A 144,179-nucleotide genomic window follows, 5' to 3' on the forward strand; every position below is an offset into this window, starting at 1 on the left:
ATGTAGTTAAATAAAATTAGTTCAGATTCAGATTCTGCTCAATCAGTTCAGTAGTTCTTTAGTCACTCCCTCTTTTTCTCAAAAGAGGGAGATAAAGCAGGGAAAAGTTATGACATTTCATGCTCACAATAACTAAAAGTGGCTGTTAAAGATTGAAAAAACTATGTCACCAGTCAGATTAACCACAGCAGGTTAACTCAACCCACATAACAGCAAATGACTTACTGTAAACAGCAGTTACATTTATTGCCTGGCTTTTAAAGGAGTCTGGATTAAACAGTTTAGATAATTGTTTTGAACCTGTCTCAGATTATCTTGCATCAACCTAAACTGATTTGTAAACCCATTCAGAGACTACAGTGAAGGATCAGCTGTGTCTCAGGAATGCTGGGAATTTCTGATCCCACTGGATCGAGTTTCAAAATAAAAGCTCTGTCATGACACACATTTTGTGCTGAAGGACAAAAGTGCAAATCACTTGCTTGGAGGCGTAAAAGCAGAAGTTTATAGGCACAAATGCATCTCAACACGTTTCAATAGAAAACATGTGTTTGTAGTTACATTTCATGTGACCGCCGACTGGAAACTCAAACTTAGATGTACAGATTCTAAGAGTTTCCTTTAATAAATCATCTAATTTGTGTGTAACTGTAGTGACTTGCCCGGGGAACATGGAGGCAGCAGTAAACAGGTATGTTTAGGATATAAATATAGATGACACATGAGCTGCGACATGCTGTGAGAATATGGATGTGAAACAGGTGAGAGCGTAAAACATGGCTGAAAGAGATGACACCAACACGGCAAGGGTTTTCTCAGGTGTCAAAGTGATTTTTCATTTATATTGAAATAAAAAAAATGTGTTTACATATGAATACTGGTTATTGATTTTGGTAATGCTAAAAAACTAAAACATGAAGGAACAATAGAAACAGAAGAGAATGCCCTTTTATTACTAAAAAAAAGACATTACAACTTGAAAAATAACTAGGACAACTCGTCATTTACTCCCACCAAAACTGATCAAACACAGGTGTACAACTTAAAAGCTACACATTTTTAACATAACACAACATTTACTTTGACTTTACCTGAAAAAATCGAGTCCAATGCCACTGCTGTATTCTTCACCTGGCGTCAGCTTCACCAAAGACTTATATAATATTCTGCTAATGCCAAAAAAAATAATTATTGGACTTATTTCGAGTGATTCTTAAAAACAGGCAACGAGATTCTTTTAAACAGTGTCACTGTTTTTAAATTGTTTTATACTTGTGTATATGTATTAATCAATTTTGTTTTGTAACCAGGTTGCTGTGCACTGCAGACTTCTGCCCAGGTCCCCCTTGAAAATGAGATCTGGATCTCAATGGGGTTTACCTGGTTAAATAAAGGGGGAAAAAATGAACATATATATATATATATATATATATATATATATATATATATATATATATATATATATATATATATATATATATATATATATATATATATATATATTGTAGTTGGGAGCGACTACGTATGCAGCATTTTGAGGAAATTGTAGTTGCAGATTTTACAGAGGAGCCATGAATTCAACACTTTACAATGATGCAACTTTTGATGAGCCCACATTGCTGCTATACAAACAGGCATGATGCGAAAAAACGTTTAGTGAAAAACATCAATTTTGATATGGCTAAAAAACCACCTCACCCTTGAGAATAAACATCTCATCTTATTGTATCTTATTATTATTATTATTATTATTATTATTATTATTATTATTATTATTATTATTATTATTATTATTATTATTATTACTATTACTATTTCGATTGACATGTTTTGGTTAAGCACATTTATTTTTGTAATTCTAATTTGCGCAATGTTATGTTTAATGGAACTGCAGCTGAAGAAAGACTAAATCCCATGTTGAGATCAAAAGCTTTCTGAGGCCTTCAAAAGAAGATTGTAGCAACTAGTGAGGGAGTTAAAGAGAATAATCTCAAAGCAACTAACAAACTGAACAGAAAATAGTTTAAAAATGGGGGACATTCAAAACAACATGCCCAAGTTTGGTTGTTCAAGCAAGCTAACCCTGAAAGCAGGCCGCAAAATACTGAAAGAAGTCTCCAAAACCCTGAATTGTCATAAAGGGACCTACAGGTACGAGATGCGTTTTGTAAAGTAACAGTCAAAAATTACAAGCAATAATTTGGGTTATTTAGTCACATAGGAGAAAAATTGGGGTTCATTTTTGAAGTGGTATTTTCAACATGTCAGTCATGTTTCTATAAAGTATCACTAATCGTTAAAATTACTAGCTACTCTACTAACTCTGAGTAACATGTTTTAGACAAACGTGCATGAGACAGAGACATACAATTTATGTGTTGAAGTGAGACATCCTGTTTGCTGTTCTAATGTTAATCTATATTTGCTGAGCCTTTTTGCCATGTAGATAGCAACTGCTTATCCAAAGTGGGTCCTCGAGGGCCGGCATACTACACATTTTAGTTCTCTCCCTGGTGGTTGTGACAATCTTTTCAGCATGTCAGTTCCTGTTAGTCCTCTAATGAGCCATCCTTTGATCCAGGTGAGCTAAACCAGGGAGAGAACTAAAACATGCAGGATGCCGGCCCTCGAGGACCCACTTTGGACACCCCTGGCTTATGCAGTCAATTGTATATTTTGTTACATCTTTTACGTTGTTCTAACATAAATATACATGACTTACAATAAATTTTAGTTTCATAAGGTTTATATCAAAAGAAGTGCATTTTGAAAAAGAAAGTTTCTCTTGCTTATTTATTTGTCTGTAGTTATATGAGTTATTTTAATTTTAGACTTTAACACACCTAAATTTGCACATAACATTATATTTTTGTTTGTCTGATGACATTTTAAATATTAAATCAGATATTAGGATCAGTTTCTCAGTAGCTAAGTACCCATTTTTACCAAATACCTGGTTTTAATGTTACTCCGATAATTTATTGGATTTTTTTTTTTGTTCGTTTACTTTAATACAAAAAATGTTGAGTTAGTGCTACTCTTACTTAAGTAAAATGTTTGGCTACTTTACCCACCTCTGACCTTAGAAAATCAAGATTTTGTGGGGAAAAAAGTACTTTGGTCTGATTTATTATAATTACAGCCACCAGAGGGCGGTGTTGGCCAAATAATTACCTCTCTTGATTTTTATTCTACAGTTACATCAATCAACCAAACCTTACATTTAGCAGCTTTGTCAATTTTCTACAAATGAAATTCTTAATAGTATGGAGTAAATGTATTCTCCGCAGCCTTTACTCTGCTGCTTTTAAACAAAATTAACTGCTACAGAAGTCACCTATTGTTAGTAAATAGGTAGTAATATTGAATTAAATCTCAGAATAAATTCAAGTGTTCTGTCTGAGAGGTTTGCTTGGGAACATGACTGAACAAACAGCATCACAAAGAGGATAAGTTTAGTCTGTGAAACACTATCCCAAGCTTTGAACATCTCAGAGTTCAGCTCAAGTGGGAAAATCTGTCAACAGAACTATTAGCAGTGCACTTTACAAACCTGACCTTTATGGAAGAGCAGCAAAAAGAAGCCAATTGTTGACAGAAATACACTGTTCAGTCCACGATCTAAAAATAGAAAGATTATTGGAAATTAAATACAAGTAAACTGAACTCACAGTCTGTCCTGTAAAACAAGCGGTGGCAGCATCAGTCAAGGCAAGCTTATCTCTACAGCATCAAAGTTCTACAGGACATCAAAGTAAAGGAAATAAAGTACAAGCGTAAAATCACCACTTACAGGGAAAAGGCTTTAAAACAGAGACACTAGCTGAGTTTAAATTGACTATATAATTGGGCAAATTGGGATTCCAAAAAGTAATGCTTAATAAACGTAAAAAAAAAAAACAACTCAACTTTTTTTATAAAAGATTTTTGTGCTATATATGAGGTGATATTTCGGCTGTGAAATTGGTGTATTTCACAAAACTGCAATGGAAACAATTTTTAGCATCGCAAACCTTGTTATCAAACATAAATTATTTTGTTCTTGGTTATGTTATGTATATAGATATTTTTGTAGTGATTTGGGTTTTTTGTGTGTTTATTTAGGTTTCTGTGTTCTGTTGAGTCTGTGTTGTTCCATCCATCCCTTCATTGTCCCCAGCTGTCCCTTGTTGCTCCTGATTGTCTCCCTGTGTATTTAAACCCACCTGTGTTCCTTGCTGTGTCCTTGCCTGGGCTTACCGTACGTCTAGTCTAGTCTAGTCTAGTCTAGTCTAGTCTAGTCTAGTCTAGTCTAGTCTAGTCTAGTCTAGTCTAGTCTAGTCTAGTCTAGTCTAGTCTAGTCTAGTCTGGCTGCATTGTCCATAGTGGGTCCAGTTGTTGAGCCTTAGCCTTCCGCTCTCTCTGTGCTGCCTGCTTTGGACCTTATATTTCCGGACTAACATTAAAATCATCATTTCATTTCCTAAACCTGGGTCCGCTGCATCTGCCTCACCTCATCCAACCGCATATCATGACAGATTTCTCTGTCCTACTGATTGCTTGTTTTGTTGTTTTAAAAACCTGTTTGAAATAAATTGATAAAAAAAACAACTGGATGTAACTACAGGTGGAAAAGACGACGACGACATGAAGCGATAGGTCGATGGCCCGACATGTTTTATAACGACTTATTGCTTGAACAAATTTATTCATGTGTGATTTTAATTACGTTTCTTATTTAATAGAAACACTGCAATTACGAAATTGTGTTTTTTTAACATTAGTGGAATGTCGATAACATTTCAGGCACATTTATTATTGAAGCACAGCTACTGAAGGCATATAAAAAGAAATGTTTTAAATCATTCAATTATCAGATTCTTTTATCAAAAGATGTAAACAGAAATGTTTTCAGTCCTGATTTAAAGGAGCCAACACTTAATGCATATTTTAGGTTTTCAGGGAATTGTGGGGCATCCGGTCTGACCTCTACTTCTGGTCTATGAAGACCCGAGGGGCCTATATGGTTCATACCTGACAAGCAAAACAAACATGTATTCCGGCCAAAGACCATTCCATAATTTATAGACTAATAGCAGAACTTCAGAACCTATTCCTTAATAAACAAGGAGTTGGAGCAGTGATTCAAGAACTGGTGGAATGTGATCAGTTTGTTGGTGTTGATCAGGACTCTGGCAGCAGTACTGTGGATGAGCTGCAGCTGCCTTACTGATCTGTAAAGATCTACTGCAACCCACTAAAAATAAAGGCTTGCACCAGTTTTTCTGGGATAACTTTTGATTGAATAGCTTTTGGAAATGTGTTTAAGATAATTTTGTAACTGATTTTACAGAGTTGTCAAAATATAGAACCAAGTCTAAGCCTTCTCCCAGGTTCTGATTTGCCTCATTCTATTAATTTGATTTTTCTTGATGAATAACAGTTAAATTCTCATTTGTACTTTCTGTTACTAAACACTTTATAAATCTATGTGTTCGTTGTGGGTTATCCCTGAACTCTAAGGAGAGCCAAGTCATTATTAAAAATCACCTCTTGAGAGCGCTGTTAAAAGCGCTTGAAGTAGTTTTTATTTATTACCATGATCTACAATAGCGGTTCTCAACGTGGGCGGTACCGCCCCCCAGGGGGCGTTCAGAGGAAGGCAGGGGGCGCTGGCGGACATTTTTATAAAAGGGGGGCGCTGGGATGCCTTTGGGGGGCGTTTGGTCGAAGGTAAACTTTACATCTTACAATCACAACAATACCAGTTTAGACTTTGAGCAACTTGGTAAAACTGTATTGTGTAACATTAAATCATGCTTGGCTGCAGCTGTATAGATGGCAGCTCTTCTTCTATTCAGAGTTTGTAGCTTCATGGCTCCGCATCTGTTCAGCGTTACACCGGCTGATGACGCTGCTGTGATTCACTTTGTCTGGTATTTATGTAGCTACATATGTTTTGGCAGTTCTGTGATCATGTCAAAGCAGCAATTTATATTAAAAAGTGTTTTATTTCCGTTTGAAAGCTGCCTGCTACCATGGAAGGACAACAGAAAATCGCTCTTATAAACATGTAATTACTAAAATCACCTCTTTGTATCCCTCTGAAAAATGAACCCATTTAAATAAAGAAATTCCTCCATGGGTGATACCTCGATAGAGAGCGTTCATTTTATAGCGTTAACACGGTGCTGTAAGTGGTCCGGTATGAAACGAGGTAATAGAACAACACAGCACTTTAAAATTTCTATAATCAAAATGCAGAAATTGTTTCCGTTGTTTTAAAAGGTTTATGTCAGTCTGCCTTTTCCCCATCGACACGCTTCCCGACCGCCCTGCACCTTAGGGAGTTAAAAAACACGACGAGCACATTGAGCAAAACTCTGAAACAGGAGAAACGGGACATAAAACGGAGCGACGAACTAGATGTGAATTATGGCATAAAAACAAAGAATCTGACGCTGAACAGTCAGCAGGTGATGAGTGAAGATTACTGACGGTCAATAAACGATAAAATAAATCTAGCAACAGGAAAGAAACTAAAGTGGACATAGCAATAAACCAAGAGAGGATAATACTAATCAAAGGAAACTAAATGGAAATGAATGAAGAACAAAATGCAAGAATAAACTAAGAAACTAAAGTAAATACAGAGGAATAAACTGGTATGGCAAGACCTTTCGAGCAATAATTAATACAGAGACTGTATGGCAAGAATAAACAGACACTATTTCCAGATAAAAGATAAAATAATATTGTTGAAGTGCCATGGGCCGCAACTACACATTATTCAGGTGGATGCGAACTCAACTTGAATGCTGATTTTATCCTTTTCTTGCTTTGAATATAAAGTCAACATTTTTTTTAAAATATATATTTCTAATTGAATTCCTCTACAGATATTTTTATTATTTCATCCAATCATGTACTATTTCCCTGCATAGGACTGGGAAAAAGAGGCCTTTGTCTATTGTGCTCCGTCTGGAAAATGATGCAAAAAGACTCAAAATTAACTTAACTGAGTCATTAAATACTTTTAAGTCCAGACTGAGAGCACCAGGGACGACTTTTTTAAAGACTTTCTTAAATTGTGACAGTTTTATTTGTATTTAATTGTGTAGCTACTTGTAACGGTTGTATAACCTTGGCTGCCTCTCGGTCAGGTCTTTCTTGAAAAATGTCTTTTTAAAACTCAATTGGACTTTCCTGGTTAAATAAAGGTAAAATATTTTTTTTAGTTGAAATACATAGAAAATTATTTTTATCCATAACAGTGATAACACTCAAACAGAAAGAAAGAGAACCAACATTTTGATTGTTCCCAAACCTTTGCTAAATTAAGACGAGCTTAATAGAATTTCTCCCATCAGCCACATTCCCGTTCTGGACGCTGGTCATGGGAACCAGCTTGGGAAGATTTTTTTAACCCCAGAGTACACTTCTTCAAATTTCATTCTCACAGTTTACTGTCTGGATGTCTGTCTGATACTCAAGTTCTGTTTTCTTCTTCAGCAAACAAGAAAAGTCTAAGAGGCTTCAATTGAACATAAGAAGTAAAGTTACATTCATTTGTGTCTCATCATTCCACATAAATACGTACAAGTAAAGATCCTGCAAAAGGTCTGATATCAGATAAACAGCATGAGAGTATATTTTTATTTGAGAATATTTCCAACAAGGATGTTAAATAAAAACATTTGGCAGAACTGACTCTGACAGATGGTTTAAAAATGATATAAGATATATGAGTTGTTAACTGATGTGCCAAAAATAAGGAAACAATAGTGCAAACATCTCTCATTCTGTGACATACATTAAGACGATATCATCATAAATACAGCATACAGTGGCCGCCCTGTATTCGTGGATGTTAAGGACTACAACCACCCATAAATTACTAAAATCCTTGAACATTTCAGAAACCCCATAAAAACGCTTAGAACTGCCTATTTTAATATTTTAATGCCAAATATATCTTCATACTCACAATGGAAACCAATTTAGCGCTACTGCAGAAGCTAACATCTGCCTTCTTCCACAGCACCAAGGAAAATAAATGCAGCTCTTGGACTCCATATACATTTTTAGGTCTCTACATTGTCACAAAACCAACTGGCTCAGGTACAGTCTATAATGGTTAAACGGTTATTATCAGTAATATTCCCTTACATCTGGTCAAAAGATGTAACAACACTGAGTTGGAAGTAAATAAATGCTCTGAGTGGTGGAAGCTAACTGCTAATCAAACAAACACCACCTGTTTTAGATAACTTTTAAATTAAAACTTAAATGGACTCAAACTGAAAGTGTTCAGATCATGATGCAACAATATACTAACTGACATTAACACTTTACAACTTCACAACAGACCATTGTTAAGTTTGGTACTGCTGAATATGGACAAAACATGTTCCTGTGTGGACTTACACCAGCTGTATCTAATTGAACAAAGTCATTAACTTTGTGTTGGCTGCATTTCCAAGTAGTTTGAAGAAATTGAATATTTAAGATTTTTTATTGCTTGCAAAGATTCAGCTCGGCACTTCTCTCTTCGCAAAGAGGGACGGTTGTTTGCATCACACACAATTCCTGGTAAGCAATTTTGAATTGATGTATTACATCAGTGCCAAGCATTAGTGATGGGGTAAAATCAGATTACCCCATTAAAATTTCCACGCCTCCAACAAGCAACCGTTTCTCAACAGTTGAGGGACCAAACCCTCTGAACGAAGTGAAGCATAGAGCAAAGGGTTTCTTTTGTTTTCTTTTTCCAAGTTGTAGTACAACTGATACAAAATCAATGATTTACTCCATTCTCAACATAGCTAGAACACACTGATGATTTCCAAGTGATCTGCAGTAACAAATAACAATACTATTAGTACTATTTCAAAATCTAAAAAGAAAACAGCACCAAGTGTAACAGATGGTACATGTGTGGCTATACCAGGGGTGGGCAACTCCAGGCCTGCAGGGCCTCCTGCAACCTTTAGATGTGTCTCTACTTCAACACACCTGAGTCAAATAATGAGGTCGTTAGCAGGACTCTGGAGAACCTGACTGAACTTAGGAGGAGATTCAGCTGTTGGATTCAAGTGTGTTGGACCAAGGAGACATCTAAGAGCTGCAGGACACCGGACCTCCAGGACCAGGATTGCCCACCCCTGGGCTAACTGTTAGCTTCCCCCACACTAACAATGTGTTTATGTGACCAACAATCTCATGCTTATATTACGTTTTGTGCTACAGGTAAGGGAGCTACTAATAACATCACAGCACCTAATCTAAAAAAAAACTACAGAAACTGAAAATACAAAAATACATTGGCTTAGTGGAAATACGCCGATTTCTCAAAATCTCTTGTTTTTTGATCAAAGGTTTTGCGCTAGAAGGAAGTGTTTTTTCTGGCTCTCTTGAAATAGATGTACTTTCTGAAATGGCATTGAAAAAGCACGTTTTTCAAATCACGACTTGATTGATCAACAACTGGATGTTACTACTGGCAAAAATAACAAAGAAGACAACAGGAAGTGGTAGGAGAATGATGGTTTGGATTTTATTTTAGACGAGGAGCAGCTGGCTCTACCAGAGCTCTCACAGCATTACAAACTCGTGTCATTCCAAAGTGTTGAATTGAAGGAGCTTGTTGGCCCAATGCTTGAATAAAACGCCTATGTCTTCTGTGATAGCTGACACCAGCACAAGGGCTATGTTTGAAACATGAACATATCTCATGTAATTGTTTCCATCCATTGCTGCTATGATTATTAATGACTTGTTGTGTGAACAAACTTAATGTGATTTTCATTTTATTTCTTATTTAATGGAAACACTGAAATTGCGAAATTGTGTTTTTTTCTGTACATTAGAAGAATAGACTAAGATTTGCACACATTTACCATGGAAACGCAGGTACTGTCTGAAGACAAAGTTATTTCAGTGAATCAGTGACCAGGACAGTTATCAAAGATTCACATCAAATCCAGCAGCTCTGTCACATTCACATAAATTGTACATCAACTTGAACACATCATCACTGTAGTTAACTGTAGTAGTGGCATTTCACAATTGCTGCGTTTCAATTAAATAGGAAACGCAACATGTGAATAAATTTGTTCATGCAATAAGTCATAAAAAAAAACCTGCGCCTTCATCCTCCTAACACTTCCTGTCGTCATCGTCTTTGTCTTTTCTGACAGTAGTAACATCCGGTTGTTGATCACGCAACTTATATGATGCAAAGATAGAATTACCATTATAGTTTAGCGAAACAGATACATTTTGATACAACCGAAAAACCATGTCATCCTATAACAGAGATGTTTTATAAAAAAGCTAAAGTTTTTTTAAATTGCCATGTTTCCAGTAAGCATTTATTTTCCTAATCCAACATCCTCAATGGAATCACAGCCAATGTGATTCCATTGAATCTTGACCAACAGGTCGAGTTATGAAAGTTGTTGGAAGTGGACTGTAGCTGGAGTCTATCTGTGGTTTGATTTCTAAACTGAGAGATCGCCCATTCTTGTTCGGCTGCTTGTTCCACTTGTTTTGCTGAATCTTCTCTTGTCCTTCAGCAGCAGCACATCTGGGCCATTGCTCTGGATCTGGAGGCACATCATGTCTTTGCTCTCAGGGCTGTAGCTGTTACTGTCAGAACTCAGGCACACTCCATCTTGAATCTGGCCGTCTCCGCAGTTCTCCCATTTGGTTGAGTAGTAATTTATGTGGAGAAAGTTTGCCTCCTCGACCGCAGCGGCCCTCTTGTTCTTCTCCGTCACCATGTTCTCAGAGTTTTGCTGAGAGGCCAGTCCGTTGTTAGGGAAGGGGAGCGGGAGGAAGTGTGAGGAGCCAGTCACACACTGATTGAAATCAGGAGGTGGGGTTGACGGTCGAGGTGGAGACATGGAGATCTGTCGGACCATGGAGGTGTTAGCAGATGTGACACTCTTTGAGGAGATGAACTTCCTGCAGTAGAAATTTTAAAGGCGTTAGTTTCAAATGAAACTCCTTTCTGCTTAGGTTTCCTGTTGACAACAAACACGAACCAACAAAGTCTATGATTTAACCTAAACTATTTTGGGGTGCTACATGGACTTGAATAGTCTTCAAAGCAGCTGTCCTGAGTTCAAAGCAGAAATGTTATTTTTTTGGCGAACTGATACTGTAACAATGTGAACTGAAACTATGTTTTTACAGTCAGAAGCAGCCTGTATACTCCATGCCAGGCTTTATCCAATGTGGATGTGAAAGAACCTTCTCCAGCTGGACAGAAACAAAACTGAAGTTATTATCTTTGGACCTAAAGAGAAACGATCTAAAGTCAATGCACAGTTTCACCTGTTACAGCTAAAACCAGCAATCAAGCCCAAAATCTGGATGTAATGATTGACTCAGACCTGAGCCTTCAGAGCCACACAAAGACAGTTACAAAGTCGGCCTTCTATCACCTGAAGAACATTTCCAGGATTAAAGGACTAATGTCTCAGCGAGATCTAGGGAAACTTATCCATGTGTTTATTTTTAGTCGCATTGATTATTGACCAGTATCTTCACAGGTCTGCCTAAAAAAATCACTCAAACAGCAGGAGCTGATCTAAAACGCTGCTGCTGGCGTTCTCACAAAAATCTGTGTAGGACGGCGAAGTCCTAGCGCAAAAATTCGCGTGACAGGTGGACGGAGCCTGGTGCTGCAAGGTTGGAGACCTTGTCTTGTTAGGCGACGGGGCCTGGATAATACCTGGATAATACCTGGATAATACCTGGATAATACCCGTGTTAAAAGGATGGCGGAGTCCGGCGACGACAGGTGCTTAAATTCCGTAACAAAAGTATGTTTTTATATATTTTTTAAAAATCTTTCTCTTTCTTGATGTTTAATTCAATGTCAGATGCTGTTTTTATTTTTTATTTATTTATTTTTAATTATGTAAAACTCCTTGAAATGCCTTGCTGCTGAAATGTGCTATACAAATAAAATTTTGATTGATTGATAAAACCAGGCAGGAACATAGAGAAAATCACACAGTTCTAAAGTCCTGTTGAGAAAAAAATTATTGTGTTTTCCTGTTTCTTTTAGCTATCTGCATGCTTGTGTACACACACACACACACACACGCGCGCACACACACACACACACACACACACACACACACACACACACGCACACACACACACACACAGTGCACATGCGCGCAAAGCTAAGGTTAAAGGAAATGATACGCTAGGGCAGTGGTTCCCAAACTTTTTTTCCTGGGCCCCCCCAGTGGTTTCCTAACATTTTCTGGGCCCCCCTATGGATTACAAATAGCTGTTTGGTTGAACGATTCTTAAAGACTCCCTGTCTCTGAGAACGGGAAGGGCGGGGATCGACTTTTTGGGGGGCAAAATAAATGTATGTAGCTGAACATAGACAACACCAGTAGCCTACAGGCTACATGTTTTCAAGCTTAAGGTGCTGTATTGATATTAGCTAGTCATCTTTTAGTTAACTTTACCTGCTTCCAACAGCTTTACTCAACTCAGTCGGTTAGTTTGGGGGAAAAACTGCAAAGTTCTTTGCGTTTTGCTGGTTTGCAGGTCTCCTTCACTGCCGCAAAGGTGTAAACCCAGCGCAAGCGTCTTAGCGCTCATGTTGCGTTTGAAGGCAGCTCGGAAAAACAGGTTACGACATGTTAACAACGGATAAAGCAGTTTTAACTGCTGATAAAAGTGACAGAGGACACAGATATGGGAAGTGTGGAAGCTCCTACTGTATCAAATTGACATAGAAATAACAGAGTTGGTCATTCTAAGGTAAAAATCCAGCGCATACAGCGTTCATGTGTTTTGTTTTTTTGTTTTTTTTCCATCCAGAAGGATGAAAAAACTGTGGGGCGCCCCTTTTTAGGGCGTTGCTTAGATGCAGGCCAACAAAAGGACAGTTTTCCTCAGATATCCACTACACTACCTGCAGCAGTGTCTCCATGCCAGGTGATGCAGCTCGAGCACGCTGAGCACCAGGGAGACGACCGAAACGGCCAACATGAACACAATGAAGACATTTTTCTCAGTGGGTCTGGAGACATAACAGTTGACTGGATGTGGACACGGCAACGCCTCGGGGAAAAGAAAATAAACTCAAGTTAGGATTTGAGGATATTACTTTATGAGATGATTTTGATAGTTTCTGTTTTTACCTTGCACACATATAGAGGATGGAGGAAGATGCCATAGAGAAAGTATTGCAGACACAAAAACACTACCTAGATAAAAAAAAACACTCAAGCTTTGTTTGCAATAAAGTAAAACATTTTCAAAGCTTTGATTCCAGCTTGAACTTTCTTTAAACTTAGGCTGCTTTTTGAAATAATAATATTTCACTTTCGGGGGGGGGGACACATAACAACCGTAACCAATGCTGAAAGTCGGGACCACTCAGAGTCCGGCTGCACCAGGCCCGGGCGGGTGCCCATGGGGGCCCGGGTCTGGAGGTGCCAGGGAGGGAGGAATGGTTTCCAGTCGCTTTAATGTCTGATTACAGACAGAGAACGTGCGCCCTCGCCTGTTCAGAAAGGTGCATGTAATGTTAAAGTTACTGTCCCTCAATGGAATATATAGTAGTCAGTCCCAGTTACTGATTCACGGTTTAGCCAATGTGCTTCCTGGGTAAAAATGAAACGAGAGTAACATGAGCTGCTGTTCAACGTGCAGAGCATCCAAACGTCCAAAGCTCTGGTCAGAAGTTAAGTTAGCAAAACAATGTCTCAAAAAACGAGAAAAGAGAGGAAAAACGGAAAAAAGCCAAGATAAAGGTTTGTTTTAATGTGTCTTGACTTACTAAAGTAGAAGATTAGTAAAGCTGCTCATAGAAAATTAGCTTGATAGCAACCTGGAATGATCCAGTTCAACAGCCAAACATTTATGCTAGGGTCTTTGTGTTTGTGTGAAACTAAGTTTAAACTTTAAATGAGTTGATTCTCCTGCTTGGCTCTGTATATTTCCGAGGTATTTTTGGCTTCAGAACGCCGTGTTTGATAACCTTTGATAATAATTAAAACTTCTCAATGTTTGACATTGTCTAGCAAAATGTTTTTATGTCAGGCTACATAGCTGTTACATCAATGAGCTGCTCTATGCTGTAGATGGGGATATGTTGTTTGCTAAAACAAACATTATTTTTTACATCAACTTCTAAGTTAAAAAAAAAGTCTCACCTGATATAAATTAAATTTTTAGCTATTGGAGTAATGCTTAAGAGAAATGTATTTCATCAAAGAATGTCATGAATGTGTGTGTGTAGGGCTGCACCAATTGCAGTTTTCTGGCCGATCCCTGGTTACCAATCTTTAAAAAGCCTGACCTGCTGATTTTGGCTGATATAAATTTCTTTTGTCTGAAATGTTGCTAAATATAGCAAGAAAGTCGCTAAGTTGGCAATAGTGGTGTGAATATTGTTAACTGCAAACATGCAGACCAGAACTGGTGGGCCGGTCTGTCAGTCAAACCTCTCACTGCAGAGCAGAAGAGGACAGAGGATGATATTTAAACCTTTGCTGACAAAGATTAGGGAATAAGATGGGCTTCACGTGTAAGTATCAGCCAATCATGACCCCCCAAAATTAAGGAAATCGGCGCCCAGAAATCAACTGGTCGATAAATCAGTTGCCCAATAAATGTATCCTTTTATACATGTATATGATGTACAGTACTGCCTGAGATGCAATAAGTTTATAGCAGGTTTGTGAATGTTCTAATGATCGGACTGTTGATTCCAGTCAGTCCATATTGTTAGCAGAACTAGAGGGCCCCAAAACCAAATTTCACTTAGGGCCCCATGGAGGTTTGGACCAGCCCTGCCGACCCAAATAGAGACCACATAGAGACCAAGCGTCTCTATGTGGCAAAGCAGTTTGAAGGCTTGATTGGTCGCCGCATATTATACAGACTTGGAATGTGAAAATCACCTACCGGTCCGGGATAAATCCATTCTCATGTCTCTTCTCTGGGCCTTTTCCCCTTCGCAAATAAACTTTTCAAGGACATCTGTTTCTTACTAATTTTGCTGCTTGTGGGCTCAATGTTGGCGCGCAAGACGTAACTGAGAGAATCCGCCCAGATAGCACAATATGAGTGAAACATTGAATCAACGTTGAACGCTGACATTGAAACAACATTGAAAGTGGTCGGTGACTTGTATGTTGAATCAATGTTAGGGTTTCAACCATAACTGACATTATATCAATGTTGATTCAACCATCATTTGTATGTCAATTTGCATGCATATTTGTGTTGTTACATTGAATCAGTTAGGAATCAATGTTGATTCAACTGTCATTTGAATGTGGACCTACATGCACATTTGGGTTGATTTTATATTGAATGAAAGCTAGGGATTTATGTACATTTTTGGCCTGATAGGTCTACATCATAACATACCACTAAAAGTTTCTTCAATGGTGTTAAACACACTATTTCATTGGCAGATGATGACCATCATGGGTATCACGGGTATGTGGTTCAAAAGTATCTTACATTAACATATTACCAAAACTGGGTCTACAAAAGGTTAAAAATGACATGGGATTGGTATAACATTTTATTTAAGAAAAGAGGTATAGATCTTTAAACATATTTGACTCCTTTTTGACTGCCAGAACAACAGTTTATTGTCCACGGAAGAAATCTTTGGTTCCATGATGCCTTCCTCCCATTCTAGCACGTAATGAAGCCACTTCTTGACAGTTTCACTGTAGTGCTCGACAGTCAGCTTTGGGTCAAACTGCAGAGCAGCAGCTGAAAAACAAAAATAAAAGTGAGGAAGGTGCCAGTTAGAAAGATGATAAACATTTGAAAAGTTCTGAAAGACATTGAAATATTAAATAGTGTACTGGTTATAGGTCTGAGAACACAAACCATAGGGTTCCTCATGTACACTCACTCTTAAATTAATATTTATCTTAATCGTTCATATTAATATTTAAACTCAAAAAGTCCCAGTGGGCATACAAAAGCTGTCTTGTGCTTATCTGCCCCCTCGACTTCAACCTGGTAGTAGCCACTTTTGAGGTCAAGGACCGAAAACCATTTCGACCCAGTAAGGGTTGAAAAAGTTTCTTCCAGGTTAGGAAGCGTGTAAGCATCTCTGATTGTGTTCTGGTTTAGCTTTAAATAATCGATGCAAAGTTGTACATCTCCATTTTTCTTCCTTACTGCCACAATGGGTGAGGAAAAGGCTGACTCGGATTCGTGGATTACCCCTGCTTCTAGCAGTTCCTGCAAATGACGACATACAGCATCGACGTCTTGCGGTCGTATTGGCCGAGGCCGGTGTTTAAAAGGGGTGTCATCGCTCAGTTTAATCTGGTGCTTTACTCTGTTAGTACACCCAAAATCAGTATGCTGCGCAAAAACCTCTGGCATAGCATTCAACTTCTGCATAATTCGATTTATTTTTCCATTCAGCGGGGACTGGGGAATCTGCAAAGTTTAAATTAAGCTCAGCAGGCTGCAGACTAGGAGTTTGCTTCGACTCATCGGAGATATGAGGATGTGACAAAATCTCCTGCATGGCATGAACTTCAGCAATGACACTGTTTCCAGGAATGACTATGTCATGTTTACTTTCATTTCGCAGGACCACTGGAAGTTTTTGTGATCGTTTCTCAGGAAGGGTGAGTAAACAGTTAGTGACCAAAACACCACCTGGTAAGGAAAATATATTGGGGGACTCGACTACTACCCACTTATCTGGAGTGTCAACGTTCACATGAACTGACCCCTCCAAGACTTTGCTTTGGCCTGCAGAAATGATTTCAGGCTCATTTTCTGACAGTCTGACAAGACCAAGATCACTGGCGTCTTTCTGCTTGTGTCTCTTTTGTAACACGCTCAGCGCCACTCTGTAACTATAAGGAAGGGCACTGGAATCTGTGTTAGCCAGAGAAAAACTTTCAAAGAAAAGATCAAGGGTATTAGTACCAATCAGGAGAGAAGATTGGGCACTGGAGAGCGTGGTTGGAACAACCAACGCAAGAGAAGACACGGTAAGTTCATGTCCAACACCATTCTTTGGGAATGTGACATCAACACAAATATAGCCTGAATATGGAATATTCTGACCATTTGCGGCTTCAACTTCAAGAAGGTCATGTATAGAATGGATCTCCAAATGTGAGAGATAACTGTCATAAAACGACTGGGACACAGTTGTCACTTGTGACCCGGTATCGAGAAGACAATTACAAGTCTGTCCATTAATTAGTACCTCAGCAGTGTACTTGTTTTAGTGTTTTAGTTTTGCCAGATGGCTCTGGAGCTCAGCAATTTGTGCTTTTAGTTCTGTGACCAAATCACTTTGGAGAACCACAGGTTGAACTACTTTTTGGGGTTTCAATCTTGTCAGCTGACTCTGCATCTGAGTTATCTGGGTTTGTATCTCAGTGAGACTGTCTTGCACTGTGGGTTCAAAGAGGTCAGAGGTTGTAGTAATAGCGTGGGAGGCTACTTTTGGTCTTGCAGCAGGGAAGTGTTTTTTCATTCTGCTCTCCTTCGCAATATGCTTATCTTCTTCAACTCTCAGCTGCAACAGCAGCTCAGTGAATGAAGGTGGTTTATCCTTTTTTCTTTCAAGCTGGAGCTCTGCTAGTAAGGCATTATCCCAACCCCCACGGCAGAACTGACGCAGAAGGTGTCGGCCTGCTTCGGTGGGGACTGCTCCGCCTCTGCTCAAAGCTTTAGGGAGGACTGTCTGCAAGCGATGAAGGTAATGTGATGGTTTTTCACCAGGGTCTTGGAGGGTGTTAAGAAATTTAGCGAAAAGCTCATCGCCATCTTCCACTGTGCCAAAATCCAAGTTTAACAGTTCAAGATAAGCTGATGGCAATGCTGTAGGGCCCAAGGGTTTTACCACATTGGACGCAGGTGGCACAAGACTGTCTAAAATCTTTCGCGAGCACTGCAAGACAGACAGATCCGGATCCTGAAGCATGAGCTCAACACTGTTGTGCCATGTATCAAAATCAGTCTCATGACTAGGACAAGGTAGTTTGCCTGAAAACTGCCTAAGACGAAAAGAGGCACTCACCTGTGAGACTGGAGCTTCATTTCGCACTATATGCTCTACAATTACTTTTTGCACCTGAGGGTGAGTGACAAGGTTCTGTGTTAGGTTGGAGGCTAGATTGGGTCGAGGTTGGTCAACTGAGTCAGAGTTGCTTAGAGTAGTTTTAGACTGCTCTGCATTTTGACTTTGGAAAAGTTGGTCATTTTCTTGGGTTGGTCTTGAAACTGGGTCTATTAGGTCACTTTGTGTCTCGAGAGTAAAACTCTCACTTTCAGGTGTCTCAGAGCTGCTTGTGAATGACTGATAGCATTTGGACAGGTGCTCATGCAGGACAGCTTCAAAAGATGTTCCACCTAATTTAGCAATTTCTTGCAGTTCACCGAAGAAACGGTGGGTTGCTCTGTTTGTGACGTCAGACACATACTCACTGGACAGGGCTCTGATTTGATAAGAGACTTTGTCTGAGCTCTCAAATATGTAAGGGAGTAAGGGTTCCAGTGCTGTCAAGGCAGTTCCACTCTCATACTCCACAATGGCACTTTGGTGGTCAGAAGACTGTGGGTCATCTATTCTCAAGGTTCTCATTATTTTCCCATACCTGTTCAGGAAGTCTGACACATTTTCTCCTGCTCCTTACCTGGGTCACGTGACTGCTTCATTTTGCGTGTCGGTTTTAAAAATAAAAGCGCTGTGAGCCGAGCCGTGTCATGGACCTTACCACAGGGCCCGCATTTCATTGGCTAATGCCCATTTTATGTAACAGCGCAGCTATCACGTGGGTTACCGGCTAACAAACTCACGCTAATATACATTGTGGACCACCAGACCAACAGAAAGTTTTTGCATCAGGACTCAAAAAAAATGGTTCCACGTCAGTGGGGTATCTGTACAGGTGATGTCAGGTATCCTGATTGTGTTTGTGGAACTAAAATTCACAGATTTCCAAAATCTGAAACGGAAAGCCTTGCTTGGATCAAAGCTTGTGCACGACCACATTTGCAGCTCAACCGTCGTAGGATCAATAAGAACAAAGTGTCTGCTGGCGTAAGTATTATTGCTTTGCTTTCTTTGTGTTTAGTGAATGAAAAAAAATAGTCAATAATAAACGCATGAATTATGAAAACCTTTTAGCCAAGTACAGCATAATGGCAGTACCGATACAACTTCTACATCCTGAAGCCTGTCAGTTACAGCCTTACGATAACAGATCAATATGCAATGTGTACCGTATCTGACATACATTAAAGATTTTATTTCACCTGAAAAAGCTTTTTACTAAACTGTAATTGTGTTAGCCTCGCTGACGTTTACTAAACTGTAATCGTGTTAGCTACGCTAGTACCGAGTACCGTGTACAAGTCGTAGGCACATTCGAACCCTCAAAACCATGAATGTCCGACTATCTGACTAAACTAACCTGGGTCATGTGAGCACAACAATGTATATTTTCCTGGTGTTTGATGAATATTTTTTTATTTTAAACATTGTAGTCAGTGGCTGGTGCCTGTAAAAACCCTTGTCCAGGAGCAGAACTCAATACATTATAATAGTTTAAAACAATTAAAGAAATGCCAAAATGATATATTATGACAATTAAGTATAAGTAGTCATATAAATAGTTATAAAAGTGTCAATAAATTGAATTAAAAATCATTTTTATATATTTTCCAACTCCATTGAAATTTGTCCCTAATTTTTGTCAACACCGTCAGACATAAAAAGAATGTTAAAAAAATCCGGCATTATTGGGAGGCACCAGAACGTCTGATAACCCCATGACTACTTCCCTTCTCTTCCTTTGCTAAGAGGGCTAGTTAGCTCTGGTTAGCTTATATTATTCTTTAGTTTTTTCTTCTGTTTTATTTCTAAGTTGTTCATCACAACCATGATGTATCAACACCATAACAGACAATTTACAAAACTTTGATGAAATTTTGTGAAACAAAAGCTTAATTTTGGTATAATGTAAAGATTTCATGGACCTGATGAGCTACAATATGGCCTCCTTCAGAGTAACATCATATAAATTGAGGTAGTTTGGTATTTTGTCAACTCCGTCAGATGTAAACTCCATCAGAGTTTGAGACTCTTTCAGTGAAATTGTTGACAAATCTCACTTAAATGTGCAATTAATTCATTTTAATGTATTTTATATTAATTGCATTACTTCACATGTATCAAGTATTCCTTTTTCTCACTAGTTTGTCACCACCTTCAGCTCTGTGTCAACTCCGTCATGCACTGTCAACTCCATCAGATGGACTTTTTGTTGTTTTTTTTGTTTTAAATTTTTTTGTTTTGTTTTTTGAGAAGCATTTGTCTGTAAAAATGAGTAAAAATATCACTAATAGGGTATTTAAAAAATAATTGTATATTTCTTTTTGTCAGATGTTGATAAAAGTTCTGGGTCAGGTTGATTAAAAATGTAATTTTTAAAATAAAATTGCAACTGGGAGCCTGCACCTTAGCATCTTTACATTTACAAAACATTATTTGTCATAATGTTGTATACATAAGGTTGTATACATATACATTAGGTTGTATACATAAGGTTGAGAAAAAAAATTTTTTTAAATGGGGGAAAACTTGATTTTCTGAAATGGAGCCAGCAAGAGGAAAATCTGACATCTGGGAATACTTTGAGATTATCCTCACAATAAAATTCTTCTTAAATAAAAATAATAAACCCCTCCACATCCCAATTTCTCACCTTCTGCAAAATTCCACTATTATTTGTAGTCTGATTAGCAAAGACACATCAGTTTTGCACAGCAGAAACAGATTTAATGCTGTTGAAAGACTAAAATTCAACATGTAGCCAAATATAAGGGATAAGAGCAAATTAGGAATAAAAAAAAAGCGAATGCCCCAACAGGCACTGCACTCCCAAGACACTAAAACATCAAATGTCTTTATTGTCAAATCCATCTGATATAAAAGAAAACCCAACACAACCACTGACATTCAACATAAACCAGGATTAGATTGGCAACAAATCATTTTAATAATTAAAACATATGACAATTAAGTATGGTTTAATTGATTATCCTGTTACTAAACATGAGTTTGATGAAAACTTTGTAACAATATTGCATTTAGTAATTTTTGGAAGTATGATCCAACTGAGTGACAAGGTTGTTAGTTTCACCAGCAGATGTCACTAGTGAGTGACGAATGAAGCATCGAGTAATGAACCTTTTTGCAAAACAAAGGGCTGTAAAGGTTCATTGCTTCATGAGGCTTCATTTGCCCTTCACTACCATCACATGCTCTCCCAGACCAAACAATATGCCCCACCCTATTTTAAAAACTCAAATTTCACAAAATCTCGCAGGATTTCATATTTAAGCCTAGAGTGGTGGGTAGGATAAAAAAATAAATAAGGAGACATGACCTCAATTATTAAAAATATCTGGTTTGCCCCAAAATAACAAAGATTACTACAGGCACAAAACAATGCAATTATTTTTCAATAAACACATTTAAGATCAAAGTAATATTGCCAAACTTACCATAAAACTGCTCAGAGTAGAATTCAATTCAGAAGCCGGTTGCAAACAAGCCAGCAGCAAAGTGGCTGTTTGGTTGGGACAAACCACTAGTGTAAAAAGGGGGACGTGGACCATTCCACTCCTTGTAGTGACTTGTAGATGTTTTTGTGTCAACACATTATGCACAGTCAGTAATAATATTTATAGACAAGTAAGAAATTGTACAGAAAGGAATCACAACCCACTGTTCTCAAAATGCAGTGCTTAATTTGAAACATGATTAACCCCCACCTAGTAATAAAATGTTCTGATCCAGAACTCAGAGAGGGGGGGAGGGGGTAAGGGGGAGTAAAGAGGGGAAGGTTGGGAGGAGCAGGTGGGTGGGGGGCAGTAGGAGGCACTGAGGAGGTGAGTAGGGGTGCAACAAACAGCATACTTGGATTCAAAATTGATAGGACACTGGTCCTCAAGGCAAGCTGACCTGCATGTTTTCAGTTCAGCAAAACCCTGTTAATCAGCCATCAATTAAAATCATGTGTGCCTAATTATGGAAATACCTAAATCTTGCAAGGCAGTGTACTCTGAGGACCAGTGTTGGAAAAACACTGGATTCGACGTTGGCATTTCAACTATTAAAATTCGACCACAAAACAACATTGATTCAATTACACATTTTCAATATTAGTTAATTGGTTAGAATTGGATGATTGTTTGATAGTTTTTCCACCATCAGTCATCAACCAACCATAAATTCAACCTTGGTGATCATAATTAAACATTTAATTAACATCTTTCGCAAACAAGCCAACAGCGAAGCAGCTGTGTGGTTGGACCATCCCACTCATGTAAATGGCGGGGGTGAACCGCTCCACTCCTTATAGTAAGTTGTGGATGTTTTTGTGTCAATATATCCCACGCAAGCAGTCAGTGAGAATTGTTATGAACAAGTAAGAAAATGTACAGAAAGGAATCACCACCCACTATCCTCTACAGTGCTTAATTTAAAACGTCATAACCCCCGCTCAGTAATAAAATGCTCTCACCCAGAGTTCCGATGAGGAGGAGAGGAGGAGAAGAGTTGTGGCAAAACGGCATACATTGATTCAACATTGATCAGATGCTGATCAGACATCGGCATTTCATTCATTAGATTTCAACCACAAAACAACATTGATTCAATGACACAGTTTCAACGTTAGTTACTTGGCTAGAGGTGGATGGTTGTTTGATGGTTGATCCACCATCAGTTGTCAATCTCAACTGAAAATCAGCCATTCTGACTATAATTCAACGTTGAATTACCATCGTGTGCTATCTGGGCAGTTAAAGAATTTTCAAAATAAAAGATCCTCCAGACTCAGACAATATATAAAACGGAAATATTTAATTATTTCTTGTGTGGCCCGGTACCAATTGGTCCATGGACCGTTACTGGTCCACGGCCCGGGGTTTGGGGCCTTTCCCCATGCCCCGTGGTAGTGCTTATCAAATATGATTATTTTGCTCAAGATTTTTAAAATGCAGTCATGATCAAGTGGTATAGAGAATTGACGCATATTTTAAAAAGCAGCCAAAGTCTAAAGAAAAGCTTTCAGAAATCAAAGATGTATTTAAAAGGTTATGAGGATGTATAAAGTTGTGTGAGGTGATTTAAGATGCTTTTAGACCAGGCTAAAAGTATAATCAGTAAAGCTTACCTCCAGGATGGTACGGATCAGAATACTCAGTATGTATGTCTTCAGCAGCGCCCCCCTCAGCTGAACTCGACCTGCAGACGAACCTTCATCTTTTTCCTTTCCTTCATCCTTCTCAGCACTCCTTCCCTGCTTGTTTCTTCTTCCTCCTCCTTTGTCACCTCCTCCTTGGTCTTCCTCTTTTCCTCCTCCACCCGCATCCTCCTCTTCCTCCCTACTCCTCCTCTTCTCCTCCCTGCGAACTGTGTGCATGGCGTGGCCCATGTAGATTAGACTTGGAGTCGACACAAATACAATTTGCAGCACCTGAAAAGACAACAGCCATGAATGCCAAAGCACAACGGGAGTATTTTTGCATAGTTTTGCATGTGTCGTACACACAGTCACTTGTAACATTACAAAATGTGAAAATATCTTTAAATTCACACCGTGAATTTATGGCATCAAACTAGCCTGGCCATTACCTTCTTATGCAATCCTGCATGATTCAAATCTAACTTGCAGCACAATCTGGGATTTCTCACATGGACTTGGTTTTCTCTGTAAGAATTTTAACCGGGCCAATCAGCTAACAAAAAGAGTTGTGAATGGTGATGTCTGCCTGTAGTTTTAGCAATGGCAGCTGAGGAAATGAACAAAGCGTTCAGTCCATGTTGGCCACCTTCCAAATATTGAATTAACATAAACAGCTTCTTTGTTCGACTCGGTTCTTCTCTCTTTGCAGTGGAGGATGGAACAGGCGATTTCCTGTAAGCTTCATAGAGTCAAACTGGCGCATTACACATCACAGGCAAACTTCATTGACTGGGTTAAATCGATAGGCAAAACTTAAGAGGCAATACCTCCAGGAAACAATCATTTCTCAATAGCTGAGGGTCCAGACTCTTTGAAAGGATAATTACATTTAATTTGTCTTAGATTTCAAATCAGCTTCTGAATGTGGGTCAGGATGTGTAAGAGTCCTAACATTAATTGATGTATAACAGCGAATTTTGATTCAGTGTGTTCAGGTTATTACCCAGTATCGTATGTGTGCTATAGGAAATGCTCGGTCATAACAGACGTTCTCGCAGCCTGGCTGCACCGAGTCACAGTTGAAGTCTTCCTGCTCATCGCCCCATGATGACTCGGCTGCCGTCCCGAGCACCAGGATACGGAAGATAAACAGGATGGTCAGCCACACCTGAGGAGCGAGAATCAACAAACAATCCATATGAAAACACTTGGAAGCCAAAACAACATGGCAAATACAACAGGTAGAAATGTTAATTACTATCTTTGTCGTTACTATGTGAAGTGTTGTAGCTGAAGGATGTGGCACAGTAAATTAACAGTAATTTTAGCCAAGTTGCAACAAAAAACGATTTTTTTTCATTGGCACAAACAGGCTAGCAAGAATGTTGTTAGATGTGAGAACAGAAATTCAAGTAGCATCATCTTCCTTTTTACAGGTGAACTAGTGTTAACATTGTAGAGGTTTAAAACTTCTATAAGCCGCAAAGTACTGAAACGATTTAACGTTTATTGATTTATGCTACTGATGTGATACTTCAACATAGTCAAATTCTTGATCATCTTGGACTTGGACTATGAGTTTTCAAATTTTCTCAAGAGTATACCAACAAAATCACAGCTGCAAGTTTTGTTTCCTCTTCAATTTAGAATGAAACTCCCGGCTGTATTTAAGTGCAACTAATAAAGTCATTTTGCTTTGAAGAATGTAATGCTGCCACCTGTGCCCCGAGGGAAAAAAACAAGAGCAAGACAAATATTCCAGTGCACATATTTGCTTTTCGGTTTATACAACAGTGTGTTTCCACAGAAAGAACTCTCATTCTAGAACAGGTTCAGTACCTGTACCTTAGAACATCAGTGCTCTGATGTTTTAATCTGTTTTAGGATTATGCCAAACCCCTAGGGGGCAGTGTATCACAAAGTTGAAACCTATGCCTGTGAAACAACCCTGTAAAACAACCAGAACTTCCTGTTAGGAATTAAACTTGGCTCCTGGAGGTTTTAGTTGTGTGGGAATTGCATCAAGGCAAGTATGTGGATATATTAGTGCATTATTTTTCACAGACTAGAATGTGTTGGACCCTAAAATTCTGTTTTTCCTGCACATACACAAACACTGAAGTGTCAAATCTTCACTTTCGTCCAAGTTTTTATAAATAGTTCTTTTTAGTGATGCTAATCTTTCATGTGAACGAAAGACCAAAACACATGAAAATGTAATTGTTTTCCAGATATCCAGCTACATGTGAACTGGGCCTCAAAGTCTTGGTATTGTCTTGCTGTTGGCTTTGTCTGATGTCAGCTTGTTTTCAAATTAGGTGGTCTGGACTACAGTGCTGACATTTGCCCCGTGACACCTATTTAGGCATTTTTTCATTTTGTTATCTACTTAAAAAAACTAAGCTTAACTCAATGAAAACACAATCTTGTGTTTCACTATCATTTTATACATCACAGATGTTGGATAACATAAGCTCATGTGTTTCCCTTCAAGAATGAATTATTTCCATATTTTTGTACAGTAAAACAAACTAAACAGCATTAACATTATCTTATATCTGCCCAGACATAAACTTCAGATCAGGACATAAACAGGACAATCTGGAGACATGCTCTATTCTGAGGGTATAAATGTTTATCAGTAGCCAGAGTGTTGTCCTGCTCCATGTGGATGTGCTCAGTGTGTCTTTTTGTGCGTGGACGTGTCATACCTTGCCAACAGAGGTGGAGTGCTCCTGTACTTCCTCCAGGAAGTTTCCCAAAAGGCTCCAGTCTGCCATGACTGACTCAAGCTGGGCTTGGAGCTTTTAATTCACCACTCTGATGACCGCTGAGCTGCTGAGCTGCTGACCTGCAGACCTGCAGATACAAAATGATTGAAAGTAAGAGAACAAACAGCAGGGTTAAAATGTTTATGTGGGTTACATGGAGAGTCAAGGTACCCCAAACTATTGTCTTAGCTTTCATGCCTTCCGACAAGGCTGTGATTTTGTGACAGATTTTCCTTTTTAGTCATACATAATAATGTATACAGAGAGCAACAAACGTGATGCATAAAAGGTCATTTAGAAGATCTTCCTGCAGAAGGCTGCAGAAGATCTTACAGTTCCTGCAGCCTTTATAAGTAATTCTAGAATTAAAAAGTGAAGAAGGCATTGAAAAAGTATAGATTGCACTCATGTTGTGTTGTGTGTATATGTGTGTGTTCTTCTATTATCTTAACCCTATTGACTCCATCTCCACTCTGGCCCTGACCTCATTTATAAAAATGTCTGTGCCCATGTCTTAGTTTAGACTCATTCCAGTTCCCACACTCCCTCTCTGTCTGCCTCTGGGGACGGAAAACTGGACACACACACGCACGCACATGCACACACAGACAGCCTTCACTGTATCACTGCCCTCTCTGTTCTTTAAATTAAAATGACCTGCATGTATTAAGCAAACTTTGGAGTTTACAACTTAGCTCCTGCATAAATAATGGGTTTTATAAAACCCTTTATAAAGGGTTTTATAAAACCCATTATTTATGCAGGAGCTAAGTTGTAAACTCCAACGTTGTACTGGATGTAACGATTTAACACAAGTGGCTTAAATATATCAACTATTTATATATAAAGATATAAACTAAATATATATAAACTATTTATATATTTAAGCATCTCATATGAACATATTTCAAAGGTATTCTTTACGTTTTGGAATGACTTTCAGTCTAAATTGGCAGAAAGTGACTCTGTGAGACACTGTTAAAAAATGAAGAGTTTTAACTACCATCACTTTTGATACTTATGTTGTTTTATTTTTTATGCTTTGATGCTTCTAAAGATAATTACATCTGTTTCTCTGGTTGAATGTAAATGTTGATGCTTGTAAATCTTACTATTATCTTGCCAGGTTCCTCTTGAAAAATAGATTTTAGATCTTAAATAGATCTCAGGGAGCTGTTTAGGCGAATTCTTGGTCATAAAACTGTCAGTTATTCATCTTGGAAGGTCATACAGTGAAAATAACAATTTTGGCCATCTTATCTCCAATTTTCCATTTGCTTTTATATATTTATTAGAGGTGTGCCGATCGATCGGCCACCGATCATAATCGGCCGACTTCCGTGAAAAAGTGTATGATCGGTGATCGCCGATCACAGTCTCTTGTTGCCGATCATACAAACTAATCACCTGCATCTCATTTCTCAGCCTGCCTGTGCAGCTGGTCTCCTCTTTCCTTCACACTGCGCAAACTCGCAGCAACAAATCCTAAGCGATGTGGAACTATAACGCACTGAGTGAATGGGGAAGTTTGCGTGTTGCAGCGGAAAATTGAAGCAGGTCAAAATGCATCAACACAACAAAGCTAATGCGACATAAAAACAATGCCATACTTGACGGAGTTTGGCTACATCGAGGCTCACTGCAGTAAAAAAGACATATGGAGGATCAGATAGCAGGTAAAGCAGCGCACAGCTACAAACACTCACCCGGATTAGCATGGCGGTCAGAAAGCTAAACAAATAACCCGCAAAATGATTTAAGTCTTCGAGCTGCGATGTAAGACGCTGGTTCTCCTCTCGCTGTTGAACCGCTGCTAAGCGCTACAGGTAGTAATATTTCACAGACGGAGCGCCGCTTCTGCTCCACCTGGTAGTGACTCTCACACCGAACCTCTGCTTAAAGCTGCAGCATCTAACTTAAAAAATTAATTTTACATACGTATTAAAACTTTCGCTGTCCTAACATGAGACAGATAATCTCTGAAAAAATAATCCATCTCCTCCCTGCTCTGCATAATTACTCCGCTCAGTCAGAAACAGCCACTCAGAACTAGCAGTAATCAGCTAGCCGCCATGCTATCAGGAAGTTTTCATTCAGTAACTCTGGATTGTTTATTGTAATGGATCCTGTATTTACCTTTGAATGTTAAGTTTTATACTTGAATTTTTTGGCAATGTTGAGGTTTTATTTAGACTCTTTGCATTATTTAGCCTCTTCAGAGCCTCCATATGTTATCAGTCTGTTAAAGATAGTATTACTGATAGCAGTACAATTTGCACAATGCCTGTTTTGTTCTTGGAAAAATTATTAAAAACAAGTTTTTGTCTAAATTAAGGTGAATTCATGGTTCCTCTTTCCACATAATGTAACCGGTAGTGCTTATGATTGAAAAAAAATAATAATTATGTGATCAGTATCGGTGATCGGCCCTCATCGGTGATCGGAATCGGCAGGATCAAACCTGATCGACACATCTCTAATATTTATTTATTTAACTAGTTAGGTGACTATATGTATATGTAAAGCATTGTATTAATCTCTTTACAAATTTGATGAAATTGGCCATAGAAAAGTAGTTTATTTAGAGAAACAAACGAAGACACAAAAATATAAAACTTCACAAAACCTGTTTTCTCAGGTTTTAAGGAGACAGTCGCAGACACAGTTGAGTAAAGAATATTCTCCTCCGGCTGGATTTAATTCCATAAAAGAAACAACATCTTAAAATTTCTCAGCAGACATGGCGATTTGTTTGAAACGTAATTATCATTCTATGGAGCACCACAGTTGGCCTCAATAACATGATCTGACTTTGCTTTCTGTGTCTTTCTGAATGGATTCTTTTCATTGATTACTTTTATTAGCTTTTTTTATTTCAATTTACAATTTAGTTGCTGTGATTTCATTGGACAAAAAATTCTAACTCCTGAAGGGGAAAAAAATGGAAGATAACATTTAACTTGGAATTTACTGCATAAACTATGTTTAAATGATGCCTGGAAGAAACCAAAGATTAATCAGAACTCCACATTTTTAACCACGTTAATGCCCTTCCTTTCCTGTTTTTCTGAACCCATAAGAGTTTTAAATAGATGGTGTGTGTGTGCGCGTGTGTGTGTGTGGGTGTGTTCATGTCTTTCACAAGTGCTCCCAGCATCATTAATAACAATATTACTTCCTGGTATAGACTTTCGTTTGACCTTTGTGTGTCAATATATGTGTGTGTTTATTACCAGCCCTTGGTATTGTCCTGCATCCTGTAGCACACACACACACACACCCCTGCACACACACACACACACGCACGCACGCACGCACGCACGCACGCACGCACGCACGCATACCTGTAACTTCTCCTTTGTTTGCTAATATGCAATAAAAAATGATTAAGACTTGACATCATTTCAAACTGACAATTGAATTTTCAATAACATATATAATAAATCACTTACTAATATTCAATAAATTAAAATATGCATTCCAATGAGGCTTGGTTCTCTAATTAAAGACACTTTTTGAAACAAATAATTTCCAAGAAGGTTTTTAACTTACGTTTCACTAACCACACAAATATTAAGCTTTTTTATTGGTCTAATGTAATATTCTGCTCTTAATGTCATGTTTTTATTTAGGCTGAAAAACATCATTAAGAGAGAAAGGATTGAAAACTTCAGTAAATAAGCTGCATGGTGTGTTTCACTTTGCGAATTGCATTGCTGAAATAAATTAGCTTTTTAACATAACTACTTTCTTTTCTTTTTTTTTAATGCCCAATTTCAAGGCGTTAAATATTGCATAATTTTTTTTAAGTCATATTCCATGTAACATTTTTACAACAACTTAAGTTAACATAGTCACCTGACTGTAACATTATCACTTGATTGTGACTATGTTAACAATCAAAATGGCAGTAAGTGCCTGGAAAATTCATAATTATCTGTATTTCATTCCACATTTTGACTCAACAAGAGAGTTGAGGATGTTTTTGTTTTGAAATTTAGAAAGTTCTGGACTACAGGGTGCTTAAGAGCGGTGAAGACATTTTACCTGATTTTAAATCTAGATGTTGGTAGTTTGATGCAAACTCACAAAAGGGTTTTGTGACGGTAAAGCGATGGACGCCTCTTTCCTCTGCGGCAGGTGTTGCTGAAGTGCCCTTGAACAAGGCACTTGATGCTCTACTTCACAGGTGATCCGAAGGGATTTGCTGAACACAGTTTGTATCTGACACAAGCCACAGTGCCTTTTTGTTGTTTGTAGTTTGCCTCAGCCCAGGCCGATAACTTCAATCTCAGGAAAAAAAACTAATGGAGACTGAACTTGCAGAGTTGAGTAAACGGAGTCCAACCAGCTGCTGTTTGCATCCAGAGATCTGGAGTGAAACTAAATGTGGGGGAGACTGTGATTTATACACGCCCCTTTCCCCCCTCCTCCTTTCCTCTCTGCTTCTCTTTCTTATCCACATCTCCAGAGGAAGTGGGCCTGGTGCCTCGCTGCCTGCTATTCAAAATTAATGTTTATTTGTTTGCGGCTTCTGGCATCTGAAGGAAGTCGTGTATTGTACGAGGACACAATAGCTGAAGGTCTCCGTCCTGCATTCCTTCATGTGTTCTTCTCTATATGTCTCCCGTTGCCCTTTACTGCCTTAAATAACAACTACTGACAGAGTTCTCATTAACCATCCAAGGTCAGCACTAAATTTGACATTGCTGAATTTAAGGAGCAACTCTTTTAGTTGCTTACAAACTATACCATCCAGATCAGAAGAATTCCTTCCTTCTATGGGTTATGGTGGTGACAGTGTTAAGAGTGGGTAGCCAGAGGGACCCTATGACTGCCTTTCTTGTGTGATTACACCAGTGACTATCTGTTGGATTTTAGAGTGAACAGAAGAGCTAAGCTGTAAGCCAACTAGCCCCTTGTGGTGAGGTGGATCAGATGGTAAGGAACAAAGCATACAGCTATGTGTAATCAGTCAATCAATCAATTGGTCAAGCTTATTTGTATAGCACATTTCAGCAAAAAGGAAGTTCAAAGTGCTTGATATAATAAAAACACAAAAATACAAAGAACATAGTCAACATTTGAAACATTTTGTAAAATGCCGCCATTACACCTCAAAATGTTTGTTAGTTTTTCATTTATTATGGTTCAAAAGCCACTCTAAACAGGTGGGTTTTTAGTCACTTGTAAGATTGTTATGAAAGGAACTCAATGTTTCAACTGTTTTGCGATCTTCCAGAAGTTTGGAAAGTTTGGAAGTAATAGGAACATCAGAGGCCCCAGTATAGGAGATCTTTAATTCTCACCTCGATAAAATGTGAACATATTTTGAGTTTTTAATAAGCGTCACAGAAACTGTTTTGGTTGCTCGAGTTTTAAGGGAGGAGTTTCTCTGATCTCCACGCAGCCATCAACTCTGGCTGACTAAGTGGACAAAGCATTTGGTATGGTTTGATGCTTCGTGTAACCGGAAAATAATCATGGAAATAATAATAAAATAATATAAAACCAGCGTGATGCGTCACTACGAGGCGAGCACGAAATTTCCTCGCCAGGCTGAACCTGCATGATGAGGTTAACACTGGTTCATTAACCACCAAGGCACCGGCCAACCAGGAACACATACATAAACTTTACAGGGAAGACGGAGTCAGGCGCTGGGCTGCGTGTTGACATGTAAAAGCCGCATAATTCACAAAGATAAATCATTCTCACCACTCCTCAACGTTCCTCTCTAAGCGCCACTTCAAGTTATTCCTGCGGTTCACATACAGCTGTGCCACCAGAGCTAACGCGGTGGGTTGTAAACTCTTACCTCGATGCAAAGTTCTGCAAAGAAACAGAATTGATCACAGGAGGTTGATGTAAAAATCCATACTCAATTGTGTCTAATTTGAGTGAAAGGAGGCGCCGATCCCCGCTGAGGTAAACAAAAAAAATAAAGCAGTGACAAAGTGCGAGGTACCGCGCAAAGGCTTCAGCTCTTCTATGAACCTATATTTTAAGAATAAATCTGCTTCGCCAGTGAAATGCTCAGAGCAACAGAGAAGCTTGCAATCCGGCTTGATTTTTTTATTTTTTATGTTCCTTAAAACAAGCAATGCTTAGCCTGGCGGGGGAAGGGGGGCTAGTAAAGCATGGCGGGCCGACAGGCATATAATACACTTGGGGAAACCCTGAATTTGGCCATAAAGTTTTTGTGCTGTTCAAATCAACCTGGCTCTAAGTGAAAATATAATTTTTCCTCATTTGAAGCCATGAATTAACTGTGATTAAACACGTCAAATGTACTCAGGTTTTCTCTGTCTAATTGTAACAATTATTTGATGATTTAAACACTTTTGGTGGAGGGCGGTAATACTTTCACAGGACATAGCTCCAATAAAAGAGTTTTAGTTCTCCTTGCTTTCATCTCCACATTTGTAGATCAACTCAGACAGAGTGTTTCCAACGTTACAAAAAAAAACTTTATTTTTAGGCATTTTCTGTGAGTCTGGAGCTGAGACATGATATCTAAGGATCAATGAGGTAAGGAGTAGTTTTATCCAAGAAGTAATGTGTACAGATGCAACATGTGATATTAGTTCATGACTTCGGATGATAGAAGGAGAGAATTTTCTCCCACAATTTTGCTTAAGGCTCTAATGATGCATGCAGAGAAATTTTGTAGTGGTTACGACTTTTTTTTTGTTTTGTTTTTTTACAACAGAACTTGTGATGGATTCAAATACGCCGTAACTTCCCATAGGCCATTACTGGTGGGTTTTATCTTGCACTTCTGAAGTTGCGGTCGCACCATGTGACACTTTGGACATTTTTGAGGAACAACGTTATCCCACAAACATTTGATTTTACACCAAATATAGTTCAATCTAAACTTAGTCTTGATTTTGAGGAGGCTGCACTGTGCTAAAGTTTCTTTTACATGTCATGACAGATGATATCAAGGCGAGTTGACTGCTGAGTTAGCACAACCTCAGGCTATTTGGCAGTTATTAAGTTCCACTTTGTTGCTGGATTTTAATCAAAGACTTACTGAAAAGTCACACAAATGCAATAAAACGTTACTGATTTCTCAAAGATATGAGTCTCTTAACTTTTACATATTGGCTTTGGCTTCATATGACCTGTTTGTCAAAGCAGACACTAAACAGCAGTTCATTCTTTTCACAAACCAGGATGGATGAAAAAAACATCTGTTTCATTAACATCAAAATGATAAGCAGAAAGAATGAGGTTAGCTGAGCATGTGAATATGCAGAATGACCAAGTTATTCCATGAATGGGTGTACATTCTAAAATGTGTATTTGGGCTGTAGTTCATGTTATGGACTTATTTATATTAATCTCACTTAATTCTTTTGGTTTTTTGTGTTATTTTTTGTGTTGAATTAACTTAAAAGCTACACATTTTTAATCTAAAGGAACATTTTACTTTACTTGAAACAATTAAGTTCAATGTCCTACATCTGAAATAATGACGAAAGCTTCACCAGGAACAGATCCTGTAGCCACCAGGCTGTGGTGGTGCAGGGGTGGAGCACAACAAACGTAAGGAGACCTTAGCCCTCAACACTGCTGTCTCAGGTTTGATTCCTGGCCTGATTATCTTTGCTACATGTCTTCTCCCTCGTTTATTACATACCACTACTGTCAAGTAAAGCCAGCCTGAGCAAAAAAAACTTGTAATAAAAGATCCTTTATTGGTTTACTTCTTTGTTTAAAGTAAACTAAATGATTTGAGTAAGAATTACTTCAATTTGTCAAGTTAAACCAACTTAAATTAATTTGGATAAACTTAATTGAATTACTTGTTACCAATTGAAGCGATTCAATTAAGACGGTTCAGTTATTTTGTTTGTGCAGTGTATTATTCCCTGATGGCAAGGTGACAATGCCAGGGTTCATCAAAAAGAGTTTCCTTACATGGGTTGGCCACCACAAAGCCTAGACTCTAACCCAAAAAGAAGTCCAAAGTCCAAAGATGAACAAATCTGCCATCATCTCTGCAGACATGTTGCATGTTATATGTGTAAAATTTGCACATGCCCTCTATGTTGTATGGCAAAAAGATTATTTTTTTGCTTGCCATCCATAGCCAAGCTGCTGTGGTAGAACAATTCTGTTAACAAAATGAAACCTGGAGATGAAGGGATTATTAATTTAGTACAAAGTACCACAGCAAAGGGAAAAATAACACAGAAAAACCATTAAAGAATAACTCAAAACCATTTATATTTTTCTTCTTTTTCCCTCAGTGTCAGCTATAATACATAGATATTTATTGCCATATCAACTGACTTACAGCAGTTCCATTAGTGTATCTGGATTCAACACTAAAAAACATGCAAACATTTCCCACACAAAGAACAGAACATTTACTCTGTTACAGTACCAAGTTTTCAGGCTTGATATTAATTTTATGATTCATAAGTGATCGTTTGAACACAGCAGTGCTTGATAGATAATTTAAACTCTACTGATGATCAGTCAGAGTTGGTGCGTGGGTCGCCTTATTTTTTTGCTGAATTGAAACACAGAATTCTGCAGCACATCTACATGTTAAGGTTGTCAAAGTCAAGCTAGCATAAGTGGCCTACTGCCCTCTCCCTCGCTATTTTTTTAATTAAAACTTTCTTTTGACCTTGCGATCTAGTTGTAGTGCTGACAATTAGTAGCAAAGCACCTTATATCAGGTGCATATTTAAGATTTAGATTTAAGTTGACAACAGCTAAAACCAATGGTAGTCATCATTGGTGAGCAGTTTTTTGCCCTCCAGCAGGGCTGGGATCTGGTGTGCATGATGTCAAGTTGCAGCTTGACATCATGCACACCAATAATGCAGATACATTGTGGTTTGGCAGGAGCTTTTCCAAATGATGCCATGTCATTATCAAAACTTAAAGCAGTCCAAGAAATATTAGTGTGTGATTTTTTTTGGACTGATGATTTAAAGAAAAAGCTGAATGTGAATTTTATTGATGCTTAATAATGTGTTAATGGCAAAGGTCTATTTTTCATTATCGCCAGGCTGAACTTTACTCAGTGATGAACAGGAGGATACAAGCAGACTTTCAGTTCTTGTCATCACCTCTTCATCAGCTGCTCTGAGTGGGTGGTGATGTCTAGGTGAAAGATTTCACTGTCCTCCTGTCTCCTGTTATCTGTTGCAGTAAGAGTGATAGCATTCCTTTCCTCAAAAGAGAACACATACGCATCCACGCACACATACATAGGCAGAAAGTGCAACCATTTGTCCTGAACTCTGGGGACTAATTTTAGGAAGCACTCCATTGGTGTTGTAGTAAACTGGATGGAGGTGTGAAGGTGGGTTTATCAGAGGCTCTGTGCCTCTTCGGACGCACAGCTGACAGTCAACTCTCTGATACTGGGATGCTTCGAGGATGAGGAACACATTTAAAACAGTGGTCTGAACAGTCAATGCTTGGTTGTGTTTGATGCACCACCAAGCAGTTTGATCTGCTATTGGAGCATTGGAAATGTCTTCTTGTGCTGTTCCCCAATGAGATAAAAAGTCATGAAATCTTAGTTAGAAGTTGCTGGAAAACTGGATGAACCCTGATAAAGAAAAACTACAAAAGAATATTTTAGATGACAAAAAGACTTATGAGGGTTAACATATCCCTTCAGAATCTTCACTAATCCAATCATCAATGCCCTCCTCGTAGTCAATGGTGTTATTGTTTCTGTTTATGTGGTGTGGCAGCTGGAGATGTGCTGCTGGTGTTCTCTTTGTGCCTTGTTATGTCAGTTTTTGGCTTTAATTGCCTGATGGACATTACATGCTAAAAAATATAATGTTCTGCTTTTTGTTGCAGTTTTTTGTAGCAGCAACAGTTGCTTTGGGGGTTTTGTGTCACACATCTGGAATTGAGATATTACCTAAAAAGGTTAAATCAACAGTAAATCAATGTTGTCACTTTAATCTCAGTTGAAAAGATGCTAATTTAACTCTAAATAATGTTAAAATGAAGTTTTTATTCATTGGAATTGCCAGATATATAAATAGCCAGAGACGTGGCAACATTTCAACCCAACTTAGTCATTTTAAGTGTGGTGTGGTCCCCCTGCTGTTCACGTCATGGTACTACATCAGTTCCGATTCAGATTTTATGTCCCCAGTGGGCAATTAATTTTACAGCAAGTCACAATAATAAACAACAACAAAAATCCCACCAACAGTTAAAATTTAACTAGAGAGCGGGGGAAAAACAACAACTTGTTCATCAAAACCATTTAAGGTGCTGGAAGGACTAAAAGGTGAACAGTAAATAAGTCATTAAATATGCAATATTTAACATTTGAAATCCATCACTTTAAGAAACAACAACACAATTTGAACTCAGAGGTTAAAAATACTAAGTGTTTCCATCAAAAGACTAACAGCTCGTCCCCCTGACTAAGTTATGGAGGGAGACATCACTAGGAATAACCTATTACTAATAGTTCAATACAAACAGGCAGTTACTTGCACTCACAGTTACTAGTTTTCTAATGCAACAAATTTTTGTTGCAGCAACAGTTGAAGTTAAAATGATTCAATTCAGATTTTTATCAACTTTCAGCTGGTTGTGTGCTTTAACAGTCAGTCAGGAGGAGACAGCATGTGTTGGGGAGGGGTAACAGGACAGCTGCTCCTCTTTCTGTTCCTGAATCCCTCCTCCTTTCGTTCATTTTTCTTTTGATGATGTTGTTAGAAAAATAAAGTTAAACATGCTAGTTTTAGAACTTAACCACATGTACAATATTATGTAAAATTACAGCGTTTTAAAATAAGAACATTTGGTTCCAAATTGCCTCCAAGGTCCAATCTGCATTTCATTTGTGTTTATATTAAATATAACACAATAAGTTGAATTTAAAATAGTTTAGTTTTTAGTTTTCTATAATTTAAAACACAGTTCTTAACCTCCCTGTGGACTGAGCAGGCATCCACAGGGGGTCATGGCTGTTTGTGTGAGTTTAACCTTTTGACCATCTTGATAAGATTTAAACAGCTGGTTTAAAACTGAATGCAAAATAGAATATCTGTAAAACACATAATCTCATTTGTAATCTCTCCTAGTTGTTAGCAACATGTCTTGATTGAAATAGCCTAATTATAGTTATTGGACTAATCTTTATGTTACCTGTAGTTACAGCAGATGGCCTGCTAGATCTTCTGATCTGCCCTTTGTCTGTGTGGGAAACAATCAGAAGAAGTTCCAGCTTCACACTGATCTGTGAAAAACCATAAAACATCCTGAGTTCAGGCCAGTGGAGGAGAAGCTCTGCTTCCACTTTGTTTAGATAATGGTGACAAATGGTGTTTGATCTTGAAAACAAATTGTAGGGAGTTTCTAACTTTTAAGAGGGTCAGAGACAGCTGCTGGTTGGATGAGCAAAGATACGCCTTATTTGAATAAAGACAAGAATACGCTTTTACTATAAAAATTTGTTGGACGTGAGGAACAAACTAGATTTGCTTTTGCAATTCTCCAAAGACGTCTTTGCCTTCTTTCCTTTCTTTCTTCTTTTCTATTTGTCTCAGCTGAATGAATGTCTGTTTTCGTGTGTATGAAGTGTCTGTGTTGTTGATGTGATTTTATACTTTTAAATGTTAGAATAAACTCTGAAAATGTGTGATGTGGAGCGTTGACTGTCATCTCTGTGTGGCTTTTGTTTCCACGCATAGAATCATTGAGTCCAGCAGGATAAGAGAATATAACGAGCCAGAAGTTTTTATTTTTATTCTCTACAATGTTTTTACAGTTTTTACCCTGCCATTCTATTTTATTATAATGCATCACTGAATGCATCATCGTCACTGAAAATCTTGTTTTGATGGAAGTGAAATTCAGAATGTGCTCATCAGAGTGAAAAACTGGAAATAAAATGAAGCGTTAACACAAGTAACATTGATTACATTTTAACTTAGAAATTCATCAATACATCAAAAATACTGATTATTATTTCCTTTTAATAATGATTAATTTATAAATAGGCTACTTAATGAAATGTTGACACTTCCTTTGCCCAGGTTAGAGATGTTTAAATGTTTTAGCACATGACTAATCAAAAGCAGCATCCTGTCTGTCTCAAACAATGAGCAAAAAGAAAAGGCTTAGAAATGAAATCTCTTAGCTTTATAAAAAAAGCTAATGACATTTCCCCTTCAAGTGATTGACAAGCTCTATAAATATAGTTCATTTTAATGTAGCTAAAAACACATCTGATCACTAAGGCATGAACATTTTTCTCATCTGATCCAGGAGATCTCCATGACTGGGACATGAGGACACTTCAGGGCATATTCCAAAAATGAGCTTTGGCCTGTTGTTGTGCTCCTCTGTGGTGCATTTGGTCTGGCCTGAGCTTTTTCACTGTAAGCTCAAAATGTTTAAGAGGTTCTGATTCTCACATGATGATTTGGGATTTCATATTTATGTGATTGTAACTTTCGACTAAATTAGTAATCCTGTTTACAGTTACTATTCTGATTTATTAGTAAAATAACTTTGGGTTTATTTATTTATTTTTTTAAATAAAATTTGAGGGGATAATAATTTAATTAAAATGTTAATATAAAATAATAGTACAATAATAGTACAACAAACAAACAAGACAATACATGTGTAAAAATGAAATAAAACACTGTTTAAATGCGTCTGTTGTCATCAGTAAGGCCTCCAGACAGGCTCCTCCCCTCTCATAGTAAGACACGCCCCTTCCATGTAATTGGCCATAGCTGTAGCAACGCTGCGGTCCTCCCCTGTGCTTTGGATCGGTTGGTTCGACCCGTAGTAGAAACTGCTGCTGTGGCTTAGCGGAGGGGGAACAGATGGAGCAGAGGACAGGTAGGAGCTGTATGGAGGGGCGTGGGCGGAGAAGGGGACAGTGGGCAGGTGGTGCAGTCTGGGAGCTGAAGTGAAGGAGGACGTCAGAGATGTCACCTGACCAAGAAATGATGATTCGTTGCTCCACAAGGAGGAGGAAAATGATCTGCGGTCTGAATACAAAAAAAAAGTCAAGCCAAATAAATTAGTTTATTCAGAAAGTTTTCAACAATTATGACTAAAAACATGATTCAGGATCTGCTTTCCAACTTTTTTCATCACACTTTCATTTAGATATTCCTGATGAAATGTTTTGATCAGCTGCTATGCAAATAATATTCTGATCTGCATGAACACTGGTCCATTTTCACCTGAAGCACTGTGTGAAAGTGTCAGAGATTGAAATAAAGGGTGTGGTATTATGATACTCATTAATATCATAATGAAAATAGACTTAAGAATTTATCTTTGGACCTAGTGGTATTCTTAACTACCCTTGGATGGATTTGGACAACTTTGAAGCTAAGAAAAATGATCCATTATACTACTTCTTTTTCTTGGTTTTATTTTATTTTGTACTATTTTATTTTATTGTCTTCCATCATACATTCAAGCCTTTGGTCATTGGCATTTGGTTTAAAAGTGCTTCATAAATCAATTGTCTACCAGAGTAGGTGAACAAAGAACATTTGACATTTTGTAAGAGTAGTTGACAAGTAATTAACATAAAAAGAACAGTTGTTAATGTTATATATTTTATGGTGCCCTGATCTATCTCATTGTTTTACATTGTTATATTTCACTTGGAGCAATGGATATTTTCCCTTTTGTTCAACAATACCATTACAATAAGATGTACAATTTGATCTTTCTTTTCAATAATCTGTTTGATCATGTCATTTTGCTAGGACGCCTCGACTGCCCACAACTCTTGCATATTTGATACATTTTCCAAGACAAGAAAAGAAAACTCAATTTTGGCCCCTTTAGAATCTCATTAGGAAAAACAATTAACTTCCTTTTTGCTCCAGATATCCCGATCTTACTTAACCATCTAAGTCACTTGATGTTTAATTACAGACCATTTAAATGTAAAACTTTTGACTATAATTTTGCATATTTTGACTGAGATCAAGATAATTATTTAAACATCCGATACCTAATGGGGCAGTACTGCCGATACTGCTGGGAGGCCGGAATATTCCTGATTTCATCTCCTTCTGTCTCTGACCTGATAAAACATAAAACAAAACTCATCAAAAACTCTGATAGTACAAGATTAAACCTTTGGATATTTCTTCCTAGGGTTTACTAACGTCTCGGGAGACGAGGTCCATCCACAGTGATCTTAATGGCTCTGTGTACAGTGGCTATTTGAGGAGGAGAGGTCAGAACGTTGATCGACAGCGTGAACGTTTTACCTAAAAGGGCAAAACATATCAATGAATACAAGAAGCTCACAGACAACTTAAGGTGAAACTTAATAGCAGGATTCTGTTTTGACACTTTATCTGACTGGAGCTATGTTTCCATCTAAACTGTCATGAGAATATTAAGCAAACTTTTGAAATATTGCAAAAAAGTAAAATAAAAAAAAGAAAATGTAAACTGCGAATTAGGCATTTACTGGCTTGAAATTAATCAACCAGAATAATTTTGTCAGATGTTGACACTATGCATGTCTGTAATAAACAAGATATAGAGGTTGGAACCTAGCCTGGACCTCAGTGATCCACCAGTCCAGGACAACAGTTTCATCTTATGAATATCATGAGGTGAGTGGTGTACCTCTGCCACTGCGACCAATGAACCGCAGATCGTTGAAGTGGGCATAACCTTGCTTCATTGTCGTTGTGGCATTGCGTAGCTCGGCGCTGCAGTTGTCATCATTGCCAGCCATCACTGTCACAACCACGCCATCTGGCACGTCATTACCCAGAGCAACTACCTGCAAGATGTAAAAACACAGATTCCCAAAAGCTTCAGACATACCTCTGAAATCTTTAATGACCTTTCAAACTGAACTAAAGCAGAGACTTAGGGAAAAGTTAGTAGGTTGGTTGCTCACAGTGAAAGCTCTTGGCAGGGTCTTGTTGCATCTCCAGTGCTGTGGCAGGATGCTGCAGAGGAAGTTTGGGCTGTCAGTTTGCACCAAGCCTCTCTGGCATGATGAGCCATGCTGCTGCAACGGCGCTCTCACCTCCTGCTCTTCTGGTTGGTGAGGTTTAGGTGATGGAACCTGCCGGCATTTTCCCACAGTATCTGAAGAGGATACAGAGACAAGTTTGACTTGACTTTTTCTGCTTTCATGTAATAAATTAGAAATATGACAAATGTTTTAAAGCATTCTTTGTTTCATTAAAATTTGGGAATTTCATGCCGCTGGTTTCAATCATTTAGTATAAATGATACTAAATGATCATTTAGTATCATTTATACAAGATGCTACTAAGATGCTATTTATACAAGATGCTACTTGTATAGCATCTTATCATGTCCAGAGGACCCAAATGTGCTAAACGCTGCAGTCATTCATGCACACACTCATGGTGACTGACAGAAGCAAGGCTGCCACACACCAGGGGTTGATTGACCAACAACTCAATCAACCCACCAACCGACACATTCATTTAACCAATTTAGCCATCCATACTGCTTTTATTTAACAAATCAACAATTAAGTCAACCAACCAGCTAACCTATCAAATAGTTCATTTGATAATTTTCCTGGTCTCTAATTTACAAGCACAGTTTTTCACCCCATCGATATTATATTTGGAACAATGGAGAGATTCTGTACAAACTTAAATCTTTATTCTTGGAAAATTGGTTTGAACATAGAATAATCTTAGTTCAGCAGCTTTTTAGTCCTGATGGTGTCTTAGTGTCTTATTCTGAACTTCTAGAAAAGTTTGATCTCCCCGTACCACCAAAGGAATATGCACTTGTTTTTGATGCCATCCCGTCTGATGTTATAATGCTTCTTATATCTTCTGTAACTTCTGTTCTGATTCCAGCAGGTCTAGACCCTGCTGTCACTAATGTTGGTCAAATCTGTTTTTCCACAAGAAAGTGAAAGAACAACAGTGATGTACGAGCCTTATTCCAGAAGGACATCGTCTCTGTTCCTAATGTTTTATCTCTTATTGGAATAACTTTGCCCCCAACCTGAACTGGAAAAAAATCTGGTGTCTTCCATCTAAATATTTAATTATTAATAAGATCAAAGAAGTGTCTTTTAAGATAATCCATCGTTTTTATCCCTGCAAGTTTTTTCTTCCTACAAAAAAGACATTGACACAAATTGTTCATTCTGCCAACTCTATGAAGAAGATCTCCGTCACTTATTCTGGTCATGCTATTTCTCATGTATTTTCTGGCAAGATATTTGTATGTTTACTTCCCAAACAATTATTGATGACTTTTCCCTCACTTATATAAATATGTTGTTTGGATTCTTCTCTTATACCACTAATAAAACAAAACATTTTTATATTATCAACCTAATTTCATTAGTCGCAAAATATCATACACATAAATCTAAATTCTCAAATCAGAAACCTTGTTTTTCAGCCTTTAAAGAGGAATTCAAACAATATACTACATCTCTCCAGTATTCAAATAAATAGAAAAACCATTAAGACAATGGATATGTGCTCTCACTTTAACATCTTTCTGAGTTAACTTTTTATTTATATATTTGCTTTTCATTTTGTTTGTGCTTCCTATGTAACACCCTGGCTTTAGTTCAGCATTTAACACTGTCATTCCATCACAACTCATTACCAAACTCACAGACCTAGGCATCAGTTCACTCATGTGCAACTGGCTGCTCGACTTCCTGACCAGTCGACCCCAACATGTCTGGCTAGATAACCACTTCTCATCCACCATCATCATAAACACCGGAGTGCCACAAGGCTGTGTGATGAGTCCCTTCCTCTAGTCCATCCTCACCTACGACTGCAAACCTGTCCATGGCTCAAACGCCATCATCAAGTTTGCAGATGACACCACGGTGATCGACCTCATCGGAGACAACGATGAGGCCGCCTACAGGGAGGAGGTGGACCGTCTGGCTGAATGGTGCGACAAAAACAACCTGCAGCTGAACACAGAGAAGACCAAGGAGCTCATTGTGGACTTCAGGAGGAACGCTGACCTACACCCACCCTTCCACATCAAAGGGACAGAGGTGGAGCGTGTGGATAGCTTTAAGTTCCTGGGGGTCCACATCTCCGAGGATCTGACCTGGACGATCAGCTGCTCCAAACTCATCAAGAAGGTGCATCAGCGCCTCTTCTTCATGAGGACCCTGAGAAAGAACCACCTGTCCTCAGAGATCATCACGAACTTCTACCACTGCACCATCGAGAGCATCCTCACCAACTGCATTTGGTATGGGAACTGCTCTGCCTCCGACCGGAAGGCGCTGCAGAGGGTGGTGAAAACTGCCCAGCACATCGCCGGGGCACAGCTCCCTGCCATCAAGGACATCTACAGGAAGAGGTGTCTGAAAAGGGCTGGGAAAATCACCAAGGACTTCACTCCCCCTGCACACACACTCTTCTCCCTCCTGCCCTCTGGGAGGCGTTACAGAAGCCTACGGACCAGAACCACCAGGCATCGGAACAGCTTCTTTCCCACAGCTGTCACGCTCCTGAATGCCTCCTGACACAACTATAAGGACTGTACCCCCCCATCCCCCCATACAACAATAACATACGGATTGTCCTCACACTCATACATAATCTGTATATAATCTGTATATACAGTAATTTCCTGTCCGGGATGAATAAAGTAGTTATATTCTATTCTATATAATCTAGAAATTTTATCTGCCATTATCTATCTTGTATTGTAAATCTACTAATACGTATACAATTTATTCCTAACATTTCTGTATATTCTGTATAATCTGAATAATCTGCATATGTGCATATAGCTCCCATATTTTATTTATTTATATTATATTATATTTATACTGAACATTTCATTTTTATAACCACCTTTGTACACATGTAAATACATATTTATATCCTGTATAGCACTTCTGGATAGATGCAAACTACATTTCGTTGCTTTGTACTTGTGACGGTGCAATGGCAATAAAGTTGAATTCTATTCTATTCTATTTCCTTTTTCTTTTTACCTCCAGGAACAATACTGCAGTAGGTGAATAACCATAACTTGCTAAGTACCACCAAAGTGACCACAAAGTTAGTGTGTAATGTGGGATATAGCAACTTGATTGTGGCTTTTCTGTAACCTGTAATATATTGGCTACATCAGTGTTTCTCAACCTTTTTTGGGCCAGCGCCCCCCCAGCCTTTATCCAGGTCCCTCTCCGCCCCCCACCAAAGAATCTGTAGGCTACTTTGCACTGACTATTATTTTATTATTAATATAACTATCACTATTGTAGATGTTTTGATTTTTATGCTTGTTTCTGAATTTATCATCACAAATAATTTCCCAGAGAACAAAAAAGCCATAAGAATAGAAATTATTTTCACAGGCGTCTAAGAAAAATGCAATGAACATTCAACTTAAAATCGGTAGGCCTAACAGCCAATCAGAGTGGAAAAAATATTCTTATTTTGTGTCATTTTCTAGTTGTTAAATCTTCCACAAAATGACCAGATAAAAGATGTTCAACATGCCAGTTTAAACTTTGATCTATTTGCAAACGACTGAGCTCTGCAACATTAAAACATGGATAGAACTGTAACTACATTAATCATAACTCTTCTTCTCTTCAGTGTTTGTCAGTTTCTGGTGGTGCAGCTCTGTGCTGCCTTCAGGAGAATGGGACATCAGAGTATCATCCATAAAACTTCACCCACATGGCATTTATTGTTCAAACCAGAGCTTTCAGTGGAAAAATAAAAGTTCCAGGTCCTTTTAATGCCATACAAATATGAGACAGAAACATGGATTATATCTTTATATAGACCTGTCTATTGATTTATAGATTAATAGTTTTACTGGACAGAAATTACAACGAACAAATCTGGTTCTTAATCAAATCCTAATGAGTCAAATTCAAAGTGTCATAGAGTCATCAGCCTCATGACATTAACACTGACATAAAAAATAATATTGAAGAAATATCCATCTATCCATCCATTTTCTTACACCCTTGTCCCTCAAGGGGACAGGGTCAGGAGCATTGCTGGTGCCTATCTCCAGCTAGCATACTGGACGAGAGGCGGGGTCACCCTGGACAGGTCGCCAGTCTGTCGCAGGGCAACACAGAGACAACCATGCACACACACACTCACACCTAGGGGCAATTTGGAGAGGCCACTTAACCAGTCATGTTTGTGGACTGTGGGAGGAAACCGGAGTACCCGGAGAAAACCCACGCATGTACAGGGAGAACATGCAAACTCCATGCAGAAAGACCGGGCCCGGGAATCGAACCCAGAACCTCTACCAACTGCACCATTGAAGAAATAAATATATAAAATCTAATTAAAAACATAAAAGTGATAAGTTCTTTACTGTTATGGTCTGTAAGATATATTTATTCTCAGTACTAGATGTGGTCTCAACAAACCCATGGCATTTCAACAATATTGTTTTATCTTTTATCTGGAAATAGTGTCTGTTTATTCTTGCCATACAGTCCTCTGTATTAATTATTGCTCGAAAGGTCTTGCCATACCAGTTTATTCCTCTGTATTTACTTTAGTTTCTTAGTTTATTCTTGCCTTTTGTTCTTCATTCATTTCCATTTAGTTTCCTTTGATTAGTATTATCCTCTCTTGGTTTATTGCTATGTCCACTTTAGGTTTTTTTCTGTTGCTAGATTTATTTTATCATTTATTGACCATCAGTAATCTTCACTCATCACCTGCTGCGCCGCCTAATCGTCATGTTTCACATCATGTGTTGATTTTTTCACTGTTCAGCGTCAGATTCTCTGTTTTTATGCCATAATTCACATCTAGTTCATCGCTCCGTTTTATGTCCCGCTTCTCCTGTTTCAGAGTTTTGCACAATGTGCACGTCTTTTTTTTTTTAAGCCCCTAAAGTGCAGGGCGGTCGGGAAGAGTATCGATGGGGAAAAGGCAGACTGACATAAACCTTTTAAAACAACGGAAACAATTTCTGCATTCTGATTATTGAAATTTAAAAGTGCTGTGTTGTTCTATCACCCCCGTTTCATACCGGACCTCTTACAGCACCGTGTTAACGCTATAAAATGAACGCTCTCTATCGTGGTATCACCCATGGAGGGATTTCTTTATTTCTTTATTTAAATGGGTTCATTTTTCAGAGGGATACACAGTGAGGGTATCGTGATTTTAGCTACCAGTAGCAGGAGAACGGAGCTGCACCAAGAAGCTAACAGAAGCTAACAAACACTGAATAGAAGAAGAAGAGCTGCCATCGATACAGTTGCAGCCAAGCATGATTTAATGTTACACAATACAATTTTACCAAGTTGCTCAAAGTCTAAACTGGCATTGTTGTGCATTTAAGGTGTAAAGTTTACCTTCGACCAAACGCCCCCCAAAGGCATCCCAGCGCCCCCCTTTTGTAAAAATGTCCGCCAGCGCCCCCTGCCGTCCTCTGAACGCCCCCGGTACCGCCCACGTTGAGAACCGCTAGGCTACATGGATAATGAAGAGAAAAACTACATTTCCCATCACCACAGCGGGCCACAGCGTCATCATTCCGCGTCAAAATATACTTCGAATCAGGAAAAATCAACACTTTGCAGCTCCAGCTGAATGTTTCTGCTAATCTGCGGTGAGACTTTTATTGACTTCTTTTCTCTCCATGTCTTCAGTTCCCCTCTTACTGCTCCTTTCTGCTTTGTTTTCTGTGTTGTGTGTCGCTCGCCGCAGTGTTTGAATAGGAGGGAACTGCGCTGCATTATTATTCAGATTGTCCTGCCGGGGGGAAGTTAGTGCGGTCACAGCACCTGTCCCTCCTCCGTCTGTCTGCTTGTGTGTTTATTCACCTCACAGCTTTTCTGCTATCTTGTTGTTTTAGGCTTTTGTCTCAGCCAGAGTTCTTTCAGAAAGGAAGTGACCCAAAAATACGAACACTGAACCAACAACTCAAGAGAAAACAGGTTTCATGGTTGGCACGAGGAAGTTGGTGAAGTTATGGAGGGGAAAGAAAACACAGTTTATGATTTGTGAAACACTAACTTTGTTTGGGAAAACAAAAGTAGGTTATATATAGTTTTTTATGCTAAGCTGGTCACTACACTCAAAGCTTGCACAGTATATTATTGTTTTAACATTTGTTAACACTTTTTGGTCTTTTGCGTACCTATGTAGCCTGCGGCTCAAACTCCCTGTGAGACAATAAAAGTTGTTTATTCTATTTCTATTCTTCTACTAGCATTTGAATCTTTGAATTTCTGTGCGAGTCAATTCTGGTTCTGGTTGGTTAACCTGTGTGTTTCTGTGTCCCCAGGTGTTGGTGGGTAGGAGTGACGTCATGGCCGGCTCAGTCACCTCCAGTTCTAAAGAGCGCCCAGCTTCCAGAACCAGCTTCATTCCAGAGCTGCAGAGCATGATGTATGACGCACGCACGCACGCACACACGCACGCACACCCGCACGCAGGGAGTAAAATAAAACGTCTCACCCCAGAACAGCATGGGACTACTGCTGCTGAACAGACTGTTGGAAGCCATGAAAATCTGTTGAATTAAAGAAAAAAAGCCACAGTAATAATCAAACTGGGTAATATTTTGGTTAATGTTGTCACAGAGCTAAATACAGTCCTCAGTTCTTCACTTTGATACATGGTTATGTGATAATGTTGATGGTCGTCTGGTGTTCCCAAGAAAAAAAGTTGTTAGTAGCAACAAGGCGACACGTTTGAGGGTGGTAGAATTATTGTCTTTATCGGCTGAATCATTAAGATGTCTGTCTTTGTGAATCTCCGCCAGGAGGAGTTCTTGCTCGTCCGCCTTGTTTTCCAGAACTGTCAGCTACACTGACAGTTCACAGATGCGCATTGCGGAAAATTTGGACCGCACGGAGGGGGCATAGTTGTTGAAATGACGTAACTTGACTGTGCAGCGCTGTATACGCTTCGAGCATAAATCAAGCTTCATTGATTTGACTTGTACAACTGATCACAGTGGATTGAAAGCATAACAATTATTCCAACAATGATAATTTCCAAAATGTAGTTGAACAAAATAGCTTCAAGTTTAGGTCAAAAGCTTTTATTTATTTTGTTTTTAAGTTTTCAAGATAAAGTGAATATGTTTGTCTTTGAAACTTTTTCTTCATTTTTAGTTTAAACCAGGCTGCCCGCTCATCCTGAAAAGTCTTAAGTTTATGTACCTAAAATTAAGGCCTTAAAATATCTTAAATTAATTTAAAAAGAGAGGAAAAATTGCCCTTAAATACATCAATCACAAATCTTAAATTTTGATGTAGCAGCACTGTTTAATCCTGTATATTCTATGAAGTTTTTCTTTCTCACAGGACTTTTCTGTCAGGCACATCTTCAATGCGACTCAGTTGAGGCTACCACTAACTAGCTGCTATTAAACCTTTGATAGCTAAATAGGTTGTTACGTTTTATGGATAAGAGCAAATTTATGGGCAGTTGGCTGGATGGCGTTCATTGTTGTCACTGGGCCCTGTGCTAGTTAAAGCTGTAGAGAACATTGCAAAATATGCAATTTTCTTTTATGCATTTCTGTCATGGTACAGAAATGCCATGACAGAAATGGCATGGCATGGTCTTAAATTTCATTCATAATGTTAAAATGTCTTAAACTTGATTCAGTGAAATCTGTAGAAACCCTGTCAAACAAATGTGTTGGTTATGTATGTCAATAGTTCAAATAATACATACACTTCTCAATAAACATATCCAATTCTATGTAGCAAACACAATTTTTTACTTTTTCTAAATCATATCTTTCTACATATGTTCTTCAATTGAACTAACAAGCACAAACAGTGAAGAAGAAAATACCGTTTGTTTAGCAGGTTCTGGAAAATTGAAATATATTGTATGGTATATTTTAGATTTAGTCATTGAAGTAGCTGAAAAAAATTAGACTTAGTTTGTTAAATTTAATATTCTAATGACACATTTTCTTAATTTACACTTTTTATCTGCTTGTGTAAATAAAACTTTTTTTTTTTGCGTAAACAATATAAATATTATAAATGTTTGCTTTGCCTGCGCTGTCTTCTTAATAAATTATATTGAGTGCATGTACAGACGCTCACCTGGTGTTTGCAGCAGAGTGGTTCTGGTGGTCAGAGAGGCCCAAACCCAAATAAACCCAAACAAACCCCAAAACCTGAAACGCTCCCTCTGCCTGGAGCCGGCGATGGAACCTGAGGCCAGAGCCGTCCGCAACCCCAAACCAGAACTGCTCTCACCTGGGTGACTGACGCCCACAGCCAGCCAATCAGAGAGGGGACACAGCAGTGGGAGGGGGGGTGACTGTCAGGTGTGTAAGTGATGGGGGGGGGGTCGGTGGGGAGAAGGAAAGAGGTTGAGGATGTGGCTTCAGGTTGGTCTGTCAGAATGGAAGTGGCCTATCTGGATGCAAATTGAGGTTTGACCAAATTGTGGTCAAACTGTGTGTGTGGCCTTTCGACCTGGAGTGTGTGTGGGAATATTTGCAAAGCTCTGTTTTTGTCCAAGCTGAGACTTTGAGGAGAATCCATTGTTGCACTTTTTTAATTTGTTTGTCCATGCAAATGGTGTCCTGAACATAATTCAGTCAGAACTGCCACGACTGAAAGGAAACGGCACAAAACTATACAGGCTGGGAACGAATATGGCCTGGTAGAGGAACATAATCAGAAATCATTTGGAAGAGCATAGTCTTTTGTTTCTGGAAAAAATAATAATTTATCAATATTTGTGCTGATAGAACAGGAGAGTAGGAGGCTATTTAGCCCATTTTTCAACCTTCATCCTTTATGTTTGTGTTGAGTTGTGTTCAGGTTGTGGATGACGATGAAATGTTGGCCTTGCAGAAAGAGTCACATCCCTGAAACCTCTTCACATGTCACCATGTTAATAGTACAACAAGATAGCATGGCATTAGGATTAAAAGCAAACATGGCTTTTATTATTTTCTGCTGTTTAGTGTAGAGCCTGGTACAGAGATGCTGGTCAGAGTTGTTGGGAAGATGGACGGAGCTGGAGGAAAACCAGTTAGAGGTTATGACCGTTTGCAGTCCTATCGATGGTTTAGTGCAGGGCTGCTCAATGTATCACAAATGTGTTGCATCACAATTTCAGCGTGCAAAATATTTTTATTTGCAAAGGACTGCTTGAAGTGCAATAATTGTTGGCTAATATATTCCCAATATTCCAAACTTTCATCTGACATTCTAATGTAATGCTTAGCCAGCTGGGCAAAGACATCAGATTGTCACACCAGACACTAACGATGCCACAGAGGAACTGGAAGCACAGATGAGGAAGGGAGGATATTCCTCATCTTCCTCATTGCCATCGTAAGATTTTCCAGTATTGTGCTGCTCTAGTTTTGTGTGGCTCCCAGCAAATCTGGTATCTGAGCTCAAGCAGCTGAAGCTGAGGGACACTTCTTTATTTTTTAGGGTGACATTTTTACAGACAAATAAAATGTTAGATACGAGAAAGAAAAAGATTTCTCATTAATTAACCAGGTTTCTGCATTCATATTAAATTTGTGGTAACTTGAACCGTTTCTCAACAACAGACTTGGGTGTCCCAAAAATTAGAGACGGTCTTATAAAAACTCAGTCCTGAACGACTCTGTTTATGTTTTAGGACCTGTTAAGATTTACAGATCCCTGTTCTACAAAAATCTCACTGTTTTGATCATTTCAATACAATCTTTCATGTTTAAGTTAATGAGTTATTATTGATAATAAAAAAAAACCCAATGTGTTTTTAAAATTTGATAAAAAAACAAGAAAAAAGGAAGTGGCTTTTAAACTTTAATAATTTCTTTGAATAGTCTCCAGTGACAGGAAAGTTGATTTATGATTGTTTTAACAATAGACAAAATTCTGTCTATACGAGTAATAAAAATAAAAATATGCTTCTGCTTCAGAGAACTGATACTTTGTTGCGTTTCAGGTTTGCTCTGGGAGACGCCCGCAGGCCTCTGTATGAAACTGCAGCCCTCGTAGAGGACATCGTACACACACAGCTCATCAACATGGTAACACCAAAGACACCACAACGCTTTTTAATTACAAAAATGTGTTTTAATTGATGGTTTTAATTTGTGAAACAGCTGCATCAGGCCTGTGAGGGCGCCGCCCTTCGAGGTTCAAGGGTAATTTCAGCTGAGGACATCCTGTTCCTGATGAGGAGAGACAAGGTAGAGGAAATGCTCACCTCACGAAACCATGTGTTTTAAAGGGCCCGTCTTTACATCATGTTCTAATGTTATTCCCTCACCAGTAACATGCCTAGAGTGTTGCCTTGATTCTTCCATGTATGTTTGACAATTGAATTTAATCTCCGTGGCAACCATTCAGCTGTGCAAAATGCATGGGTGGACTTGGCCCCGCATTCGAGGCACATCTCCTCCTCAGAGCGACAGTTTCCAAGGTTCTGCTCCTTCAAACTAACCAGCAGCAAATAACAAACACCTGAAGGAGCTGAGCTACTTCTCAGTGAAACATTGATAAAACTGTTGTTAAAGGGTTAATAGAGAAGCCATGTTGTGATGACTTCCTGAAGGTGGAGTTTCAGAAAAAGCAGCTTTTAAAGACACGGAGGCCCACTTTCAAGGGGTTAAATTAGAATGTAACTTTTTTTTGTAATACTTTGATCATTTTTATGACAACTGAAGGTGACATAGTTATTTGACTGTTCAATAAAATGTAACTTTGTGTCTGAAAAATACCTCCCCTTTAAAAGTAACCTTGTAGAGTAAAGATCTTTTTTTTTTGACTGTTTTTGTCTGAATGTGTGTTGACCAGAGGAAGCTGGCACGAGTGTTAAAATATCTTCAGTTTAGGGATTACAAATCCAAACTATTAAAAAATCTAGAGGAAGAAGATGTGCAGCAGGAGCCAGGTAAACAAAACCATACATCCTTGATCACATTACTATCTTTGATATTTATCTTTGATTCACTAAGTCTGTTTGCTGCTCAGGGGGTCTGGCTGCCGGGGGGAATCAGCGCCGGCAGCGACTGGCCCAGGACTTCCTGGTATGGATGGACCAAACTGGAGAATTCCTTTCATTGGCTGAGAAACAGGAAGTTGACCCAGTCAAACAGGAGAGGATGGAGGTCAGAGGTCACCATGAAATAATCAGTGTTTCGGTAACATAAAGGACGATGAAGATGATGACACTGTTGTTTGCTGTGTGTGTATTCAGCGTTTGGAGCGACACACTCGAAACATGGATCCAGCTCAGTACACAGAGTTCTGCGAGAGCCGACAGCTGAGCTTCGGTCAGTCCAAACTGCTTTTCTGATACTTTCACACTTTGATGAAGGGTTAGAGTCCGGGCTGAAACAATTAATCTTTAGGAGTTGATTATGGGAATAATCATCAAGTAATTAATCGTTCACTGGAGTATACCGACTCATAAAAAACAGTGGCTGTAAGGTAAGGTAATTTATATAGCACATTTTCAGCAACAAGGCAATTCAAAGTGCTTTACATGAATTAAAAGGAAATACAAACAATAACAAACCAAAGGAAAGAGCAAAAGAAGAAAAATAATCTAATGTTGATCTAAAGTATGTAAACTAAGTGCTCCTGTTCGGGGTTGCTAAGTATCCTCTGGTCTATATCCATTTCTGGGTTGGGAGAACAGAAGTCTGAAAAATAGTCTAACAATGTTGATCCACAAGAAGAAACTCAGAGCAGTAATTAAGTCCCATCCATCCATCCATCCATCCATCCATCCATCCATCCATCCATCCATCCATCCATCCATCCATCCATCCATCCATCCATCCATCCATCCATCCATCCATCCATCCATCCATCCATCCATCCACCCATCCACCCACCCACCCATCCATCCATCCATCCATCCATCCATCCATCCATTTTCTTCCGCTTATCCGGGGTCGGGTCGCGGGGGCAGCAGCTTCAGAATGGAGGCCCAGACTTCCCTCTCCAGCCACTTCTTCCAGCTCCTCCGGGGGAATCCCAAGGCGTTCCCAGGCCAGCCGAGAGACATAGATCCTCCGGCGTGTCCTGGGTCTTCCCCGAGGCCTCCTCCCGGTGGGACATGCCCGGAACACCTCACCAGGGAGGCGTCCAGGAGGCATCCTGACCAGATGCCTGAGCCTCAACTGGCTTCTCTCGACGTGGAGGAGCAGTGGCTCTACTCTGAGTCCCTCCTGGATGACCGAGCTTTTCACCCTATCTCTAAGGGAGAGCCCAGACACCCTGCGGAGGAAACCCATTTCGGCCACTTGTATCCGTGATCTTGTTCTTTCGGACATCAGCTGCTTCTGGAGTCCCACAGGCCAAAAAGGTCCGATAGGACTCCTTCTTCAGCTTGACAGCACCCCTCACCGAAGGCGTCCACCAACGGGTTTGAGGGTTGCCGCCGCGACGGGCACCAACAACCTTGCGGCCGCAGCTCCGATAAGCCGCCTCGGCAATGGAGGCACGGAACATGGTCCACTCAGACTAAATGTCCCCAACCTCCCCCAGAACGTGTTCGAAGTTCTGCCGGAGATAGGAGTTAAAGGTCCGTCTCACAGGGGACTCCACCAGACGTTTCCAGCAGACCCTCACTACACGTTTGGGCCTGCCAGGTCTGACCGGCTTCTTCCCCCACCACCGGAGCCAACTCACCACCAGGTAGTGGTCAGTGGACAGCTCCGCACCTCACTTCACCCGAGTGTCCAACACATACGGTCGCAGATCCGATGAAACAATGACAAAATCGATCATCGAACTGCAGCCTAGGGTGTCCTGATGCCAAGTGCACATATGGACACCCTTATGCTTGAACATGGTGTTTGTGATGGACAATCCGTGACGAGCCCACGTGAGCGGTGAAGTCCCCCAGTAGAACAAGGGAGTCCCCAGGAGGGGCACTCTCCAGTACCCCCTCTAAGGACTCCAAGAAGGGTGGGTAATCTGAACTGCTGTTCGGCCCATAATCACAAACAACAGCCAGAACCCGTCCCCCCACCCGTAGGCGGAGGGAGGCTACCCTTTCGTTCACCGGGGTAAACCCCAACGTACAGGCGCCCAGATGGGGGGCAAAACAAGTATGCCCACTCCAGCCCGGCGCCTCTCACCGTGGGCAACTCCAGAGTGGAAGTACGTCCAGCCCCTCTCAAGGAGACTGGTTCCAGAACCAGAGCCATGTGTCGAGGTGAGGCCAACTATTTCTAGCCGGAACCTCTCAGCCTCGCACACTAGCTCTGGTTCCTTCCCCACCAGAGAGATGACGTTCCACGTCCCAAGAGCAGCTTCTGCAGCCGAGGATCAGACCGCCAGGGTCCCCTCCCTCGGCTGCCGCCCGTAACACAACGCACCCGACCCCTTTGGGCCCTCCGACAGGTGGTGAGCCCATTGGAAGGGGGACCCACGTCTCCTCTTCGGGCTGAGCCCAGTCAGGCTCCAAGTCACAACTGTATGAAAGATATATACATTTTGTATCAGAGTTAAAAATAATCATCCAAGTATGGTTTACCTGGAACTCAAGTGGCAATTTTAGCTATTTAAACTAGAAAATTCCTGCAGAAATTTTACGGGGCCTGCCAAAGTGTGCCCGTCGGCTTATACCAAACAATCTAGCTATAGTTTGCACAAATGGACTGCTCTGCTCTTTACACCTGAAATGAATAGGGAGCATAAACATAAAATACCAAACTTTACATGGATCTACAATGTCTAATGACTGAAGCTTTTGCCAGATCCGTCACCATATTTCTATGGCTGATCTGGTTCACTACAACAGTAAACTGGCAGAACCAAATGTTCAATAAGCTTCAGTCCAGACTGACGACTATAAGCTTCGCACATGTGGTTCTCACTCACAGTACAAAATAAAAATAAATAAAGATAATTGTTTATTTCTCAAAATCTTTCAGCCTTCATACTAAAGATTTTAATTCACACTCAAAAATTCAGAGAAATAATTTTATCTAAACAAAATATGAATAGTCACGGGAAATATGTATTGCTATGGTAATTAATTATCTGCACCTGGGCTGAGTTTCTATATTTGGGAGACACCCAGCGTTGGTCTCAAGGACCCTGACAAAAAACTATAAGCCCTAGCAAATTTTTGAAAACATTTTATGGGAGCAGGCATGTGTATCTATGTCATGACCGACTTTTAGACCAATGGGGCGATATTTGTGCCTGTGAGGGGGAGTTAAAAAGAATTTTGGAGTCAGAAATCCACAGTCCTGTGTGTGTGTTTCAGAGAGAAAGATTACTGATTCTGTGAGACACTCAGCCTTGATTTTTGCTAATTTTTTATCAATTTATGTCGTCATTTCAACTCATAATCCCACTAAAAATAATAGCTCCCTTCTTGGGATCAAGCTGAACGTTTTGATACCACTTTTGTGGGGGTGCACGCAGCGGTTAGGGCCGCATTAACGGTGACAGAAGAAAAATAATGAATAAAGAGACTGCCAGTGTATTGTTCTACACTGGCAGGCACCTAGTGTAGAACAATAGGTGCCTGCCATGCAACGCATGGAGGCAGTGACTGACTTGCAAAGCAAGTCAGTCACTGCTGTATGCATTGCTATGGCCAGGCCCCAAAAAATATATATTTACTTTCTGATAATAAAAACTAAACATAGCAATTTAAAAACAAAACACACAAAACAAAAAATAAATTGTGAAAACATCTCATTCATTAAGAATGAAAAAAAAAAAATCTGGATATTTATAAAGTAGCCTCCACATTTATTGGCACCCTGGTAAAGAGCCTTAAAAAAAGCTAATATCTTATTGCAGTGGCACAAGTTTTGCATTCATACATTAAATCTTAATCCAACATCTTTGACTCCACCCTCGATATTGAGTAAATTTATGTGAAGAAAAACATTTTTTCACATTTTTATGTTTGAGAGGCATGGTGGAAATATTTTTCTGCTCCATTGTTTCTGTCTCTCTTAAATATTGAATTTATAGAAGTAAAATAATTTTCATTTCAGTTAGGATGCGTAACCATGACAATAATGTATTGTTTCCCCACCCGGTTTTCAGCTGCTTAGAATTTCAAAGCTTAAATAAATAATAAAGGCTCAGATTAAAAGAGGAGCAGCAAAGGCAAAAGAGGAAGATTAGCAGTGCTATCTAACAATGGATTTCTTTCATGCAGAACATGTTACTGTTGAACACCATTGCATTATGTGGTTCAACAGTCCATTTTTTATCATCTTAATGCTACAACAGCCAAGAAAGCGTCAAAGTTTCGGGACTGGCTGGACTGCAGCAGCCTGGAGCTGAAACCCAACAGCATTGCCACAGAGATCCTCTCATACCTGGCCTATGAGACGGTGGCACAGGTAAATGCCTAGAAGCTAACGTCTAGATGAGCTGGATGAAAACTACAGCAGGAATTTGGTTGCAACATGTTCCCGTTTTCCTCCCCAGATTGTAGATTTGTCTCTGCTAGTGAAGCAGGAGATGACAGTGAAGACCAATCCTGTCAGCCATGTGATCTCAGCCAGCTACATCCACTACAACACACACACCGAGGTACACACACCATAACGCCGCATCCACTCGGTTCACTCAGAAAGTCTCTTTCTTGTTTATTTCACTCGATAAAACGTGTGGCTGCAGGTGAAGAAAGATCCAGATTCACCTGAAGCTACGCCCCCATCCACTCCAGGCTCCTCCCACTCCTCGAAGCCCCTCCTACAGGGAAACGGCAGCTTGGACAGCCGAGCCAGACAGAGGAAACGAAAAAAGGTGTCAGGCTGGAGGCTTGTGTTCTGTGCTCTTCATGTCGGCCATCTTTTTATTTTCTAGTCTGCTTCAATAGAGTGCTGTGTGTTTCAGAGCTCTCCGGCCACAGTGGAGCCCCCTAGTGGAGCCATCCAGCCGTGTCACATCAGAGAGGCCATCAGACGATACAACTACAGACACACAGTGGGTACACAGCAAAAAAACACTACATGCGTTTTCATTGTACAAATTCAAATTTCGAAAATAAATTTGCTTAATGGAAACATGGCAATTTTGAAAAAGCTCACATAGTTCATTTTAATTTTAGTGCTAGAACGAGGCAGTTTTTCAGCTGTATCGAAATTATTGTATTTTGTATTTATTATATTTTGCAAAACTGCAACAGAAACACCTTTTTTGCATCACACGAGTCATGTGATAAACAACCACGTCACAACTGGCCCAAACCAGGAAGAAGACGGGAAGCAGTTGGACGATGATGGTGTGAGAGTCATCGAGTGATTTGATAATGAAACCACAATTGGAAATTGTGGGGAGGTTTTGACTTTAGCAGAATATTGGCTAAGGCGTATGCACATTTATAATAGAAGCACAGCTAGTGATGTGTAACTTAAGATTTTAAAAAGTTGGACTGGATTCTTGTTTGATAGATTCTTTGGATTCAGTCATGAAAATCTATGTACACAGTTCATTTTGGTGGTCAGTGGACATTTAAACCTCCATGTACCTAAACTGAATTCTACTTTACATTTGTGGCAGGGGTTCACCGATGAATTCTTCCAGATTTCCTTAATTTTGGTTGATTGGCTGTTTACATGAAACTGATCTTATTTCTCATGTAACAAGATCAGATCATAGGTCTGAACAGTTTCTATTGACCTTAAAATTGCACAAATTGGAATTACAAAAAATAAATTTGTTTGTTGGAAACACACCAATTAAAACAAATTTTTTAACCAGGTTGTGTGAACTCTGACCCTAGTGTGACCCACCTCTCTTTTTTTCCAGAGTGCATACAGGAGGAGCGGGATGGCTTTCCTCACCTGCTGAAGCAGAGTTTATATCCAATTTCTTGTCGTTTGGTTCACTTTTAGTAATAAAGACTTAAACATAAGGACTTATGGGTTTGATTGATGAAAAACTTTATTGGTCACTGGTACAGAAATGACTACTGAACATGCTCAAAACGCAGCTTGGGTCATCACAGCAACATCAGCACATAGAGGCAGAGCTTCGCAGAGGTTTGAAGTGATGATCAGGAAAAAGCAAAAAAAAAAAAAAAAAAACACCGTTCAATACAACAATGTGGAAGGTTATGTTCTACATCAGAGTCCCTATGATTGGTTTCAGATTGAATGTATTGCTCAGAACTTCTGCGTGCCGCTGAACAGAGACTCCCTCTCCATCAGCAGCTCTCCGTATCTCTGCTGAAGTTCTTTCTCTCTCTCCATCTGCCTGTCCACATCCTCCCGCAGAGCCTGAGAAACACAGCAGGTTTCATCTTAGTAATTATTACCATGTAGCTGTAACCTTCACTTTCTACAACTAATTGAAAAACCAAAATCACTGAAAGTGTTTAATGTATTACCGCTTGTCTTCTAGGAATGGCCAGATCCTCTTGTTGCTTCAGCTGATTGAAAGTCTGTAGCTCAGTGGCTGCTTGCTCCACCTAGTGGACAACACGGACATTACATTCCTGCAAACTACATACCGAGTCCCCTAAGACCAGGGGTCCCCAAACTTTTTACTGTGAGGGCCACAAAACTTTTCCCTTCTCTGCTGGGGGCCGGAGTCAGTTTGGAACAGAAAAAGTGTGACGATTGCAGGAGAGCCTAAATGTAAAAATGTATTGTTTTCCAGAAAGCACAATCAAATAACCCTCTCTGGGTTATTCACAGAAAAAATCCAGGAAATAACACTATTTATGAAATAAATACCGTATTTTCCAGACTATAAGCCGCACCCCCAAAGTTGTTTTTTTTTTAAAAACCAGTAAACATATATATATATAAGCCGCACCAGGCTATGAGCCACAGATATCTCTGCTGCTCCAGGTTTTCCACAATTTTGCAGGGTGAAAGAATCACCTGACTTATTCCAAGAGACGAAAGTTGCAGCAGAGGGGGGCGGACACCCACAATCTGAGTCATAACAGGTCAATTGAATATCACATTTATTACGGTTGAAAAAGAAAAAGTTGCCAAGTTCAGATTTAACTGAACTGATTACAGTAGTTTCCGAACTGTAACAGTAAAAGTGCTGATCCTTTGTGTTGCTACTAGCATGTGCTAAATGAAAATGGGTGCTTTCTTCTTTAGATTTCAACGGCAGCTTATTGTTACACTACTGCCATCAATTGGATCCTAATATCTATACCTCAAATTCTCATAATGATCCCAGTATTTAAAAAAAACAAAAAATCTTTTCCCCTCAATGCTATTTAACTGATCAACAACATTCTCAAATTTCAATTCCCTATTAAAACCTAATTCCGTTTTAATGGGAGCTTTCTTCTTTCGTTTCCAATTTTGACTTCCAATGATTCACTTCCTGCTAAAGAGCCCCCTGGTGGTTGAAGAAAAATACACATATAAGCCGCACTGGGCTATAAGCCCTTGCAAGGTTCAAAGCTTAGGAAAAAAGTAGCGGCTTATAGTCCGGAAAATACGGTATATGAAAAAAAATCTAAATTCTCTCTGGTATTGTTCAGGGGGTCGGACCAAATGTGGAGGTGGGCCCGAGGTTTGGGGACCACTGCCTAAGATCAACAATCTGCTAGTGTAAAATCCCGTCAGTACCTGCTCCCAGAGTTCATTATGCTGCTTAAGGAGCCCCAGCGCTCTGGACTGGAAACCTCCCAGCAGAATTTTCAGCTTCTTCTCCAGTTTAGCTGCTCTTCGAGCCTCTGCTGTCATGTGGCCTCGGTTCACCTGGAGTGTTCACAAGTACCGGGATGTCAGTGTTTGGATCAAAACTCACATACACAGTAGCATAGAATAAAAGAAAACCAACAGGACTCCTCAAACTGTTCTCCACTTTACCTCTAGTTTCTTCTCCAGACTTTCGATTCGATCTTTCTTTGATGCCAGGTTAGCTCGGGTGTACCGGTTCTGACCAGCCAGATAAAGCACCTGTGCAGCAGGACGAACATGTTTTACTGCTCTAAAACTTTAGAACAATAAAACTGAGTCAGGGTGAAGAGTCTAGAGCAGTAGTCTTCAATGTTTTTTAACCTGAGACCCTCAATTAACTAGGGGTGTAGCGATACAATAATTTCACAATACGATATTCTGGTCACGATACGATATGTATTACGATATTTGTTGAGCTGTACAATTCGCTACGATTCAGTGCATTTTTACGATTTTCTGAAAGATTTTAGAAGGACAGAGTGATTTTAGTGACATTTTGTGTTCCATAGACTTGAATTTAGTTAACTGAAAACTGATTAAAAGCACCAACTACACAATACCCGACTCTGATTGGACAGTCTAACAGTCTGCAGCTGGACAAAATGAATCAAAGATGCAGTGAGAGAATTAGTTTCTGTCATTTAATTCATGTGGATTTGACATAAAACTCAAAAGTTTAAACGGTAATCCAGGAGCAGAGTGGGGAGATTATCACCTCTGTAGACTCAATATGCAAATGATTGCACTTATGAGTTTTTCTTTTGGACACTGTGGCTGCATTTTGGAGTAAAAATGCAGCCACAAATGCAGTCTTTTGGACTATGGGGAAAAAGGCTTTTCTACCTTGGCTCCCGGAGTTAGCCGTGGCTGTAAGCTGTTTACTACTAGCTGCTAAAGTAGTGGCTCCGCTAGTGATCGACTTCCTGCAGCTACGCAGCGCTGCTATTCCCCTGCCTGGATCTCTGAGTAGCTGCCTCTCAGACTGCCAGGATCTCATCGTTCTCTCAGTCTCTGATACTCTTTATCTGTTGCTAATAAGAATGATCGATCAGCCATTGTTACCATGGAAATCCTCACTGCACCGCAGATTCCGGCTGGGGGTTTTTCCTCTTCGTCTTCCTGCTCAAAACACAGCGCTGCTGAGCGCCCGCTTGGGATGTTATCAACCCATGTTCATTCTTCAGGTAATCCTTTATATACAGAACAGAAACCGCTAAGCTAAAAACTAATTACGAAGTGAATGCTACCAGTCGAAATTTGCATTAATTTTGCGATCTCACTGCTTTTGCAGCTGCTCCGTTTGCGCCGCTACTTCTTTCCGCTTCTCTTTCACGGTTATTTGCGCAACTTCGTTTCTCAGCAACAAAATACAGCCCATCGTTATTTATTGAAGATTTTACATTTCCAAAAACACAGGAATCTAATGTTTCGTTTCTTTTTGTACGTTTTGAAGCTCATTTCCTCTCACATAATCGGAAAAGCCGGGGAATGGCGGCGCTTTTGACATTTCTCTGATATTCGGAAAAATATGGTTTACTAATTTTAGCATAACTCCGGTTTTACTTGAGCTATTAACACAATTTAAAAACTGGTGTGTAGTTTATAATGTGCACTTTAAAAAAATATCAATATATATCGCCGAATCGATTTATTTATACAGCCCTGCAACCAACTACATCTGTATATACACTTTTATTTTTATTTTTTTACAAAAGTACATTGTATTACTGTGAACTCAATACAACCAATACTGTTTTTTCATTGTAAGTTTAAAACATTCTTGAAATTGCGCTGCTGGGCAAAACCATCTTACACAAGCAGTGCCACCCTGAGGTGAAATTCGGTATTACACCTAAATGCAATATATATATTTTAACCACCTTTTAATTCTGTTAAAACGTTAAATTACCAATACAACAACACCATGTGATCACACCCTTGCATGTCTCAATTTAACTATATGTTATTCATATCAATGTGTATTTAAAGGCAAAAAAAATAAATAAATTGAAGAAACTCACATTGAAGACCTCTGATCTAGAGCATGAATCCACCAACACTATTTGCCGAGTGCTGCCATAAACGGGTTCTTACCTGTCCGTAACACTCCTCCCACACCTGGGTGTAGGCCTCCATGCTGAGGTCTCCGTGGCCCATTCCTGCCTTCACCACCTCCATCTCTGTAGTCAGGATCGCCTTCGCCTGTTCATCAACATGTGCAGCATCAGTTTAAATGAGCTTTAAATGAGTTGGACTGAACATCTGCAGACAGTGGTGTGTCAGACCTGTTCCATCTCTTCCGTGCTGATGGGCTTGTAGGGGTGGGTTTCCAGGTAAGAGATGTGTGAGGCGTTGTTGGACGTAGAGGTGGGCCCCTTGGTTTTGCCGCGCTGCAGCTGAGTGACCACATTAGATGAGGGGTGGTGTAGGCAGTCGTGGTGCAGCATGGTGATCATTTCCTGTTTGATGAGCTCCTCAGCCACCTGGAGGTCGGTGAGCGGCTCCATGGACGCGGGGCGGAGCACTGACTCGTTAACCTGCACCGGAAACAGATCTACGTTCACATGCCGGCATCTGTAGCTGTGTTTCCACTAACTGTCGAATGACGCAAAATGAAATTACGAAAATAAATTTGCTTAATGGAAATATGCCAATTTAGAAAAAAACGTTTTTCAATAAAAAGTTTTGCTGCTAGAATGGGTTTTTTGAAAATAGATGCATTTCAAAAAACTACAATGGAAACACGAGTCACATGATCAACAACCAGATGTTACTACTGACAGAAAAGACGAGACGACAGGAAGTGGTAGGAGGACGATGGATTGTCTTTTGGGGTTTTTTGCAGATAACGTGCAGCTGGCGTTATTTAGAAACACTAATTGCGAAATTGTGTTTTTTGACCTTAGCACAATATTGACAAAGATTTGTGTACATTCATAATGCAACGCAGCTTACAAAGATAAAATTAAACTTTCTCTAATCGGTTATAACTAATCAAACCGAACCTCAGTCGGCCTGGGGAGGCTCCTCTGAACAGGTGTGTGCCGAAGTTTCAGCTCCTTCTCTCTTTCTGCATCCCGTTGAGCCTGATGAAACAAATCGGCAGATTTTAATAAAACCGAGTCAAAAGCCTGAATTTCATCAAATCCTTTGTGTGTTTCTGCAGCGTACCTGCTTGCGTGCCTCTATGTCTGCAGAGTCCTCTACAAATCCACTCTCCATCTCCGTCTCTTCCAGTTCTTTCTCTGCGTTCTCAGGAAGAACGATCTCAAAGTCGTTCTTGGGCACAGGAAGTGACATCAGGCCTTGTCTCAGCTGCTGCAGGCTTTCCTTCTGCTGTAACGAGTAAACATACAACCTTTAGTCTCCGTGTTGTTTTTCCCAACAAATAAACTTCCTACCAAATCAAATTAAATCACTCACATGCTAAAGTATTCACACCCCTAGAAGTCATTCATATTTTGCAAATAAGCCAGATTCAATAAGCAATTGATCAATTAGTAATTTATCATAATTATATGCCAAATTAAAATGAGCTTGGCAATTTTGTTTAGAAACTTCATGATTAATTTTATTTGCCGTTTCAGCTGAGTGTGGTTTTATTTCCATTTTATGTTGGATATTTATTTAAACTGTCTTTCAGGTATAGTGTGAAGTGTTCTTTACAAAATAAGTTTATTGGCTTTTGAGGGGGTAAATTCATATTTCATATTTAAATAATTACATAATAATGACTGACAGTAGTCTACAAACATCAATTTTATTGTTTATTGCGATAATTACTGGACAATTTATCATCCAGTAGAATTTATTGTGGCAGGTTTATTTGTGAGGTTGCAAACAGAAACTTTATTTTTCTTTATTATATGAGAAAGACCAACTTTGTGTCGGTTTAATCACAGAAATTCCCAATAAAAATCGATCAAAGTTTGTGGATGTAATACGACATAATATGAAAACTCATAAGGGAATCAATGTTTGAAGAGGTTTATATATATATTTTTTTTTTACCACATGTTTGGCGTACGACGGGTCTGCCAGCTGGTCCTCTGTGTTGATGTTCAGTTTGTCCCTCAGAGGCGTGCGGCCAGGGGTCAACCCCGGGGTACCCCGAGGGGTCATCCCCCCCGCCAGAGGGGTCATCCCGTCAGAGGCCTGGCCCGGTCCGGGGGTTCTGGAGGAGCAAAGGGAACCATGAAGGTTGTCGAGTTCATGAGAAGAACACGACACAAATGAGACGTGAAAAAAAGAATCTTTTCCACCATTTCTCAAAATTTACATAAAGCAAAATAACGAGTCGACAGTTTAGACTCTGCTTTTAAACTGCCACCGTCTTTAAAGTGAAGTATACCATTAGGAGTAGGGATGTAGTGATGCAATAATCTCACAATATGATGCACAGTATTCTGCTCACGATACGATAGATATCGCAATATCTATCGTATCGTGATATCTATCACGATACGATGTGTTCTGTGTTTCTGAAAGATTTTAGAAGGACAGAGTGATTTTGGTGACGTTTTGTGTTCCATAGACTTGGATTTAATCAGTTTTCAGTTGAATTTAATTAACTGAAAACTGATTAAAAACATCAACTACACAATACCTGGCTTTGATTGGGGTAGGGGGTAAAATAAAGTCTTTTGGACTATGGGAAAAAGGTTTTTCTACCTTGACTCCCGGAGTTAGTCATGGCTGTAAGCTGTTTACTACTAGCTGCTGGGGGAGTGGCTCTGCCTCACCCCGTAGTGATCGACTCCTGGCAGCTGCATGGATCATGGCAATCCTCACTGTGCCCAGACTCCAGCTCAAAACAGAGCACCACTACCTGCTGCACGCCGATTCTTCAGCCAACCCTTTATATACAGAACAGAAACCACTAACCTAAAAACAAATTACTAAGTGGATGCCACCGATCGCTCCAATATCCAAACTTTGCATTAATTTTGTGATCTCACTGCTTTTGCCGCTACTCCGTTCCACTTCTCTTTCATCGTAACTTGAACAACTTTACTTCGTTTCTTAGCAACAAAATACAGCCCATTGTTATTTGTTGAAGATTTTAGATTTATAAAAACAAAGGAATCTAATGTTGCATTTTGTTTTTACGTTTGGAAGCTCATTCCCTTTCACATTACCGGAAAAGCTGGTTTTTAACATTTCTCTGACATTCGGAAAAATATGGTTTACTTATTTTAGCATAACTCCAGTTTTACTTGGCCTATTAACACTATTTAAAAACTGGTGTGTAATTTATAATGTGCACTTTAAGCACAAGTTGAAAGTGAGACTGAGGGAGGCGGAGTCTAGCTGCTATGCCATCACAAATCAGACATGTAAAAAAGAACCACGTAAGCCTATGGACCACTGTGGTTTAATGGATCGATACTCACGGATGAAAAATCGATACCTTCTGAGAGGTGGGGTAAAAATATCGATACATATCGTAGAATTGATTTAATTATCCAGCCCTAGTTAGGAGCTGCTGGGAACTTTAGCACAGAGCTGGAAAAAAGTTCTAAAAAAATTTGAAAAAACTTGTCTTCGGTGGAGAAGTAAAGTGTAGTAATATGAGAAGAAGAAATGTGGATTCAAATAAAAGAAGATGACATAGTAGGACAATGAAGAATAAGAAGGTAAGAAAAAGTAAAGTTTGTTGATTTTTCCTTCATCCTGTCCATCAGACAGAGTTCTGTGCCGACTGTCACTGGATTTGAGCTGAAAATCCAGTGACAGTCAAATCACTCATAAGAGTTACTGCTAAGCCTTTCGCAATCAGCAATTAATTGCATAATAAATTAAAATGATCTTGATCATTAAAATTCTGGTGATTAATATTCTTTGAAGGGCAATGTTGTTCACATATTCTTCTTAATATTTTTAATGTACGGTTCCAGGATGGTTTTTATTTTGGATATTTAAAATATCTTACGGTTCCAGTATGAAGTGTTAAAGTTTACTCTCTGAGTGATTGCTTAAGAAACTTCACTGGGTTTTTGGCAGGAATGTGTCGCCGTACTTCAGGTTGGATGGGAATGCTCAAGAGATGAGATGTTCAAGTTGGTAGACAGAATGACTCTTAAGTCATCTGTGTTTGGACTGACTCTTTCTTAATGTCATTAGGCAGCTGTGTGTGCTGTCAGACACCACATCAACACTAGCTGCATCTACCTGAACGGTGTACTGAGCACGGTGTTGGGCGTCTGGACCTGCTGCCTCTGGGGCGTCACGCCGCTAAAGTCGCTCTCGTGCAGCGGCGTGTTGAGGCCTCCCTTCAGGGGCGTGTCGATGTTGGTCAGAGCCATCAGGTTCTGTGCTTCCTGACAGAGGAAACACACAAAACAGTCCAGTTATGCACTGAAAATATGACACACACTGAATCAAAACAAGCAAACTACAAATGAGACAAATATTTTAGATCAATTAAAGAAATAAGAACTCTAATTTAGCTTTTATTTTTTTCCATCAGTCTTTGCAGGTAAGGATTTGTTTCTATAGCAACAACAAGAGGCACACAAACAAACATTGACGGGAATAAAAGCTCCGTGATTCACCTGCAGTATCCTGTCCTGCGCAGCAGGGGTCCGTGGGGTGCGGAGTCCTGTGTTCATGTTGTTGGTGACGCTGTACTCTGACAGCAGGGTGGAGGAGGCCGAGTTCCCGCCTTCACTCTCCTCGGCCGCCTGACGAGCCACCTCACTGGCCACACCCATTTTCACCACTTCCTCCAACTCAGCATCACTGATCTAAGAGTGCAGACGGATGAAGCAACTGAAGCGGTTTGTTTAGAATATAAAAAACATCATTCAGCACGCTGATCTCCAGTAATGTGCTGCATGCAGCTGTGTGACGACGCGCTGCTCTGGCGGCAGGTACCTGTGGTGCAGGCAGGACCAGTTTGGAGCGTTTCTTGGTGAACTCGGCCACTCCGCTGGTCTGCAGGATGGCAGACGGCAGATCGCTCTCTTTCTTTTTCTTGATCTTCTGTTTATCCTTCTTCCTATCCCTCTCCTCCCGTTCACTACAACCAACCAACCACAGGTTTGTTTTATCTGTAAACGGTTCAACTGATGTGTGAGAACAAATTTGAACGTTACTGACCTGCGGAGTTCTCCGTCCAGGTGCTGCTGTCTGAGCCGTTTAAAGTTCGGTTCCAGAGCATCATATTGCTCCATGCTGGTGTCATAGAAACCCTATGTAAACAAAAATAAACCAATGAGCTTTTCTCATCGTCTCCCACCTCTTCCTCATTGTGAACGTATGAATAAACATGTTCTGCTAATCCATGATCAAATACCGCTGCAGGTTTTTTCTCAAAGGGGATCTCTGCGTTGTAGTCCACTCCTCTCTTCTTCTTCCTCTTCTTCTGCACGGCGATACCCGCCGCTCTCAGCTCCCTGCGTTTCTGCAGAGCAGCCAATCGTCTGCAGTCAAAGAGAAAATTTTTAATTTTTATTTTAGAAATTCTCCTGAGACTGAAATCCCTCAGCTGTGAGTTTATTTAATAACTGAAAACATAAAGATGTTTGAACCTGGCTTCCTCCAGCTGTTTCTCTCTGGCTTTTCTCTTCGCTTTTTTCCCCTGAGTGTTGGCCAGACGAGCTCTGGCCTCTGACAGCATCTCTAGCTCATCTGCAACCAGAAATACAGACAAACATTAACACGCCGAGCCAGCTACCAGAGCAGATCCAATCCCTGAGCGTCAGCCACCTTCGTCCATGTCCACTGGGTCGGGCCTGGCAGGTTTGGTCTCGGGATTCGGATCAATCTCTCCTGGTTTTAACTTCCGGGGATCGTCTCCCACCTCTTCCTCATTCTCTCTCTGGGCGGCTTTGTCTCTGAACAAACACAAAACCACACCTATGACCCAGAGTCATCCTGATCGTGATGGATATAATAGTCCAAACCACAGGTAGTCTGATTTGGTTCGAATTCAGCCTAAAAATGTGTAAAAAGCCAAAACGTCGTACAGCAAGTATTCGTAATGCTCCAGACACTGGGCAGCGGTGCGACCGATGATGGGAGCGATGGTCCTCCACTGAGTGGGCATCAGCTTGGCCAGGTGAAGCAGCTTCTCCTCTTCCTCTCTGGACCATTCTGTCTTCTTGATGCTGGGATCCAGCCACTCGTACCTGCATGACGAAGCAAAGCCAGGCTTTACGATTCAGACTTAAATAAGTCAACTCCACTGAAGAATGCTGGTAACACCGTACTGATTAAAACATGATTTTTAGTAATTAATGCGTCTGCCAGGACTCACCATCGGGCCTTGCACTGTTTGGCAGACTTTCGATGGAGCAGTGAGGCGATACGCGACCACTGATTCTTCCCATATTTCATCACCGCTGCCTTGAGGATTTCATCCTACAAACACAAACAAACAGTCAAATTAACTTCCATTTCCAGCATAACAACAAATAAAGTTAATTGTGACAGGTAAAATAATAATAATAAAAAGGAGAATTTATAGATTGCAAAACTATGCTTTGATGTGGAGCGTTGCTTGATCCAGCGTTGGGCAGGTTTCCACAAAATAGGGTATATTCTGTTTTAGCACTTCTGAATTTTTATGCCACATAGAATGGTTCCGGTTCACAGGCAACAGGATGTTAACAGGCAACAGGATGTTAACAGTGGCTCCTCAGTAGCTGCAGGACTATTAATGATGCCTATATAATTATTCAGATGTCCTGAAACGCTCCAACAACAACAAAGGATTTAAGCTGGATGTGTCAAAACTTCGAAGTTATTGTGAAGTTAATAAATCGTTTGTATTCATCATAATGCCTCATATGTCTGACGTAGCTAACAGGGACAAGCTTACAAAGGTGCTATGTAAACGTTAAGTGTTTTTATTATCTGTGCAATCTACATATCTATGATTTATAAAGATATCTATATAAACATATATAGATCTGTCTATCTTGTGCCCAAGCTATCAGTCGAAGCTGAAGTTAGCTCCCGAATGTAGCATCTAATTCGTAAAATAGCTAAAGGGCGATTACACTTAATTTTTCACTATCTTGAGCTTTTTTAATGTGTTGTACTTTAAAAACAACACCTAGACATTTCAAACCTAACTAGATTATTCTGTACCAACAGCAGAATAAATAAAACATTTGTGAAACCTAATTGATTTGTGAAATTTGTAAAATGTCAATAATAGATTCCAGAACACATTAGATCTGAATTATTAAATTGGCATTATTTGTTATTTTAACTTTCAGTTTTCTTTCTTTTTTATCTTTATTATAGTTGGACAGTTCAGTTTGATGGCTTCCTGGAGGGAGAGATTGGCTGAGCTAATGTTGCCAACAACTTTTCTCCTGCTATTAACGTTTTTGCTTTTCTTTATATAAAGTATTTCTATCAGTTGCTCTTTTACCATTTTGTATACAGTATTTGTTTATACAGTATTTTTTTATTTTTACCTTAATGCTTACCTGGTCAGTTGAGGTGGAAATGTACATCCTCTTGATTACTGACAAATGTCAGAACCACATGGACTGAGCTGGTTACATCAGATCAATCTGAATCTTTATTTCTCATTAAAACAACTTCTTGTAATTTTAAGACATTGTTATAAAATTGCATCTTTATTCTGCTGTAACGATGACTCATTCTTGCAATTAAAATTTATTGTATCTTGACCGTAATGCTCCCTTATACAACTCACAGAACAGATGATTGAAATAAAGACATTTTTTGAAAGTATTTTCTGTGATTTTATTATAGAAATTGAGGACGAGAGGAATCGATTAAAATCAAATCTGGTATGAAAAAAAAATCTTGTATCATCCAGCCTTATTCAGTATATTAAATTATATGACTAACTACATATTACTTAATATTCACATTTCTTTGCTGGTATTACCTAAAAGTGTTGCATTTTAACATCTCACTTGAATTCCTGATCTAAATGCAAATACTTGATAACGTAAACACAGAGAAATGGGGAAAACAAGGTTTGTGAAATGTAGAGAATTACAAATGAGATTCAATTTTATTGTAGGTACAAACAGGATAGCAAAATGAACAGTGAATATATATAATATACTTCCTAGCAGCTAATCAGACATCAGACTTGTTTTGCCTTTACTGGTGATGAAAACTCGTCACTCTGGAGGAGAGGAAGTCCAGCTCAGCCCCGTCCAGGATGACTGCAGGGTCAGGGTAGCCAACAACGTCTGCAGGTAGATTTTTGCATATCTGGTGCTCCGGTTTCAAGATCATAGTTTAACCAAGTACTGTAAATAAAAAGTTAGTCCACGTTGTGATGATCCGGCAGACCGTGGACTGATGGACGCCGTCAGCTGGTCCAGGTGTTTGGATCCAGTGGAAAGGTAATCAGCACAACAATCATGGCTCAGAAACATCACGAGGTGTTACGATGCAAACCTGAAAAATTAAAAACAAAAAAAACTAATAAGCGTCCATATTTAGCTGCACAACATAATCAAAACTAATAAATCCTCAGCTGTTTTTGAGAGTTTTGCTTGAAAATAAATTGACAATATCTCAGGAAATTAAATGTGTAAGTGAAATAGTTCTGGTATCACAAAGAAACTGCAAAAAAAAAAATGTTTCAGAGGTGTAACAACACTGAAGTTACTGAGTAAGAGTGAACTAAAATATTTACTACTTAGAAAATGCATGTTAAAATCTGAATACTCTTTTTAAAGTGTGCAGCTGAAATTAATTTAAACTACTAGCAGGCAAAGCACCGTGTTCGCCTAATATATGTACCAACAGTAATACAAAAAATGATGCATATAAGAGGCATTAGTTTATAAAAGTCGAGGCAAACATAAATTTACCATTTTAAAAACAAAATGCAGCCTTAACCTCATTTTCTATGCAGAATCTCAGAGGGGAAAAAAAGAGAAATTACGTTGTGTAACACAAGAACAGATTATAGCAGCCAAGTGGAAAAATTCACTAACGTGGATTATAATTATGAAACAGCAAAGGTAATGTCATATTTTCGGGATTTGGGAAAGACGTGATTTGTACCATTTGTTCTGTGGATTTTTTATGTGTATCGGTGCCACTTAAACGGCTGTAAAGCGAAGGTTTTGGATCTTAATCTGACTGACTACCTGTGTGGTTTGGATCGGGCTGAAGCGTTGCTGCTCTCGGCTGTTCTTTAATTACCTGCTTGGTATCAGAGGGGCTCGTCGCTCCGACTGCATGTTAAATGTATTTTATATAATTGTCACATAAAAAAAAGCTAAGGAGTTGCCTAAAAATAATTTCATACTCCGTATAACACAAACGCACATAAACACGTATCGACTCACCTTGTGTCGAATCGCTGCCTCTGTTCTCAGCCTGTTCCCGTAGCAGTGGATTTCCTCCAACAAATTATTCCAGTGAACGAAGCGCGTACAGCTCCCTGTTAACCTCCGTCTTCCCGTTTCTGACGCTGGATCTTCAATATCCTCAAGCTTTGAAATAGCAGGCAGCTACAAACCGTGTTAGCTGTAGTGGCTAAGTCTTGGCTACAGTACGCTGTCGCCTCAATATCAGCAGGAAAATGAAAAAAAACTAAGCACTGGATGCTACTGGCTAATTACTGGACACAATGACACACCAAAAAACTCGGTTGTTGTACTAGTAGCTCACAGATATTTAAGTTTTGCGTCTTTTTCATGGTACAGATCTTGCAGCTTTTGGGTAAAACCAATAGGAGCAAGCAGGACCCGGAACCAATCTATGTGGCATAAATTCAAACGGAAATACGTCACCACCTCTCGTGGCAAATAACCCATTGGGCTTCTAAACGGTTGGACTTGAAAAAACAACTTTGGATAGGCTGTTCAAATTTGGGCTGCCCACGTATGAAATTTCTATTCATACATTAGAATGGAAAATTCAATTAAAAATAGTTATTGTGTGGCAGAAAAGTTCATTTATTTTAAAATGTTTAGAACGTGTACAACTTGACAGCTTCTACGCTTTTCCAAATTAATATAAATAATAGTAATTGTTTCATCAAGAGTCACCACAATATCAACCGTAAACACCCCAAATGCTGTTTAGAGTTATTATACAGACGAGATCGCATCTGCATAAAAATGAGATTTGAACCGGCTGACGTGTTTGAGCTGGAAACAATCAGATCTGGCAACCCTGAGGATTTGACACAAAAAAGTTCCCGTTATTGGCTAGATTATTAAAAAAATAATAATTAAATGGGAAATTAACTGAAGGGGACTAAGAAAGGCAGTCTGTCACAATGCCTGAAAGAATCCACTGTTTTTCGGTGTTCAATGTAATGTTGCGTGAAACTTAAGGTAGTAACCAAATTCTATAATATTGAATATTTTAGGTAATGGCAAATTATAAAACATTTTAAGAGTAATGCTAAAAAATATACGCAAAAACACGTTTTTTTAAAATATTTATCTATGAAGCCATTTGTCTATATTATTAAGTTTTCCTCGAGAGGAAACGCCGCTAAGTGTTGCAGGCTGCATTTCTCTTCGCTAATGACGTTATCGCTTTTAACCAGCTAGGTAACAAAAGTTACCTGGTCAATATCACATAAGCTACACCTCTCAAGTAACTAAACTGTTTATATTGCATAGAGGTAAATAAAATAAAGTTGCTATTTGAGCAGAATACCGTTATATTAACGTTTAGCTTCATGCTAACTTTAGCCACTGGTTCAGGGTAACAGCAGTTAGCTTCAGGCTAACCATGTAAACACTTACCTCAGTGTTGCGCCAAACGCCTCCTTTTATCATAATTCGCGGCATCTTGACGACGCGCTCGTTTGTTCCCCTTCAACAACTGGAATAATCAACCCTTCTCACAAGTCCTGAGCTGAGGAACGTCAAGCCTGTGATATAAAAATTAACAGCCAACAAAATGCAGAATGCTACGAGAAATCGCCATGCACCGGAAGTGTCGCAGAATTCTTCTTCTTTTCTTTTTATGGCGGTTGGCAAACAACTTTTAGGTGCATTACCGCCACCTTCCAGGTTGGAGTATGGATCAGATGCTTATAATCTTCCCATAATACCCGTTCTCCTAAGACTACAAAAAACTACATACCCTGATGTAGTTTTTTGTAGTTTCAAATCTCTTTTTCGAGGTTTGAAACGCTGGCCTGTTAGCGTAGGTTTCTGTTGCCTTTGATTACTCATAAATGACACTCGAAATTCCTTTTTGGATCAAAAACAGCCCGTCCTATACAGTGGGGCAAAAAAGTATTTAGTCAGCCACCAATTGTGCAAGTTCTCCTACTTAAAAAGATGAGAGAGGCCTGTAATTTTCATCATAGATGTACCTCAACTATGAGAGACAAAAGGAGAAAAAAAAATCCAGAAAATCACATTTTCTGATTTTTAAAGAATTTATTGGCACTATATGGTGGAAAATAAGTATTTGGTCAGCTACAAACAAGCAAGATTTCAGGCTCTCACAGCCGTGTAACTTGTTCTGTAAGAGGCTTCTCTGTCCTCCACTTGTTACCTGTATTAATGGCACCTATTTGAACTCGTTATCAGTATAAAACACACCTGTCCACAACCTCAAACAGTCACACTCTAAACTCCACCATGGCCAAAACTAGAGAGCTGTCAAAGGACACCCGAAACAAAATTATAAACCTGCACCTAGCTGGGAATACTGAATCTGCAATAGGTAAACAGCTTGGTGTAAAGAAATCAACTGTGGGATCAATTATTAGAAAATGGAACAAGACCACTGATAATCTCCCTCCATCTGGGGCTCCACGCAAGATCACACCCCGTGGGGTCAAAATGATCACAAGAACGGTGAGCAAAAATCCAGAACCACATGGTGAATGACCTGCAGAGAGCTGGGGCCAAAGTAACAAAGGCTACCATCAGTAACACACTACGCCGCCAGGGACTCAAACCTGCAGTGCCAGACGTGTCCCCCTGCTTAAGCCAGTACATGTCAAGGCCCGTCTCAAGTTTGCTAGAGAGCATTTGGATGATCCAGAAGATGACTGGGAGAATATCATATGGTCAGATGAAACCAAAGTAGAACTTTTTGGTCAAAACTCTACTCGTCGTGTTTGGAGGAGAATGAATGCTGAGTTGCATCCAAAGAACACCATGCCTACTATGAAGCATGGGGGTGGAAACATCATGCTTTAGGGCTGTTTTTCTGCTAAAGGACCAGGACGACTGATCCGTGTAAAGGAAAGAATGAATGGGGCCATGTATCGTCACATTTTGAGTGAAACCTCCTTCCATCAACAAGGGCATTGAAGGTGAAACGTGGCTGGGTCTTTCAGCAGGACGATGATCCCAAACACATCACCCGGGTAACGAAGGAGTGGCTTCGTAAGAAGCATTTCAAGGTCCTGGAGTGGCCTAGCCAGTCTCCAGATGTCAACCCCATAGAAAATCTGTGGAGGGAGTTGAAAGTCCGTGTTGTCAGCGACAGCCCCAGAACATCACAATATTGCACTTTAAGTGTAAGAAATCAATGTAAGAAACCAAATACTGTAATATTGTGGATGTTTTTCTAGATTCTGTCTCACAACTAAGGTCTACCTGCACCATTATTTGTAAGTGGACAAAGTTGTTGCCTTCCCTTTTAAAATGTCTCTTTATTGTAAATTGGTACTATATAAATAAACGAAACTGATCTGAATTATTTATTTCCATCTGTATGTAAATCATGTTTGTCTAGAATCTTTACTTCTGAGTAGAAAAACATCCCCACACCAAGATTCTACCATGTTTTATTGTGGGGATTTTGTGTTCAAATTGATGTGCAGAGTTGTTGTTTTTTACTACCCAAATGTAGCTATATATTTGTAATACAGGTGTTATATGAGGAACTATGTTAAATCCAGAATTTAGTAATGCAGGTACCAGTCTTTAAGAACTCCTAATATACAACATTCAGGAACAGGTGCTAGCTAAAGGTGCATTGTTACATAATAAATACATTCAAGTTCATCTGCCTGCTGAATAAATACTGACATGGAGAGTGATGATGTTTTATTTCAGCTCAATATCTGAGGTACATATTTACTGATTTCACATAAATGTATCAGGCTACGCACAAGTTTTTACATGATAGTACAACACAGAACATTTATGTCAACGCAGACATGCACAAAGAAGGCAGCAACAGAAACTAGCTGTTAACTAACTGCTCCGCCCTCACAAGAGTTGACCAATCACAGGGTGGGATTTTACTAACTCAGATGTGCCGTGAAGCCATAAGGACAACAAAAGAGGAGATTACAGAGGGGCTGATACCTAAAATATTTAGACAAATTGTAACACTGAGCACAATAACAAACAATATCTTCAGTATTGACAATAAATATGAACAATTTCTTAAATATCATTTCTATATTTTCAGTATCATATATATATGCACACTTCATCAAAAAGTAGATTTGATCCTACTGGAGTGGACACACACACACACACACACACACACACACACACACACACACACACACACACACACACACACACACACACACACACACACACACACACACACACATTATCTTCCCACTTTGTCTCTTTTAGTGTAATTCTGTCCAGTGTTACGGAGCAATACTGTGGGACAGGGGACACAGGGAGCTTTAACGTGATTTAAAGGGGGTGCTAATTTGACTGGGGTCACATGCAGACTGATATGTACATTTGTAAACTCTCTCAATGTCACCATCCTTCCCTCCCTCAACCCCATTCATTTTTCTGCCACTTTTCTCCACCATCCTGGGTTTTTCCTCTGCGTCTCTCTCCCCTTTTCTGATGTTTCTCTACTTTAAGTCTCCAGCGTCTCCCTGGATGGTCTTTTTGATGCGGAGCAGCATTGTGGTCAGCCACTGGTCCAGACGGGACACGGAGTCAAACTCCTTCACGGCCTCAGTGAACGCCTCGCTGTTCTGTTCCTCGTGGGCTTCAAGGAGTTTCTGTTAAAACAAAATTTGGAAAATTACTTTCACAGCAAATGAAGTACAATGCAACCATAGAAAAAGAAGCTTTCCCAGTGGTGGCCACTAATCCGATAATCTGCTAATAGCAGTTCATTTTTTGATTATAGCTTTTGCGTGTTCCTACTTTGAAAATGTTTAGGTATGTTTCCTGTTATGAGGAAAGGAACATACCTTTAGCAGTTTGAGCTCTCTTGAGTCTGAGAAAGCTGGAAACATCTCTTCATACTTCTCTATGGCCAACTGGAAAACACAAGGTTCAGGTAAGCTAGCTGCTAACAATGAACACATTAAAGCTGAAGCAGTGTAACAACCAAACATGGACACAAGTGTGTTACCTTAGCATTAAGCTCATCCACTATGAAGTGACACAATGACGCTTTGAAGAAATACTCTTTGGCATTGTACTTCAGCAGAGGATTGTCCATAGTGCTCATAGCAACCTGAAACACACACACACACACACACACACACACACACACACACACACACACGCACACGCACACACGCACACACACGCACACACGCACACACGCACGCACGCACGCACACACGCACACACGCACACGCACACACGCACACACACGCACACACGCACACACGCACGCACACACGCACACGCGCACACGCGCACACCCACACACGCACACACGCACACACACACACACACACACATATTTTTTATGTCTTTATCTAAACACATCTGAACATAGCTACAATCCCAAAGCGGATGAAGAATGACTCCCTGCTGGGTACCTGTTCGTAGATTTCAATGGCTTTCTGATACTGTTCCAGTTGAGCGCTGTAGTGTCCGACCTTCAGAAGACATTTGTTAGCTGAGCTGAAACATAAAGAAAACTTGTTGCTTCATTGGTGGAACACAGCAGTCTGCCTTTCATGCTGAAATCTTCATCACTCTGTATCTTTATACAGTAGCTACTGCTGTGATACATCTGTAGAAACAAACAATGACCATCTCATTATTGTTTGTTTCAGAGCTAGTTTTCATATGAAATACTATCCCAGAGGTAAAAGTTTGTTCAATGGACTCCATAAAATTAAGCCATCTACTGCCAGTCAATACTCACATCATTGCTGGCAGTCAATCTACGTTCCTACACACTGATCTTTGGGAAGTGACTGATAGAACTAGATCATGGATACAAGCAGAGATGAGTTTCCTCTGCAGGGAATCTAGGCTTTCCCTTAGAGATAGGATGAGAAGTTCCATCAGAGTAGAGCAACTGCTTCTGGTCATGGAGAGGTACCAGTTGAGGTGGCTCAGGCATCCTAATCACCAGGGAGGTGGTCCAGGAATCAAGAATATCTACCTGGATTCTTGTGGTTTTCAAGAATCCAGAGAACCACTACAGGTCTAAGTCCATTCCAGTCTCTCTATTTAGACACTTTCTCTTGTTCTCCATGCTCATGATAGATTTTTCACCCAACACTGCCATCCTTTGGCCATTTCTCTTAATTACATTACATTTTATCCAATCTCTAGCATTTGGCCATGACATATGTAAAGTGCCAGTTCAGCACTATGAAGCTTACTGAAAAATGTGTGGATGGCTGTAAACAACCGTCCTCCACTGCAAAGAGATTTGAACGATCTGGTTGTTTATGTTGATTCAATATTTGGAGACGTGACCAACACAGACTGAACGTCTTCATTTACTTCTTCCAAAATCATTGTTAAGACTACAGGCAGGCTGCAATTCTAAAACAGTGTGGCAAATCAATGTCTTTATTCACAACTTCTCCTTCTATTCGCTGATTGGCCAGGATGAAATTCTACCAGAGACATTCACTTCAATGGGAGAAAGCCCAGTCTGTGCTCTGAAGGGAGATTTGAATTGAGCTGAATAGCACAGGAAGGCAATGACCAGAAGAGAGAAACACTGAATATACTCAGTTCCTCATCTATTGAACTGGACATTACTTGAATGAATGACTGTATTGATGAAAGCATTGCAAAATCTCAGTATAAACCTAAAAACATACAAGATATCTAGATGCTAATCCATGGCACTGTGTGTATGTATGTATGTATGTGTGTGTGTGTGTGTGTGTGTGTGTGTGTGTGTGTGTGTGTGCGTGTGTGTGTGTGTTTATCAAGTGTGTTCTGTACATATGACATTTATTAACATGTTTACCTGTTTGACTCCTCTCCCTTGTAATAATCTGCTGCCTGCTCATAGTGAGCAATCGCCTGAACAAACACAGACACATTTAGTTAGTTTGCTTAATATAAATGTCATGTCAGGTTTATATCAGGAAGAAAAAAATATAATTTTACCTTTTCAATATCCACCAGCTCAGACTCATAAATCTCTGCTATGGTGATATGATGTTTGGCTGCGATGGTAAACCGGCCCTGTTACAACACAAACACACACATATTATGTTGCATTCAAAGCTCTGAGTCCCACACAGAGGAATGTAATGGCTTAATCAGTGCTTACCATGTCAGTGTAGATGTCAATGGCCTGGTTTAAACAGTTGATGGCCTCTGGAAAAAGAGACGGGTAGAAAGGAGAGGAAACTCTTATGAAGTCTTTCTGAGTCTATTAAGTCAAATTAACGGTCTTTATCTCGGTTTGATCCCTCTGTGACTGTTAACCTGCTAACCTACACTGCTTCATTAAGCGCCTCATGAAGAAACCCAGATATTCCTTTTCCTCGAGCGACATTTCGACCCATTTTAATGTTTCACACACACCTTCACTCAAGAGCCGAATGACAAGACAGTAACCAACAATGCTGGAATGGGAATGGCAGAAAACATCTCAATGCTTCCTTTTGGAATGTAAAACTAAATCTACTTTTGCATAATAAATTACAGCCAAACTTGGACTGTAACCCTTTGTAAAACCTTCAAATCTTCTTCTAGCCACTTCAGTCATGCAAATTTTATGAAGTTTATTTTTACTTTGGCATGAAAATTAACTTGTTTTTAGAAAAATCCTCATTTTTTCAAACAATGTGTGCAGGATTGGTACGTTCTGCTTAGTGAGACTATTTGATTAGACTGATTGGCCTAAATAAAATAAAGTGCAAATTATTATCTTCAGAAGATACCTACTTGATAAAGACAGTCTACATGTGTGATATCTAGTCTCAGGCTGATCAAATTGTTGTGTGAAGGCCTCGAAGGTTTGTTAGAGAACATTAGCAAACAAACACAATCACTAAGACAAAGCCTGCGGGAATAAACCAAAAATTAACCAACACAGAAACTTATGACTGCACCCATGTCGGTATTTTGGGTATTTTATTTAAAAAGTTGTTTTTGTCTTTGTTAGCTGTGTAAAAATAAACTATGCTCATGTCCAGCTTATTGACTGTAATATGTGCATAATTACTGTGGAGCCTGTTCCATGGCAAAACGGAGACACAAGCAGTGTAAACTGGGGGTTATCGTCCATTTATCATTGTCAAGCTGAACTGCTCAACATGTCATTATACTGATTTTATCATTCATAATTCATTCCTAATTAAGACCAAGAAACGTAGCAGAAAGGTCAAGGAGAAAGATGTGGAGGCACTTGAAGCAGGGTTAGCTTCTACAACAACATCTCCCAGAGCCATAAGAATCCAGTTTGCTGTTTGACCCGAGTCATGTGGATTAGACAGGTCACAATGGTAAAAAATGATCTCTAATGTCAATGGAACTAACCTGGTTAAATGAAATGAAATAAAATAAAATAAAATAAGCATCTCCCACTAAAGTTGTGGGAGACTGTCCTCTGCTCAGATGAGACTAAATTTAAACTTTCTGTCCACCATCTAAACCTTCTCTGTTTGATGAAACCCAGACACACTGCCGTGGCAGCTCTCACCCTGCGGGTCGGCCTTCTTGTAGGCGTTGCCGGCATCAACGAAGCTTGTAGCGGAGTCCAGTTTGTTCTGAAGCTGCATGTGGAGCCGGGCGGCCTGGCAGAATGCATTCCCTGCAGCTGAACACACAGCATAAATAGTTGGAACATTCACAACTAAACTCATAAGCTAATATAAATCTCTTATCTTTAGACTTGGTGTTCAAAAAGCAGTTTACTCAGTATGAGCTATTATTTGCTGCTTTATTTGGAGCGGACACTGTCCTCTACATTAGCTGTTAACATGGATAGTTAGCTGTTCACCTACCACTCCAGTTCTTTGCCATCTTAAACATGTTGGCTGCTCTTGCGTACATTTCGCAGGCATCCTCCACCTTATGGTTCCCCCTGTAACAGACCACAGAAAATGCAATTACCTCATTTTATGCTAACATCACACTGTAAATGTGGTTTTAAAGGCAGAAAACAATTCACATGCTTGTGCTGATTCATGTTAGTGTCACAGTTCTCCAGAGAGAGGAAATAACCAAAAACAGCTGAGCCTGCAGGTCTGACTGCAGAGGACAGCTGAGGATGAGCAGACCCTCCAGCAAAACACATAAGCGACTAGACTTTGTTTCCCAAGGCAACATTTTCATCCTATTAGAAAATAAAGTAGCTCTTAATATGTAGAGATATGAGTCATATACCATCAGTATAAGAAGTATTTGTCTACACACAGATTTGTGATCTGACTTTATCTATTAGGAAAATAAAGCTCCAACTTGTCCTGATATGGAGAGCTAATTGGACCCTAAACGTGACCAAGTATCTGTTGGCTAATGCAGAATGTTGTAGCTGACACATGTTGTTGCATCATTGACACATGGCTGAGTTTAGTGCATTAGTTTCTGCTAAATATCATGTTGGTGTAGTACTTTAGTGAAACAAATACTAATTAGTAAGTTAAAGTTAGCGTATCTAACTTTTTAGTTAGTGGTGTCCACCACTGCAATAAACCATGATTCACTTCACATCAGTTAAAGCTGTGTCAAACCAAAGAGGCTAACATCAGGGCAGAGTGGATCCTGTATGAGCAGGCCAGGAACAGACTGACCAAGGAGATCTGGGCAGCTAAGAGATGCTATAGTGAGAAGCTAAAGAACTGTTTCTAAGCTAACAGTCCAGAAATGTCCATTTTCTGCTTGAGAGCCAGTGCTGTTCAACTTGCCCCCATCCTCACTCAGATCTCCAGCAAGTCTCTGAAGCTGTGTGAGGTTCCTGAGGTTCCCTCTTTCTTCAAGGACAGCACCATCAACCTGAGCCCCCCAAAATGGACCATAACAGGATTAAACGACTACAGACCTGTTGAACTGATGCTTGTGGTCATGAAATCCTTTGAGTGACTGATGTTAGCATCTGCAGGACATCACATGCCCCTTGGAGTTTGCTTGGCAGCCAGTCAATAGATGACTCAACCACCCAGGGACGTATGTCAGGATAGTGTTTGTGGACTTTAGCTCGGTGTTCAACACGATCAACTCAGACTTCTTCCACCAGAAGCTCACAATGCCAGTCCCATCCGGTTAGTGGATGACCAGCTTCCTGACCGATCAGCAGCAGCAGGTGAGGCTGTGGAATATTTTCTCCTGCACAAGAACCATCAGCACTGGCGCCCCTCAGGGTGTGTTCTCCACCCACTCCTCTTCTCTCTGTACATGACCACAACTCAGCAGACCTGTCTATAAAACACCTGAAGTTTCCAGATGACATCACTGTGATTGGTCTGATCCAGGTCAATGACAAGTCTACAGACAGAAGATGGATTAATTGGGTCAAAAGTACCTGGAGCTTAGCATACTCAAGATAGTAGATGACAGTGAACTTCTGGAGAACACCTCCCACACTGCCTACCTTCACCGTCCTCAGTCCTTACTCTGGACCTGAGACGGTCCTCACTCACAGACACAGTCTGGAAGAAGGCCCAGCAGAGATTGTACCATCTGCAGCAGCTCAAGAAGTACAGTACAGTGCGGCCAGTGGCCATCTTCCACACTGCCAATATTCAATGTGTCTCTGTGTGGCTTGGCTCATTCACAAAACACGATGGGACAAACCTGGATCAAACAATTGGGTCTTCAGAGAGGATTGCCAGGTTTGAACTTTCCTCCATCCAGGACTTGTACAGCTCTAGCATCAGGAAACGGACAGCTAACATCTTCCCACAGATCTCACACATCTTGGACTGTTTAGACTTTTCCCTTCCAGTCAGCGATACAGAGGCATCACAGAAACAGTTTCTCCCTCCAGGCTGTTTCTCTGATGCACACAATGAACACTAGACACCCAGTAGTCATCTACTCTGCTGTGAAACAAAATAACCGATAACTGTCACAATCTGCCTTCTGTTTCCTTTTCTATATGCAAAAAAATTACTAGAAAGATTGTGGAAAGAGAAAAAGCACAACTCTCCCATCTCTCTATGGTCTGACTGTACAAAATGCTGACAACAAAGGTATCTATGAATGTGCCAGCAAGGATTTTTGTTTAAAGTTTTCTCTTTCCAGATTTGTCCACTCAATGGAAAGAGTCCATTCAAATTGAAAGTTGGATTTTTTAAATGTTCCTTGAAAAATTCAAGACCTTTCTTTGTTGTACATCTTTACTATCTTAATTGTTGCTAGTGTCGTACATTTTACGGATCCACTCGTTCCCACAGCTGAATTAGCCTCTTAACTCTGAGTAGCAGCTCATTAAATAAACATGTTTTGTGTTCAGATGGAAAATACAGATGTGACCCAATTCACAACTTTCTAGGACACTGCCTCATTACAGCAAAAATGTGTGCATCTGTCAACATTTTAATCATGTCAATTTTTTTTGTTTTGCATTCTGGACACATCTAGCAGTTATGACCAAAATGTTTGTAACATTTTCAGCTTGAGGTAATCACAGACTGACCAGATCCATATTAATTTGTTGCAAAGAGCTGTGTAAACTTTAAAAATCAGTCTTTTTTAGACAGGCACAGCAGGGCACCACGCAATCCTAAGGATGTGAAAGTGTCCACATGAGATCCAGCGCTGGGTTACCACCACTGCAGAGCTTGCTCAACATTGACAGTGAGTGGATTTGAGGAAATCGGCACACAGCACAGCAAAGACATTTTCACAACAATTTTGGGTTGCAAAGAATTCCCTTATATCTAAGAAAAATGTCAAGGACTGACTGGAATTCTCCACTAAAAACAAGACTGATCAGCAGAAGAGACTAACAGGGTAACATTCTCCAATAAACCTGGAAAATAATTTGTCTGGATAGAAACCGATCCTTTAAAGGAACCTTCTGTGTACCCGTTAAACTTGATCACATTGTGTCTTAGTAAATTTCAAAAGATTTTCTTTGTGTTATATGTGATTGCACCTTTTGTTGCTATGACAGCTGCTAATAGTTTGATGTTTGTCTCCACCACTGTTGAAGTACTCAGGGCTTAAAGAGCTCCGGCCGGGGGCCGGATTTCCGGCTTTTGACCAAACGGTCCGCCTCAACCAAACTGTAGATAAATAGACAAAGATGTCTGCCTATCAGAATTCTAGCTCCCTTGTTCTTGACCAATGACTGTAAAACGGTTTGTAGAAAAGAAGCGCATGAAACACATGACGATTAGGCGGCGCAGCAAGTGATGAGTGAAGATTACTGATGGTCAATAAACGATAAAATAAATCTAGCAACAGGAAAGAAACTAAAGTGGACATAGCAATAAACCAAGAGAGGATAAAACTAATCAAAGGAAACTAAATGGAAATGAATGAAGAACAAAATGCAAGAATAAACTAAGAAACTAAAGTAAATACAGAGGAATAAACTGGTATGGCAAGACCTTTCGAGCAATAATTAATACAGAGACTGTATGGCAAGAATAAACAGACACTATTTCCAGATAAAAGGTAAAATAATATTGTTGAAGTGCTATGGGTTTGTCGAGACCACATCTAGTACTGAGAATAAATATATCTTACAGACCATAACAGTAAATAAATTATCACTTTTATGTTTTAATTAGATTTGACATATTTATTTCTTCAATATTATTTTTCATGTCAGTGTTAATGTCATGAGGCTGATGACTCCATGACACTTTGAATTTGACTCATTAGGATTTGATTAAGAACCAGATTTGTTCTGTGTCATTTCTGTCCAGTAAAACTATTAATCTATAATCAATAGACAGGTTTATATAAAGATATAATCCATGTGTCTGTCTCATATTTATATGGTATTAAAATGACCTGGAACTTTTGTTTTTCCACTGAAAGCTCTGGTTTGAACAATAAATGCCATGTGGGTGAAGTTTTATGGATGATACTCTGATGTCCCATTCTCCTGAAGGCAGCACAGAGCTGCACCACCAGAAACTGACAAACACTGAAGAGAAGAAGAGTTATGATTAATGTAGTTACATTCTATCCATGTTTTAATGTTGCAGAGCTCAGTTGTTTGCAAATAGATCAAAGTTTAAACTGGCATGTTGAACATCTTTTATCTGGTCATTTTGTGGAATATTTAACAACTAGAAAATGGCAAAGAACAAAAATATATTTTCCACTATGACTGGCTTAGCCTACAAATTTTAAGTTGAATTTTCATTAAATTTTCCATAGACACCAGTGAAAATAATTTCTATTCTCATGGCTTTTTTGTTCTCTTGGAAATTATCTTGATGATAAATACAGAAACAAGCATAAAAATCAAAACATCTACAATAGTGATAGTTATATTAATAATAAAATAATAGTCAGTGCAAAGTAGCCTACAGATTCTTTGGTGGGGGGCGGTGAGGGACCTGGATAGAGGCTGGGGGGGCGCTGGGCTGAAAAAGGTTGAGAAACACTGATCTAACTGCTAAAGTTATAACTCCGCCTCACCCCGTAGTGATCGACTCCCTGTGTAGTAATGTGTAGTTGCGCCACTGGTGCCAGGGAGGGAGGAATGGTTTCAAGTCGCTTTAATGTCTGATTACAGACGGAGAAAGTGCGCCCTCACCTGTACAGAAAGGTGTATGCAATGTTAAAGTTACTCTCCCTGAATGGAATTTATAGTGGTCAGTCCCAGTGACTGTTTCACTAACGGTTTAGCCAACCCCCCCCAGCAGCGCCCGGTCATTGGCCCCCCGGCCCGACGCTGATGTTCCGCTAGTGGTTTGATTCAAACAATTCTGCTGTAATTCTGGTCGTGAACTCCTTGTTCTTTATTTAGCTCCATCTGACTGACTTTATATCAGTTTGTCACATAAAATCAAAATAAAATACACTGAAGTGTGTGGTTGTTATGTGACACACTGAGTCTAAATTATTTTATTTCCAAGACATTTTTGAAAAATAAAGGAATCAAATCAGTTTTAAACAAGAGGATACTCTTCATTTTATGCCAGCCGTCTCTCCTATAAAATAAAGGTATTCCTAGGAAATCTTAAGAACCCTCAGAAAGCTGAAAATCAATAATCGTGATTGTCAATCGTTATCCATTTGATGAGCTCATGCTTAATTCACTTCCTTCTGTCGCAAACATCCGCCCCTCCCGCTCCCGTCCTTAAACACAAACCAAAAAGAGAACCATCTTCCTCCTCTTCCTCTTCCTCCTCCTCCGCGGCTCCCTGCATCCTCAGCTCGGCCTCACGCTCCATCCCGGCCCGCTCTCCTCCACATGACACCATCCGCATTAAGCTATTATCAAAACCACGGGACTGCAGAGTTATTCCCTCCCAAACACACATAAACACACTGCTACTAAACGAACTTAATATGCTCAGGTTATCTAAATATATTTGTAACGAAGATCTTATTAAAATGAACGGAGGGCCCCTCTGTGCACAAAGCCCCCCTCCCCCCCCCCTCTCTCGCCCAAAATGAGACGCTAGTAAACATATGGGGAGCTTCCTTTACCCGAACATCCCTCCCAGGAACGAGCCCGACGCTTTGACCTTCTTGTCGGCCTCGGCCATCAGCTGCATGGCCTCCTTCTCTTTGCCGGTGTTGTCCATGGCTCGGTGGGTCTGAAAGCGGGCCGATGTTCCGCAGTGGGGAGAGAAAACGTCTCGACTGGTGCTGATGCTGAAGGAGGCTGGCGCTCTTCTTCAGCGGGAAGAGACACCGAGCTTAGTATGACTCAATGGCACTGCCTACAGGAAGAAACAGCAATTGCAACAGGCTAAGGCAAGAAAATTATTCACGGGGACTTTAAAATGTTACTCTTAGTACAATGCCTTGCAAAAGTATTTTCACTTTTGACCCTTTACATAAAAAAATTGAGTTAAAACAGCAAATTTCAGTCTATTTCATTATGATTTTTTAAAAATCATTGTGAAGGAAAATAATAGCCTACATGCCAAGGGATTTCCCCCCTTAAAAAATAACAATTGATTATATTTTTATACTCCTTTTATACTGTCCTCGGCTGCCACCTTATCGTGGTGGAGGGGTTTGCGTGTCCCAATGATCCTAGGAGCTATGCTGTCTGGGGCTTTATGCCCCTGGTAGGGTCACCCAAGGCAGACAGGTCCTAGGTGAGGAACCAGACAAAGCGCAGCCCGAAGACCCCTATGATGGACAACAACCTTGGATCTAGCGTTCCCTCACCCGGACGCGGGTCACCGGGGTCCCACTCTGGAGCCAGGCCTAGAGGTGGGGCACGATGGCGAGCGCCTGGTGGCCAGGCTTTTACCCACGGAGCCCAGTCGGGCTCAGCCCAAAGAGGAGACGTGGGTCCCCCTTCTGCAAATCAATATTTAAATTAAATATTTATTTAATGTTTAAAAATCAACATTTTCTAGAACATCTATTGCTCTATAAATTTGGAGGGGGGATTGTCTCTAAAGGCCACAAAAAAGTTACTTTTTAATGGAATGTAATAAAATTATGGACATAACTTCAAGTAAATTAAATGATTTAATTTAGAAATAAACAATTTCGTTGAGTGACTTTAATGCAAATATTTTGAGTGAAAATGATCTAGAAAACTTAACTAAATTAGTTCGTACCAGAAAGCAAGAAAAGCTAAAGTTGTCCTCGAGAAATCAGCTTCCACAAACGATCTTAATTTATTGTTTTTCTAAAAAATAAAATAAAATTAAAAAATAATTGTATTTTTTTATGAAAATAAGTTTTAAAACTGTTGAAAGACAAAACATACTGTAGAAGCTACATGTTACACGTAGGATAAGGTCATAGACACCCAGTTCCCCTTTTTTGGAGTACATATCCAATTATGCAACTGAAACAGCATTTGCTGTTTTTGAACATTAGAGGGCTGCACAGCCCACGTCGACATTGGTCAAATCTCCGTCGTAATGTGGCGCGTTCATTTCTGCTCAGCAGTCAAAATTTCCCTTTTCCAAGTTGCTAAAATGATATTAAAATAAGCTTGGCTATAAATTTGGGATTAGTGATCTGGTTTTGGAACCATCTCCTGGCCAGTTGGCTTGGGGCCAAAAGTATCTTTTTAATTATTCTTAATATTTCAGATTTTAATAAACATCCACTCAGCATGATGATGATGAAAACATTCCACATACACCTCACGAGTCCAATATTGTGAGCTTAAGCAGCAAAAAGTAACAAATCAGTTATTTTTAGATCAAACATTTTATTTCTTTTTAAATAGCACTCAATAAAACCAAGAAATAATTCCAGAGGTGGAGGAACTCAGGACAAGGAAGCATGCTCAGTGGAACCAAAGCAGAGCTGAGTTGGAGCATTTCTCAAGAGGATCAACAGATCTGCTGAAAATATCTTGTGTTCCACACAGACTGGCTTTAGATTTCTAAACTCGAAACAAAAGGAAACCTGGAAAATGACATTATTCCGAATAATCACTGTACAAAGAGGAACAGGCTGGATTTAGCACACAGTTTTACAACAAAGAAGAAGTTGAGCCGTTTCTTGGTGGTTTTTCTTAATCAAGTATCATGAAATAACATTTAATAAGTACACATATCACCAGACTGTTGAGTCTGGAGAGGTTCCACATTAAAGAAAAAAAACATCATGCAGCTGCAAAGAAACAAACATCTGACCTGCTGATTGTTGAGTAGCAGGAGCTCTGAGGGAGTAAAACATGGCATATTCTGAATTTCATTGATTTAATAGTCATTTTACAAAACATAGCTGAAAACTCCCAATAAATTTTGGTACCAGGATGAAGTGGTTTTTCAGCTATATATCTATGTCAGTGTATTTTGTAAACCTGCAATGGAAACACTTTTTCACATCAGCAGTCATGTTATCAACAACTTGATGTTACTACTGACAGAACCCATGAAGAAGAAGATGACAGGAAGTAACAGGAGGATCGTGGCGGTGTGCTTTATTTTAATGACTTATCGCACGAACAGACTTATTTATGTGTGATTTTAATTGTGTTTCTTATGTAGTGAAAACACCACAATTGCAAAATTGTCTTTTTTCAACATTATCAGATTAACACAGTTTTTTGCGTATATGTTAGTGGAAACGAGATACTTTCTGTTTTCATGGGGGAAAATGCCTTTTGGGGTTAAAATCATTCATACTCTGTATAGGATATGAATTTATGGCACTAAAAGATGGCAGTATATAATCTGTATTCAGTAAACATACATTGTGGTTCCGGTAAGTTTTCTATGTGTGCATTTAGTGGTGATGAGTAACATCAGGTTCTCTCAGGCACAAGCAAGAAAACCTGACTAATTTTTTGCTTATATTTTAAAAACCGTCATAAACTGTTGGGAAACGGACCAATCAGAATGGTTGTGTGAATCTTGGCTTCAGCTTGTGCCACAAATAAAAATTTACTAAGATTGTGGACAGAGAAAATCATTGTAAAGAGTAAGTGGTAATGAAAGTCATAGCAGTTCTATATGCAAGATGCATGAGATAGATAGATAGATAGATAGATAGATAGATAGATAGATAGATAGATAGATAGATAGATAGATAGATAGATAGATAGATAGATAGATAGATAGATAGATAGATAGATAGATAGATAGATAGATAGATAGATAGATAGATAGATAGATAGATAGATAGATAGATAGATAGATAGATAGATAGATAGATATCATGCAGTAAGTTGTCAGAATGTTAGAACATAAGACCAAATGTCATCTGATTAAATGCTGAAGTACAACACAGTTCATGCTTCTAATAATTAAAAAAAACGTCAGATTGTTTTTTCCATTAAAAAGAGAAATAACAGTCTTTATAAATATTTACTTCCTCAGTGAAGCGCCTCAGTTTCCTACAGTTTAATTTGCTGTATCACTTCTCCACATCCTCCTATATTTTTCCTGCTCAGTCCTCCTCTGAAAGAGTTTCGTGGGGAGTCGACGGCCGGGACTTGCTGTGACCTCTGCCCTCCAACTTCCTGTCCTGCAGGAAGTCTCGGATCTCGCCGGGCAGACGCTGGAACTTTTCCTGGAACTCAGCCTCCACCGCCGCCTGCAGCTGGAAAACCGTTTGTGATTATAAGAGATTGGAAACTAAAGATCTAACATTGTCCCCTGCAGGGAGATCATATTACTCAAATGTTTGGCCAATATAAAGTCTTGTACATCACTGGAATGTCTTCCTATGGACCCTTCGTAACTACGTCACTTAATTCAGGTTGAAGTGCCATGACGCTTTCCCAAGCTGTTTTTGCCAGTACAGCCATGGCTTCTATTTGTAAAAGTTTAGCTAAGTAGATGCTGATCTATTTTTTCCCCCTACATGTTAGGTTACATGATGGTGAGGCATTTTCTCATGGGTTACTAATGATTCGATGTGTATCATCAATCAATCAAATTTTATTTGTATAGCACATTTCAGCAGGAAGGCATTTCAGAGTGCTTTACATAATTAAAATAAAAACAGCATGTGACATTGAATAAACAGAAAGACAAAGAGAATAAAAATAAAAAATAAAAAAAAGGTTAAAGATAAAAACATTAAAATCTCTTGTAGGACTTCAGTTAAACGTCTCACACCTCAGAGTTTTAGTTAAGATGTCATTTAACAAGGATTCTCACACCCCTAGATATAGATTCGTTTAACTGGGACGTTTTCCAGGGAGGCTTTACATAGACAGTGTGAAAGAGAAATAAAAAGAAGTTAATAACTAGATGAAAAGTAAAGATAAAAACATTAAAAACATCAAAGACATCAAAACCCGCACTCTAACCCTAATTTAGCCATAAGCAACTCTAAACAGGTGGGTTTTAAGTTGAGATTTAAAGGCACCCAGTGTTTCAGCTGTTTTACAGTTTTCTGGAAGTTTGTTCCAAATTTGTGGTGCATAGAAGCTGAATGCTGCTTCTCCTCGTTTGGTTCTGGTTCTGGGGATGCAGAGCAGAACCAGAACCAGAAGATCTGAGGGGTCTAGACGGTTGGTACAGTAATAACAGATCTTTAATGTATTGTGGTGCTAAACCGTTCAGTGATTTATAAACTAACATCAGTATTTTAAAGTCTATTCTCTGAGCTACAGGGAGCCAGTGTAGGGACTTTAAAACTGGTGTTATGTCTCTATCTTCCTGGTTTTAGTGAGAACAGCAGCAGCAGCTTCTGGATCAGCTGCAGCTGTTTGATTGATTTATTAGTCAGACCTGTGAAGACGCTGTTGCAGTAATCAATGCGGCTAAAGATAAACGCATGGATGAGTTTCTCTAGATCGTGCTGAGACATAAGTCCTCTAATCCTAGAGATGTTCTTCAGGTGATAGAAGGCCGACTTTGTGACTGTCTTAATGTGGTTCTGAAGGTTCAGGTCAGAGTCCATCACTACTCCCAGGTTTCGGGCTGATCGCTGGTTTTTAGTTGTAATAACTGAAGCTGTGCATTGATTCTGGTTCGCTCCTCTTTAGGTCCAAAGATAATAACTTCAGTTTTGTTTCTGTTCAGCTGGAGAAAGTTTTGGCACATCCACACATTGATCTGTTCTAAGCATCTATTCAGTGATTGGATGGGTTCAGAGTCACCTGGTGACATCGTGATGTAGAGCTGTGTATCATCCGCATAATTGTGGTAGCTAATCCTATGTCCTGTTATAACCTTAGCCAGTGGGAGAATATAAATATTGAAAAGAAGGGGTCCTAGGATTGAACCTTAGGGTACCCCACATGTGACCTTTGACCTCTCTGATGAGAAGTTTCCGATTGAAACAAAGAAATCTCTGTTCTTTATGTAAGATTCAAACCAGTTGAGCACTGGACCGGAGAGTCCGACCCAACTCTCCAGTCGATTCAGTAAAATAATTTCTTCTAGGGTTTTATAATTTAGTAGTTGAAATTGGGTCATTTTTCCTGCATTTGTTTTGTTTGGGCACAGCATTGGTACTGACTTTGGAGTGGATGTGCAGATTAATCCTCTGATCTTTCGAATTTTCTCTGAAAAAAAAGTAGAAAACTTGTTGCAGGCGGCAATAGATTGAAGTTCAGGTGGCAATGTCATTGGAGGATTTGTGAGCCTGTCAACAGTGGCAAATAAAGCTCGAGCATTGTTAATGTTTTTGTTTATGACATCTGCAAAGAAAGCCTCTCTTGCATGTTTTAGTGTTGTGTGATAGTTACGTAGTCTTTCTTTGTAGATGTCACAATAAACGTGCAGTTGACCTTTATGCCATCTCCGTTCGGCCCTACGGCAGAGTTGTCTTGCAGATTGAACTGTTTGTGCATTTCTCCATGGAGATTTCTTCCTACCAGTCACAACCTTCACTTTAGTGGGGGCAAAGTAATCAATGATATCTGAAAGTTTGCACTGAAAATCATCCACCAACTTATCTATGTCATTATAGCTTAAGAGTGAGGAAGACGAGTATCCATCCATCCATCCATCCATCCATCCATCCATCCATCCATCCATCCATCCATCCATCCATCCATCCATCCATCCATCCATCCATCCATCCATCCATCCATCCATCCATCCATCCATCCATCCATCCATCCATCCATCCATCCATCCATCCATCCATCCATCCATCCATCCATTTTCTTCCTCTTATCCGGGGTCGCGGGGGACGAGTAGATTTGATGAAATGTTTCTGCTGTGTTTTCTGTGAAAGTACGTTTTGTGATAGTAGCTGTTTGTCCAAGTGGGTTAACGGATAAAGAACTGTCAAAGAAAACAGCAAAATGATCCGACAGGGTGACATCAGTTACAGAGACATTGGAAATATTCACACCCTTACTGATAACCAGGTCCAGTGTGTGTCCCTGAGTGTGTTGCTTGTTCGACATGTTGTGTTAAACCAAAATTCTATAATATATTAAAGAGCTTTTTTGCCCCTCGGTCTTGGGGGTTGTCAACATGAATGTTGAAATCACCGACAATTATCAAACAATAATAATCAATGCATATCAGAGATAGAAGCTCATTCAAGTCCGTAAAGAAACCTTCCACATATGTTGGTGTTTTGTATAAAGTTAGTGTCAAAGTTCGATGGTGGCCTTTTACCTCAATTCCAAGATGCTCAAAAGACATAAAATTACCCAAAGAGATTTTACTACAGTTTATGGTATTCTTAAATATTGGAGCCACGCCTCCTCCTTTTTTGTGTTTTCTATTCTCACTTAAAAAATTGTACGTAGGAGGCGCTGATTCAATTAGTACGATTGCTTCATTATTGTCATCCAGCCATGTTTCTGTCAGAAATTAAACATCAATATTATGCTCAGTGATGAAATCATTAATCAATGGAGCTTTAGCACAGAGAGATCTGGTATTTAAAAGAACCAGTTTAAGTGACTTGGAGGCTGAAAGCTCTTCAGTCTGAGGTTTGAATTAAGACCACTGTTTTTTGTATTTCTGTTATTTGTAACTGTTCTTGTAGTGATCCGGACAGGTATTGTCCTGTTTTGCATCCCCATTAGTCAATATTTGATTGCCTCTTACTAATCTTGCTAACTTGTGAAGTGTGTGGATGCTCTGCTAATTTCTGTGAAAAAACAGAGGGCTGCCAGTCTTTCCAATTAACGGCTGCCATCCATCACCATCTTTTTTCTTCATTAAAAGATTTGCGATAAAATGGCAAATTTGGTTTGCTTCCATGTGTTGAGCCACATGGATGACTCAACACCCTTTGACCCATTTCACAGCTTAATCAACTAAATAAAAGCAATATTAGGTGACCCAATGTCTGTTTACTGTCAACCTTTAAAGGATTTAATGCGTATTGATTGTTTTGACTTCCGTCGAGGCAGAGTGGGCCGCTTTCAGAACAATGTGACGTCACATGCAAAGGGCCAGTTGCACCTTGCAACAGGATTTTTACCCCTTGTACTTTTTGTCACATTAGAACCACAAATCTAAATCTATTTCATGGGGATGTTATCACTTCCAATGCTAGGTGTAAAGACCTGTCAATTACCTTGGCTGTCCGATCAGGTTCCAGTCATGGCAGTACTACCATCTGTAGATGTAACTTACCTTTGGTTTCTGATCTTGGATCTCCTGCAGGAGGTCATTGTGCTGCTCCACCATCTGATCCTGACGCTTAGTTTGAGTTTCCTCAAGCTGAGGACAACAAAGTTTGTTTCTTTTGCCAACACATCATCCCAATCTTGTTCAGTGTCTAAGAAGTTCAAGCAATAAATTACTGGAAGGTAGGTTCCTCTACCACTACTCACCCTCTTGATGTTTTGCACAACCTCGTTAACGTAGGACTTGTTGATCTCGATCTTCTCCCTGAAAGAAAGACAGGTTGAGCATAACTAGTTTACAGTTAGATGTTAGGTTAGCATGGTTAGCTAGCAGTATGGTTCAGGGCACTGTGTAGAGGACCTACTCCTCAGCCAGATGTTTCTCTTTGGTCTTGGCCTGGTTGATCTTCTCGGTTCTCCGTCGATCCATCTGCCTCTTCAGCTCCTTCTTCTCCCTGCAGCAGCATGAAGAAACATTTGAGCTGCAGGGTTGCTAGTTGCCAATCAGAATGAGCACCACATATTTCAGATTTAGGTTGGTATGTTGAAAACTATGTATCACTTTGCTACACACACACTACTTTGTCATAAAATTCCTCTTTCATACATTGAGGTGTGTTGCTATAACATGGAAAAATGCGGAAAAATGAAATGGGTTTGTTTTGAAAGGCCCCTGTGATGTAGAAATACATTTATTTACTAAAAGATAGCTTACCAAGACAAAGGACTGTTACCGGAGTATGACAATTTAGAAAAATAAAATGTAAAAAGGACAAGTGAACATGTTTAATATATAAATGAATCAATTTATGTCACAAAAAACAAACTCTGTCTCATGTTAAAAGGCAGCGAGTGTGTTGAAGGTTTTTTAAAGGCTTTTCAGAGTGAGAGTGAATATTTCTAAGAACTCTGTATGTGTGCATACAGACTTTAGAGAGATTATGGTGTTGGACCTCATTTAGTTGATTTCTGCATTGAGCATGGTCTGAAAGTCCCAATATTGTTATTTTGACAATTATTCCTGACCTGTTCATAGCAAAGTTCAGCTTATTTTGAATCAGGTAATTAAAAACTGAAAAAATTCTGATAAGAATCAAATGTAAAGTGGAAGCCTGTTCTTAGTGGATTCCTTCTCAGAACTATTCACCTTGAATTTTATAAAAGTGGTTCACTTTAACATCATCACCCTGTTCTGGCGCTGTGTGGGTAATGCAGGTTATTTTGTGAAAATAGGACATTTCCACATTAAACATGGGAATGTGTGTTTCAAAAAGAGGGAAAGTAGGTTTATGTGGTTCCTGTAGATTTTTTTCATATCAAACGTCCAGAGATTTCCAGGCACAGATTTCCAAAGCTTTCAGTCCCAGTTAGAAGAAATCAAAATGTTCAGAATGAATTTATGACATATATTTGTTCTGTGGCCAGGCTGAAGCATAAATGGAAAAGAAACAGAGACTGAGAGTAAGGAAGGAAAAAAAGAGGGAATAAAAGAAAAATAAATGTATTCACAGACAGGAGGGAGGAATAATGAAGGAAATACTCAAGAAAGGAGGAAAGAACAAAGTAAGAAAAGAAAAATGAATAAAGGTATAAATGAAGAGAAGAATAGGAAGGAAAAAAGGAAGGAAGACTGGAAGTGAGGAAGAAAAAAAGAAGGAATAAATGATGGAAGGAAGGAATGGTGTATGGAAGGGAGGAAGAATTGAAAAAAGAAATAAAGGAGACAGGAAGGAAGAAAAGAAAAAATGAAAAAGAAGGATGGAAGGAAGAAAATACAAAAACGGAAGGAAGGAAAAATAAAGAAAACAAGGAAGAAAAGAAGGAAAGATGAAAGGAAGAATGAATTGAGAAAAGCAAGGAAGGATGGAGGGAGGAAAGAAAGCAAAAAAGGAAGGAAAGAAAGACAAAAGGACAGAAGGAAGACAACAAAGAAGGAAGGAAAAAAGGAGAAAAGAAGAAAGAAAGGAACCCTTTCTAGTCCAGTCCTTCCCAGTCTGGATTAGGACTAGGAAGGATTATGGATTCCTTCTCAGAGTTTATTCACCTTGAATGCAGAAATCAACTAAAATGAGCTCCAACACCATAATCTCTCCTTCCTAGGAAGGACCTAGTCCTAGTCCATTCCAGTTCTAAAGCAGAACATTTAGATTGGAAGGGGAAGATATGTTAATATCGCAGACAGCATCATTAAAGAGATGAACGTGTACATCTTCTGATTTTATGGATGCTTTGGCTCTGCTTACTTGTCACAGATGTCTTTGAGCTTCTTCATGTGGGAGTTGTGGCTCTCCTCAGCCAGACTGGTGAGCCGCTCTGTAAGCTGAAGGAAACAGAGATCCTCATCCCTTCACTCTCATCATAGAAAAAAAACCATGCTGAGTCATTGTTACAAGTGCAGTCAACCTGAGGCACAGATGATGTCAGACCTTACCATCTTGATGTGCTCCCTCTGCAGATACTTCTGGCTGTAGTACTGCTCCTGCCTCATAGCCAGCAGCTGCTGCTGCTGCTCATCCCTTAGCTGCTGCAGACACTCGTCTCTGTCACTCTCCGGACACGAAGCCCTGGCAAATGCACAAAGCATTGTCACCTTTCCCTAAAACTCAAAAAAACATTCACCAAAGTACTACACATCTTAAAACGCCACATTTATGCAGCACCTTACCTTATGTGGCAGTGATTAACTGTGTTGTATTGTTATTCTGGCTTTGTTCACCTGCTCTTGCTGCACTGCCTGGCCGTCTTCTTGTACTTGCTGCTGAACTCTCTGAGGAGCTCTGAGGTCTTCTTCTGGTGCCTCCTCACCAGCTCCTTCAGCTCTTTGAACTGACGCCGCTGCTCCTTTTGGTAGACCTTGGACTGATGCAGGGCATCCAAGGTGCATGCTGGGATATCTGTCAGTACGTCATCAGATTCATAGTTCTCATCAAAAAACATGAAATTGTAAGAAGATTGAATTTGGGTTAACAGACAATTTTACAATCGTGGCAACCAAACAGAAACCAACAAAAACGTCATTCACATATGAACATTACTTGATATAATTAAGCAGAAACACATTTTGTTTTTGCAATTACCTTAATTACTGTGCTAAAAAGTATATTTCCTTTTCATTAGGAAGCCAGATTAAATTAAAAAAACAGTTTTCAAATGATGATTCTATTTTCTGTGGGTAGCAATTGCAATTTGTTTTGCTTGGCATTTTTGCAAATTTTGAAAATGTTTATGTAACTGGGTCTATATTAATAGTTGTATATTTCCACAAATTATGTTCTCTGCTTCTACTTGACGGTTGCTGTGTTCCTCTGTGTCTACTATAAGGGGTTTGGACCTTCAACTCCGCCTTATTTTCTTCTTTTGTTCATAGTCCTCCAGGACTATTATAAATATTAAGTTATTAATTTCCTCTTCCCTTTTGTTATTCGTTCCTCTGGGGAGAGGCAAGTTTTATAATCTATTGTAATCCTTTCATTTATATTGTTCAAATGTTTATTTTTCCTTCTGTATTAATGATAAGTGTTTGGATATTTTTATTTGAGTTGCTATTACACCTTTATATCATTTGATGCATGCTAACTATTATTTCTTATAGATTGGGTTGGAGAACTGGAGCACATGCTAGGTGCTAATGCTAATATCTCCCGATTGACAGATTAAATAAACGGAGACCGCCTCCAAACCCAGACTTGGTTTGTCTGATCACCACACAACACACACAATGCAGAAATCCACCGGTCACATTTAGCACACTTTGCTTCTCCTAAGTTTTCCAGAAAAATTCTAAATGTTAATTTACTTGACAATTTTGTAAACTTTCATTTGAATAAAGTTCAACATCTGTGTTGAAGTTTTACCATTTCGACTGTTAGGAATTGTTCAACTAGTTAGACGTTTATATTCATGGTCTTATTTTGTAGCAGTAGCTCCATTTCCTCTCCACTCATAATGTGGGTGCAGCAATTGATGTTTATTCTGTACCCACAATGCAGTTCTACAGTAAGCAGTTTAAAATCTACGAATGTCCTGATGTCCTGTGTGTTTTCTGACTAAAACTCTACTGTGGTCAATTAGGGAAAAACAGCAACAGAGTTACCAATACTCAAAATATAAAACTGATGTTTTATTTTATTTTTTTTTTAAATTTGGTTAAATCAGGGTCTGAAATGCAGATTTTTTTTTAGATCTTTCAGCCTACTTCAAGGTGTCAGACAGGTTCTACTTAAGTGATTTCTATTTAAGTAAACATTCCTTAATTGTGTGAATAACTTCTTTTTTGCCTAATAAATAAATCAATTAAAAACGGCCTTTTGTATTTAATGAGCTTACTTTATTAATCCAAGTATTTGTTGATTTTTAATATTTAACAATTCATATATTTTATATATGAAGAAAACCTCACCTATTAAAACACTTAAAACTAGATCTTCAGTCTTTGCTGCTGGTTTGGCTGCTTCTAAAATTCAAAAATGAAAAGAGCAAGACAATTAAATCTATTGTTACATTTATTAATACAAAAACCATAGTTGTGATGTTATTTTTTCCTACCAGTTGTAGCTGCTTGCTGATGGGCTGCGGAGGCTTTTGGTGTCGTAGCAACGGGGGTGTGACCCGTTGGACCTGAGGTGGGACTGAGTCCGTTTTCCAGCGGAGCCGGTTTCAGGTCGTTCTTCCGCTCTGCTCCCATGTCCATCTCATCCTGTAAATCAGGAAAAAATGATTGTTGCCAAATTACATAAAAAAAAAAAAACTAGGTAAATAGATAAATAAACAACAATAGATGGAATAAGAAGAAGCGGTATACCTCGATCTGCGCCTCTTCCTCGCCGTCCTCCAGGGTCAGAGCTGCCAGCTGTTTAGCTCTCTGCTCCAGGAGGTTAACATACCGGATCGGGTTGGACAGAGCCTCGATCACATCTGGAGGGAAAATGAGGACACAGACGATCACAGCTGGATGTCAGAGATGATGAAGATGATGAACTAGAACCTCAGAACTTCTACAGCCGCAACCCTGGATCATTAATTCTTCTCAAGGTAAAACTTTAACATTTTGAGGATTATTTATTTGAATTGTAGTTATTATGAGTCTGTGCAAACCTTTTCATTATCTTAAAAACATTTTTGAAAAAACAAAAGCAACCCAAAAATAATCTGAGATTTTACAGCATGTGTATTGTCCTGAGATCTGGAATGTTCTAAGAAACCTTCTTCCAGCAGAATGAATAAGTTAGCTGACAATTATGGGTTGCCATCTGTAAAGTTACACAGTAAAAAGTTAACAGCAATAATATGGGTTACTTAGCCTGTCATAAAAGATAAAATGAAGATTCATTTTTCAAAGTCATATATTCATTCATTACAAAATGTCAGTTTCCAACTAATTATTTAATTGTCAACTGTGTAACTCAACTGTGTAACTTTACATTTATTAAGCAGCACGCCATATGCAATCAAATAATCCTTCTATTAAAAAAATGTCCAGCAGGTGGTTCTAACGAGCTGTGAAGCCCACAAGTTCCTTGGAAACTACAACAAATCTGTTTAGCTGGCATTATGATGTGATGTTCCAAAAATGGCAGTATGACTGATGATTTATGAAAAAACATTTTTTTACTGGAGAGGTTTGTGCAAAAATGAATGTTTCCAAATTAGTCTATGAAGAGAAGACCTTGCTGAAGCAATAAGCTCTCTACAGCTAAAGGCTATGCAATCCTATTAGCAGTTGATCACACATAGAATAATTTGTTTGTGATAAACAAGCAGTGACACAGTTTTTTTTTCATCTATTGTTAGCAATGATTGCATCCATAGGAAAGTCTAATCATCACTGCTTCACATAAAAATGGCCTAAAGTTAAAAAAAATAATAATAAATAAATAAAACAAACTGGTGCTAAGAATGTTCCATCTCATTGTGCGGTGAATTCAGAATTCATTAAGTCCAAGGATATCCAGCAAGCTCCAGGATCAGCAAAGCGTTAGCCCATCACAGGGATCAGAGCATGTCTCACAGATGAGAATGGTGAACTTTTGAACCTGCTGCCAGGATTTCTTCCACACCCTAACCAGTCAAAGAACTCTCTCACTAAGCAGGTGGATAAAAAGAATCAATAACATATGGATCGACTTAAAGTTCCAATAATAAAGGATCACCATAAGTCAGGACTAGAGAGTCAAACAGGATCAAAGAAGTTAACTAATACATTTTACTTGCAATACCTTTCCAAAGATTAAATTTCTGAGGAGTTTTTACCTGCAAATGTATCTGGGACATAGTCTTTGACTTCAATGTAGACAAACACAGCTGGCAAAATCAGAGACTGGTTTTTCTCATTCCTCAAGCCGATGTAGCGATAGCCTGCAGAGGAAACATGGACCAAATTATTCACTATGTTGTTGACCCACTTATACGTTTCAGCTCATCAAGCTAACTTTGACATCAAAGATAACCTAAAATGCTGTTTTCTAATGGTGATTTCATTATTGAGCGAAAAAAGTTATCCAAACAAACCTGGGCCATTGGGAAAAAATTATTTGCTTTAACCATCCACAATTTTTTGAAAGGTAATTTGAATTTCTCTAGCACTCCCAGACCAGTAGAGTCACGAAATCACTTAGAAGTACAGTGGACACTGGCATATTCACGGTTCAGGATTCGCTGATATTTCTGTGGAATGTGACAACTAAGTATTTGTGGAAAACCCACGTATTTGTGGATTTTTTGTAGAGCATATATAAAATGCATCAAAGCAAATGCAGCTTGGGAAGCTAAAATACACAATTGTAAAACAGCCAATCCAGAAGCACTATTTATTTTCCTTGGTGCTAATTGGGTGTAGCCCAAATATAGAAGACAATTGATGTTAGCTTGTGCTGAAGTGCTAAGATGGTTTTCCATATTACATAAAGGTATATTTGGTGTTTGAACTATTAAAATAGACGGTTAATGCGATTTTAGAGGAGGTCATATTTACATTATCAACATCATAACTGGATTACTTCAAACCTAAGGACTGGGAGATTTTCTCACTTTTATTTTTACCTTACTTTTCTTCACCTCCAAGTTGAATGAGGGCAAAATGCCCCCGTCCGACCCCAAGGACTTCAGTTTTTAGAAATGAAGATTCAACGGCTGGAGGTGAACTTTGAGATCAACGCTACCTGTGGATATGAAACAACTCTTCCTCAAATCAGTGGAGAGGTCGTACACCTCGCACCAAGCAGCTCACCCTGGATCGCTCAGGGCGCCAAGCCGAAACAAAAGTCTCACACTGGAGATCCCATGAGACGACTAACAAGGAGAACCCCTCACCTGAACGAATCAGCGTGGCCGGCTCTGAGCCGAAACCCACTTTCGACGTCAACTCCTGCTCCGCCAAAGAAAAGTGAACAAGCAGCTGGAACCAAAACGGCACCACCGACCCCGCTCCCAAGGACAAAGCGACCAGCCCAAGCCTCAAAACATTCCGACTCTGTGGGAATCCCACTGAAAAACAGATTTTCTGCACTCCAGCCTGAGCCTCTGAGTGAAAACCCACCTTCAAACATCAGCAATGAGACTAGACCAACACATCCACCCCCCAAAGCTCTGAAGGACAAAGTGACCACCAGGAAAACGAAAGGTATGCCAAGAGTGCTTATTGTTGGAGATGAGGCAGTAAATGGAATCAGTCATGTTTGCAATCCCAAGAAAACAAGAGTGGTTTCTTTTCTTGGTGACACTGTATCTGATTTGACTCACAAAGTGCTCTCTCTAACCACTGATCAGCCAAACATGGAGACTTTAGTTTTGCATGTTGGAGCCAACAATCTGGCAAAGCAAAAATCGGAGATTCTGAAAAAGGACTAATATTCTTCTGGACACTATGGGAACATTAAAAATGAAGTTATTTCTCAGTGGTCCAATTCCATCACCTCAATGGGGAGACGAAAAACACTCCAGGCTGCTCATGATAAACAAATGGCTGATTAAAACCTGCTCTGCCAGCTCAGTGACCTTCATCGATAACCTCTGGATCTATTGGCAGCCCTTTCACCTCTTTGGAAGAGGCGAACGCAATCTTACGAAACATGGAATAAAGCTGCTCACTGCAAACATTTTTCATTTTATCAACAAGAACAACAATGTGACCATCGCTTCAGAAAAACAGGCTCAAGGATGTCTGACTAGAATGGAACCCTCCGCTTATCAGAAGCAAAGTGTCCCAAAACAAACTGATATAACATTGACTGGGAACATAGCGACTGGTTCCCCTCCTCCTTCCCCCTCCCTCTCTGCTCCTACTCTCACTCACAAGATACCTTTGAAGAAATGTCTTCCGGACCAGAGTTTCTCAAATTTACAGATGGAATGGAGTAACAGGTTCGCCTTGTCACAACTCTTCTTAGCGCTAACATAGCAGACCTCACTTCATCTAAGCCACCTGCCTCTGACTTCCCAGAGGATCCAGCACTCTGAGTCTCTGAGGTCTGAGACCGGGGTCCAGATATTATCTTTACACCCGACTTCCTCCAGAATGTTTCTGGCCCCCCAGAACTGCAAAACAGGACATTACGAAGAAAAGTTACAAAAAACAGAAATACAAAAAACAGTGGTCTTAATTCAAACCTCAGACTGATCCCCTGCCTAAAGGAACCTCAGACTGAAGAACTTTCAGCTTCCAAGTAATTTAAATTGGCTCTTTTAAATACTAGATCACTCTGTGCTAAAGCACTATTAATTAATGATTTCATCACTGAGCATAATATTGAGGTTATGTTTCTGACAGAAACATGGCTGAATGACATTAATGAACCAATCATACTAATTGAATCAGCGCCTCCTACGTGCAATTTTTTAAGTGAGAATAGAAAACACAAAAAAGGAGGAGGCGTGGCTTCAATATTTAAGAATACCATAAATTGTAGTAAAATCTCATTGGGTAATTTCACGTCTTTTCAGTATCTAGGAATTGAAATCAGGAGGTGGGGTTGACGGTCGAGGTGGAGACATGGAGATCTGTCGGACCATGGAGGTGTTAGCAGATGTGACACTCTTTGAGGAGAAGTAGAAATTTTAAAGGCGTTAGTTTCAAATGAAACTCCTTCCTGCTTAGGTTTCCTGTTGACAACAAACACGAACCAACAAAGTCTATGATTTAACCTAAACTATTTTGGGGTGCTACATGGACTTGAATAGTCTTCAAAGCAGCTGTCCTGAGTTCAAAGCAGAAATGTTATTTTTTTTGCGAACTGATACTGTAACAATGTGAACTGAAACTATGTTTTTACAGTCAGAAGCAGCCTGTATACTCCATGCCAGGCTTTATCCAATGTGGATGTCACAAAACCTTCTCCAGCTGGACAGAAACAAAACTGAAGTTATTATCTTTGGACCTAAAGAGAAACGATCTAAAGTCAATGCACAGTTTCACCTGTTACAGCTAAAACCAGCAATCAAGCCCAAAATCTGGATGTAGTGATTGACTCAGACCTGAGCCTTCAGAGCCACACAAAGACAGTTACAAAGTCGGCCTTCTATCACCTGAAGAACATTTCCAGGATTAAAGGACTAATGTCTCAGCGAGATCTAGGGAAACTTATCCATGTGTTTTTCAGGGCTCTGTACTGGGACCCTTGTTGTTTATCATTTACCTCCTCCCCCTGGGTGATATTTTTCGCAAACATAACATCCAGTTTCACTGCTACGCGGATGACACCCAACTCAAATGGAAGCATGGAACTGGGTTTGGTTGAAACATATTCAACCAAACCCAGTTCCATGCTTCCATTTTCCTCCCTCACTGACTGTCTTCTTGAAATAAAACAATGGTTTACTCTTAACTTTTAAATTAAATTCTTGTAAAACTGAACTTCTCTTAATTGGTACTAATTCAATACTAAGTAAACTTGATAATTTCTCCACTTCAGTTGATAACTCCTCCATTTTTCCCTCCCCTCAGGTAAAGAGTCTGGGTGTCATCCTCGATAGCACCCTCTCTTTTGCCTCCCATGTCAATATCACTCGGTCAGCTTATTTTCATCTCCGAAATATTCGCCGTCTCCGTCCTTCTCTCACTCCGCACTCCACTGCTGTTCTGGTCCACAGTTTGATCACATCTCGTTTAGACTATTGTAATTCTATACTTTTTGGTCTGCCACAGAAAACTCTGTATAAATTACAATTGGTTCAAAATTCAGCTGCTCGTATCATTACACAGACCCCTTTAATTTATCACATCACACCTATTTTACAACAGCTCCATTGGCTTCAAATCACATATCGCATCAACTATAAAATACTTCTTCTAACTTTTAAAGTAATTCACAACCTCACACCTTCATATCTCTCGGACCTCCTTCACATTGTCACACCCACCCGTTCCCTCAGATCCTCTTCTTCTGTCCATCTCACCGTCCCCCCTGCTCGTCTTGTCACTATGGGGAGCAGAGCATTCAGCCGCTCTGCTCCCAAACTCTGGAACTCACTCCCACCTGATCTCCGGAACATCGAGTCTTTGCAATATTTTAAGTCCAAACTCAAAACCCATTAGTTTGAACTAGCATACAACCTTTAATTATCTTTGTACTGTCTTATAAATCTTGTTTGTGTTTTTATGGGTTTTTTTTATTACCGGTATGTATTTTATAATTTGCTTGTTTTTATGTCAAGGTGACCATGGGTGTCCAGAAAGGCGCCTACAAATAAAATGTATTATTATTATTATTATTATTATTATTATTATTATTATTATTATTATTATCTTTAGTCGCATTGATTATTGACCAGTATCTTCACAGGTCTGCCTAAAAAAATCACTCAAACAGCAGGAGCTGATCTAAAACGCTGCTGCTGGCGTTGTCACAAAAATCCATGTAGGACGGCAAAGTCCTAGCGCAAAAATTCGCGTGACAGGTGGACGGAGCCTGGTGCTGCAAGGTTGGAAACCTTGTCTTGTTAGGCGACGGGGCCTGGATAATACCTGGATAATACCCGTGTTAAAAGGATGGCGGAGTCCGGCGACGACAGGTGCTTAAATTCCGTAACAAAAGTATGTTTTTATATATTTTTTTCAAAATCTTTCTCTTTCTTACCGTTTATTTAACGTGACATGCTGTTTTTATTTTTTTTTTAATTATGTAAAGCACCTTGAAATGCTTTACTGCTGAAATGTGCTATACAAATAAAATTTGATTGATTTGATTGATTGAACAGAGTGAGAGCCAAGATGATTATTTTAGCAAGACTGTCAGTGTCTGAATAATATGCCAAGACTATATGTGAGTTTACAGACAGCAAAAGGAAAAAAAAGTATTGAAATGAACAATACTGCAGCTCAGAGCTCTTATCAGTTGTTTCCTGTTGTATTTTTCGATCCCGTAACCAGCATTAGTAGATGAGTTTAGATCTGAATCAGATTAACTGTGACTATACAGACCTGGTCTGATGGCAGACACTGGAATAATCCGATGGCCGATGAATTTTCCTCCTTCCTCAAACGCAGCAATTCTCAGAGAGGCCAGAGTCGGAAGAATAACCTGCACAAAAGTAGGAGTCATCTGTCTGAAAACGCCATTTGATTCAACTAGGCCGTTTGTTCCTCTAGGCGTCCCTCACCTTCTTGAAGACGATGGGCTCCTCGTCCCACACTGGATTGACAGCGTTGTTGTTCTGGGAGGTTTTAGTCTTCAGAGCTTTCCTCCTAGTGTCTGCGGGGAGTCCGAACATCTCCACCTCCACATAAACACCCACCCTCCGTTCAGTCAGAAACTGGCCTGAGATGACCTGCGATATGCAGTAGTGGTTTTAAGAGCAGTTTTAAATGGATTTGTGTTTTTATGTATTTAAGAGCCTTTATTTCACCAGGAAAATTCCATTGAGATTAAAAATCTCTTTTGCAAGAGAATACTGGCCAAGACAGGATATATAGATATGTCTATCCACATAGAGATTGCAGAACATTCACAGCAAACACCAAAAAAGTTAACACCATCATAAACAAATAAATTAAGACTCCTCATCTACGGAGAAATAATTCCTCCTCATAATCAGATATAACAGCCTACCCTCATGTTATTATTTTTTTCTGTAATGAAAGGGCAACGCCTCCCATGACGGCTGCAGACTCAGGCACCTCTCTACTCATGTCTGCTGCTGTTTTTTTTTTCTTTTGGTCCTTTAGTGTTCTTTAGATGGGCTGTACTGAAACAAATTTTGTTGTGCTTTAGCACAATGAAAATAAAGGCTGACTGATTCTAAGAACATTTAGAGACAACAGCACCTTCAAATGAACGTACTGGATGTCATCATTTTGATCAGTTACAGTATGAGAAGGAGTTTATCATTGAGCTGTACCTTCACAGAGAGAGTATTAGCTACAATGCCGTCCACTGTGTTTTCTGTGAAAGGGTCAAAGTGTTTGTCATGACGCCTCATGAACTCTGGTTTCAGTCGGTAGCCACTGCGGCCGTTGTACTCAAACATGAAGAGGTTCAGCTGCATGGACAGATCTGGAACATAAAACTCATTTTTGTTAGCAATATCACAAGATTTCAAGCTACTCTTCCTTATTTTAGTAGGAGTCACTCTAGGACTAAAATGTCTTTTAAATAAACCCCTTTAGTGCAGTCTGGGTAATGCTGTGCTGGTTATTTATTGGTAATAAAATATAGCAATTCACAGAAAACTGTTGACTGAGACCTGAGCTACACTTGTCTATTAGTCTCAAACAGCTGCCACTGGTTTATTTAAATATTCTTAATCTACACTAGCGGTTCTCAACGTGGGCGGTACCGCCCCCCAGGGGGCGTTCAGAGGACGGCAGGAGGCGCTGGCGAACATTTTTACAAAAGGGGGGCGCTGGGATGCCTTTGGGGGGCGTTTAGTCGAAGGTCAACTTTACACCTTAAATGCACAACAATACCAGTTTAGACTTTGAGCAACTTGGTAAAACTGTATTGTGTAACATTAAATCATGCTTGGCTGCAGCTGTATAGATGGCAGCTCTTCTTCTATTCAGTGTTTGTTAGCTTCTGTTAGCTTCTTGGCGCAGCTCTGTTCTCCTGCTACTGGTAGCTAAAATCACGATACCCTCACTGTGTATCCCTCTGAAAAATGAACCCATTTAAATAAATAAATAAAGAAATCCCTCCATGGGTGATACCACGATAGAGAGCGTTCATTTTATAGCGTTAACACTGACGCTGAACAGTGAAAAAAATCAACACATGATGTGAAACATGACGATTAGGCAGCGCAGCAGGTGATGAGTGAAGATTACTGATGGTCAATAAATGATAAAATAAATCTAGCAACAGGAAAGAAACTAAAGTGGACATAGCAATAAACCAAGAGAGGATAATACTAATCAAAGGAAACTAAATGGAAATGAATGAAGAACAAAATGCAAGAATAAACTAAGAAACTAAAGCAAATACAGAGTAATAAACTGGTATGGCAAGACCTTTTGAGCAATAATTAATACAGAGGACTGTATGGCAAGAATATACAGACACTATTTCCAGATAAAAGGTAAAATAATATTGTTGAAATGTCATGGGTTTGTTGAGACCACATCTAGTACTGAGAATAAATATATCTTACAGACCATAATAGTAAAGAACTGTTATGATCTTTACTGTTATTTATCACTTATTTATGTTTTTAATTAGATTTGATATATTTATTTCTTCAATATCATTTTTCATGTCAGTGTTAATGTCATGAGGCTGATGACTCCATGACACTTTCAGTTTGACTCATTGGATTTGATTAAGAACCAGATTTGTTCTTTGTAATTTATGTCCAGTAAAACTATTAATCTATAATGAATAGACAGGTCTATATAAAGATATAATCCATGTTTCTGTCTCATATTTGTATGGCATTAAAAGAAACTGGAACTTTTGTTTTTCCACTGAAAGCTCTGGTTTGCACAATAAATGCCATGTGGGTGAAGTTATATGGATGATACTCTGATGTCCCATTCTCCTGAAGGCAGCACAGAGCTGCACCACCAGAAACTGACAAACACTGAAGAGAAGAAGAGTTATGATTAATGTAGTTACAGTTCTATCCATGTTTTAATGTTGCAGAGCTCAGTCGTTTGCAAATAGTTCAAAGTTTAAACTGACATGTTGAACATCTTTTATCTGGTCATTTTGTGGAATATTTAACAACTAGAAAATGACACAAAATAAGAATATTTTTTCCACTGTGATTGGCTGCTGTTGGCCTACTGATTTTAACTTGAATGTTCATTGCATTTTTCGTAGACGCCTGTGAAAATAATTTCTATTACCATAACTTTTTTGTTCTCTGGGAAATTATGTTTGATGATAAATACAGAAACAAGCATAAAAATTAAAACATCTACGATAGTGATAGTAATATTAATATTAATAATACAATAATAGTCAGTGCAAAGTAGTCTGCAAATTCTTTGGTGGGGGGCAGAGAAGGACCTGGATAAAGGCTGGGGGGGCGCTGGGCCAAAAAAGGTTGAGAAACACTGCTCTACACCATGCAAGTCATGGTTCTCTGACTGTTGTAAGGTTACTGTTAGTATTACTTCTGTTAATACTAAGGAGAGATTTTGGCACTATAATTTGCAGGGTGAAAACACACAAATTAACTTCGATTTAAACCTACTGCAAAAAGTCCCCTTTCAAAAACAAGAAACAAAAAAGTACAAAAATAGGGTATAATTTTCTTAAAATAAGAAAATTATCTGCCAACAGAACAAGAACTTTTATCTCGTCAAGATTTTCCAAAACAAGAAAAAATATCTAACCAAAATGAACCTACAAATATCTTAAAATTAGTATATTTTTACTTAAAACAAGCCTACTTATAAGATATATTATCTTATTTTAAGAAAAATAATCTCAAGTAAAGAAAATGTTACTTTACATTGAATTTCTTGAAATCAGCATATATATGCCTAAAACTAGTTTACTTTTATTGTGGCATAGAATTAAAATATATATTTTGTCATTGCTTTACTCAAGGTTCTAAGGCAAGAATCCAAAAATTAATCCTGTGAATACTGGAACAAGAGATGTTATTGGCTTGCTGAAATGAAGACATGAGTTCAAATACTTTTAACATCTTTATTACATTTAAGTTTCACAGAAACACAATAAAACATGACTTAGGGGTGTAGTGATACAATAATTTCACGGTACGATACTCGATATTCTGGTCACGATACGATATGTATCACGATATTTGTTGAGCGATATAGTTCGCTACGATTCAGTGCATTTTTACGATTTTCTGAAAGATTTTAGAGGGACAGAGTGATTTTAGTGACATTTTGTGTTCCATAGACTTGACTTTAGTTAACTGAAAACTGATTAAAAGCACCAACTACACAATACCCGACTCTGATTGGACAGTCTAACAGTCTGCAGCTGGACAAAATGAATCAAAGATGCAGTGAGAGAATTAGTTTCTGTCATTTAATTCATGTGGATTTGACATAAAACTCAAAAGTTTAAACGGTAATCCAGGAGCAGAGTGGGGAGATTATCAGCCTCTGTAGACTCAATATGCAAATGATTGCACTTATGAGTTTTTCTTTTGGACACTGTGGCTGCATTTTTTTGGATCAAAAACCTCTGATCTGGACGCTTTAACGGACCAAACTCTGGAGCTTCTAGCGCAGCTGATCCGCTTCTGCTGGTTTTTCTCCCGCTGAGGGATCAGAAACCGATCAGAGTTCTGTCGTCTTCTAATCACGTCATTTCGTGAAATGTTACCTGATTTCAAAAACGTTCTCGCAGAGAAATAATAAATGTTTCATTTGATGACTACAAATTGGAAATAAAATGATTTTTTTTCTTTGACGGACAACAAAAAAACTCCAACCCAACCTCTGCTCCAAACTATGAACATTGTCGGCCCCTCTTCAGTTTTTTCTCTTTTTTGCGGAGGATCAATAAATAACTTATTGGTGTTTTACCATCACCACCAGGTATGAAGTGCTTTAGCCTTTGAGTTGCACCACAGCGCAGCACAACTGAAACATCCAGGAGAAGAATATCAGCTTGTTGTTATGAGTATAAAGGAGGCTGGTATCGCGCCTGATAAAAATCTATTTATTTATGTCACATGGACTTATATAAAGTTTTATACATTTCCTTTTCATATATTTATTATTGGTTTTCTTCTTTAGATATTAGCTTAGAATGATTCCAAATAATGTACAGGAATAACCTGGTGCTGTTACATGTCAATCATCAGGGGGGGGCCACTGGGGGGGCCAATCAGATGACAGGGGGGGCACTGGCCCCCCCTCTGGCTCCGCCACTGTCTTCAGGTAATCCTTTATATACAGAACAGAAACCGCTAAGCTAAAAACTAATTACGAAGTGAATGCTACCAGTCGAAATTTGCATTAATTTTGTAATCTCACTGCTTTTGCAGCTGCTCAATTCGCGCCGCTACTCCGTTCCGCTACTCCGTTCCGCTACTCCGTTCCGCTACTCCATTCCGCTACTCCGTTCCGCTTCTCTTTCACGGTTATTTGCCCAACTTTACTTCGTTTTTCAGCAACAAAATACAGCCCATCGTTATTTATTGAAGATTTTACATTTCCAAAAACACAGGAATCTAATGTTTCGTTTCGTTTTGTACGTTTGGAAGCTCATTCCCTCTCACATAATCGGAAAAGCCGGGAAATGGCGGCGCTTTTGACATTTCTCTGACATTCAGAAAAATATGGTTTACTAATTTTAGCATAACTCTGGTTTTACTTGGTCTATTAACACAATTTAAAAACTGGTGTGTAGTTTATAATGTGAACTTTAAGCTCAAGTTGAAAGTGTGACTGAGGGAGGCGGAGTCTTGCTGCTACGCGGTAACAAATTAGACGTTAAAAAGAGCTATAAGGCTATGGACTCCTATGGTTTAACGGATCGATACTCGCGGATGAAAAATCGATACTTTCCGAGGGCGGAAAATATTTATATATATCGCCGAATCGATTTATTTATACAGCCCTAACATGACTACTGATCAGAATTTAAAGTCTGGATGGGCATCTGATTCTTAAACAATCCTGTAAAATCCTCGGCCATAGCCTTTTATATGTGGAAGTCTTGTCTCAGTTACGGACGCCGTTCTCAAGATATCTGTCAGCAGCACAGAGAGGAGTGGCCACACACAAGGATGCTGAAAGGTGTAGTAGCTATGATGTACATCACACTATCAGTCCTCCTTTGAGAAGATCATGGTTCCAACGGCCAGTAGAAAGTTGGTTTCACGATCACCACAGAGCAGAAAAGTGGTCTTGTTTGATTGAAGTTGTTGGGTCATCTGCTAATTGGAGCACAGACAGAAAAACAATCACAAAACAAACCACGTTTTAGGGACTAATCAGTGTAATGATGAATCAGTATCATAAATTTCTTACCTCAAGAATGTGAAGGACGTCCTCACTTGCAATTCCCAAAGTTTCTTGTAGATGGTGCAATACGTGATTGACGATGTGTCTGGCATAGGCTTCACCATGGCAACAGTTTGGTTTACTTGAAAAATAAAACAAGGCTTATTTTAGTTAATGTGCTCAATTACAATATTACATGAATTCAAGATGGCAAGACAGTCATTTTAATTAAATCAAACTACTACTTAAATTCACAAATCAAAAATAGTGTTTAAAATATCCTGGTAACAGTGTGGAATATCTAACCTAGGCTTTTAGACTCATTGCATTTAAGTTTTTAAATTACAGCACATCAAACACCCTCAAAGTTAGTGAAATACTAGGCGGAATTTCCCTTTAACCATTTCCCGAATCAGAAGCTAGGAATGAGAAGCCACCTTAGCTATGTTAAAAAACGGAAGCTACCAGGAACTCGTGTCAATATTATTTTTAAGCCACAGCTATTGTGGTTAATAACTGTTCAAAGCTCATATTCACAAGAGCGGCTCTTTAACTCGCGAGTGAAAATTGCCATTTCACGACATGCTAACTAGCTTCACAGTTAGCTTATCTTAGAAAGACAGACAATTTTAAACTTACCTCTCAGTACAGCAGCTGTAGGGTCTATACACGTAAAAAGGTCCTCCATCTTCATTCATGTCCAACCGAGATTAGAGAATTTGCCAAAAGAAAATATTATAAAAGTACAGTAGATAAAAGCTTAGTTAGGCTGTTACAACTGAATTAACCGTTAATGACAGACTTTAAGTTTAGGGTCTGGTTCACAGAGTATGAAGTTAAATTTGTTTTCCCATCCCTTTCAATGGGGAAAAAAACTAACCTCAGTTAAGTAAAATAAAATTGTAATCAAAACTTTTGGAATTGTAATGATTTCTTTTTTAAAAACAAACTGTTTTGTTTAAAAAACTTTTTTTTTTTATTAAATAACTCATTTTTGTCTTGTGAACTTAAAAGGTTTATTACCAAACAAACATTTATTTGCACACATCAGAAATATTCTGTTGTGATTTTAGGTCCTGCTCAAGACGTCATGTGAGAATCACAAGCAAAACTTTGAGTCAAACAAAAACTTAGAATATCAAGAAAAGATTTCTGACATGCACAAATAAGTTTGTTTTGCAAAAAAATTCACTTTATGAGACAAATGTGGGATTTTAATGTTTAAAAAAGGTTTTTTTAATCAAAACTCAGTAGGTTTTTCTCATGGTGACATGCATCAACAATTCAATTTTTGCTTTTGTTTTTTTCTTTTTTCTGCAGTTCCACGTCAAAGTTTGCTGCAGCTCTGCTTTCCTGAATGGACCGTCTTCATCTCCACTGCAGCAAACAGGCAGCTCTTTTTATAGATTACAGTCACTTAAAGGTTGCATTGTGTCCTTGTTTATATTTTAATAATGTAATTCTGTAAAGACAAAATATGTCTGGTGGTCCAGCTCTGATTTACATATCTTGCTAAATTGCGGGTTTGACCTGCAGAAAGAAATTACTAATAAAATATCTTACATAGGCATAGTGTTATGCTCGATACGGAGATGTTCGTTAGCTTTGATTGTATATCTCACAATTTTGTAATTTATCATTGTTTATTAAACTTTGAAAGCTGAGAGGCTTTGTTAATATTCTGTCCTAGAATGCAGTTAGATGAGCCCTTTTTTTGAGCACCTGCCCCTTTACTAGTCTCTGCACAGCTCTGCACAACAGAGACACAATCAAATGACTTATTACCCTGCGATAATAACTCAATAGTCCATGGAAAAACCTTATAAGCTTATATTAAAGCAGAAAGTATGGCGGCCACTGTAAAAATGGCTTACAGTATTCAATTATGCCGCATGAACTGATCTGTAGATTATTGCGAGCGAACGCAAAACCTTTTGTGAGGGAAAGCAAAAGAAAAAAATCCTCATGTCCCCTGGAGGGCTCCATAATTTCAGCTGTCATTTTATAGTTTTAATAATTAAACAAGGATGTATTTAGTGGGGTTTTAATTTACTGATTTTCTTTTTTTTTTTTTTAGTTTGCAACTCCATTTTTACATATTTTGTATATTTCTGCTGAATTAAAATAGCTTAAAGTAAACGAGATTGTTGTCTCAATATACTTCTGAATTTAAAATGAGTGCATCAGAGTACATTGTGTTCTTTTTATGAAGCCAAGATATGGATTACATTTATCTTTTATTTAATTAAGAAACAAATTAACTGTCTTTGCACAAAGTATGGGATCTGTATTGCCAATACCAGCTTAAATTTTACTCGGTATCGGATCGGAAAGAAAATCTGTTGTATTGAACATTAATACTATCTCACTGACATTTTGGGCGCTTTCCCATTTGGATTGTATGATGTCATAAAAGGGGTGACAAACACGATCAATAAAATATTGTTCTAACTAATATTAGTAACTTATAAAGTGAGAATTTGAAATATAAACCAAAAATTAAAATATTTATCATGACATTGAGCTAATCAATATTGTTGATTCTAATCTCATTGTGTGGAATACCAGCCATTTCAAATCACACATCAATAGAAATTTCATGACACGTCAGTGAGAGGTCCCACATCTTGCATCAAGAAGATCAGATTAAGGTCCATAGCAGACGGAAACATGACAAGAATTATCTTCATATATAAACTGATATTGTCTCTAAAATTGTTGTGTTAAATGTCAACTGTTTAAATATTAAATTATAATTTCCAGTACACTCTGCCAACTTATACAAGAGTATAAATTCATGGGTTTTTTTTATTTTTCATTGACAATAACACAAAGGATTCCATTTGGACATAGTCTGTTTTAATTATCTGAAGACATTTCATTAAGTATGTGATTTCGCTTTATGTGCTTGAAATAAGAAATTTTTACTTATATAAAATAAGTTCTAGACTTGAAGTTTGATTGGTAAATATTGATATTCTAGATTCTAGCACATATTTACTCATAATAGTTAATATTTTCTTAATATTAAGCTTTTATATCTTACTGACATAATTAAGTACAAAAACACTTAAAATAAGAAAATATTCTAACATAAACCCCTCTTGGTGAGAAAAATGATCTTGTCAGAAAGAAAACAAGAAAAATCTCCTTAATTTAAGATATTTAATCTTACTAAGATTTCAGTTTTTGCAGCTTCTCTCTTATAAATTGAAGGTGATGGCAGGAACTCAGGAACATGTGCTAGATGCTACCAATCTATATGCTACTGATGTATTTACCACTGAAGACTGAATTTGGACCTAACCTGGCTCAAGCTTGATTTAATCTAGTCTGACCTGACTTCATTTCTTCTAGTAAGCTTTGAAATCAAGCAAAATTAACTTATACAGTCAGTCATCTGCATTTAAATGATAACATACATAAATTCAGAATAAAAGAGGGCCAATGACTAATCACTGGGATAAAGTACAATTCAACTGTGGTCCTAAGGATGTTACGAACAAAATCAATGCTAAAGATTTTGTTTGGGACACAATTAGCAAAATAAATTTAAAGTGGAATCCATAATTCTGACCCAAGATGATAAAAGACGTACAATGTTGCTGTGATCAATGGTGGCACTTAAGTCTAAAGGGGATTAAAATTGAAATGCCTTCTTGTTCTAACCTGTTGGTTATGAGTTAAAATTCACCTTTATTGTTTAGCCTTTTCTATTTTATTATTTAATTTTTACCAATAGTTTGGTAGTTGAGAGCCACAAGTTGGCATCCAGCATTCCAGAACAGCTGAGGCATAAAGTTTGACGAGTCCACTCTGGTTCCTTTTGGGTAAATACGACTCAGCTGGGATTTATTATATCTTGTCGACACGACATTAAGGAAAACAACCAGAGAATAATTGTCTGGTATAGAGAAATCATACATGAAATTGTCTTCGGGGTATAGATATAGATATAGATAAAAAAAATTACTTAAGGGTTTTGATTTATTTTTCAGAAGTAGGTTTTAGTAATTATATATGTTGAAATGAACTTATAACCTTTGAAGTTCCTCCTATGCAAGCTGACATAAATACCCAAGCTCAAATTTAAAAAAATGAATTCTTAAGTTCCTTAGTGACTCATACATATTTCTGACATTTGAAGTAAAAAGAAGAAGCATTGAAAGAGGAAGAGGGAAAACAAAGTAAAGAACTGGTTGCCATGGCGTTCCGCAACTGCGGTATTGGTGGCCAAGGATACTCCACGAACTCCACTGGTGACTTTGTGAGGTGCTCCAAAGCTTTGGTCTCCACAAAAGATGACATGTGGTAACAGCGAGCTGCCTCTAGACACAGAAAAACACAGGAAGAAGCTCATTTCTTGGGCAATTATTTTGGTTACATCACTTCCCTCCTTCAGACAACGGTTTTAGGGAAAATGCCTCAGATTGTCTTACATCCTGATCCTGTCATTTAATAAAACAAAATATTGAGGCAAAACATGTAGCTGAGTTAGAGACACAAAGATCCAACATTCAAACTGTGTTGCAGCAGATTCTGCATCTGTTGCTCTTACTCTTTGATGCTTCAAAGGAGTTGAACTTGGTCGGCTGGACGTAGTTTACCAGAGTTGACATCTCTTCCGTAGCAACAGCCTCTCTCTCCGCAGAGCCCTGAGACGAAGGCCAACAATCACAAGGTTAAACACTGAAATACGATCAAACATTCCTTAAAAACACATCTTCACAGCCAAATAATCATGCACAAAGTTGGTTTTGAGAGAGTATGCTGCTCAACAACAGAGATGCAGAACAAACGCACGGGTTTGCTGTTGCACAGTAAAACAACAGCTGTTTCTTTTTGTTGTTTTTTTGTAGTGGACATATGAGAACAACCAAAAACAAACAAAATGAGCACACAGCTGAATTGAGATGCAATTCAAGCCTAATAAAGAAACACACCTTATCTTACTCTTTATCAGAAAGTTAAGCTAAGAACCGGTGGTGTCATCCAAAACATGTTACTGTGGGATATAATCTCTGCTTCATGGATATTGAGCTGTTAGCATGTCACCATGATAGTCATGAGGCTGTCATACAGCAACAGTCTTCAGATTGAAGATATTTAATTTAATTTAATTTAATTAAAGATATTTAATTAATAAAGTATCTCTGAAATGAATTCAAATATATTCAGTCTAATTGTGCTTTATGCTCATGGTTGTTCATTATGCTTTTGATTTTATGAAGTGTCTTTCTTTGGACAAGTTTCAGCTTTCTTTCTTAATTTGTTTCTTTATAGATTTTTTTTTTACTCACTGGCTCTGATGCTGCGACTGTCATAGATGTCTACATATGAGACTGCACTCTCCATAACTGAAAATCTACAACGTCATTCTGTAAATACTGCAAAACCTAAACTCCCTTAACTAACAGTCTGCTCCGTCTCTTCCTGTAGACAGAATCACTGACGCTTCTCCAAAGCAGTCTGTAAACCAGGCAAACACAAATGTTCTTTAAATTCTTCCCCCATCATGGAAATAGTCTTTGACACGTTCCTTCTTCTCCTAAAATCCACAATCATGTTCTCTGTGGGAAATAACAATTATTTCAAATTCAACAGTAATTGCTACTTTCAATAACTACTGCAGTCCCCAGATTCTTCAACCCCCTGGAAAGAAGTGCACACATTAGGAAATCACAGAGTCTGAAGCAGACATGATGGAACCAGTTAGGGGTTCATCGAATGCATGAGGCGTGCTTGAGGTGTAACACCTAAAAACCTGGAGTGTTGATGGTTTAATAGTAAGTGAAGAAAATCAGCTCCCAACTGGAGTTGAAGCAGGAAGTTACATACACACGGTTTCCCCCAGTGTGTATGTAACACTGGGGGTGTGTACGTAACACTAACCCAGTAACACTGGTGGCTTGGCAAGCCACCAGGCTTTACTTGCCCCCAAGTCTTTGTTTTTATTTAAATAGGTTATACACCAGTAACCCTGGACCGAATGTGTCTTTGCTACACTGCGCTATGCTGCACACTTTACCGGCAGAGCTCAGTTGTTCCTGAAAGACGGGTTTATCGTTGATACATTGAACAGGGCACTTGTACCATCCCAACTGTTTGGGGAAACAACTTCTATAAAGATCAGCCAGGAATTCAAAGCTCAGGTGATTTATCTTCCAAATGGACTATGACCCTAAGCATACAACCACAGTGGCTACAAAGTGGCTTAAGGGAAACAAAGTCAAGGTCGTGGCCATCTCAAAACCTTGACCTCAGTCCTATAGAAAGTTTGTAGGCAGATCTAAAAAGGCGTGCGTCAGTGAAGTAGAGAACAAACTTGACTCAGTTCCACCCGTTCTGTCAGGAGGAATAGACCAGAACTCAAAAAAACTACTGAGTAGTTTGAGAAAGGAAATTCAAAAGGTTTGACCCAAGTCATAAAAATGCTATGGTGTTTGTGAGGAAGCTTGGGGGTCATTGAATGTTTAAACAGGCCGATGGGTCCAAGCACATAAAGTCCAGCAAAGCATGGCTTCTGAAGAGGTCCTATACTGAAGTGGCAATTGTCATTGTTAACTTGAACTCAATTACAAATCTCAACAAGCTCAACTAAGACCTGGGGATGAATGACATCATGAGGCTGAACCATTTAATGACAACATCAGTCATTAGAAATGGCATTTTGTGTTTTTTAAATGGCAAAACATTTGTAATATTAGTTGAGTTCAGCTTTCTAAATTGATCTTGTTTTACATGATTTGTTCTAAATAGATGTTTTGTATGTTGTAAAAAACGTAATGTGACGTGCAGATTAAGCAATATCTGTGTTTCCATTGACCATAGAATTGGGCAATTTGACATTTCAAAAGTAAATTCATTGTATGAAATCATGCCAATTTAAAAGAAACCATTTTTTTGATAAAAAGTTTTGGCGCATGGATGAGGTGTGTGTTTTTTTTTTGGCTGTATCAAAATTGGATTATTTCGCAAATGGAAACACTTTTTTTTGCATCACACAAGTCACATGATCAACAAATATGTTGCCGCTGGTGCAAACCATGACGAAGACGATGACAGGAAGTGCTAGAAAGATCATGGCACTGCATATTCTTTTGTGACTTATCGCCTGAACAAATTTATTCACATGTGATTTTAATTGCATTTCTTAGGAAAAGGTGTGAGTACAAAGTTGTATTTTTTCCAAATTAGTGGAATATAGACAAAGTTGTACACATTTGTAATGGAAATGCAGCAAGCGCTTGGTCCAATCGATTGTGAAGTCAGGACAGATGGAAACTGACATAAGAGGCACTTGATCACTGCATGTTTGCTCCGGTAAACTATTAGACATATTTGACACCAACACGGAGCAAGAGTACCAACGATGGGCACAAAGCCAAACTGAATGGATGAGGGCTGAAGTCTTTCAATTAAAAACTGCAACAGTACAAGATAGATAGCATCCAAACACTGACCAAAGATCAAGAACAGCACAGATGACAAATAAAGAGCAGCTTCGGGACAACAGTGAAAAAAAGGCACAGACTAAAAAAGCAAACAAAAACAGCAAACATTCACGACAAGATCAACACCAGCATGTAAGAACAGACCAACAAAGCTGTGAAAACACACATCGCTTGCGAACGATAACAAAGGGTGACAGCGGTGAGGGTGGCCCTCTGTCAGCTCTTTAAAACGTCCCCACTGACCTTTTTACCATCATCATCTTCATCATCATCATCTTCCTCACTCTCAGCCTCCATGTCTGTTAAAATTAAATAAGTTGCCATCATCTCCATGTCCCATCTCATTTCTACAGAAGAACTAGAATGAAACGTGACTCTGTGGAAGGAAAGAAGCCGGCTGGCTACGAGGCAGATGCGTCATCGGAGGCTGGGTGTGCGGCTTCACTGCACATCGTAGTTTAATTAGAGTCAACACAGAGCTCTCAGTGAAAAAATGGTCTTGTAAATGTATTCACACCCTTTGGACTTTCCAACATTTTGTTGCACAAGCAAATTCTGGACTACACTGTATTTCATAAAGATTTATATGACAGACAAACTCAGTTGTGTAAATTGTGTAAAAAGAAGAAAAAAGAATAAATGTTGAAACGTGACTAAAATTTGTAATTGAGTTAATGATAGAAGCTGTAATTAATTATAGAAAACCATGTTTCAACAAAATAAGCAACATTTTCAATTTAAAAACAATTTTGATGCTAATTAATTGAATAAATAAATATACATATGAGCTCAACAAGAAAGATATTTATTGTTTTCAATCTATTATTTAGGTTATTCAACCATCAGATTGGTGCAAAGTGCTATCTAGGTTTTATGAACCTCTGATCATGAGCGGAACTTCTTTAGAAATGTGGAGATTAGCGTTGGGGACGTCTGTATCGCTGCTACACCTTAGCATTGAGGTGCTATTTTTGATCGGCTTCGCTGATAGGCTAACTCCTTTTAGCACAACTTGAACACAACAACAGTCTTTTCTAGCATCCCATCAGAAAGTTTTTTGAAACAAAAATGAACCCTCAGTGGGCCAAGGGAGGAAGTTTTCTCTTGCTGCTATTTGTGGATGTCGCTTGTCTGTCAGATGTACAAATGTACCAGAAACATACAAACATAAAGGTTCTACCTGGAAGAAAAGCAATTAATTGTCTTTGTAAATTTGTAATACCTTAAAATCTATGTAATTAATTAATCGAAATTAACACATCAAGTTCCAGCCCGAATGTTTTATTAACATAAAAAAAATCTGATACTTTTTTTTGTTTGATTAAAAAAACGCTCCTAAATAAAAAACAGTGCAAGCAAATAGTAAATGGGCACACCAGGCAGGTCAGAGATGAAGTGCTGGATAAATTCTAAGCGGTGTTTGGTTACAACCCATTGTCTGAAAACAAAATAGAGTTTAGCACAACTGTGAAGTGACCAGGAAATGACCATCCATCTGCACTGACAGATGGTGCAAGAAGAGCATAAGTCCAAAAAGCAGACAATAAATCCATGGTAACTCTGGAGACGGTTCTATGCAAATAACTGTTTAAAAGAACATACCATAGTTATGTTGAAACATGGTATCTGTATGCATTGATGCTTTTCGCCAGTTGATGGAGCCAAAAACAGGAGAATTTCGAATGAAAAACTTGAGAGTTTGGGAGATGTTCACCAGAACATGTTAAAAGGCCCAAATCTGTTTTCAACTGAGAGTTTGTAGCAATATTTTTCATCCAGTCTGACTGAGCGTCTTCACAAAAAACGGACTTTAATATTTTTAGTCATAAAATCCCAATGAAATAAATTGAAGTTGCTGGTTGTAGCGCATCATTTCTCAAGCAACAAACCAAAAGATAGGGGCTGCTCTCGGACGAAAGCAGACTATTTCTTTCGTATCTTAAAAGCGCTCTGTGAGAAGGAATTTCAGCGAGACATCCCAGTCTGCTTTCTAAGCCATGGCTGGGATCTTCGGTCCCAGAAAATGTTTTTAAGGACCTGGATGCCAAACATATCAATACGGCCTTTTAATTTCCCTCTGCGCTTCTCTCTTAATTGGAGTTCAGCCCTTCTAAGCTCATCTGGGAGGTCTGTTCATTACTGAGGCATCCCTGATGAGATGCAGCGGTATGAATGTAAAGACATCTGAGGTTCCACTCCGGCTAAAAGGTTAAGATAAACACACATGAGCCTTGTGAAAGCAACCGATCATTAAAAAAAACCCACACACATGAAATTGCTTTGTGTCTCTGCCTTCTAAGGACGGCTCCGTCGCTGAACCTTTCCAGAACGACAGCAGTGACTCATATTTGCAAGGATGGATGTGAAAACAACTCCACAGATTGGGACAAAAAGCATTTTAATTTCAGCCCTGAAGGCTCTGATATTTTGTGTCTTTCTGCAGATAATGCAGCATCACAAATCCCAAAGTAAATGATTGTCCTTTTTTTTCCTTTGACTGTCACAGTTGAGCATCTTTCATGTGGATTTCTGAGTCTATTGTCTTTGTGTCATACCTCCCGTGTTGTTGCTAGGAGACACTGGTTCATTACTCTGATTGGCAGGCTGGTCAATTAGCCTCTTGGTGTCAGCGGTGTTGGCGGGTTTGTGAGATTTCTTGTTTTTGATGAGGATTTTGCCCAGCAGCTCCTGAGGACTGGGCAGAGGGACGCCCGCCTCCAGCTGCAGACACGGAAAAAGTGTGAGGAAAAAAATAGTGAAAGAGAACGACGGTCAGTGCAGGGTTACTTTCAAAATCACAGCATGAAACAACGTTCTGCATTTTCCTACAGGGTATTTGTCCAGAGGATCGATCAGCAATGCTTCTCCGAAAATAGAGCGACAATATTCGGCCATTTTTGCCTGCTGCTTCAAGCTGGAAAACACATAAAGAAACGTATTTACACATTTTATCTCAATAATGACATATTCTATATAAACAAGATAATACATTCACCAGTCAGTTTAGCTGGTACACCAGTTCAAAAGCAGATCAGTTCAATTCAAAAACTATTTATCTACACCAAAAGAAAATTAAATGTTGTCATAACTCATATCGTCCAAGTGTCTTAAAATATGCTGTGGGCATAAAGTATCTGGAGTAGCAGTCAGTCTTACAACGACTCTGAAGTGGCCTCTGACTGAAGACTGTTGCTGAATGACAATCTCATGGCTGTCATGACATGCTAACAGATTCAAATCTAGGCAGCAGAAACAATATTCCACACAAAGACAGCAGCTGCGTTTCTGTTACCAATGTGTGCAAAACCTTTGCAATTAAATAAGAAGCACAATTAAAATCACAATTGAATAAATTTGTTCACACAATAAGTCACTGAAAAATATGTTATCATCCTCCAACTTGTTCCTGTCGTCGTCCTCTTCATGGTTTGCGCTAGGTGCAACCTCCGGCTGCTGATCATGTGACACGTGGTGTGAAAACAGTGCTTCCATTGCAGTTTTGCCAAATAAATCCATTTTGATCCAACCAAAAAAAAACAACTCATCATAGCACCAAAACCTCTCATTGAAAAACAAGAGGGCTGTTTTTTGTGTAAATTGCTGTGTTTCTGTTAAGCAAATTTATTTTTGAAATGTCAAATGGTCAATGAAAACACATTTACTATCAGTTGCTGACAAGCACTGCCAATCCACCTCATTTGCCTTTGCCACTCCTCTTTAAATCTCTGTAATGCTGTATGGCTAGGAAGGCTGGACAAATTAACCAACCATATGGTGGTATCGCAATGCAATTTGGCATCTAGACATGGTGAAGGGAACTTTAAAAGAGAGTTTTAGGATGGGGAAGAACAGGGATTTAACATGACAAAGAGTCGATTGTAATCCAATGCCAAACATCTCTGATAAGTTTTCTAACCTCTTGTTAAATCTATCATAAAGAAATTATGCACAAGCTGCAAGCAAGATAGGTAAGGTGTATGGAAGAAAAACTGGCTGATGAGTGTATGGAAGAAAAACTGGCTGATGAGTGTATGTGTTAATAAAGTCCTTACGAGTCGACGTGGTTTTCAAATGAAAGTATGACAGGAAAAGGTGAAGTCTTAAAGGCGCATTCTGCAATGGCTTCAATCACCTCCTACAAAATAAAACAAACCAAAAAAAATTATTCTTTAGTTGATTTGTCACATATCCATTTCACAAATAGGATAAGCAGGAAAACAGACTTAACATGGATTAGATTTTAGTGAAGCTGACTCAATTGCTTTAATATCAAATTTGTTTAAGATTTTGGTTGGAACCCAGCCAGCGTTGGTGCATTGCCTGGCAACAAGAGACGTGACTGAGAATTAGCCTGACAAGTCAGTCACATGCTGGTTGCAGCCAGCAACATGCTTTTAGTGACAATTCTGGCTGGAAATTTAATCACTTGGCAAAATTGGCAGTGCTGATTTAAACTGGTTGATTTTCTGGCATGGACTCATGGCATGATGCTTTACAAGAACATTGATATGACTTTTTCGCATTTCATCACATCACAACCATTTTATTAGGATTGCTTAGGAGCTGGACCAACACAAGGTAATGTTGTGTTGATCCAGCAATTACAATTAAAGATAATGTTTAATTGTAAAGGAGAATGAAAATGAAACATGATTTCCAAACCATTTCACTGACCTGAATCTTAAAACAAATGCCTGCTATACAAACTTTAAAAACATTACATGAGAATTATGCTCTCACTTCTGAAGGTTCATCATATAGGATTTCAGTAAAAACATCTTGTGGCTGTGGTTGTAAAAAACTAACATGTAGCAGTAAAATTGTCAACATGGTACAGATTAGGGCTTTAGGCAGGGCATTCCAGAAGACTATTGTTAGCCTGCTTTGACTATTATAAAATTTGGGTGTTACAACAAGATGATGACCCCAAGCATGAATGGTTAATGGAGGCTAATAATAAACTTCTGGAATAGCTTTTCCAAAACTTTGCCTTCAACCCTGTCTAAAATTTGTATAATATGCTTAAATTTCCCATGTCTTGAAATCGCTAGTGAAGCTGCAGTTAATGGATGTACAAATTTCCGCTGACAACATTTAAGACGTAGTTTTTATCGCACAGTTTCAAATAGTGGCTGACAAACCTTAAAGGAGATTTCAGAGGTCATGGTGAAGCCGTGAGTTATGACCGGCTCCTCCTCAGCAGTCCGCCCTTTCCACACGTCTAGTTCCACACAGCGACAACCAGCCAGCAAAACCTGCCGGTACATCTCCACCGAGGAGCTTCCTGCCAGCTGGCCCGCTGAAACACACGTAGAAGGAATATAAACAGAAAGAAAACTGTGACAGCTTGTCGTCGACCCCAGGCAGCCAGACCCACCATACTGTTTTCCCAAGATAAAATACAACACTTATGTTAGGGAAATTAGAGATCATGACTAATGACAACAAACTTCTAAAAACAGGTGGAATGTCATACAAAATGAAAACATACCAGAGATTTTAACTCCTAAGAGCTGAAAAGCAATAATAAAGTTCAGCTGGACATGGGTTTGTGTCATCTACCATCTACTAGCTAAGCTTTTTTCACTTTGCTGTTCTTATCAACTGTGTGTGTTTTCTGAAGTTGGGTCATTTGAATAAAGACCAGTTATCTTCTAAGTAGTGAGCGAGGTATGCCAGTAAGGCAAGCGACCAGCAATATATGTGAATGTGAAATTTTCAGCTTGCAGACGTACAGATGCAGGCTAGTGACACAACACAAGACAATGTTTAACTTTTGTCACTGTCGTTGCCATCATATCCCATGTGTTGGGTTTGCCCTGTCTGGTGGAAAACTATCACACTGATCCGTGCCATACTGCTCAGTAGAAACAGGGCATCAGAGTCGTAAGGCCTGGTTTTGGTCAGTAGCTGATGCTGTAATAACAAGCTACATTAACACCACTTATTGGATGGGCCAGTCAGATGCAGTTTTATGTTTAATATTGAACCAAGTTTTTGTTGTTTAGTTTCCCTGAGAAATACTTCCCTAGTTGGTAACACTTTCGAAGGGGTCTGAATAAGACTGACATGACACTGTCATAAGTCTTCATGAATATTTATGGCTGTTGTCATAAAGTGTCATTCGGTAAATCATGACACTTTTAATACAAAGTTGGCATTATTCAAATGTCTTTGTTATGACAACTTGACATTAACCAAGAAATCATGAACTGACATAAATTTGTTATAAAAGTATTACCAATTAAACTTTAAAATTTAGCTTCATGTGGTAATATTATATTGCTCTGCCATGTTGTTTAGTCTTAAATTTCTTAATTTAATTTATCCTAAAGTTTTACAGCAAGATATCTACAAAGCACTTATGAACTTAGCATTTGAAACATTATTTAAGGCTGTTTTAAGTGTTTTAACTACTCCAAGTGGAGGAGTTTAAGTATCTGGGGATCTTGTTCACGAATGAGGGAAGAAGGGAGCGGGAGGTCAACAGGCGGATTGGGGCAGCGTCTACTGTGAAGCGGGCGCTGTACCGGTCCGTCATGGTGAAGAGAGAGCTGAGCCAAAAAGCGAAGCTCTCGATTTACCGGTCGATCTACGTTCCCACCCTCATCTATGGTCATGAGCTTTGGGTCATGACCGAAAGAACGAGATCACGGGTACAAGCGGCCGAAATGGGTTTCCTCGGCAGGGTGGCTGGGCTCTCCCTTAGAGAGAGGGTGAGAAGCTCGGTCATCCGGGAGGGACTCAGAGTAGAGCCGCTGCTCCTCCACGTCGAGAGGAGCCAGTTGAGGCTCGGGCATCTGGTAAGGATGCCTCCTGGACGCCTCCCTGGTGAGGAGTTCCGGGCACGTCCCACCGGGAGGAGGCCTCGGGGAAGACCCAGGACACGCTGGAGGGACTATGTCTCTCGGCTGGCCTGGGAATGCCTTGGGATTCCCCCGGAGGAGCTGGCAGAAGTGGCTGGGGAGGGAAGTCTGGGCCTCCCTTCTGAAGCTGCTGCCCCCGCGACCCGACCCCGGATAAGCGGAAGAAAATGGATGGATGGATGGATGGATGGATGGATGGATGTTTTAAGTAGTGCAATACACCATCTCCACCAGTGAGAGGCAGCAGTGCACGAACAGGCGTGTAGTGTGCTGGTGAAGAAGAAATCTTCCATATTATGGGGCAAACCTAACACAAGTTATAACGGCCAGACCTCCTGTTTAAAAAGAAGCCGAAGTTTGGTACCTAATACATATGAGGTATGTGTCTTATTAACTTTACATTTTCTTTGAGACAATAACATTGACTATGTTCTCTTTCTCTGTAATGTTAGCTATGAGCAATTCAAGCCAATCCTACCTTGCTGTAAGTTAATGTTAGCTAAAGTTATTAAACTCCATTACTGTAACGTTAGCCCTTAATATTAAACATATTTTAAAGACAGGCAAATTGTTTTTTCCGTCCAATTTTAATCTAGCAAATTAAAATATAATATGTGAGTCACAGTTATCCTTTATGTGCATTATTTAGAAACTTGGCTGATGTGACACAGTGCTTGTGTTCCTTGCTTTGGCAACTTTAGCCACATAAAGACCCATGTTAACCTAAGGACACATGGTGGGGGGACAAAGTTGGCTAATGAAGACATGCTACCAGGACCAGCCACCAGAGAAAGAAGTCCCTGTTTGACCAAAGAGAAAGAAGGAGATGAAATATTCCCCAAGAAAATTAGGTAAGTCATTTTTGTGTTACTATTCTCTCCAGGTGAAGTGGGGTGGGACAGCCAGGTAAGTGCAGAAGGGGGAGCAGGATCAACATTCACCAGCTGAGTTAATAAGTTACGTTTAAGACAACTAAAAACTGGTGTTAAATCTATTTATTTATTAATAAACTTCTTGCAAACATCAATAAGCCAGAGTATCTGGATGGAAATAATTTAGAATGCTCATTAAGTACACTCATGTGCCTAAAACTATACATTAAATGATGCAATCTGAATAACAACAGTGGCAGTCTGTCTGAACTTCTGCCAAACAAATATTTGATCAGAGTAATTTTGTTCAGCTTTAGGGTGCATTCACACTGCAGTCTGATGTGGCCCAATTCCGATTTGTTGGCAATTCCGAATTTTTTGCCCGGGCCGTTCACACTGCCAGTAAATGCAGTATGCATTCTGCAGTGTGAACGGGCAAACAACCTGAAAGTGTCCCGCATGCGCAGTAGAGGGCGCAATAGCGTCAGCGTTCTCAGTGTTCTGCCAACCATAGACATAATATAAGGATAGACCCTCATGGACCGCTTCACCTATTGTCGCTGACGAGATTTAGGGCGGCCATCTTGGAGCGGTCCACCACTCCACTCAGCGTTATGTGTTTAGCAGCACAATGACGTATCAGCGCATTTAATCGATCATAACAGCTTTTTTGTTACTGGAAACCATATTCAAACATCTATCAAAGCTACATTTATGAACAATTGTATTTTTTAAGTATGTTTTAATACATAGTTCAGCATATTTAAATATACTTAGTGGTTATAACAATAGAATAGGAATGGAATATTCTGATATTGATGTATGATGAGCATATTACAAAGCACACAGTCATTCATAATTTATTTAATAAATGATTTAGTAATATCAATACATAGTTATATAACTAGACAAACACAAATAAATAGTGATTAATAATGACACAAATAAATAATGATTAATCTATCCATCCATTTTTTTTACACCCTTGTCCCTTGGTGAGGTCAGGAGGGTTGCTGGTGCCTCTCCAGCTAACGTTCCAGGCAAGGGGCGGGGTCACCCTGGACAGGTCGCCAGTCTGTCGCAGGGCAACACAGAGACACACAACCATGCACACACACACACACACACACCTAGGGACAATTTGGAAAGGCCAATTAACCTAACAGTCATGTTTTTGGACTGTGGAAGGAAACCGGAGTACCCGGAGAAAACGGGAATTGAACCCAGAACCTTCTTGCTGCAAGGCAACAGCTCTACCAACTGCGCCACTGTGCAGCCCAAATAAATAATGATTAATACTGAATAGGGCTGAAACGATTCCTCGAGTGATTCGAGTACCTCGATTATTAAAATTCTTCGAGGAAAATTGACCTGCCTCGAAGCTTCGTTAATTTATGTTTTATCATTTAGAGCACCGTGTTTCAGCCGGAACATTATTTGCGTTGCACGGAGCTCTGACTTCCGCCTCTGAGTTGTTGACGGAAGCTACGTGTTAGCAGCATAACGTCCAATCTTCAAGTTCGGCCCGCTGGGATTTTACTGATTGGTGATAATTCCGGGTTTTCATCGTTTTTTTGTGGGACCAATAAACATCCTTAAAATGACCGGCGCGATGCCGGGAGTTCGGCAGCCTTTCTGCTCCGGAGCTGCTGGTTGAACGGCGGGAAGAAGCTGAGGAGGATTTATACAGGTGAGCGGAGAGACTGAACACGGCGGGCAGCTGAGGGTTGATGCTTACAGGGTAAGAGCAGCTTTACGGACGAACCGCACAATAAACTGATATCATCCCGGTCTGAACAAACGGGAGGCGGAACATGGCTGGTAGATGAGTTTCTGAACGGAGGAGCCGTAAATATCCCGTATTGCAACTGGTAGGGAAGCTCAAATGTGGAAAAAATAGACTGATGTTGATATCCGATAGTAACACTGGTGTTACGGAAGATTTACCATTATTTTATTTCATAATTGTTTTTATCCGATTACTCGATTAATCGTAAGAAAAATCTATAGATTACTCAATTACTAAAATAATCGTTTACAACAGCCCTAATACTGAATAATATATATTGGATACATGTTTATATGTATGTATAGATATATGTATATGTTTTTCAGCCGACGAGTTCTAGCTTCAGAGAGATTCAGCAGCTGAGATTGAGTCCAAAATTCGACTCTCTTTATAGATTCTCCTTCTTCTTCCTCACATCGTGTCTTTAGGAAACCTTTAAAACAAAAACGGAAGATTTGGGATGTATCTTACTTTTGACAGAGTGAAAGAATTACATATAAATAATAGTCTTTACCACCAGTGTAAACTTTGCTGGTAAATGTTATAACACGTAATATAAGTTTTATAATATGTGTTACATTGTTTCATTTCTAATGTAGGCTCTTGTGTCAGATAATCTAAGTCAATGTTAGAGAATAATACATTTTTTTAGATTTACAGAATCTCAGTTAGCCTTCATAGCGGCTGAACCCGTATTACACCAAGCGCTGTAGCTAATATTAGCTGGTATCTTGCCGGTGGACATAAATACAGTAAAGTAATATTCTAATCACAATATATAATATGTCCATCTTACTTGTGAAATGTCTGTGGAGCCCTCACATCAATAGTCCATCGATCCGAACAACAATATCCCTCAGTGCTGAGGCATCTGCTGCTGTTTTGGTTGAGCAAAGTAGGAGGGACGACCTCTCCAAGATGGCCGCCGTATTTCCTGCGCCGGAGCAACCAATGCAGGGTCTACTCTTATAGTATGGCTATGCTGCCAACCGCCTTAAAAAGAAGTGCTCAGTGTTTGCGGAAGTAAACATGGAGGCTAACGGTGGAGCTTAGCTTACATATTTGAAGTTGTTGTCCAACCGGAGCAGCATATTAACAACTTAATTCTCATAGTCTGTCATAGTTGTTGTTTTTCTTCCTGCTTGCGCGTATCAGGATACAGAATAGTGAGATTTTTGAGAATCAGTGATGTTCAGTTCGGATGAATGCGGCCTGGACGTTAGGTCGCATTTCAATTGGATATGTATCTGATATGGGTCACATTCGAAAAGACTCCGACCTGTGCTGTTCACACTGCCATGAAAAGATCGGATACAGGTCGCATTACGTCAAAAACAATCGGAATTGGGTCACTTCAGGCTGCAGTGTGAACGCTCCCTTAGTTATTATGCTACTTGTGTTAAGAAATAATTGTATTGCACTTCATAACAACTTGTCATGTTAACTAGACATTTGTCTGCCAGTCTACCATTCTGACAGTGTGCAGAAAGGGGCATTTTTGGGATGGTATTTAAATAAATGCTGAATTATGATGACATTGTTTTTTTGTTTTTGTTCTTTTTTTAAGTGACCACAATGAATTGAGTCATCACCGACTATGAGAATGTCCAGAAGAGATTCACCAAGTTTGAATTCATGAAAGGCTTTCACCATGATTAACCATTGCAAGAACAGCTGTAATTTCTGAGCATTTCTGGACACCTTCAAAGAGCTGCTTCCAGAAAATGAAGACAAGAAGAAGATCTCCTGTTTTCAGAGGATTACAGGAAGACTATAACGAAGGAGATGGCTGACATAATCAAAGCAAAACATGTTGCAGTTGAAAGAACCTATTTTCTTAAGTTAAAGAATAATTAATTCTGTTTTAGTTTTTCAATCAGTATTTCAGAGTAACAACATACTGACCAGACGTTAAACCCTCTGTTTGGAGAACAAGTTTTCTTTTGTTTTATTCTAATGTACAAAAGGTTATAAGTAGTTCAGTGTGTTTCACTTCACTTGAGGTAAGACTTAATATCTGTGACTCTGTTAGCATAGCATTTGACACTGTAATAACACTAAATTACATCTTTATAATTGTTGTTACTAGTTTCACTTTACTTAACGTAAAAGAAATTGTTATTGACTCTGTTATTAAATCATTTGACAGTGTAATAAAGCTTAATGAAATCTTTACTGTTGGTCCTACTTGTTTCGCTTTATTTCAGGTAGTGGAAATATTAATCGCTGTTTTGTTAAAGCTTTTGATAGTGTAATAACAATTAAATCATTGTGACTACTATTATGACATATTTATGACATGATTCTTGGTTAATGTCAAGTTGTCATAATGAAGACTGAATAATGTCAACTTTGTATTAAAAGTGTCATGACACATATGACACTTTATGACAACAGTCAAATATCCATGAAGACTTCTTTATGTTCATGACATGTGTTATGTCATGTTTATGACAGTGTCATGTCAGTCTTATTCACACCCCTTCAAATAAAGTTACCCAATAGTTTTCTGACCAGAGCTGAATGACATTCCACTTTATTTGCATAGTTAAAATGTCACTGTGTTCAATATTTTATATGGATACAAAACATTTTTTGTCTGTGCTCTTAATTTCTGTTTGTGTCAGCTATTTACTAAATGAATAACGTGCTAAACCCTTAGCCAGGCCTACAGCTTATTTTGTCATACTCAGTGAATTAGATGTGACTTCTTCAAACAATAAGACAAATGTGATATTGCTTCTTATCATGTATGTTGGGTTTTTAATGTTTGTTGTGTGTCCCTTACCTGTAAGGTACGTATTATGCGATGAGTTGATGAAATACTGCGATAACGGAAAGTTCATGTCTTCAGACTGATCCAGTTTCTCGGGAGGAATGACACCGTTCTCGTCACTGGACAGATAGCTGGAAAAAGCCTGGAGAGAGATAACACCTAAAGACAACATGCATGCAAAAACACAATGTCACACAATAAAAGTGAGAAACATAAGAAGTTAAAAACAATTTACATTTAGAATGAGCACGAAAAGATGTTATTTTGTGCTAAAAGATATTTTGTAAAAGTGCACAATGGCTTAAAACTCCTCTATATGGTTTATGATAAAATGACTGATTTTTTTACAGTCCTGAATATGATAAGAAGCTTTCACTCTACCTGAGCTTTAGCACCTTGGTGGCTAGGTCTGAAACAGGTGTGGGCGTAAGAGTCTTAATATAGTTAAAACAGAATTTATGTTAAAATGGAGTTAATACTAAAAAGGAAATTATGCTAAAAAGGGAATTTGTATGAAATGCTAACATAACTTTTGCATTTTCTAGGCCACCGTAGAAATCAACCGTTGTAATTGGCGTCGGGGTTGCCTGGTGTTCATTCGGGCCACGATTCTCTCTCTCAGGTCAGTTGCTGCCTTGTTCAGCTTTGATGGTTCATTCATTACTGGGGCTACATACCCAGTTTCTGGGCAGGTAGTTGTAGTTAACTCCCCTCTGACCTGGCGTCCTGGCTCCTCCCCCTTGCCGTAGCACTTGTGTTGTACCTCTTCAATCTCAAGTCGTGACAGCAGTTGCCGTTTGCGGATGTTGGAACACTGAGCTACTAGTTGTTTGGCAGTTAGTGTTGACTGGGGATGTCGAGCTAACCATTCCTTCCACAGTCTTTGCATGTAGCCCCTCTGACTAGGGTTACTTGAGTAGTAGCATGCCAACAGATCCATGTTTTCACCTCTCGCCCATTTCCGTCTTGTTCCAGTAGCCCACTTTTCATCAGGGTGCTCTGGTCCCCCAGCACCTGACGCAGACCTTGTTTGACCGGGCGACGTCTGAGCCAGCATGTCTTGCTTATCAATGTCTCTCATGGTATGAGGTAGGCTATATAGCTCAAATGGTCTTGCCTAAGGACCCACACTGGATAGCTCAATGTCACTGTTGTATGTTTTTGCGTTTGCCCCAGCCTGGATTCGAACCCGGGTCGAGAAAGACTGGTGACTTACCCATTGAGCTGTACAGTCAGCTATATATATATATATATATATATATATATATATACAGTGAGTTCAAGGCACAACCAAGATACGGTGCAGAACCCTCAAGCTCCCAGGCTCTGGTAGAGGACCCGAGCTCAGAGGATGAAAGAGAGAGAGAGAGATAGATAGATCATAACATTTCTCCAATGAAACGTTAATATCTATATCTATCTATCTAAAACAGCGTCTTCCTCCTCATGTCTTGATCGTAGCAAGAGTTTAACTTCTCAGGACGTGGTGGAGTAGCGGGTGTTTGGCATAACTGTCAAGTTTTGGACTTGTAGCTACAGGTAATGTCGCTACTTAGCGGGTGGTGAAACTAGCGTAAGTGAGGAGGGTTTAATATGATCATGCATTTTACATGACGGGTGGCAACCCCAGTCTATACTATAAAAATATGATTAAAATTAGAGCCTAAAGATGTTCTCTTTCCAAAACAGAAAGGCTACCTAATGTTAGCCAGCTAACAAATTAATATTGCTATCCTAGCATATCAACTAACAGCTAGAAAAAACCAAAACACATATCTTTGTAGTCAAACTGGTGTCAATCAGCGAGGAATTTGTCCAGTTTAGATTATGTTGATGAAGAAAAATTGTTTGCAAATAGTGATATATCTTTAAATCGTATTTGTGGCAGCAGCTTTAGAGTCCAGAAACAGCGTTAACTACTTCAGGACTGTTGAACTGAAGCCAAAAGCGCCAAGTAGGTAGGCGTTCACAATCGATCTGCACACTGATCGTTCTCTTTCCTGTTTATTGACCAATAGTAGAAGAGCTGGACATAGAAGGAAGCCCACCTCATTAACATAACGATGCAGCAGAAATGCAGTGAGCAAATAAAACAGCAAATAATACAGAAACGGAAAAACAGGGAGCAGAAAAGGGAGAAGCAAAAAAAAATCAAAGCAAAATATCTATTTTTCTTGACGGAAACTCATGTGTAAGGGGAAAGGAAAAAGAAAATATATATTTATGTTTTTATTTCTTATCAAAATATATATTTATTCTTTTATTTATATATTTATTGTTTTATTTATTATTATGTAGGATATATATATTTCTTCTTTTATTTATATATTTCTACTTTTATTTTTACATTTATTCTTTTATTTATTATTATGTCAGTTTCGGTCCTCCATAGTAGTGAACCAAAAAAGGCATTGGAGAAAATAATAAAACCAATAGCCCATTCTAGAGCTAGAGACTGGCTTGATGCTCTGCAGAGATGACCCAAAGAATCTTTAGGTACATGCTTTTTGTTTTAAGATGATTGAAACAAAGTGTAGAATTTTCAAAAATACATTAATTAAAACATTTTGATGCCTTAGTTAGATTTATACATCTTATTTTAGCTAAAGTATTATATGTAAACATCAATCTATCTCTTAAATCATCATATTTATACATCAAAATGTGTTTTAAACATATCTCAATCACTTGGGATAAAGAAGGCTTACACTATGTATACCTTGCTTTAGATTGTCCTGGTCATGTTGGTAACGCTCCATCAGAGTGTGTGTCTGTGTGGGGCGAAGAGGGGGGTAAAGAATTTCATTGAGCCTCGGGTCTCTCTGCTTGTTGTTGATGAACTCAGTCATCTGCTCGACGGACATCCCCCCACCCTCGCCTCCTCTGCAGAAAGGAGCGCCGTCAGTTTAGCACACAACAACCATGGGGCAAAAATATGGAGCTCATCGAGAGTGATCTAGTAACCCTTCATGCTAAAATGTCCTTTTCCTACTGATCTCATGTTAACTATCCCTGCATTGTTGCCTTTTGTAAAGAATCAAACATCAAACACTACTTCAAAAACAGGACTTCAGCTTTTTTTGCTTCTGGCTATTTTCCTCAAAAAAATTCCTCTACTGTTAATTGGGAAATTCAAAACACCTTAATAAAAATCACCCACAAACATTACACTAGTAAGACATTTTCTTGACTAAAAAAGGTTCAAAAGAATTCTAAATGATGCGGATGCTGTTTTCCTACTGCAGTTTGAAGATGTTGCCGAGTTCAGGACGAGGACACAGACTCTCCAAGAAGTTCCTGTAAACATCCAAGGTGAAGTCCTCCAGTTTGATGCTGTCGCCCTGGTCAAATAAAGAAGATACAGAAACAGGTTTAACTGTAACATCAAGTGAGGAAAACGGCTAAAGTCAAATGTGTTTCTGTCTGGAGCTGTGGGTGTTTATTGTTGTTTCTGTATTTGGATTATTTTGGGTTGCTTATTATTTTTCAATAAGGTCTTTTAGTGTCAGTTTAGTCTTTTTGTTGAATTTCTTGCTTTTTCATTGTGATTTGCTCTTTGTGTATTTAGTTTAGAGGTGGTTTATAGTGCTCCAATTCCTTGAACTTGGCTCAGTAAGTTAAGTAAATTTTCAGTTTTTCAGCCATCACTCTCCCTGCCTACTTGTTCCTCTGCATTTGGGTCCTATTTAAAGATGAAACATGACGGATGAATCTGGTTCAAAGACTCAGCAGAAATCTTCCCCTCTGAATCAGTGCTGTGGGTTCATTATCATAGGGAGGCTTGGCCTTGCTCTCCCTCATGGCGATTGCCTGGAACAGTGGGGGAGGCCTGTCCTTCTGCTTCCCTCCGTCGACCCGGTGGAACCGCCCTCACCAAACATTCTGTGGACTGGCTATAGTCTCTGTGTATCCCAGAGCCTCAGCCAACCTCGGCTGATGTTCTGTCATTCTCTTCATCACCTTAGCCTCCCCAGATGGCCTCTAGTCCTTAACCTCAGGCTGCATCCACAGCCCATACCTTACCTCAGAGTACATGAACAGCATTCCTGAACCCCTCCAGTGCTCCCTAGTCAAAGTCTCAACTCAGTGCCCTTAAGCTCAAACTTCATTTAAGAGCTCCAGAGCGTGTGTGCCACCTGCTGTACCCCCAGGACCACCTGTTGTACCCTCCAGCCAGCTGTGGTTTTCACACTGGAAATCCCCACAGTCTGCCTCTCAGTGTTTCCTTCAGAGACTTCCTCTATCCTTCTGGCCTACCACTTCTTTGCATGTGGGTCCTATTTCTACACAAAACAGGACAGTTTCAGTCCAAAATTGACAATTCTAAAGCATGAATAGCTCCATTTCCATTGACCCTATAATCCCAATGAAATCCTTTGTTTCTGGTTTCATAAACCTCAGTGTGTGCTTTAAGAGAATCCCAATTTGGATTTGCCAAAGTAATTTAGATTTTGAATAACAGAGGAACAAATGAAATCCAAGGAACTCTGAAGAAGGTCTGTAATTTAATGCCAATAGGAAGCTACGAAGAAGGTGCTAACTTTCACGACATTAGCCAACGGTGAACTAACATCAGTATTTTCATGGTGCTTAAAAATTATCATTTTATCTGCTATTGTTTCTGTTTACTATTGGGAACCCAATATCTGAAACTGTGTTATATTTAGGCCTATCATGATAGCAAATTTTGCTGGACCATTAATTGTCTAAAGAAATTATTGCGATAAACGATAATATTGTTTCAAGACCTTTTGACACTGATTTAATGGAAATGAAGTAATAATACATGCGATTTCCTGATAGATGCACCTTATTTTCAAAATAACACGTAACAGTGAAACTGATAAACTAAATAAACAAAACAACCAAAAACAAAAATAAAATGGATTCTCAGTCTCCATTAACAAAAAACCTACTTGAATAAAAACTAAACAACATAAAGCCAAAGTGGAAATAAATATTGCATTCAACCAAAAGAGTGCAGATTATGAAGTCTGTATTGGCCTTCAGTAATCACTAGATTTAAATAGAGAAAACCGGCACATCCCACTACCTAATGCAATAGTTAATACTACACGATTTTTTGCCCCCATTCTCCCCTTATGACAATCTTGGATCGTTGGCCGATCTAACCGATCATCCTGCAGTGTGTGGTGTGTTATGGTAGATCGTCGTGGCCGCTCCGATCTAAATCAGGGGTTTTTCCCCGACTGGGAGCTTAACGCTGAATGTGACAGGTAGCCAATCAGAAAAAGCAGATTTTCCTCCCTGCATCTGAGGGGAAATTACGGAGGGGAATCCCAAACAGCTGACACGGCGCAACCCGAAGTTCCCGGTAACTTTTCAGCTGTTCTTCTTAACGTGACATAAATAGGTTATAATGATTTTCATTCAGTCAGGACTTTACTGACTCTAGCCACATGCATCACAGGTAGATTCTAGTAAAGCATTGATTAATGCCTGGTTTTAAAATTAGTTAACTGGACTTGTAGCCATTATTTTGTGCCCATGTGGCTGGACACCACACGGCACGATGAACCCGATCGAACCGTTATACCTAGGATTTCTGTCGGCTAATGTGTCTCTCAGGTTTTGGAAATGGGCCGACAATCGGCTGACAACTCGTGTAATGTGCGCTGGACATTAGACTAAGGAAATGAGGAAGGGAGGGTCAGTGTAGAGCACCGGAGCTGAGCCTTTTTTCATTCAGTGTCATCAACAGAAAGAAAAAAATGGCCGGAAGAGACGATAAAGACGATAATTAAAATGAGGTCGATAGGTTTTTTTATCATCCGATTAATTGATTAATTGATTTATTGTTTATCGCGACAGGCCTATATTCACTGTCACCTTCATCTATTGTTTACTGCATTATTGTGTAATCTAAACTTTTGCTCACCCGTCCATATGGCAACTTGCAGCACTCGAGGGCATTCTCAATTCTCTTTCTGTCCGACGAAAACAGCCGGCCAATACTGCAATAGGAAAAACGCACGACCTCAATTAGAACCTTTAACAAAGTTAATTAAATAAACCTCAATAAAAGCTCTTCTACCTTTATTTTACCTTTTTCTGGCATAAGTCCCTTTTGATAAATATCTTTGCATCTTTAGACCAGTTGAATTTTGTGGAACTCCATCCTTCCTCCTTTACTTTTCCAAGACACCAACTGACCTTAATTTGCTTCTAAAAAGCAGCTTTCCTTCATACAATGTCTTATGTGCCTCATAACTCTGGCACTGGTTGATTACCAGGTCAGTGCTGAATTAGGTACCTCCATGAATAATGTCCCTGTTTTTGCTTCCCCAAGTGCACATGGAATTAGGTTTAATCTTGGAAGCAAGGGACACGAAAGAGCAAAGTTTAAGTTTGTGAGTGTCTCTGCAGATTTTCTCAGGCTATTTCTTCACATTTACAAGCCTCTGTGCCTAAAGCCTAATGTTCAGACACAGAACACAGACTGACGATGACAAAAGTAATCATGAAGGTCTTACTTTTTCACAGGAATTTTTCCCTCTGTGTTTGGCTGAAGAGTTAGCCTGACATACCTGGAACAAAGAGAAAAGTATTGAAACATTTTAACAATTTGTTGAGTTACAACTGTATGCTTTACTATGCCCTGCTGGGGTTTTATGAGACACATTTTTGTGTGTGTGAAATTGTGATAGGTCATTGCATTGAGTCCTTCTGAGTCAATACGTTGCAGAATCAGCTTTTGCTGCAGTTACAGTTGAATCTTTTGGGGTATGTCTCTACCAGCTTTGTCCATCTTTACCCATCATCAATCACAGGTTGCAATTAGCATGAATGCAAAAGAGTTCAGCTGTTTTTATCTGACCAGATTTCCTTCTTTCCCACAGTTGCTGTGTCTTCAGTTGGTTGTAGAAAACTACATGAGTTTAGATGTGTAGATGTAGACAGGTGTGTAGAGTTTAGGTGTAGAACTTTAGTTTAGTTTAGAACTGAAATTACGAAAATTACAAAATTAAATTTGCCTAATGGAAGCATGCTAATTTTGAACAAACTCAATAAAACGTTCTGACACTAGGATGAGATTTTTTTTTTGGCCTGTATCCAAATAGATGCATTTTGCAAAACTGCAATTGAAACACTTTTTTCACATCACACAAGTCACGTGATGAACAGCAGGATGTTACTACCGGCAGAAACAGCAAAGACGACGACAGGAAGTGGTAGGAGGATGATGGCTTGTTTTTGTTTTTCTGACAAAGCACAGCTGGCTCCACCAGAGCTCTCACAGTACCACATAGTTCATAAAAAGTTGTCATTCCAATGTATTGAATCATAACTCATCTGTAAAATTGCTGACTACAATTTCCTGAAAAAGCTGCATATGTGGCCGATCCCAAGTAGGTGGGGCTTGTTGCTCCAACACCTGTATGAGACGTCTCCTTTGATAGCTGATAGATGATTACGACACCATCATGGCTGCATTATGAATATATCTCATGAATGTGTTTACACCCGCCATTGCCAGGACTTTTAATGATTTATGGCATTTACAAGTTTGTTTACATGCTTGTAATGTATATATAAAATAAAGTAAAAAAAAAGTGTTTTTACTTGGACTATTTTGCTAAGAGATTCCCTTTCAAATTAAGATCATATAAAGTGGTTCTAGTGAAAGTGGTCACATTTTTGTAATTTGCGTCATAAACCAGTTTTACGACTCTTTGTGCCTCTAGCATTTATATAGTGACAGGATGAGAATAACAGCTTACCCACAATTTATCCATAGTGTATCACATCAGCAATATTTTTATTAACAAAGTTTTAAAATATTTTTCATCCATCTATTGACTTTCTCCAGTAATGTGTGTGCGTGTGTCCAGCCTCACGCTTTCAGCAGACTGTGGTCTCTGTTGAGATTGTGGCTCAGCAGGTTAGTAGCCAAAGAAAACACCTCCTCACACCACAACTGTAAAACAAACAAAAGAAAGCCCACACATTTTATCTTCATCGTCCTAAACATCACGATCACCCCCAACTGTCCCAGAAGCAGGAACCAGCTCTTTACCTTGGCTTCATCCTCCTGCGAAGCGATGAAGTTCAGTTGGCCGACGTTGACCAGGTCTGAGGCGGTGACCACGGTAACCATGCGGTTCTCCAACCGACCAACGAGGTTTCCCACATCGAGCAGCTCCCTCAGCTTGGCTTCCTGTGAGAGGACACGGAAAGAAAAATGTTAGATGAAGTGGATTCATAGTGATGATGGTGGTTTTAGAAAGATTACTGTAAACATTCAAGCAAAAAAGAGATTTTAAATCACTCACCAATTAATTAAATTTATTAGACAAATTTGGAAAACTGACATGTTTTTTTTTTAAGATTTACAAAAATTTTAATACATTACTAATGATTGTTCTGTTCTATTTATTACAAGACTATTTGGAAATTTCATTAAACAGAAGACCCAAAATACATTCTTTTCTGAAGCAGAAATGCAGAAGTTCCCTTTACATAGGACGATAAAACATATGTTGTAAAAATTTCACATGACCTATTTAGTTAAAAAAAATAAATTACAAAACTTATAAAAATAATCAGACATATCATTCTTTAGCCTATAAGTAGACATTCAACCAAACATAAAAACATGTGTATGCCAATCTTAAGAGTTATTGCGAATTGAACTTCAAATATGATAAAAATGAATGAATAACACATTAGCTTTTCCGCAACATTAGCAGAAGCCTCACTGACGGGGCACAGAGAACCAAGAGGCAAACAGAAAATTTAAATGCAAAAATAAATAGAATTAGAAATACAGTTCAGGACTAAAAGTCATGCTGAGGAGAGTGGAAAGAAACAGTTGGTGGTACCTTGGGAGGTTTGGTGCTTCTACCAGTTCTGACATCCTTCACATAGGTCAGATCCAACAACTCTGAGTCCTAATGATAACACAACCAAAACAAATCAAACACAAGTATTTAGAAACAACCAGTAAAAAAGGGTTTACTTTAGAGAGAAAATCTGTTGTATAAATCGAGACAATCATTTTAGTCTTGCTTGTTTCTTCACAGTCGAACTGAGCTATACTAGTAGCTTACAAGATAGAGACAGACTGTTGGATGCTAACACTGTTAGCAAACTCCTGTCCCTATTTTTTCAGAGTAAACTTTTTTTATTGGTGTTTTATTACAAGTGCATAACATCCAGGATTCTCTCAGTGTACTATAAGTTTGGCAGGGCACCACATAATAAATAAACCTATAATAAATAAACAGGCTAAGCACTGTTTATTTATTATTGTTTTTTTTAATAAACCAGTAAGTGTTACCAGTCAAAGAGTCTCTTTGGTGAAATGGCTGGAAGTGCAATGGCATCATAATAAGGTAAGCACGTGAACACAAAGGGAGACTGAAGTCAGGAGTCATTTTTATTTTTTAAATTCACTGCCTGTCTTTACTGATCTATACATTAAAAACTTCAGTGAATAAAGTAACAAGTCATGAATAAACGATCCAAAAATGTTGAACACTGAAACAACCGAAGCACAAAAAAAAATCTATTTATTTTAATTTTATGATTTTTATGCTTGGCTTTTGTAAAACTTTATTACCATATGTGTCTTCCAATTACACATAATTACGTAGCCATCTTTTAAAATTTTCTGTAAATTTAAAAAACAAATTCACTCAAAAACATGGTAGGTTGCCAGTTGGCTGTCATAGCTTTTCTTTTTTAAAAGAAAAGACAAACAAAATCTGCTCTGAGCAGATTTATTCCTAAAAGATATTTGATGCATTTTCACCCGGGTGCTCTCGGACCAATCACACCGCTGGCGCCTCTGTTGGTTGCCTTGCGCGCTGCTTGATCTCTGAAGTTTACCTCTGTGCGTATCGTGCGAGCCTCCTTTCACTCAAACTGGACACAGGCTGACCTGTATGGATATTTACATCAACCCCTTGTGAGGAATTATTATTCTTTGGAGAACTCTACATCAAGGTAAGAGTTTAAAACCCACCGCATTAGCTCTGGTTGCACAGCTCTAGTTAAAGAAGGAATAACTCAGAGGAGCGCGTCGAGTGGTGAGAATGATTTATGTTTGTGAACAAAGAATTATGTGCGGCGTTTACATCTGCGCTGACAAAGGTTGGCTTGCATTAACAAACCAGCGCTAACAGCTCATCTTGCAAGTTCAGCCTGGTGAGGAAATTTTGCGCCCTACTTGTAGTGACGCATCACGCTGGTTTTATATTATTGTATTATTATTGGGGCCTGCCCATAGCATGGCAGGCACCTATTGTTCTACACCTAATAGAATGTCTCTTTATTTATTTATTTTTCTTACATCACCGTTAATGCAGCTCGTACCGCTGCATGCACCCCCACAAATGTCGAATCAGAACGAGTGGCTCGATGCTGTGAGGGGAGCTATTACTTCTGGTGGGATTCGGAGTTACCATGGCAATGTAAATTGCGAAAAAAGACCCCCAAAAATCCCATTCAAGTCAATGGAGCGAGGCAACGGAAAATTTGAAAAAAAAACTATTTTGAAGGATTTCTGTGTCGTCGTGATTTGACGTAGAAATGGCATTCAAATTTCAGTTTGTAGATACGTCCGTGATCTCTTCTAAAGTAAAGACGGTACGTTGATACGAATTACGGTTTCTCCACATTTTGTCTCCAAGCGACCTAAAGTTTTCGATTTTTCGGAAAGTTAGAGTGTGAGTGCCGCTCCGCTAGAGTATGGGAGAAAGTCCATGTCTGACCCCAAAATAATTTCTAACTCGCCCTCACGCCCACAAATATCGCCCGATTTGCCTAAAAGTCGGTCAGGACGTAGAAACGCACGATGGCTCCAGTAAAATGTTTTCAAAATTTCCCTAGGGCTTACGGTTTTCTCTCCTGGTGCTTTCGACCGATGTGGCGAGACAGGATAAACTCATGCTCAGACCTATGTTTTTCCATATATTTCTGAAAAATGTCAGACCTTAGCGCACATCATCTATCTCTCATCGCTGTTAATACTGTGAGCAAGGTAGAGATATGAAACGCGGGAATATCAGAGAAGACAAATAGCCCTCTCATACACTTCAAACGGTTTTTGAATACATGGCACGGTTCCTGAACGGGAAGGAGTTGTTCAAAGGGCTTTTTTGGTTAGAAAACAGGCTGGTTTGAAAAGGATTTTCCCACACTTTGGCTATCACAGCTGCAGGGGATTCATTAATTACCATAGCAACAGAACACAGAGCAGGGCACAGCAGCTGCTTAGGACAGCAAACATGCCATAACTGTTTGCTGTTATGGCAAGTTCTATCTATGGGCAACACTCAGTTAAAAGAGAGGCCACAGCAACATGTCAGAACTACAACATGGCGGAACTATCAGCTAAACTAGGGTTCTCAACGTGGGCGGTACCGCCCCCCAGGGGGCGTTTAGGGGACGGCAGGGGTCGCTGGCGGACATTTTTACAAAAGGGGGGCGTTTGGTCGAAGGTAACCTTTACACCTTAAATGCACAACAATGCCAGTTTAGACTTTGAGCAACTTGGTAAAACTGTATTGTGTAACATTAAATCATGCTTGGCTGCAACTGTATTGATGGCAGCTCTTCTTCTATTCAGTGTTTGTTAGCTTCTTTTAGCTTCTTGGTGCAGCTCCGTTCTCCTGCTACTGGTAGCTAAAATCACGATACCCTCACTGTGTATCCCTCTGAAAAATGAACCCATTTAAATAAAGAAATCCCTCCATGGTGATACCACGATAGAGAGCGTTCATTTTATAGCGTTTTATACCGGTGCTGTAAGTGGTCCGGTATGAAACGGGGGTGATAGAACAACACAGCACTTTTAAATTTCAATAATCAGAATGCAGAAATTATTTCCGTTGTTTTAAACGGTTTATGTCAGTCTGCCTTTTCCCCATCGATACGCTTTCCGACCGCCTGCACCTTAGGGGCTTAAAAAAAAGACGTCACGATTGTGACGACGGCCACGACGTCACAATCTATTCCTGGGTTGTTTCCCTTGCCAAATAAATCTTGAAATCAGCTTGTCAATTTCTTGGAACATATATTTGGGTGGTTCTGCTGGTAGGGTTTGAAAAAAGTATAGCAGTTTTGGCAACATCATCATTTTGATAGCTTCTACTCTTTGCATAAGACCCAAGTAAGGTATCAGGTTCCATCCGGATACGTCATTTTCTATTTTAGTCATTAAAGGGTTATAGTTTTCTGAGACAATATTCTTTAAGTCTTTAGGAATGGTCACTCCCAGGTATATAATTGAGTCCATGACCCAATTTATTTTGAAGTTTTCTTTGTCAATATTGTCTGGTGAATATTTGAATGTCAAGACCTGAGATTTGTGGGAATTCAGTTTGTAACCTGAAAATTTCCTGTACTTCAACAAGATTTTGTGTAATTCTGGGAGGGATTCCCGAGGTCTCGCCAGATGGATTAATATATCATCTGCAAATAGTGCTAATTTTTGTTCATTATGGTTTATTGTTATGCCGTGGGGGCTGCACAGTGGCGCAGTTGGTAGAGCTGTTGCCTTGCAGCAAGAAGGTTCTGGGTTCGATTCCCGGCCTGGGGTCTTTCTGCATGGAGTTTGCATGTTCTCCCTGTGTATGCGTGGGTTTTCTCCGGGTACTCTGGTTTCCTCCCACAGTCCAAAAACATGACTGTCAGGTTAATTGGCCTCTCCAAATTGCCCCTAGGTATGAGTGTGTGTGTGCATGGTTGTGTGTCTCTGTGTTGCCCTGCGACAGACTGGCGACCTGTCCAGGGTGTACCCTGCCTCTCGCCCGAAACGTTGGCTGGAGATGGGCACCAGCAACTCTCCCGACCCCACTGAGGGAATAAGGGTGCAAGAAAATGGATGGATGGATGGATGTTATGCCGTGTATTTTGGTGTTTTGTCTAATCCATTGTGCTAAAGGTTCAATAAATATGGCGAATAATAATGGGGATATGGAACATCCTTGTCTGCACCCTTGTTCAATTTTTATTTCTTCTGATAGCCCCCTATTGATCCGAATCTTACCTGTGTGCTTATTGTATCTTTATACATTTGCTGGAGAAGTTGAATTTTGACAAGACTCTGAATAAGAATGACTAGTCCACATTTTTGAATGCTTTTTGTGCATCTAAACCCAATATAATTGCTTGTTTGTCTGTCTTCTTAATGTGGTTGATCACGTTTAGGGTACTTCTGATATCGTCTCTTGTTCGTCTGTTCTTTATGAACCCTGTCTGGTCTAAATTTATTATATCTGGGAGGATGAGCTCCAATCTTTTGGCTAATATGGAAGTAAAGATTTTATAGTCTTGATTAAGTAGACTGATTGGGCGGTAATTTGAACAGTTTAGTTTGTCTTTACCTTCTTTTGGAATAACTTATCATTGTTTCCTTCCAGGAGGGAGGACTTTGTCCCCCATTTAGAACCCAGTTAAATGTTCTCAGAAGGACGGGAGACAGATCTTTTAAATAGATTTTATACCAATCAGCATTAAATCCATCTGGTCCTGGTGATTTGTTAAGTTTCAATTTATTTATTGCTTTTTCAATTTCTTGAATTGTTATGTTTTTGGTCAGAATTTCATTTTGTTCATTCGATACCGTAGGCAGCAGCAATTTATTCAGTAGTACATTGGTTTCCTCCGTTCCTTTGGTAGTATTTTTCAAAGCTTTTTCTTATTTCTTTATTTTTATAGGTAACTTTATTAGTTGTTGGTTCTTTAATTTTGTATATAGTTCTTTCCTCCTGTTGTTTTTTAAGTCTGTATGCTAGAAATTTTGATGATTTTGGGCTTGTTTCATAGTAACTCTGTCTTAGGAATAAGAGTTTCTTCTGTATATTGGACTGTAATTCTTGATTAATTTTATCTCTGATTTGTTTTATTTTCCCTAGAGTTTTAAGATCTACTTTGTTTTTATGTATTTTTTCTAGTTCGGCCAACTCTTGTTCCAAATTGTTTATTTTTTCTTGCTTAGTTGTTTTTAAGAGAGATGATTTTGCAATTATTTTTCCTCTCAAGACAGCTTTACAGGCGTCCCATAGACCTCTCCATTGTCATTGTCCTGCATATATGTTTGAATTTCTTGCCTTAACTCTTCTTTAATTTTGCCCTTGAGTATACTAGAGTTAAGTCTCCATAGAAACGGGTTTTTTGTTTTGCTAACATTTACTTCTACTTGAAGTGGGCAATGATCTGAGATGTCCATCAGCCCAATATTACATTTTTCTACTCGGTCTAAGTCCTTGTTGTA

The 144,179-nt window shown here is 39.2% G+C and overlaps 5 protein-coding genes, 3 long non-coding RNA genes and 1 pseudogene across 10 annotated transcripts in view; 2 read left to right on the forward strand and 7 right to left on the reverse strand.

Moving 5' to 3' along the window:
* Positions 1-7,607: 7,607 nt before the first annotated feature.
* On the reverse strand, positions 7,608-30,387 carry LOC103476588 (gap junction alpha-5 protein-like; annotated as a pseudogene). Its single transcript, XR_014091165.1, has 7 exons — positions 30,041-30,387; positions 25,934-26,081; positions 24,226-24,390; positions 23,211-23,513; positions 13,158-13,223; positions 12,929-13,077; positions 7,608-10,947 (listed from the first exon to the last, which is right to left on the reverse strand). The product of XR_014091165.1 is annotated as a gap junction alpha-5 protein-like (transcript).
* Positions 30,388-37,544: 7,157 nt separating this feature from the next.
* Positions 37,545-46,515, reverse strand: runx2a (RUNX family transcription factor 2a). Its single transcript, XM_017308887.2, has 7 exons — positions 46,495-46,515; positions 46,338-46,449; positions 40,902-41,095; positions 40,622-40,781; positions 40,150-40,254; positions 39,993-40,064; positions 37,545-39,006 (listed from the first exon to the last, which is right to left on the reverse strand). The coding sequence occupies exons 1-7, from the start codon at positions 46,513-46,515 to the stop codon at positions 38,675-38,677; spliced, it is 996 nt and encodes a 331-aa protein (XP_017164376.2). The 3' UTR covers positions 37,545-38,674.
* A 129-nt stretch (positions 46,516-46,644) lies between these two features.
* Positions 46,645-57,825, forward strand: supt3h (SPT3 homolog, SAGA and STAGA complex component). The gene is made up of 12 exons (XM_081616239.1): positions 46,645-47,152; positions 47,273-47,376; positions 50,917-51,001; positions 51,077-51,163; positions 51,771-51,867; positions 51,948-52,084; positions 52,174-52,249; positions 56,190-56,302; positions 56,391-56,495; positions 56,583-56,711; positions 56,802-56,891; positions 57,717-57,825. Exons 1-12 carry the CDS (start codon positions 47,042-47,044, stop codon positions 57,756-57,758), a joined length of 1,176 nt encoding a protein of 391 aa, XP_081472365.1. The 5' UTR covers positions 46,645-47,041; the 3' UTR covers positions 57,759-57,825.
* A 1-nt stretch (position 57,826) lies between these two features.
* cdc5l (CDC5 cell division cycle 5-like (S. pombe)) lies at positions 57,827-72,556 on the reverse strand. Its single transcript, XM_008429060.3, has 19 exons — positions 72,337-72,556; positions 67,881-67,984; positions 67,591-67,752; positions 67,331-67,458; positions 67,153-67,252; positions 66,918-67,044; positions 66,722-66,813; positions 66,497-66,641; positions 66,175-66,366; positions 65,792-65,940; positions 63,632-63,794; positions 62,792-62,956; positions 62,626-62,706; positions 61,906-62,157; positions 61,715-61,822; positions 59,750-59,839; positions 59,507-59,638; positions 58,297-58,377; positions 57,827-58,186 (listed from the first exon to the last, which is right to left on the reverse strand). The coding sequence occupies exons 1-19, from the start codon at positions 72,379-72,381 to the stop codon at positions 58,073-58,075; spliced, it is 2,430 nt and encodes an 809-aa protein (XP_008427282.1). The 5' UTR covers positions 72,382-72,556; the 3' UTR covers positions 57,827-58,072.
* LOC145555056 (uncharacterized) lies at positions 69,605-72,328 on the reverse strand. The gene is made up of 2 exons (XR_014091126.1): positions 70,921-72,328; positions 69,605-70,018 (listed from the first exon to the last, which is right to left on the reverse strand). It is a non-coding gene; the product is annotated as an uncharacterized LOC145555056 (long non-coding RNA).
* A 2,036-nt stretch (positions 72,557-74,592) lies between the features above and the next one.
* On the reverse strand, positions 74,593-85,518 carry napba (N-ethylmaleimide-sensitive factor attachment protein, beta a). Its single transcript, XM_008429062.3, has 10 exons — positions 85,324-85,518; positions 79,710-79,789; positions 79,406-79,522; positions 78,029-78,075; positions 77,863-77,940; positions 77,720-77,775; positions 76,320-76,404; positions 75,902-76,006; positions 75,738-75,806; positions 74,593-75,542 (listed from the first exon to the last, which is right to left on the reverse strand). Exons 1-10 carry the CDS (start codon positions 85,419-85,421, stop codon positions 75,390-75,392), a joined length of 888 nt encoding a protein of 295 aa, XP_008427284.1. The 5' UTR covers positions 85,422-85,518; the 3' UTR covers positions 74,593-75,389.
* A 3,049-nt stretch (positions 85,519-88,567) lies between these two features.
* Positions 88,568-144,179, reverse strand: part of LOC103476610 (1-phosphatidylinositol 4,5-bisphosphate phosphodiesterase beta-1-like) — a 65,749-nt gene continuing 10,137 nt past the window's right edge. The window contains exons 3-32 of the mRNA XM_081616049.1: positions 138,781-138,849; positions 137,976-138,116; positions 137,797-137,876; positions 136,432-136,485; positions 135,837-135,912; positions 133,178-133,278; positions 132,657-132,820; positions 129,950-130,096; positions 122,776-122,933; positions 121,687-121,769; positions 120,464-120,548; positions 120,190-120,355; positions 117,878-117,933; positions 114,739-114,835; positions 114,424-114,508; positions 113,917-114,041; positions 105,146-105,300; positions 104,408-104,575; positions 104,229-104,328; positions 99,065-99,169; positions 97,617-97,729; positions 97,361-97,511; positions 97,215-97,268; positions 95,532-95,709; positions 95,247-95,379; positions 95,059-95,135; positions 93,181-93,270; positions 93,023-93,080; positions 92,823-92,909; positions 88,568-88,863 (exon numbers count right to left, since the gene is read on the reverse strand). Of these exons, the coding sequence (XP_081472175.1) occupies positions 88,711-88,863; positions 92,823-92,909; positions 93,023-93,080; positions 93,181-93,270; positions 95,059-95,135; positions 95,247-95,379; positions 95,532-95,709; positions 97,215-97,268; positions 97,361-97,511; positions 97,617-97,729; positions 99,065-99,169; positions 104,229-104,328; positions 104,408-104,575; positions 105,146-105,300; positions 113,917-114,041; positions 114,424-114,508; positions 114,739-114,835; positions 117,878-117,933; positions 120,190-120,355; positions 120,464-120,548; positions 121,687-121,769; positions 122,776-122,933; positions 129,950-130,096; positions 132,657-132,820; positions 133,178-133,278; positions 135,837-135,912; positions 136,432-136,485; positions 137,797-137,876; positions 137,976-138,116; positions 138,781-138,849 (3,309 nt within the window). The 3' untranslated portion in view covers positions 88,568-88,710. The remainder of the gene's footprint in view (positions 88,864-92,822; positions 92,910-93,022; positions 93,081-93,180; positions 93,271-95,058; positions 95,136-95,246; positions 95,380-95,531; positions 95,710-97,214; positions 97,269-97,360; positions 97,512-97,616; positions 97,730-99,064; positions 99,170-104,228; positions 104,329-104,407; positions 104,576-105,145; positions 105,301-113,916; positions 114,042-114,423; positions 114,509-114,738; positions 114,836-117,877; positions 117,934-120,189; positions 120,356-120,463; positions 120,549-121,686; positions 121,770-122,775; positions 122,934-129,949; positions 130,097-132,656; positions 132,821-133,177; positions 133,279-135,836; positions 135,913-136,431; positions 136,486-137,796; positions 137,877-137,975; positions 138,117-138,780; positions 138,850-144,179) is intronic.
* Positions 107,891-113,910, reverse strand: LOC145555009 (uncharacterized). 2 transcript variants are annotated; one of them, XR_014091043.1, is made up of 3 exons: positions 110,820-113,910; positions 110,208-110,322; positions 107,891-110,113 (listed from the first exon to the last, which is right to left on the reverse strand). It is a non-coding gene; the product is annotated as an uncharacterized LOC145555009 (long non-coding RNA). The 2 variants fall into 2 exon arrangements; XR_014091042.1 differs by having other exon boundaries at positions 110,208-113,910.
* LOC145555010 (uncharacterized) lies at positions 124,335-129,336 on the forward strand. Its single transcript, XR_014091044.1, has 3 exons — positions 124,335-124,878; positions 125,202-125,351; positions 128,729-129,336. It is a non-coding gene; the product is annotated as an uncharacterized LOC145555010 (long non-coding RNA).

This window comes from Poecilia reticulata, chromosome 15 (genome assembly GCF_904066995.2).
Source record: "Poecilia reticulata chromosome 15, P_reticulata-male-v2, whole genome shotgun sequence".
NCBI classification, from domain to species: Eukaryota; Metazoa; Chordata; class Actinopteri; order Cyprinodontiformes; family Poeciliidae; genus Poecilia; species Poecilia reticulata.

Coding starts and splice junctions, on each gene's coding strand:
- runx2a (XM_017308887.2), bottom strand. CDS start 46,515: ATGACGCTGTGGCCCGCTGTG. Junction 40,782..40,901: donor CCCTGCCAAGAGCTTTCACT/GTGAGCAACCAA, acceptor TACATCTTGCAG/GTAGTTGCTCTGGGTAATGA. Junction 40,065..40,149: donor TGGACCTCGTCTCCCGAGAC/GTTAGTAAACCC, acceptor ATGTTTTATCAG/GTCAGAGACAGAAGGAGATG.
- supt3h (XM_081616239.1), top strand. CDS start 47,042: ATGCTAAGCTGGTCACTACACTCAAAGCTTGCACAGTATATTATTGTT. Junction 51,868..51,947: donor AGATGTGCAGCAGGAGCCAG/GTAAACAAAACC, acceptor TTTGCTGCTCAG/GGGGTCTGGCTGCCGGGGGG. Junction 56,892..57,716: donor GATACAACTACAGACACACA/GTGGGTACACAG, acceptor CTTTTTTTCCAG/AGTGCATACAGGAGGAGCGG.
- cdc5l (XM_008429060.3), bottom strand. CDS start 72,381: ATGCCGCGAATTATGATAAAAGGAGGCGTTTGGCGCAACACTGAG. Junction 67,253..67,330: donor CCCAGTGGACATGGACGAAG/GTGGCTGACGCT, acceptor TTCTGGTTGCAG/ATGAGCTAGAGATGCTGTCA. Junction 67,045..67,152: donor AAACAGCTGGAGGAAGCCAG/GTTCAAACATCT, acceptor CTTTGACTGCAG/ACGATTGGCTGCTCTGCAGA.
- napba (XM_008429062.3), bottom strand. CDS start 85,421: ATGGACAACACCGGCAAAGAGAAGGAGGCCATGCAGCTGATGGCCGAG. Junction 76,007..76,319: donor CCATTGAAATCTACGAACAG/GTACCCAGCAGG, acceptor TGTGTGTTTCAG/GTTGCTATGAGCACTATGGA. Junction 75,543..75,737: donor GAGAGCTCAAACTGCTAAAG/GTATGTTCCTTT, acceptor TTGTTTTAACAG/AAACTCCTTGAAGCCCACGA.